Genomic DNA, 144,179 nt, shown 5'->3' on the forward strand with positions numbered 1-144,179 from the left:
CAGCTACTAAGGGTCATGCACAGAGCGCAGCTGTCCTGGAGCAGCAGTGACCCCGGCTGGACGCTTGGCATAACGCACCAGCCCTCAGAACAGTCACTCTGCACAGAAGACTAGCGCCTCTTCCCCTGGCCTTAATGCCACCGAGCCCCATTCCCAATGAGGATGTTCATGGCCTCTAAGGAAACCCAGAGGAGGTACAGATGAGGCATGCGCTGCAGTGACCGCTGACTCACAGCCAATGAAGTGGAAGGCAGAACGCGGAGGACTGCTCATTGCTTTGTAGATGTACGTCCAGGCTTCGCAGGTCCCCTTCTCCCAGCTTCTCCTCCGACTGCGTCTCCTGGATGATTCCACTGCAAGCACAGCAAATAAGCCAGCATGAGCCAGAACTGCCGACAGCTCAACTGGTCCGTGAGATCCTGCCCTCCCCTGCCTCCCTCCGCCAGCCCCAATGGATGAGACGAGATGGAGAAGGCGGGCGGGTCTTTTGGCTGCTCACCCACCTCCAACCCCAGAACACCAAGCACCCAAAATGATCCTCACTCCCTCCTACATCTCACAGGCTCTGGAGCACACGCCTCGGGGGATGCAGACCTCACACACCTACCCCTGTCCTACGAAGGGAGAGAGTACAAAGAGAGGCAAGGTATTAGAAAGACAGTGTTGGCCAACACAAGAGACAAGACCAGAGAGCGATCCCATGACTAGGAGGTGCAGAACTGGGCTGTTGCTGGTTGGAGGGTGGGTGGGGGGGCTGAGGTGGGGTAGACAGAAAATTATTACAGTTGCAGCCTACTCACTATGTAGGCCCTGCCCCTCCTCATTGTCCAGCCCCATGTTTCCCCTCAGTGAAGTGCCAGCCCCGCTTCCTCCCCTCCACAGCCAGGCCCGGTCATGGTGCAGGTAGCTGCAGCACTGGGCTTTCCCCTCCTCCCATTCCTCGTTTGTCCTCCTGCTGCATGGGGCCCTGGGGCTGTGGCCGCTCCTCAGCTCCCCACCCCCCTTCCACTGCTGGCAGCCCCTAGGAGCCACCCAGGTGGGGAGGCGGCTCCGGGGTGAGCACAGCCCTAGGGAAGCAGGAACCGTGGGGGGCAGGCCACAGGAGCCCCGGCCAGAGCAGGTCAGCCCGGGATGCTGTGCAGAGCCCTGGATCCTGCACCTGCTCTGAGCAGCGCAGCCTAGTGGGGCGAGACACAGGCCAGGGGCTACTCCTGGGCCCCCCGCTCACGTCCTCTGAAGCAGGCCAGAGTCAGTAGAGAGGAGGACTAGAGTGCTGTGACCAGGGGATCTCACCCCCTGATGTGAAAGTCAGAGAGTTGGGGACTGAGCATCTCTGCTTACAGACAGGTCCCATCAGCTCTAGATCACAGCCACTACATTAGAGGCAACAGCAACAATCGGTCACTTCCCCCCTCCCCCAGCAAGGTTAGACCTAATGAAGGGCGGCAGGAGAAGAACAAGCACGGACAGTGTGCCTTGGCCAACACACAAGAGAAGAGACGGTGGAAGGAAGGGGGAAATAAACTCAGAGCCTGTGGACGCTTTCTGGACCCAGCCCTTTACTGGGGCAGAGGCATTACTATCTGTCCTGGGCATCAACGTCCCCCCCACACCCCAGGAGACGTTCGCTCCCCCTGCAGCCACAGTTCATCAGGAACCTTTTCCTAGAAACCCAGCCTGGATCAGGGTTAGTGGCCTCCCAAGCTCCCTCTTGTGACCTGGGGTGGGTCTGTAGAACCCTCCCTCAGTTTCCCTGTCTGCTCAGGGCCCTTTAACAAGCCCACACAAGCCGGGTAATCAAAGCATTCCCCTTCTGGGGTCCATTTTAATAAAACCCTCACCTCCCACCTCCCTTCAATAAAGACTTCACCTCAGTTCCCAGTTGAGCACACATCCTCAAGCACCGAGGATCTGTCTTTCCCGCAGAATTAAATAACATCCTCTCCCCTAAAGCCAAGAGTCCCCAGCCCTCCTTCCCAGACCTGGGTTCACTTCAGTCTCTCTCTTCCCAGCTGGAGCCCCCAGCTCTCCTCAGAGCTGGGTTCTGTTCCTTCCTTCCCTGCAAGAGCCAGATTCGCCCCTGGCAGCACACGGCTGCAGTTACTGCCTCTCTCCAGCTACACTTTCCTTTCAGTGTAAATGTGTGTTTTCATTTCTTGTTCTTTCTTGTGTTTAGTCGATGCACTCCCACCTGTAAAACAGGAATCTCTAGGTGGCTGCCCACAAACATCCACAGCAAGGTCGGGTCTTTGTGCCCCTCTGCATCACCGTGTTCGTCTTCAGCAGTTGCAGTACGAACACCTTTAACCCGAGATCCCAGCATAAGAACACAGTGAGAGCAGACCCTCGCTAGGACACTCGGGCTACAGCCGGCCGGGTCCCTGCAGCCCAGCTCCAGCCCCAGCCCCAGCCCCAGCCCCAGCCGCAGCGCTTGGCGCGGGTGCCTCCCAGCACGGAGCTGTGTGCGCCGCGCTGCAGAGGGGCGGGGCAGGGCAGGGCAGGGCGGGGCAGGTCTGCGGCAGGAGGTCACCAGCACCTGCCTCCGCCCACAACCAACAGGTGCAGGCCCCAGGCGCGCACACGGCCCGGGGTGCGGAGCACGGGGCCCCACAGGACGTGCCTGCCCGGGGCTCACCCCCACCGCGGGCGGACGGGCGGGCGGGCGGAGGGGCGGGCAGGGCACAGGTGCACTAGGGGACACACGGAGCCAGGCTGACCGCACCGCACCGCACCGCACCGCGCAGGGGGGCAGTGACCGACCGACCGAGCCGCCCATCCCCGCTGCCGCAGGCGCCCGCCACGAGCTGGGACAGAGCCTGACGCAGCCGGGGGAGCCGGAGCCGGGCCCAGGCCAGGCACGGCCCAGCAGAGCCCGCCCGGAACGGGGCCAGCAGCGCGGGGAGCGGCCCTGGGCAGGCTGCAGAGCCCGCTCCGTGCCCGGGGCAGTCAGATCCTCCCGCGCGGGGCGGGGCGGGGCCCGGCCGATGGCTGCAGGGGATGTGCCTGGCGCCCTGCCCGCGCAGGGCCGGACCGCGATAAATCTGCGCCTGCGCTGCGCACAGAGCCCGGCAGCCGCACGAGAACTGGCGGGGGGCGGGAAACTACGTCTCCCATAGTGCCTCGGGCCCCGCACTGGCTGATGGGAGAGGAAGGCCGAGGGAGAGACACTACGTGTCCCAGAGTGCCTCGGGCCCCGCACTGGCTCACGGTTAAATTACCCACAATGCCCTTCACCGACCAGTCTCGCTGGGTGTGCGGAGCTCGGCGCGGCAGCCGCGGGACGTGGGGCAGGAGCTGCGCGGCGCAGGCTGAGGCACCGGCACCGGCACCGGCCGTGTGAGCGCCGCGCGTGGCAGCGCCGCCGCTGGGTCCGGCCGGGAAAGCGCCAGGCCAGGCCAGGCCGCGGTGGGGCCGCCCGCGACAGCCGGGATCGAGCGCGGAGCTGGGCCGGGCCCGCGGCCCGCACATGGCGCCCAGAGGGGCCGCGCAGCGCGGTGCGACAGTCGGGGCCGTCCGTGTGTCGGGCATGTCCTGGCCTGTCCGTGTGTCTGTCCGCACCGCCGTAACACGCTCCCGCTGCTGACGGACTGTCCGTGTTCTCCGTTCAGTTGAGCCGTTCGTCACACGCCAGTTCCCCCCGTTCCGTGTTTACACCGCACTTGCCCGGTTACACCCGTTCCGTGTTTACACCGCACTTGCCCCGTTTACACCCGTTCCGTGTTTACACCGCACTTGCCCCCCGTTTACACCCGTTCCGTGTTTACACTGCACTTGCCCCGTTTACACCCGTTCCGTGTTTACACCGCACTTGCCCCGTTTACACCCGTTCCGTGTTTACACCGCACTTGCCCCGTTTACACCCGTTCCGTGTTTACACCGCACTTGCCCCGTTTACACCCGTTCCGTGTTTACACCGCACTTGCCCCGTTTACACCCGTTCCGTGTTTACACCGCACTTGCCCCGTTTACACCCGTTCCGTGTTTACACCGCACTTGCCCCGTTTACACCCGTTCCATTCTCCTTGCGAGGAGTTGGGCTCGTTGGCCAGTCCAATGTGGCGCTCAGCACTCGACCTGTCGTTTGGGGTGCAGGTCGCTGGTTAATCCCCAGGTGGGGGTTTCATTGTAGGATGCGCTGCCCGTTACAAGCCATTCATCTGTATTCACCTCTTGCACCACATCCCTGCTCCACTCACCACTACAGCCAAGGTTTCCTCCCCTCCTGTGTGCCCAGGACTAGCTGCCACAAGATGCTTACATTCCAGGTTCTGGAAGTTTCTTTTCTGCATCCCACCCCCAGGTGACATACGCACTCAACATGTGGCTAGTTGAAATCCACCATTTTTATTCCGTTCTTTATTTTTAGTGTCTCTGTCATCTGGCCTTCCATTTCCTTGTCCCTATCCCCATCCCGCTCAGGTGGGTGGGAGTATATCCCCACTGCTGTATTGCTATTAATGAAATGTGGTGTTATGAACCAGAGACATTCCATTTTATATTTGCTTCATTTGCAAGTTTTCCTTCACTGGGTGATCTGCTTTCTTTCATGTATAGCGCCAGTCCCCCCAGCAGGCCAACCTAGTGTGTTCTTACAATAATTTTGTTCCCTGGTATTACTTTATCCCATTCTTTAGCCTCATTCATCCAAGTTTCAGTTTTCCCTACTATAGCAAGAAAGAGGTTTTCTTCTAATTTTCAAAACTTTATTATTGTATGCAAATACACAAGCAAGAACCAAGATTTATCAAACGTCTTCAAAAACAACTGTTAACATATGATTCAGAGTTATGAACATCTTTTTTCCTCTAATGCCTTGAACAATAAAATTAAACTTTCCTATTTTCCATTTATATGCTAGATATGTTACTCCAAGAAAACGCAAACATTTATCTAAATACAACAATGATACAATTAAAACGTCCTAAGAACCATAGCAAGTACAATATTAAAAAGCCAGATCTCCTTCCTAAAAGTAATACCACTTCTTTACTGATACATATTTAGAGTGAGTGTTTGCAATGTAAATAACTAATGTGTAGCACTGTGACATGCACCCACACGGTGATAATACAGGTCAATGACGACGTGGTGAGAGTATTAAGATGAATAAAAACAACATCCTAAAAGGAGCAAACTTCAAATGTGTGACACTCGTCCATGGACTCAGCTCCCCTGTATCACCCCAGAATGTTAGAGCAGGAGCTGCTGGTTTTAGGCATTGGGATGCCGGTGCCTTGAAGACCACAGCCCTGGGAAGCCGGAGCTGAGTCTCCCTGAGACACAGATGCGTGTGAGAGTAGAAACAAAACAGCCCTTCACCCCGCACTATGTTTGCACACAGGGCAGGTCACAGGTGGCCCATCCCAGTGGATCACTGCTGCCCCCTCTGCCCATCCCTGCGCTGGGGTTTTACCTCTGCCAGGGGCTGGCAGGACCTCGCCCCTGGGCTAACCCCGGCTCATTACCCCCTTCCTGATTGTGCTCCTCAGGCCCTCTCCTACCCCTGCCTCCATCAGCTTCACCCCCCCAGACCAGTCACATTCTGTCCCCGGATCAGATCCTGCCCATCCCCACCTCCAATGTGCCCCTTTGTAGCCCCTCTATTAACAGCGGCCAGCGCAGTCTGACACTTAGTGAGGGCAGGGTGAGGGCAGCAGCTGCAGCCAGTGTTACTGAGCCCACTCAATCCCTGTGCGCATGCTCAGTACAGACCGAATCACCACATCTGTCAGGCCAGTTTGCGGCACACCACCGGCGCTGCCCGCCGTGGCCAGGTTTTTGTCTCGCTGCAGCTCCTCTGCTGCCTTCCTCCTGCTGCTGCCCAGACTCCGCTCAGCCCTGCTCCCTGCCACAGCCGCCGCCCAGCAGGCCCTCGAGCTGCCCGGTGTTTAACGTCTCCACGGGCAGTCTCTCTAGACCGGCCATGGTGCATGGCGGACAGACGCACAAACACCCGAGGGACTGGCCGGCAATGTTGTCACCCCCCGCTGCACCCCCCGCTGGTTTGTTACTCGACTGGCCTCAGGCGCAGCTCCGCAGGAGTGGACCGGACAGCTGCGACTTGCACACTCTGCACGGTGCCAACCACGGCTCCTCGTGGTATCTGCTCCGCCCTGCCTGCCTTTCACCTTTCACCTCCACCAACAGCCTCGCCGGGTTCTGCCAGGGAGTGACTTACTCAGGGACCTGGCATTGTTCTGACTTCTCATGGGTTTTCTCAAACTGTTCGAGTCAGGACTCATCCTCCCGGCCTACCTGCGCTCTCACTCACAGTCTGACACCCTGGCTTTCCTCTGCTGGAACGAGAGCAGCTGTAACTTTAGAGATTGTGACAGGGGGATCTCCCAGACTGGGGATCTAATCTCGCCTGTTTACTGGAAGGAAGTCTGTCACCTGGGAAACACTCCACCAGGAAAAAAGCACAAAGATAGAGGCTTTGGTTTACGGGGATGTTCAGAAATAGCCCCACCTTTGCTCTAGCACTGATGCAGCTACACGCGTACTAAACCAGTGGCATGAGAATTGCTAACATTTCTGTGTAGAGAGGCTTCAGTCCGCACCAGCAAGAGTTGGGGAGACTGGGAAAATACTAGCACCTCTGGGATGGGAAAAGGGAGTGCCTTGCGCTGCTGCAATTACTGTGACAGCTCTTATGTCTCTCTTCCTGACACAGCCAGTAATTCAGAAGAGCAGCTTGCTTGCTCTGCTGGCTGGAAGCGATTGCTAAGGTGGAAGACTGTGGGAGAGTGGTCAAGAGCTGATTGTGTGTGAAAGGAGGAAAGCAGGTTGGGGGGAATTAAACTTGTGTGCTGAAAGGGAAATAAAGCAACTTAAAGCAAAAGGAAAGGATCTGACCCTTCTTCCACTACTCTTATTACTGATGTTCACGAAGGACTGGTGTGTTTTTAGCGGGGAACAAGAACTGACCCTGGGGAAACCACTTGTGAAGGGAAGGACACTGCTCACACAAGACGACGAGTTCTCCTAAAATAAAACCACACTCATTCCGGCTATCATTTAATTTATTTGTGAATTATTTGGAAGTTGGAGGGGGCTAATTCCAAGGAAAACTATCACTCTCATGAAGTATAGTAAATAGCATGGCTGGAACCTAGGACACGCAAAACTTAAATTGTTTTTGACTATAAAGCAGAGTCAAGGAGACCTATATCACCAGTGATGGGGTAAGACAGCTATGAAGATGCACTTTGGAACGGATTTGAGCTGCAGGACTCTCCAGAATGTCAATGGAGTAATTGCCAGAAAGACAAGATTTGGGAAGAGACGATGAGATAAATTCCAGATATGTCTGTTATAGACCATTTCTTTTAGCATTTATATAACTTTGTGATCAAAGTCTTGTACAAATATTAACTTTTAATGTATCCTTATTACACTATTTTGAAGAGGTAAGTCTTAAGTCCATTTTAATAATGGGGAAACGGGCAAAAAGTTTAAGTAACATGTCCAAAGCCACAGAGGAAGATAGTGGTAGAGCTAGGATTTGAACTCAGGAATTCTTGACTCTCAGCCCTGCACTCATCATGCATCTCTTTGATACCCAAGTTGCAATGGGACTTAAGAAAAATGATTTATGGCCTACATGAAATGCATTAATGGTGTAATAAGCAGATCATATTTATTAAATTGGACAGTGTTGATAGGAAATATACAACGATAAAAACAGTAGGTACCTTATTCTTTGTCTAACTTTCAAATATGAGGACAGAGCAGTTTAAGGCACACATATAGGCTCCCCACTTCCAGTGTCCTGGGTGATGATTCAACACGACATTTGAATGGCAAAGCTCTGAGTGAGGAAGACTCCTTTTCTGGTTGGGAATATTGGAGGCATGTCAAATTCTGCATGGAATCAGCTGGAGATCTGTACTCCAGTTCCAATTAGTCAAATTAAGGCAATGTGATACACATGACAGTAAAAATACCAAATTTTGTAAAGACAAATATTCTGTAATTTTACTACTAGTATAAAAACCCTAACTTCCGTCAGGATCAAAGCAGATATATAACCTAGTTTTCTGAATGAACACTAGCTTCAAACAGTTTTGTTCCCCTGCAGGAAGCAAGAAAGGTTTTCCAGCAGATATTTGACTCAAGCAGGGGTTATTTTGGCAGCTGCCTTGATCCTAGTGATAGTTGTGACTGGGTGCCAGAGCTAACCACACAGTTTTTTCTATATTCCCACCACCCCAGGGATAAATGTTTAGTAACTGGCAAACTAGCCACCATGAAACGCTCTGTCTTGGAGCACAATTAGCTGTGAAAAACAGATCTTAGAACAAACCATTCTGCAAAGGGACTATGGAGGGCAGGAAATGCAGGTGATTAGCAGCGTCTGCCTTTGATACAAACATCCTGCTCCTCTGCCCCCTTTGAACTAACTTTGAGATGCAATAATTAGGAGTGGCTCAGCCCCTGAGCAGAGGCTGCTGCCGCCCTACCTCCTTGGGCATTCTATTGGATCCTGGTTTTGAACTAGTAATCAAACGGCTTTGAAGAGATTTGCTGAAGTCTGTGTGGGCTGAACAGGAAGGAAATGAGGGGAGAGGAGGAGGAGATGGAAAGGAGGGCAAACTTGGCTATACAAGCACTACGAAGGACAGAGCTCCTCTCCACAGATTCTCCTCTTAGTTTAGAGATGCAAAATGTAAGAAAAGGAGTTTTCTTCAAGAATTTTTCTTTCAAGAGATTCACAAATATCCCATATTTGCTAAGTCTGTGTTGCTTGTTTTGATGCTTCAGCACATCTTAGACAACAGCGGTAAGCGCTGTAGAACTCCCAGGGGGAATCACAGATCAGCGTGCCTGAACAATGGTGGCAGTCTTGCTGCTGAGGCTCAGCTGCATCTGTTCCCCATTGGTAGCCCTGGTCCTAGACTACAACACCATCAAGAGTTCAGCTGAAGTGCAGGGCACCAGAAAGGTGAGAACTTCGGAGCTCAGTTGGGGGTCTGAATGGAATTTCCATGGGTTAAATGATCTCAGAATATTACTAATATTTTGCAAAAATCTCATGATTGATTTCAGTTTTTAAATATAAGCATTGCAACTGCTTGGAGTAGTGCTTGGCCCAGAAAATGGTAGAACTGTTAGAGGAAACAAAAAATATTTACATTCCTGACCCCAATAGACCCAGCTATGTGATAACTCAAGATGGATCATCCATCCCAGCAGATAGGATTCTAATATTGTCATAGCTGTTGTGTATTTCTAAACTGAAAAAATGTGTCCCTTTGGGAGAAGGGGAATGACATGAAGAAATCACCCTCTGAAAATACAAATGAAGAGCAAGTGGTGGCCTGTCAGCACAGATCATCTCTTCAGCAGAGCACTATGCTCTAATGCACTGAGTGCAGGACTGGGTGAACAAAGGATGCTAGAGTTCTAATTCTGATTTGGAAAGCGTTTTGCTATGTAGCATTAGCCTAGTTACACTGATGCCATGAACAACAAACACAAACAAACCCTCTTTAATTATTGGTTGGTTGAAAATGAAAGTGCGCTAACTACTGCTTTAAAAAAACACGGCAGTTTTGTTCACAAGATGTTACTGTGACTTGCTGAAGATCACAACTGCGCTGGTCACAATACAGGTACAGAGAGGTGCAGACCTTCTCCTTAAGAGCTGACAATCAAACTGGAGATCATAAACCAGACCCAAGAAAAATTATTCCAAAAATAACATGTTGGACTGATCAGTGCAGGGGACCCTAACACTAACCCAACCCAAACCCTAACCTTAACCCAGCCCTACCCCTTACCTAACCTTAACCTGACCTGTACCCAACCCTCTAAGCCTAACCCCTGACCCTCTAACCCTAACCTCCTACCCCTGACCCTACCCCTCACCCTAAACCCCACCCGACCCTAAAGCCCCCCTCTAACCTAATCCTAACCCTACCCCAACCCCCACCCTGACCCTCACCTAACCCTAATCCTAAACCCTCACCCTAACCCCCTACCCTAAACCCTGACCCTAATCTACCCTAACCCTCACCCCTAACCCGACCCACCCCGACCCTCACCCTAACCTAACTTTAACCCTCACCCCACCCCCCCGACACCTGCCCCTATTGTGGCGTGAGAGAGACCCTGGCGCACGTCTATCTTGGGTGCGCCAGGCTTCAGCCCCTGTTCCGGCTCCTCCAGGACCTCCTGCTGAGGTTCTGGCTGCACTTCTCCCCGCACCTGTTCCTTTATGCACAGCCCAGCCTTGGCCCCACGAAGTCGCAGGACCTCCTAGTCCACCTCCTCTTGTCCCTGGCCAAACTGGCTAGCTACAAGACCAGGGAGAGGAGACTGGCGGGGAGGAGGGGGCACCCTGCAACGGCGGGGCCTGCTTCCCTTCCCTTCCCTTGCGCACTCCCGCATCCGGGCAGAGCTCTTCCGGGCAGCCTCCGCTGGCTCCCGCGACACCTTCCGGGCACAGTGGGCGCATCTGGGGCTCTCTGCTCGGCGCCCCCTGCCGGTGCACGTGGTTTAACCCTGTCCCCCCCACGCCCCTGCCTGTGTTTTCATTGGCGGTCCCAAGCACCGGGCTGGGGTCGGTGGCTCCGCCCCTCAGGCTGGGGGCGGGGCCTGAAGCGGTGGGCGGGCGCCCTTCCGGGTTCGCAAATAGGCAGCAGCGGACGGGAGTTACCCAAGCGACCCACACACTGGCGGGACTCCCCGCGAGCTCTCTGCTCCGCTTCCGCGCCTCTCCCCTGCCCTGCGCCCCGGGCTCGCCGCAGCGCTAGGCCGCTCCGAAGACGGTCCTCGTGCGTTGACTTCTGGATCGACTGAGCGGGGCTTTTCTGACCGCTCAGTCGATGCAGAGCAATCGATCTGACGGCGCCTGGCGCCCTGGGCGTGCAGCTCGGAGGGGCCGGACGTGCGAGGCTCGCCTGCAGCCGGGCAGTCTTAGGGGGCCGGAGGCAGCCGCCGGCCCAGAGGATGACGTCGCTGAGAGAGGCTCCTCCTGGGGCTGGCAGGACGGGGAGCGGCCTCTGGGCTCTGAAGAGCAGAGAGGGGAAGGGTTGGCGCAGAGACTGGGCGAGGAGCTCCTCCCCGTCTCCCTCCCGCGCTCCAGACCGGACACTGCAGCGCCGAGCGCGGAGCCGCCAGGTGGGCTGGAGCCGGGTCTCGGGGCCGCCGTCCGCTGTGAGGAGGGGGCTGGAGCAGGGAAGCGCTGAGGTGAGTCCCTGACCCTGGTGCAGATAGCTTGGAGCCTTGCTCCCACGGGGCGCCCTGAAGTGTCGCTCAGCCTGGAATCCTGCGAGCAGGGCTGGACTTGACGTGTGCTAGCTGCACTTCGGCCAGCTTTCACCTAAAAACTCTCCAGAACGCTTTGTGGAGAAAGCGGCGCAAGCCTTTGAGGGGACGGTCTCTGGCAGGCTCCTACCTTCGGGGCCGAGCATCAGCCTCTAGCTGCGGAGATGCGAGTTTGGAGCAGTCACTCGGGGGCGTTTAGTGTCTCTCTGAAAACGACGCTTGCACCAGAGAGCTGATCTACGGGTGTGCCTTGGGACTGAAGAACATTCCTCTGAAGTGGTAATTTCACAGTGTTTCCAGTCTAAATATATCCTCTCAGCCTGTACGGCCACAGAGAGCTTGTTGAAGTTAGTGAGCTGTAATTACAGGGGCTAGTACTCTAAAAGACTGTCGGCTTTCCAGGGTCTTGCAGTTGCTTTTGTTCCGTGCCAGTACCACAAAGGGATTCGGCTGGCAACGTAAAACTTTTTCTGTTACATAGTTTTCTAGAGGAGAAACCCATAACAACCAGTAACATAGCCTAGAAAAACTAACACTGGTTTTGATGACAGAAGAGAGAAGTCAGTGGAGAGTTTTCTTATTTTTTTAAAAACATTGGCTATAAAGAGAATATTTTCTTAAATGAGCATCTCAAAGAATATGGGAGTGGGGGAAAGCTTTACACTAGAGACAGCTATCTGAGAACACATTTAAAAATACCTTATGCTTGGAGCTATATGTCTGTTTACCATCTATTTCCCACAAGCTAAACCAAGCTGGGATAGCCAGTACTTTGAAGCAAGTTCTCTTAAGGTCATCTGGGTACTGTAAGAAGTGTGTTTTAGTATATCAGTGGTCGTCATTCATGGTTGGAGTTACTACTGAAGTAAAATTTTTGCTTTGGCTAAAGGTTGCTTTGTGGGTAGGGCACCTTTATTTAAAAAAAAAAAAAAAAAAAAGAGAGAGAGAGACAGAGAAGTAAGCCTGAGCCTCTTACAGCTATAGCCTTAGGAGAAAGAAGGAACATTCTGATAACTAATATAGTTTTCCAATGTACCAGCTGGGCACCGCCATTTCAGCTCTTCCTTCTGTTCTTGCCCACACATTATCAGCAGAAGACATCCTTATTAGGGTAGAGACCTTCTAGTAAAGAAGGTGTAATTGATGTTTCTGTTGTGCTTTGTTATAGTGTTTGTCTTTAATAATAGAAAAAACTCCAAATATAAGAAATTATTTTCTGGAACGTTCTTTTCATGTGATTGGTTTCTTCTTGGATCAAGGTCAGGACAAAAATGTTTGCAAAATCAGGGACAGCTGAGAAGCATGTCTGAGATAAATTGTATGGAAAACCACTTCTATCTGCAAGTTACACTGAACTACAGCTAAATAAAGGGACACCGTCAACTTAAATCACACTTGTTTGATGTTTTTAACTACTAGTGTTACAAGTAACACTAAAATGACAATCTAAACATTTATAGAGATGTTTTCTTTTTAAAATTTATTTACATTGTGCATCTGACCCTTTTGTATAATAACTTTTACTTTCTCATCCCCCCCCAGAGTGTCTTTCACACATCAGCTGGAGAGAAGTATTTTGTGACTGTAAAACCATAAAATTGAGAGAGATACTTGGGGGAAGGGTGTAACACCTGAAACTACATTTTAATTGACTACATTTTAAGCTGGCTGTGCCCATCTAAGCAATCTTTGTATTTCTGTCTAAGAGAAAAGAAATCTACATTGTGTATCTGAAAAACAGAAAGGGCCAGACCTACAGTGGCAGAACCTAAGTTATGGGACCCCAGAGACCCCAATAACCTTGCTGCAATGACACTAGCTGACTACAGTCCTGACTCCAGCAGAGGTCAGAAGCTGGCTGGCTTAGCCTATGTGAGGGGAGGGGAGGTCAGGCCAGGTACTTGATTCAGTGCATTTCCAGGCATTATCCTACGGAGCCAAAAATAAAGCTGCTTCCTTTATAAAATCATGACTTGTGTGGAGAAAGTAAATAAGGAAGTACGGGTCACCAAATGAAATTAATGGGCAGCAAGTTTAAAATGAACAAAAGGAAGCATTTCTTCAGACAATGCACAGTCAACCTGTGGAACTCTTTGTCAGAGGATGTTGTGAAGGCTAAGACTATGATGGCGTTCAAAAAAGAACTGGATAAGTTCATGGAGGATAGGTCCATCAGTGGTTATTAGCCGGATGGGCAGGGATTGCTGTTTGTCAAAACCTAGGAATGGGTGATGTGATGGATCACTTGATGATAACCTGTTCTGTTCATTCCCTCTGAAGCACCTGGCCACTGTTGGAAGACAAGATACTGGGCTAGATGGACCATTGGTCTGACCCAGTGTGGCCATTCTTATTTTCTTATGTCATTGAACGGGCTATTAAGGAACTCATGGTGGTTTATTTTCCCAAAAATAGAGATTTTTAGCCCTGTAATCTTAGCCGAAGTCAATTTTAAGTAGTTGTATTGTGCTTACTTTAAATTCCTCTGTAATGTTACCTGGACACTAGAGTCTTCAGTTCTGTCATAACTGTTGTGTAGTGTTGCTTCGTGCTGTTAAACAGTGGGTGGAGTGGTTGGTAAAGTTTGTAAAGTGATTTGGGGAATCTTTCTGGATGAAAGGTGATGTGTAAATTTGTCGTCATAATGCTAGAGATTATTCTTATAAAATTTACCACTCATCTGAATGTTGAGCTGATTATATGTAAAATAATAGTCTATATGTTTTATGGAACAGATTGTTGAACTTCCTAAATATTTGGCCATTTCCAAGTAAGTAACATGGAGCTGGAGAGGATGAACACAGATAAATCTGGTGAGGCGGAAGAAAAGGAAAACAGTGAAAGAAACACTAGAGTTTGTACTAGCTGTGACAAGATCCATGAGTCCATTTCAAAATGGATGCTTCCTGAAAATGCCAGAGAAACCTACCTGGAAAGAGCAAACTGTATCCCTCCTCCCCTCTTCATCATTTCCATTACTATAGCTGAGGTAAGGGTACTTATTTGGTAACATTATAAATATTTGCACTTGTCTTGCATCTGATGCTCTTATTTCACAGGAACAGCAGTCAAACTATGGGATTAGATTATACAAATTGAAGTTGTTTCACTTTAGAGTCACAGGCTTCTTATCTGTTGTTCAGCGTTATGATCATAAAACATACTAAATTTTGGAGCATTTTTAACTTCTTGATTATCTTCCATTTTGTAACTTCTTTCTCATTCATTGACATATGAAGCCCATATTACACATAGCACACCATTAAAACACCCTATTTTTCAGTTCCTTGTAAATATGGCAAATTTTAATATTCAGGCTGAAATCTTCCATCCCTAGTTTCTGTCTGATGTTGAATTTTTAAAAAATATTTAAGCAAAAATGGTTCAGCCTCAGCCTTTTCTGAGAATGAGCTTAGTGGGGAAATAAACCCTTTTGCAAATATTTTCTTCTGACTTGAAATTTGGCAGGGGATGGTTCATATATGGCCAAATTGTTCATAGAATTAGGACACTTTATGTGCCTCTGAAAATCACTATCGGCACAAACATAGCAGAACTTGTTCTGCACTTGCTGTTTAAGTTTCTGAAAAATCCTAAACTGAACTGCATGTGCTCCCAAATCTTGATGACCTGGCTGTCCTCCCCAGTCAAAATATCCTTTGACCAAGGGAAGGTACACTGGGCTGTGAGCAAAGGAGTTTTACTCTTGTTTCTTCCATTGATTGATTGATAATTGTCTGTGTCAACAAGACCTCATGTCCCTAGCAAGTATTATTCACCCATTTTATATGTGAAGTAACTAAGCAACTTAGATGTTTCACAAGGTCGCTTCTATCAGAGCTGCTGATAAAACAAAGATCTCTGATATGGCAGACTTCTGTCTCAGCTACTTAATCCAACGTCACACTGAAAGTATAGGGCAAATTGTTTCTTGGTTATGATACCCCAAGAATCCTGACTTGTTCTTCTGGGGTCTAGCAAATATATGATGGAATTTCTTTATTTTTTTCAATTTTCTTTTCTCGAAGTCCAATGTTTATATTTCCTGTGTGAAAAGAATGTTTCAGTTGGAAAACCAGGCACCCAAACATTAGAAAATGCTGGGGCTGAGGTTGCATGTGCAACCTTAACTCTGCCCCTTTGTGCACACTGATTAGGTTTCAGTTTCCATTATCACAAATTCCTTGTTCTACAGTGCTGCTCCATTATTCAGATCCTGATTCAGCAGAACGCTTAATCATATGCTCAAGATCCCTTGAAGTCAATTAAAGAACATGCACAGTAGCAAGAACCACCTAAAATCTGGTGTTTCCTAATTTGAGTGCCTGATTTTGCACCTCTACCATTCTTGTCATTTCCAGTGTGTGTTCCGACCATTATACAGGGTAATAGTTGTATGTTAATGAAATTATGCATTTCTGTACATAGAAGGTTTGAAATCTGCCATGAGACAAGTATGTATCAAGAATTTTTGGATTATTAGAGAGAATTGTTCATATTTCATTATTTTAAATTGTTGTAGAAGTTCTTAAAGTCTCTCATTGTTTCTAGCTGGCTGTATTCATTTATTATGCTGTTTGGAAGCCCCAGAAACAGTGGATCACGCTGGATACAGGTGTCTGGAACAGTCCCTTTATTTATAGGCCTGACAAGAGGGAAGAAGCTTGGAGATTCATTTCTTATATGCTAGTGCATGCTGGGTAAGCAATGTAACAATGGACTCTACAAACAGGTTTTTCAAAGAAACCAAAAGGAGTTAGGTGTCACTCCATTAGGCTCCTCTGAAAATATCAGCCTATGTCAACAATTTCTGTATTCATTTAGGAAAATGGAAGATTTTACCATGTAAGATTTGTAATAATCATGTGGTCAGGACCCTAGTCTTAAGACTTGTCTGGAGAATGGTGCTTTCGGGCACCATACTGGGGCAATAGGATCTGCATCATGGTAGGTTGTCCCCTTAATGGTCGTGGTGCCTAATTGTGAGCCCACCTCAGTCACATGGCATGGTCCTTCTAATGTTTTGAGAGGTTTTAATGTAGGCTGAGACCTAAGAAATAAGAAGTATTTATGGAGAGGAAGCAGTCCCAGGAATAAGTAGTGTTTGGGAGAAAGTCTGTTACTATTTCTTTAAGGGCCCTGGACCAGGAGCCTTGCAGAAGGGGCAGGGCAATGCTCCCCTCTCACCCTGCTAACTGGGGATGAAGTTAAAGAAGGGGACTAGTATGCTGCCTCCTCCCGATAGCGAAGCAGACAACAACAGGAGAGCGCTGCCTGCTGAACTCTTGGAGCCTCAGGACTAATTGGGATAAGGGGCCAGTTGAAAGTGGCTAAGGCTCTACAGCTGGCCTAAATTATAATCCATCTGAAAGGAGGAGAGGGGGAGGCTGCTGTTTTAAGGAGGGAAATTTGGAAATACCACCCAGCTCTAGGAAGAGGGCTGGGATCTCCTGAATGGGAGCAAAAAGCTTATAGGAACTCTTACATGGACCCACAGTGGGCATGAAGTTCAACTCAGACACGAGTTACACACTGTAGGTGATACGCTTTTTAAAATAACCTGTTATAGGTAATTAATTGAAATAACCTCAGCTGGTGCTGGAGGCAATGCACCTAAAGGGCCACAAAGGGGGCCGTGTTCAAAGGCAGCTGCCTACAACAGGGTCAGTAATGACAAGAGTGCCACCTAGTGAACTGTCACTACCACTTCCTGCAGCAGTGAGGTGTCTTACTCTCCATTTCCAATTCTGACCTAACTTGTCAGTGTTTAGTTTCTGAGATCAGCACAAGGTAGTATAGATAGCATGACAGTAGTATGTGTTTTAATCCTACCTGAAAAGGTACAGAAAAGGGCAACAAAAATGATTAAAGGCAAGGAACTGCTTTCGTATGAGGAGCAATTAAACAGACTGGGACTGTTCAGCTTTGAAAAGAGATGACTAAGGGGGGATATGATAGAAGTGTAAAAAATCATGAATAGTGTAGAGAAAGTGAAACATGACAGGGTAAATAACACTTTCTTAAACACAAAAACTAGGGGGTCACCCTGTAAAATTAATAGGCAACATCTTTAAAACAAACATAAGAAAGTGTGCGTTGTGTGAAGAAGTAATCACCATGTGGAACTCATTGCTCGGGGCCAAAAGTACAACTGGGTTTAAAAAAAGAATTATCTAAGTTCATGGAGGATAGGTCCATCAGTGATTATTAGCCAAAATAGTCAAGGACACAACCCCGTTCTCTGGGTGTCCCTAAACTTCTGACTGCCAGAAGCTGGGATTGGATAACGGGATAGATCACTAGGTAATTGTCATGATTTGTTCATTCCTTCTGATGCATCTGGCACTGGCCTGTCAGAAGACAGGATATTGGGCTCGATCAGTGGTCCCCAAGCTTTCCCTCTTGTGCCCCCTTCTTACCAGTAATAGAATGTGTCTGTGCCCACCCCCCCGCCCCAGGCGGGAAGCAGAGCTGCGGGGGGCCACATCCAGGAGCAAGGGGCTGGAGGCAGGCAGCCCATAGTGGGGGCTGGGAGCAGTGCTGCAAATGGAGTGGGGCTGAAGCAGAGCTGGGGCCAGGGAGGGGCTAGGCGGGGCTCCTCCCCGCAATGGGGGCCTGCCACACACCCCCACACACCCCTAGATTTTCCTCTGTGCTCCCCTAGGAGGATACGCCCCAGAGTTTGTGAACCTCTGGTCTAGATGGAGCATTGGTCTGACCCAGTATGGCCATGTTTTACCTTTTTTCTTTGAGACCTGTTCTTTGTAACTTGTGGTCCAGTTCTGCCTTTCCACCCCCAAAAAAGTAAGGCTTATTTTGAGTTATTTGATGATATAATTTACAACAGCTTTTATTTCACCACATTAACTTTTTAAACAGTTACTTTGGCTATAGAAATAAAGCATGCCCAGGATGTTAGTGTGACTTTTTTTTTATGTATTAGCTATAGTTTGAGAGAATTTTACATGTTTGTTAATTCAAGTTTTGATATTTACATATCAATATGTTTTGCCTTGCAGCATTCAACACATTTTAGGAAATCTCTTTCTGCAACTTATTTTGGGGATCCCCTTAGAAATGGTTCATAAAGGGCATCGGGTTAGTCTGGTGTATCTCGCAGGAGTAATTGGAGGTCAGTGCATAATGGGATATAAATAAGCTTAAATGAAGAACTATCTGTTTCAGAAAATGAATGTATATTATTGCCACGTCCCCTTTCCTCAACAGGGCAATCAAAGTTGTTGGTATACTGGTTTGTGTAATATACCCAGTTTTCTTGATGCAGAGAATGTCTGGACTCTAACCTTTTACCGTGTGTTAACATACTAGAAAACAACCCTATGTTCCACTCTGCTCCAGTGCGATGTTTCTTTCCACTTTATAGCCATTCCCCTTTCCAATTTTTTAATGCGTTAATTCATCCGTACAGAAATATAAACTCATACCAAGTGCTACAGGACAGTATTTTACTATTAACATCTTTGAAATGGATAAGTACATTGAATTAATTCTCAATGAGAATAGTAAACTGCTTTTACTATTCTGCATTCTAAAGTCTACTGTGTATGGATTAAAGAAAAATAGGCAAAGATAGCGCTCCTGTAAAAGCACATCTTAAAGTTGCCATCTTCAGTCGGTTCCCTGACACTAGTGCTGTTAATCCTAAATAAAATTAAATTTAAAAAGCAACAGCATTACAAAGGAACAATCTGCAGTGCCTTACTCCATCACCAGGAAAACAAGACTTGTCTCCCTACTGCTCCTAGTTCTAGGTATAATGTTTGGTTACTACTTCTGGTTCTTGTTTTGATACTTCCCTATTGTAGATCTGCTCATGTTGTACTGTATATGGATACGTGTGATATCTGCCACCCATCACTGTCCAAAAAAAAAAAGAGGGGATAACAAATTAAGCTCCCTAGAATGGGATATTTCTAATTATGTAAATATGTAAGCAGTTGCGCAGTATATATTGTGACTCAAATATAACTCAGAGTATCTTATTAAATACAAAACTTGATCAGAAGTCAGTCATTGCTCCTGCAAGCAGATGCATTGTGTCCATATACGCAAGTAGTGAATTTGTACCTTTAGCTATAAATCAGGCCCCTCTAAGATTTCAAGCAAATCTGAGGCCCTTTACCCTAATGTTTTTACTTACGAAGGATTTAAGGCTGCTTAAACCCTATTGTAATATAAAACATGCATATTAACAAATAAAACATGATTTATAAATAAAACTTTTTATTGACAAGTTCCTATTGCAGAAAGGTAAAACAATTCCTTTCTTGGAGGCATTATAAAATGTTGAGTTTAGTCCGATGGCAGTTAGTGGAAAAATTCTCAAGCCTCTGTAGGCCTTTTTTTCTTCCTGTTTTCTTTCCCTAGTTTCTAATATTTCTGTCAATCTCCTGTAATTTCAATTGTGTTCTTTAGCTTCTATTGATGTAGGCCGCAAAAAATGACAACTTTAAAATGACACTAGGATTCTAGTCCTAAGAACATTTCTGTCTTTTCAGGTTCCTTGGCTAGCTCAGTCTGTGATCCCCTCCAGGCTCTTGTAGGGGCTTCAGGAGGAGTCTATGCTCTCATTGGAGGATACTTTATGAATGTTTTAGTGGTAAGGAAACAATCTGAAATGCACAGAAAACACAGATTCTTTGTGGATCTTTGTTCACTTTTGGGTCAATCTTATTTGTGTAAATAAGATATTCAAATTTTTTTCAGCAAAGAGGAATAATTAAGGAAAATGCAACTCCAACATACATATATTGTGAACAAACCCTGTCTGTCCTTGAGAAATTAAAGCTTCACAGATGCTTTTTGTGCTATTAAAAGAGGAAAAATTGAATTTAGCAATTGACCTCATTTTTCAGCCAAAGTGCCATTGCACTGTAGAAATGGCCATTTGTGATCCCATCTAGTGCAGTATTCTGTCTTAGCTAGTGGCCAAAATCAGATACTTCAGAGGTACAAGAAACCCATAGAGGAAAATTACAGAATAAGTTGCGGGGGGGGAAATATCCTAAACCCCAGGGCTTCAGTTAGAACTTGGCTAATGCCCTGAAGCATGAGGGTTTATATACCCTTTTTCAAAATAATTTTGGGTATATATTCATATAAATGTCTAATAATTTAATTAATCTCATTTTGGTGCAGTAGTTCAACTCAACAGGAATCGTAAACCTTTATTTTGGGAAGCTTTCATGTCTATCTCCCACAAATATCAAAAAACAATACAAACCCCAGCTTAATCAAACTTGCAATCTAACATAAAACCTCAGTGACCTCAATATTGTTTAGCCAGAATAACTTCCCAAATACTTGGAATGTGTGACAATCAGATGTGCTGGTCTCTCAGAATAATTGATGTAAAAGTTCATGAATTCACTGTTAAGGTTTTGCATTGGAATGTAATTTTTATGAAGCTGGGGGTACATACTGATTTTGGTGTCTGTGGGAGATGGAAGAGAAAGCCATATGGAATGTTGGGGAGCATTATTACTAGTGTTTTAGTCAAAACAAAACTGGAAAGGATTGCACAGAAAGGAAACTTATTTCCTTTCCTTTAAGATTTCAGATGAAGTATCCTGCTACAACTTTAACTGTAACTAAACATATTTTTGCTTGCTAATTAAGGTCTTGACTTCAGTGATCTCTAGTGTCAGACTGTATATTGTGTGGCTTTTTAAAAAAATGATTTAGTTTAATCAATTATCGAAAGAGGGCCGTATTCTTTTAATTCTCTTTCCCCTCTCCCCCAGTCTCTGTGCCGCACAGCAGACAGATGATGCGGTGTCTAGTTTGGTCCTTCTCTCCAAGGCTAAAAGCAACCATTTGACTTTAGAGAGATTGGAAGGGTTACTGAGGGGTAGAAAAGGAAGCTAGTGCCAGCCCGTTCTGGACGTTACTGTTGTCTGATCTATGCAAAAAAACTCATTGATGTGAGTTGTGTGCAGTACATAGACCTTAGCTTGCACATCCTTTCGCTTGAATCCTGTGAAATGCAAACCAAGAGACGCTACTGTTAGCTTGGCAGATTGTGCTGAAATGAATCAGGTCAATAGAAAACTATGTTCAGAAATAAGAGACACAAATGTTTTGTTGTTAATTGAAATGTTTCATTTTAAAACTTAGAATAAAATGCCAATTATCTTACAGGATACGCACAATAAAACATTTGATAAACATTAGTTCATGGAAAAAATCAGTTCTTTAGCAAATCTTTTTTTTTTTTTTAAGTTCAGTCAGCAGTAAAACCTTTCCTTTCTGTGTGATCACAGGCAGTATGAATTATAAATGATATATTAAACAGTTCACATCACCAAACTTTTCAAGGAAACAGAAGGGATCTGGTTCAACATATAGCATTAAATCTGCACCACTGAAGACATGAGAGGCCCTAAAGAAAATTGGTATCCCTTGTGTAGGGCAAAAACTTTGTTCTGATGGATAATCATTCTTAAGGGGGGGGGGTTTGAGGTTGAGAACCGCTGGTCTAGTGGATTAAACTCCTTGTTGGAGCTTGGGCATGCCACTTTCCCTTTCTGTGCCTCAGTTTCGTGATTGGTAAAATGTGGAGAATGATACTGATTCTTCTCTGTAAAAAGCAATCACAAGGCATGAAAGATGTTCTAAAAATGTAGGGAGTTACTGAGTGTGTATTAATACACCTAAATTGACTGTTTTGTGTGTGTATGGCATGTGTATAATTATATAGCTTAATTGTATCTTTTTTCCTCTCCAAGAACTTCAGAGAAATGATTCCTTTGTTTGGAGTCTTCAGATTGATCTTCATCGTGATTATAGGTAATTTTGACCCTACCTAGTATGTATGTGAGGATAGAAACTATACAAGACACACAATATTAAACTGTACAAAGATGAATGCCCACTTGGAGTCCAAAATACCAATAATCAGGGAGGTATCAGTTGTATATTATTCAGTTTTCTAGAAACACAAAGTAAATGTAAATTGGGGTTTAGTTAAATTATAATTAAAACAGATCTGAGCCTTATACTATGTAGTGTTTCTTTGCACTTTTACACAGGTAGTAAGTAGTATTTAGTGCCAAAGCTGTGTATGGTGCTTTATAAAACTCTAGCTAAATTTTGCTCTGTTAGAAGGGTGATACTGAAGTCAATAGGAGTTAGAATCTTGTGGCTGAGAGCAGAATTTGGTCAGATCCTTATCTCACTAGCTGCTGCATTTCACTCCAAAAATGACTGCTTCAGTTGTGGGTGAAGTGATCTCTTTGTAGGTGCCACTAGAAGACATGCCATGTTGTAACTTACACTCATTATTTGGATTTGTTTCTGAAATGTCTCGTCAATTTGAATGAACAGTCCTATGATAATTGTGTTTTCTTAGTTGGAACAGATATGGGATTTGCTCTGTACAGAAGATTTATAGCTCCTGTGAATGGGCCTCAAGTAAGTGTATTCTTCACTAAAATAGCTTGGATAAATTGTAACCAATACTCTACTAGACCTCAGATAATACTTCAATACTAAGTATTAGAATTTAGTAGAAAAATAGAGTTTTAAGTAGTGAAAGATTATGGTGATTCCTGTTGCACCAAGAAACAAAATGGCACATAGTCCCAACTATACATACAAAATGATGTGGTCCAAACTAGCTGTTACCACTCAAGAAAGAGATCTTGGAGTCACTGTGGATAGTTCTCTGTAAACATCTGCTCAATATGCAGTGGCAGTCAAAAAAGCTAATAGAATGTTAGGAACCATTAGGAAAGGGATAGATAATAAGACAGAAAATGTCATAATGCCATTATATAAATCCATGGTATGCTCACATATTGAATACCGCCTGATGTTCTGGTTGGCCCAACTCAAAAAAAGCTATATTAGAAATGGAAAAGGTAAAGAGAAGGGCAACAAAAATGATTATAGGTATGGAATACCTTTCACATGAGAAGAGATTAAAAACACTGGGATTGTTCAGTTTGGAAAAGAGATGGTAAGGGAGGCTATGATAAGAGGCCCATAAAACCATGAATGCTATGGAGAAAGTGAATAGGAAAGTGTTATTTATCTCTTCACATAACAAGAACCAAGGCTCACCCAATGAAATTAATAGGGACCAACTTTAAAACAAATATAAGGAAGTACTTCTTCACACAACATGCAGTCAACCTGTGTAACTTATTTCTAGTGGATGTTGTGAAGGCCAAAATTATAACTGGGTTAAAAAAAGAATTAGTAAATTCATGGAAGATCGGTCCAACGATGGCTATTAGCCAAGATGATCATGAACTCAACCCCATGCTCTGGGTATCCCTAACCCTTTGACTGCCAGAAGCTGGGACCGGATGTCAGGGGATGGATCACTCCATAATTGCCCTGTTCTGTTCATTCTCTCTGAAGCAATTGGCAGCGGCCACTGTCAGAAGACAGGATACTGGGCTAGATGGACCATTGGTCTGACCCAGTGTGGCCGTTCTTATGAGAGAAAATAAGCTGGTTTTTTCATAGAGTGATAAATTCTAAAGCCAGAAAGGACCATTGTGATCATCTAACCTGACTTCCTGTATAACACAGGCCAGAGAACTTCCCCAGAATAATTGCTAGAGGACATCTTTTTTTAGAAAAACATCCAATCTTAAATTTAAATACTTTCAGTGATGAAAAATCCATCATAACTTTTTGTAAAGTGCTGCAATAGTGAATTACCTTATGTTAAAAAATTTACACCTTATTTCCAGTTTGAATTCGTCTAGATTCAACTTCCAGCTATTGGATCATGTTTCTCTGATAGATTGAAGAGCCCATTATTAAATATTTATTCCCCATGTAAATACTTCAGACTGTAATCAGATCACTCCTTAACCTTCTATTTGAGCTCCTTCATGTCTACTTTAACAGTCTATCACTATGGGGCTTGTTTTCTAATCCTTTAATCATTCTTGTGGCTCTTCTTTGAACCCTCTCCATTTAGTGACATCCTTCTTAAATTGTGGACACTAGACCTGGATAATATTCCAGCAGCGGTTGGGCCAATGCTGAATAGAGAAGTAAAACAACCTCTCTACTTCTATTCGAGATTTCCCTGTTTATTCATACAAAGATCACATTAGCTCTTTTGGCCACATTAGCTCTTTTAGTCACACTGGGAACTCCTGTTCAGCTGATTATCCACCATTACTCCCAAATCTTTTTCAGAGTCAGTGTTTCCTAGGTGTGTACATTTATATTTACCCGTATTAAAACACACATTGTTTACTTGTGCCCAGTTTACCAAGTGGTCCAAGCCATGCTAAGTGTGTGACCTATCTTAATAATTTACCACTTCCCCAACTTGTATGTCATCTGCAAACTTTATCAGTGATTTTATTTTCTCCCAGGTCATTGATAAAAATGTTAAATTGTATAGGACCAAGAAATAATTCCTGAGGGATCCCCCTGGAAACAGACCCGCTTAATGATGATTCCCCATTTACAATTACATTTTGAGTCCTATCAGCTAGCCAGTTTTTAGTCCCTTGAATGTATGTCATGTTAATTCTATATCTTTCTAGTCTATGTCTATGAATAGTAGGTCAACACTATTGCCTTTATCAACCAAACTTATAATCTCATGGAAAAAAAGAAATCATAATTCTTTATTAACTGAGTCCCATATCAGCCACTCTATTATCTTGACTGGGATGGATGTTAGGCTGACAGGCCTATAATTACCCAGGTTATCGTGTTTACCCTTTTTAAAAATTGGCACATTACCTTTTTCCCAGTCTTCTGGAACTTCCCTGGTGTGCTCCAAGACTTATTGAAAATCAACATCAACGGTCCAGCAAACTCCTCAGCTGGCTTTGTTATAACCTTGTATACAAGACCTGCTGATTTAAAAATGTCTAATGTCAGTAGCTTCTGTTTAATATTTCCAGAGATACTAATGGAATGGAAAGACTATTACCATCACCATATGATGGGACTGTATCATCTGTTTTTTCCCCAAATACAGAACAGCAGTATTTATTGAACGCCTCTGCCTTTTCTGTATTATTATTAATTCTATCATTTCCACCTAGTACTGGACCAATACCATTGTCAGGATTTTTTTGTTCCTAATATATTTTTAAAATTCCTTCTTACTGTCCTTAATGCTGGCCATAGATTTCTCAGTGTGTCCCTTACTAATTTTCTACAGTTCCTAACATCTGATTTATATTCATTACTGTCAACTTCCCATTTCTTCCATTTGTTATATTTTTTTATAACTGCCTTCACTTCCCTTCTAAACCAGAAGCCTGCTTCCTCAAGTGTGGGATTGTGACTTTTGGGGCATCCAGTTAGGTGTTTTTAGATGATTCCCGGTTATCATTCACATTTTTCTGATTAAATTCTTCCTCCCAGCTGACTTGGCTCATAAAAGTTGAAGATACATTTGTTAACTTAAATATTGTATAGGCACCCAGACCTGTGATGGGTGCTTATTATATATCTATACATTGAAATAAGCTGTTACCTATGTCTGAGACAAAGATTTTTGTTAAATTTAAAGACAGCTTTCCTTGTAGAAGCTGTATCCTGCAGTGAAACAGGCTACATATTTAATAAAATACCATCTTTATGGAAAACAGTATTGCATGTAGTAATGTACTTGTTTAGTAATTCACCCAGGTAACTTACTACTGATTAAAATAACTACAGATCTATGTGAAACTCACAGTAAATAAAAAAAGACTTGTATCCCTTGCTGTCCATTGCTTAATCACAATGGGCATGCTAAGGGAAATATAGTTGTGTTTAAGAATTAGTGTGTATTTGAGCATGGACAGCATGCTCAGCTTCTTTAAGAAATAAGGGCAGACAAGGGCATTGTCCTTGAGCTATTTAAATTGTAATAAATAGAACTGTTCCCATAAATAACTTCTTATGAAAGATGGTATGGGAATGAAGGGGTATAGTGAAAGAGAGGATGAAGGAGTGGTAAATCAGGTCAGGAATACTGTTCCATGAATATAGGGCCACCTGTTATAAAGCAGGAAGGAAATTAGGAGGTGTCTAGGCATGCATCTTGAGCACAGGCCTGGGGAACAATGGAAGAGGTAGCAAGGAGGGAGCCCAGAAGGGAGGAGCCTGGAAAACAGACACGGAGTTTGAATTTAATGTTGAAGGTGAGGAAATCACTAAGGGACTTAAAGAAGGGACAGATGTGGTAGGAGCAGTGGTGATTTTTACAGAATACTTTGGAATAAGTGAAGGGTTTGAGAGATGAGGTCAGAAAGGCTGCCATAGTGAAGTGAGATTTCAATGACTTGGACAAAGGTTTGGAATGTGGGAATAGAGAAACAGGTGAATTTGAAGATGCTGAAGAGACAAAATTGGAAGGATTTATTGACAGCATTCATGTTGGAGAAGAGACGAGGAGTTGAAAGCCACACTGAGCTTAACTCTTTGAGGACAGGAAGGATTGTGGTAGTGCCCTCAGTGATGGAAGGAAGACAAAGTTCAATTTTCTTCACTTTTGAGTTCAAGTTGGTTGCAATAGGAAATATTGGAGAGACAGATGGGGATGGTGTGACTGAATGGAGGTGGGGAGGTTGATGTGAAACCCATCAGCATAGAGGTGATGGGTTACATTCCCACAGGGATAATATCCAAAGGAGAAGGTGGCCAGTGAAAAAGACCTGAGGGACATTGTCAGAGAACCTGAGGGAGGAGGCGGAGACATGAAGGAATAATTGGTGGTTGGATAAAAAGCAGAGTTACAGAAGCCTCTGGAGGAATTATAGGACATGGAAGATCTTAAAACACCTAGTTGAAAGGTATTAGAATAGTTATTGAGAAATATTTTATTTCAGTATTTTTTTTATAAAAATAAGTAGTGACACTTGAATTGGGTTGACATTGATTCCTTTCAGTGACCCAAAAATGTTCAGATGTAGACTTCTTATTGTGCAAGAACTTCATTGGGGCAGAATGGACTACTGTACTTTCACCCCTACAGACCTAAACTGAAATCCTGATTAAACCAAAGATATTTATTGATCTCAACCTTGCCCTTAAGTTATTTGGGGCAGGGATGCTTTATATTTTCCCTATTATGTAGCTCAATTTAAACTAATAACTTAGTGTGCTATATGTGAAAATCTTTGTCTCAGGTGTCACTGAAAATTCACAATTCAATAAGAGCATGGACTACGTTAAATCAGTTATTTCTGATTTGAATAGCTGCATTTCAGTTATAGACACTGTTATTTACATCATAAAACTAACTCGCAATTTAGGATTAGCAAACTCTGCTAGACACAGCGAGCTTGTTGGGGTCAACATTGAGTGACAACATACATATACTCCACACACACTTGAAGCTAGCACGACAACTGCTTGCTCCGATGTCTCTCTTGCCAGCTACATTAATCCCTTATTTCCTTAAGTACTACATTAATCTATGTACTTTAAAACTCAATTTGTAGTGATTAGTCAGTGCTACAGGAATATTATCAAACTAAATCTGTATTTTGGACTATAGCATCTTAAAATTATATGGCTGGAAATCTCTTCTATTATAAGAATAATCAAAATCTCTTTCTAAGAAGTAGAGTCTTTTCCTGCTGGACCCCAGTACCTGGCTGCACAAACAGCAGAGGGAGCATGAATTAATACACTATTCCTGAAGCTTTCTTTAATAATCAATTATTCTGATAAGGAAGTAAACATGGCATAGCAGATCATTTGTAGCCATCCGGATGATGCAAGAAAAAGTGTGTGGTGGGTGTGTATTTCATGATACATTCTTCTCAGTTCTATCTAATATATCTAATTCTCTTCTCTCTTCCATCTAGGTTTTCATATTTCACTCATCACTGTGGTAACTGAATGCTTTACATCTGTAACTTTCCTGCTCATCCTGAATATTTTAGTGTATCACCTGCAGCTATGCCACCTTATACTGTGACTTTTCATCTCTCAAGTTAAGCAGGGTTGGGCTTGGTCACACTCTAAACTGGAGGCTTCCAAGGAATTCCTACATACTGTGCACACTGACTTTTGGTGAATCAGTAGGAAACCATGTTCCTGTGGAGTCAGTTCTGAAGGAATGTCCAAGCATGACATTAGGGAATGCTAGGCATGCCATATTTGGATGAGGCATAAAACTATCATCAAAGATGTCACAACTCTCTTCATAAAAGGATATCTATATTCTAGCCAAATTCCCAGCTTTGAATAATTCCATTCTGCCTCATTAGATTCATGCCTGCAGTTTAAATCTGATATGTAGCTGTACACTATTAAACAGCTACTGCTTTCCATCAGAGTAGCGACATTTAAATATTCAATGATCCCTACATATCTTTTACCCATCTCACAGATGTGTCAAAGCTAAAGTAATATTTATAAGCGCTTTCAAATCCTTCGCTTAATATTGTTCTAGAAATGCTGGTGTTCCTCAGTATTAAAATGTAACTTAACAATTTACTTCTTTTTCTCTCAAGGTGTCCTTTGTGGCTCACATTGCTGGTGGCCTAGCTGGGATGTCAATTGGTTATGTCATTTTCAGCTGTTTTGATAAGAACTTTATAAAAGATCCAAGATTTTGGATCTCCATTGTTGCTTTTTTAGTCTTTCTGGTGTTTGCTGTATTTTTCAACATCTTTCTTTCACCAGCGAACTAAACTGCACTACCCACAAAAGAAATACTTAAATCATCAGGAAGATTCCATAAATGTTGCCTTTTTAAATAATGGCTGTGTACAGGCTTTATTTTTTAAAACATTAAACCATCATTTTGATGGCTCCTATCTCAGAAATTAAATATAGTTATTCAAATACAGCCTTTTAAAAATATGTAACCTTTTCTATTTTATATTGTTTTCTATACTGTTAAATTAAATAAACTTCAAGGGTTCGTGGTAGCTTTAGAATAACTTGTGCAGCTTTTGTGACAATTCAATAATATTAATTGGGGAGAAATTACTTCTTCCAATACCAGTTTTCTGACCTCAAAACAAACAGAAAATTGTTAATCAGCAAAATAAAGAATTTTTGTAAAGAAAAAAGTTATGTGAGATTTTTACAGTTGAATAGCAATTGTGATGTTTCTTGATCTTTGTCACTTATAATCAAAGCCTCAGGTACTTGGCCACAGACCTTAAGTCCAGTTTGCTGCAATGTCTCTAGATTCTGTGACATTCTGCTGCAGCAGACTGGAAATTCTGTGGCAGCTCCATTCATTAAAAAAATACAGATTTTACATGAATGACAACTTATTCTATATTGGGTAAGGTTCAGGATTTCTTGCACTTCTTCTGAAGTAACCGCTAGTGGCTATTGTTAGAAACAGGATATAAAACTTGATGGTCTACTGATCTTATCCAGTATTGCAGGTTTTATGTGCCAATAAAATATGGACATGAACACAGATACTGTTGTGCTGATAGTATTTATCTTTATATTAAACTTTATTTTACATTGTGCAGTCTTCAGTGTGCTGCACCGTTGTATATTGATAGTGCTGCACATTGCTAGAAGTTTGATATTTTGGCTGCTTGGTTTTCACATCTGAGGAGGCATGAAAGCTGGTTTGTGTTGATGGAACAGGAACATTCTCTAGATGTTTCTGCTAAAGTTATCAGAAGTGAAAGTTGTTGACATCTTACTTGCCATTATGATCCAGACTTGATGTCCTAATTTTTACAACCTGAGGGTTACAAACACTTAACAGAAGTCTAGAGTCTGGAACAATGGTTGGGCAAAAATTGGGTTACACAATACATTCCATGCAGTCTTGCAAAATGTGGCTCTACTTCTAACTGAGGAAAAGCAGTTTTGTGCTTTTGTGATTACAAATTAAAACATGCTTAAACAGATAATGGTTTTCATTGTAACTTGATTTTGACTTAATCAGGACTCATCTGATTTAGGGATTCCCTGTGTTCTGAATTTCTCTCTTCAAACCTTAGACTTTTCTCTAATCTATTGAAGATGAGTAGTTTACATACCTACAGCTGATATAGACTGACCATTGTCCAAGAATTGTGACTTACCCATTTGATGCTGAGATCACCCCTCTTCCATGCTTTAATTATTTTCTATTGGTAAAGATGTGATTCTACATTTTGGTGACTTGACTTTGTACAGTTACTGGACCAAATTCCTAAATAATTTGCACACAGTCTATTCTGTAATTTTCTTAGAGAACTTACTCATTTAATGAGTGCAAAGTATATAAATGCTACCTGCTTTCTTTATTGTGGCTCTTTTTCACAGAAAGAGGAAACATGAAGAGTAGTCAAATCTTTGCTAACTAGTAAACTCTGTGTGGAAGAAAAATGGATCTTTTGAATGATCTGAAGGACAAGCCTAATTTTTGCAAACAGTGCTTATGTAAGCAGAAGCACAGAAATGTTCACTACCAATCAGCAGTTACCTCAGGCTTCCTGAACTGATCTAAAAATAAGTGGGGGGGGGGGGGGGGGGAGCAGGAAGAATGTGGTACCTCTAGCTTTATAAGTGTTTACACTCTATCTACATTCATACCCAGCAAGAGTTATATTTTTAAATGTTAATTGCAAATTTACCAGAACAGTTTATAATTATTTATGGCCCTAACTTACATCAAAGAAAGTGACAGGAATGAGCCTACATGTAAGAAAACTCATACATCCTCTGGGGATATTTGTTCTATTTATTTAGATGGTCATTGTAGGTCAGACAAATTACAGTAGAAAATACAAATCAATACTGTCTATAAAGCACATACTATTGATGAATAAGAAGCTCTTGGTTTGAGGAGTATTTTTGCATGAGGAAAATGTGATTTATAGTTTTTAATGTTAAATTGTTTGATAAAGTTAAAGTTTTTATATTAAAAAGTTAAAAACGGACTAAGGTGGTTTGGGCTTGCAAACCAAATACAAAGTTTTCCATCTCTAGGTCACTAGCTCATTAGTACCTAAGGGTTAAATTTTGGCAAGAGAATCACACAGACGCACACGTGCACCCACACGCAGAGAAATGTGAGCCAATGTAAAAGAGGTTAAAATTAGATACCAGTTGATGTATCATGAAGCTGCAGATGTGACTATCTCCTTGTTCCCTTGCTTATTTATAGCTTCAAAAAGTTGAATGTGTAGAAGAAAGAAGGTAAAGTAGCATAAATGTATCTTGGATGCATCTCAAAAAGGGTGCCCCTCACCTGAATAAAAGGTACATAGTTTAACAGTGAATTATATAGGCCAATAGATCACTTGTTAGATGTTGATCACCTGGGTGAGGGCTGACAGCAATTTTGCCATAAATCTACACTCTTCCCTGCATATGTCTTGACATTTCTGTCAACTGCTATTTTCTATTGAGTCACAACACGGCTCCAAGAGCTTAATCTTCATGTTTGTTATAAAGAAAAGGCGCCTCTGCCTTTGTGCTGAACTAAATCGATTCTTTACTCAGTGAGTCTAGGTAGCGCACACACACACACACACACACACACACACACACACCCCACTACATCCTTCATGGTCAGGAACACTCATTTCCCAGTTTGGGCCTTGACATCTCCATGCTGTTTCTACATACCACTTCCATTATTTTATTCCTAGGTGGATATCATGTTCAGGGAAGTTACTTTTCTAGTGTTCTGGAGAGTCTACAATGGGTCATTATGCTGGGGTGGAGGGAGAGTTTTTGGCCACTAAATCAGATCTAGTTTGAGACTGCAGAGGGAAGTAAACCAACCAGTTTCTCTTGCTGGAACACTTCAACTATGAGTCTTGTGCTACTGATATGAGCTACCTCACCTTGTTGAGACTTGTGCTGTTTGTCTCCGTTTCTTCAGGCCAGATCTATGCTGCGGCTTCTGCGCAGTTACTAAGTGTCTGTGTTGGGGAGGGGACACAGTTGCTGCAGCATATGAACTATAATAGCTGTAAATAGTTAAACCAAACACTGAACTGAACACAAACTGAAACTCTCCCCTATGTAAATTATATGCTGGTAAAACCCATTCTGCCCTAAAATCCACCATCATCCTTGACTGCACCTCTTAATTTACTTATTTTTCCCTATTAGTGGCATTATGTAATATTTATATTACAATAGCATCCTCAGGTCAAATAGGTGAGGCCCCTTTGTGCTAGGCACTTTATAAACATATTACATAACAGTTCCTATCCCAAAGAGTTTACAATTAAAACTTAATCACCAATTTAACTATGGCTTACTATTCTCATTACATCTCATACTGCCAATTGTCTTTTAGTGTTTATCTCCATAAGCATTTGGCAAACAGTTTGTATGAATGGTGCTTATGGAACAAAAATGTAGTGGTGGAGATTAGTTTGATTAGAGCCCTAAGAACAATATATCTACCTTGGACCATAATCACATTGGGAGTTGGTCCAGTCTTTCCCTACCCCAGAAGTCTCATCTAGGGAGAGGGCAACTCGCACTATTTTTCTTTAACTTCTACAAGAGCATACTGCTATTGAAGTACTGAATGTGGATGTGCCCCTGGAACAGGGGAGCAGCGTCCGGGTCTGGCTCCCTCTCTGGGTCCTCCTCAGAGGGGGACAACCCCTCCTGGCTACCTCTCACCGGGAGCAGTCTTGTGCCCTTCTCAGGGCAAGCAGTCTAGAGCCGGGCCCCCAGGCGGGGCTGGCGAGGCAAGCAGGCCACTCTCTGGAATGGCATGGCGGGGAAGGCTTCCTCACGGAGAATAGGGAAGGGGGGAGGAGGACGTAGGCCCGCCCGTCTCCACTGCGTCCCAGCCCAGGGCCCTGGCAGTGGCAACAGCGTTTGCCACTGGGTCGGCGGGGCTCCGGCCGCAACACGCCGCCCAGGTTGCCCCTGACTCAGCCACTAACGTGTGGCGATCCCTGGGCTTCTTCCTCCCCAAAACCCCCGGTACCTGCCTCCTCTGGGTCGCTGAGGTTTGATAGACCTGCTAGGCCCTCCTCGTCCACAGGCGGCAGTTCAGGTAGCTCCATGGGCTCATCTTCGGAGGGTAGCTCCTCCAGGTCCTGCGGTCCCCAGGCCTCGGGCAGGGCCGGTAGGTTCTCGGGGTCCCAGGCTCAGCACTGCTCTGGCAGGCCCGCTTCCAGCTCCCAAGCCCCGGGTGTCCCCGGGGGGTTCTCCTCAGGCTCGTAGTCCACGGGGAGCCCCGATGGGCCTTCTTCCGGCTCCAGGCCGTGGGGGTCTCTGGTAGGCCCTCCAACTCCCAGGCCGTAGGGTACCTGGGGGAGGCCTCGGTCAATCCCCAGGCTGGGTTTAAGGCCAGCCACTCCCTCTTAGCACAGTTCCCCAGCCCGGCCTTAGCTAGGCACTCCAGAGGAGACACGTCCTTCCCCTTCAGCCATCTCCCACCAACTGAGCTCACCAGCCTGGCTCTTAAAGGCCTAGCTCTGCCCCCTTGCTTTCGGTCAGGTGGGGCCACTGGGGCCTTTAAAGGCCTAGACCCGCCCCCTTGCTTCCAGTCAGGGGTTTCCCTGGGGCAGGCCTCTGTCAGCCAGGGTGGGTCTGGCTCCCTCTCTGGGTCCTCCTCAGAGGGGGACCACCCCTCCCGGCTAAACTGAACCTTATTGGAATGGGTTTTTTCCCTTGTTGACTGCTATTTGGGAAAGGGGGAAGGTAAAGAAAGAGATGGTCATAGTGATGCATACGGTATAAGAACATAGATAGAAAGGATTCTAAGGCCTGAAGCTTCCCATACGCTAGCTGTTCACTTACCCCAAAAAAGGCTGTAATCTATACTGTTGCTGACAGAATTGCCGGGTCTTAAGAGAGACAGACTGAGATAGTGAATGCTTGGACAGTACTGTACAGTAACTCAATTTCATGAACTTGGTACCATTGCCAAGCTATATGCTGAAATATTTCTAGTAACCTTGTTAATTTTCCCTTCAGACAAGTTAGAATTACATTCTTTTTTAAAAGTTACACCAGTCAAACAATTTAAATAAGTCCCTTGGGTACTTCATGCATATTATTGTGAAAGCAAATGTTTCTCCTTATACAGCTTTCTAAAACGGAATCAATTCCTAGACTCAATAGGCCAATCTCCTGTATTACTGTAAAGATTCAGATTGAGAAAATCTTCAATAACTTTGGATAAAGCATTTACATGGATCAAGGATCTTTCATTTTAATCAATACTAAAATTCTTTTTTGGGGCAGATTTGGGAGCCATAACACATTAAGAAACCTATTTTAAACATCTATTGAAAATGGATGCTGACAGACCTCATAAAAAGAGGACTGTGACACATACATGCCCAAGAAGGTATATTACACCTGAGTCTGACCATCATCCTGACATTTCACCAAAGGTCTTGTGTGGCCTCTGCCAAAAGCTAAGAACTAGCTGATCACAGTTATTATAAAATAGTTTAAGGTAACTATTTTAAAAGCTATGTACAATGTTGAATGTTATGTTCCAAGACTGCTGGAGCTGAAGCATGTCAGCGGGGGCAAGGTGGGTCTCAGAGCTGACTCGATCAACATTGAGAACATTTGACATCCATTGACCCAGCCTAGACCTGCGTGTATAGTCTGGAGCAGACCAAGCTTGAGCTTTGACAAAGATCAAATAAAACACCCATCCCTGCAAAAAAGTGACTGAAATTAATTAAATGTGCTGATTATGAAGACAGCCAAAAGCCTGAGCCTGTGTAAGAGAATGAAAAAGGACACAATGTTATCCATTATAGAGAAGATACTGTGCCGGCAACAGTGTCTCATGAAAAGTGGATTCCAACTTTCTGGACTGGACAAGTGCTGTATGGACGGACCACTGGGTGAGAAATATTTATTAGACTACTGTGCCGGCAACAGTGTCTCATGAAAAGTGGATTCCAACTTTCTGGACTGGACAAGTGCTGTATGGACGGACCACTGGGTGAGAAATATTTATTAGACCAGGAAACAACCTATTAGTAAGTAAAGGCTATAGATTGCATTTTATGTTTTTCTTTTACCTGTAACATTATGTTTCCAAATCCTTTTACTAGCATCTATTTGACTCTTTACTCAGCATTATTAAACTTCAATTTGGTTTTACTATAAATACGTCTAAGTGCCTTGTCTAAGGACAGTGTTGAACTGAGGTGAAGCCAGTAAGGTCAGGTTAATTGCTTCCATGGTGGAGCAGATTGGTATACATTGCAGGTGTCCAAAAGATAAGGGACTAGACACACGAGTGTAATAATGTGGGGTGTGTAAATTGCCAGCATGCCTAGGGCTTGTGGTAGCCTGCAATGGAGCGTTTGTGATGCCTGCAGCGGGTAGCTTTGAGAGAACTCCCCTTGGTGGGCAAAGACTCCTTCACACTATAAGCAGGCGGTAGCGGTTCGCCCTGGACATTTCGGTTAACCCTGAAAAGTGTCACAGGGACTTTCTGGTGTTTGTAGGAAACACTGATTACATTGGGACAAGGTTTCATTTGACTATGAAATCGGACATGACCGATTGATTGATACTCAGTGCCAGAACGACAGGATATTGATTAGTTGTTCATGGGTTTCAGCACAGTAAGCTTACTTATCACATTCATGGCACTGTTTGCATCAAATAATTTATTTTATGACTTTTACAATGAACTGATGAGAATAAAACAAGGTAAAATTGCATTGCTAGATACCATATTACAGGTCTTCAACTATATTGTTCTAATAGTCCAATTATATGGTTCCAGGCTTGCTTAGCGATGCACCACATTGAGGCAATGTTCTGACCTTCTCAGCTGCAGGAAAAGAATTACACACAAAACTGCCAATTTTGTGTTTTATTTTTTCCAGTTCCAAATGTTTTAAGACTTTTTTTTTTTTTTAAAGAATTTTTTCCCCACTACATTTTTGCATCAATTTGCTAAATATGAACACAGGATGCATACTCTGCTCCAGCAACTCTCCCTCTCTACCAACCACTGCAGAGTGGCAATATTATTTTGTGGTTAAGGCACTAAATTGAAAATTAAGAGATCTAGGTTCTATTTTCAGTTCTGCCACAGACTCTTTGTGACCTTGCATAAGTTGTTTTACCACTTGATACCTCAGCTTTTCTAGAGTAGCTCATGAGGAAATATGATCTTCACTAAGACAAAAAGGGTTTACCTGATTCTCAGGATTTCGCTGCAGCAAGAAGCAAGCTGATGTGGGGAGAGGAATATGAAACTGAGGATTATTTAAAAAAAAAAAAAAAAAAAAAAAAAAAAAAAAAAAAGCTTTCCCAGGTGAGCAGTTATGGAGCTAGAGGGCCTGCATAAGTATACATAGACATAGGTGGCCCTGAGCAACCCTGTCTCCTTGTGTGTATGTATTTCATACATAATTATATACATTTTTCAACTGTAAAAGTTATGTTATGTTGGACTTTGGAACTCCAGGTACATGTTGTTAACATAGGGGTAAGCTGCAGGATTGAGGAAAGGGGAGCTTTTTGCTCCTCTTTCCTGTTTATAGACCAAATCCGACTCTTAATTACAGAGTTTTATTGTTGCTGTGCCTGAAGACCAAGGTGGAATGATAATGATTTGAATGTTTAAAAATAAAAATACTGACATGGCCAGAGAGGCAAAGGAGAATAAATATGGTGAAAAGACAAATCAACTTTTACGGAGGTAAATATTATACTGACAAGAAAGGAGGGGGAAAGGAAGGCACATAAGGCAAAGGGATGAGAAATACAGAGCTGGGGGTTATAGGGTAAGATAGGACAGTGGTGGGTGGAGTGGGGAGGGGAGGGAGTGTTGGTGTGTTAGTTTTTTAAGATGGGTTGAGAGGATAATTGTAGGGTTCTTACTGATGCCATATTGCACTGATGGAGATTTCTTGTCTGCTGTTTTTTAAGTTATACAGAACTTTGTGTACAGTATTTGCACATTTAGCTTTTGTACAGTCAAGCTGAGTGTTTTCCACCTATAGTATATACAGACAGACTGAAACGCACCCTAAATCTAGTGCTTTAATGGCCATAGATTTATATTTATTACAGTAATGAATACCAGGTAATGAATAAATCCAAGGTCTGGAGATATGCCCAAGTAAATGAATTTTGATTAACTGGTCTGTGATGGGGCAGAGAGGCCCAACACTGGTGATGAGAGGGTTGAGGAGAGCCTGTGGACTCAGTTGGTCCTGTCCTGCTACACTTGTAGCAGATGTCAGACATAGAGAGGGGAGTTAAAAGGAGGAAACTGAGGGCTTGTCTACACCACAAAATTAAGGTAAGTCAACATTTAGCCACCGCACTAATTAAAGTGATGGTTCCTGTCCACACTTGCTCGTTCTGTTGGTAGTGTGCTTCCTTACCAAGAGCATTTCCCCCAACTGAAGTGGAGCATGGTGGGGCACTGACAGCTGAAGCTCGGCAGCCCTGGGTTGTCAGTGCTGGGGTGGAGAGGATGGGCAGCTGTGAGTCCCACTTGTGGCTGACAGCCAATAGGCAATATAAATTACGCAATTTCTACACAAACACTGTGTCGCTCTAACTACATTGACATAAGTGCTACATTTCATGGTGGTGGAATTATTATATCGGTGTAATGGGGAACAACATTCTACTGTAGACACTGACATAATTAGGTCGACATAACCCACCTTGCGTCAACCTAACTCTGCTGTATAGACCAGGCCTCAGCCTAGCTCAGGGCTGAGTAGGAAAGAACGCCGACCTCTGCTTCTCTTGATGGGAGAGAAGCCTGGTTGCAGCCCAGCAAGTGTGATCAGGAACAGTCAACATGGATTCACCAAGGGAAAGTCATGCCTGACCAACCCGATTGCTTTCTATGATGAGGTGACTGGCTCTGTGAATATGGGGAAAGCGGTGGACGTGATATACCTTGACTTTAGCAAAGCTTTTGATACAGTCTCTCACAGTATTCTTATCAGCAAGTTAAAGAAGTATGGGTTGGATGAATGGACTGTAAAATGGATAGAGAACTGGCTAGAGCATAGAGCTCAACAAGTAGTGATCAATGGCTCCATGTCTAGCTGGCAGCCGGTCACAAGCGGAGTGCCCCAGGGGTCAGTCCTGGGGCCGGTTTTGTTCAACATCTTCCTTAATGATCTGGAGGATGGGGTAGATTGCACCCTCAGCAAGTTTGCACGTGACATTAAGCTAAGGGGAGTGGTAGATACCCTGGCGGGCAGGGATAGGATACAGAAGGACCTAAACAAACTGGAGGATTGGGCCAAAAGAAATCTGATGAGGTTCAACAAGGACAAGTGCAGAGTCCTGCACTTAGGATGGAAGAATCCCATACATAGCTACAGACTGGGGACCGATGAGCTAGGCAGCAGTTCTGCAGAAAATGACCTGGGGGTAACAGTGGATAAGAAGCTGGATATGTGTCAGCAGTGTGCCCTGGTTGTCAAGAAGGCTAATAGCATATTGGGCTGCATTAATAGGAGCATTGCCAGCAGATCGCGGAAAGTGATTATTCCCCTCTATTCGGCATTGGTGAGGCCACATTTGGAGTATTGTGTCCAGTTTTGGGCCCCCCGCTACAAAAAGGATGTGGAGAAGTTGGAGAGAGTCCAGGGGAGGGCAGCAAAAATGATTAGGGGCTGGAGCACAGGACTTATGAGGAGAGACTGAGGGAACTAGGCTTGTTTAGTCTGCAGAAGAGAAGAATGAGGGGGATTTGATAGCAGCCTTTAACTACCTGAAAGGGGGTTCCAGGGAGGATGGAGCTAGGCTGTTCTCAGTGGTGGCAGATGACAGAACAAGGAGCAACGGTCTCAAGTTGTAGTGGGAGAGGTCTAGGTTGGACATTAGGAAAAAGTTTTTCACTAGGAGGGTGGTGAAGCACTGGAATGGGTTACCTAGGGAGGTGGTGGAATCTCCATCCTTAGAGGTTTTTAAGCTGCAGCTTGACAAAACCCTCGCTGGGATTATTTTGCTTTGAGCAGGGGGTTGGAATAGATGACTTCCTGAGGTCCCTTCCAACTCTATGATTCTACATTAGCTTTCTGAACAGATAAGCCCTGTCAGAAGGGATGACAAGATCCAGGGAGATTGACGGAAGCACAGAGTGTTTTGAGACAGAATGCCATCGAAAGTGAATCAAATTAACCTGTTTTGATTTGTGGTTTCTTGTTTGTTTCCTGATTTCACTTGGACCATAACAGTTTGAAAGGGGTAGGACTGAAATGTGCCTGGAGAGAGCCAGAGCACCACTACCTCAGACCTCGCACAGACAGTGACATACCAGTGGAGACCCACAGTAGGGTGTTATGCCCTAATGGGCCACAAGGGGATGCTGCAGCAGCAATCCTGTCTCAAGGCATTCAGGAAAATAAATGTGAATACTTACACCATTAGGTCCAGACTACTACTCTCACCAAGTAAATAAGGCTGAAGTACCTTATAACAATTGTTTATATTTATATAAATATTAATACATATATACAAGACCTGAAAAATGATATTGCTCAGCAGGTATAAGGAAACATCTGCCACTGAATGACAACTTGTAATTTTGTTAAAAAAAAACAAACAAAAAAAAAACAAAACACAAAAATCAACTAGAGTCCTGTAACACTTTAAAGACTAACAAATTTAATTTCTGCAGGCATAAGCTTTCATGGGCTGTAACCCACTTCGTCAGATATAAGGAACAGAAATCACATAGGAGGTATATATATACACATATCCAAGGGTAAGTAACAATGGGGAAGGTAGATAAAAGCAAAGTCCATTCCGTTAGAGAAATTGAGGCCTATTCACAACCATTGATTAGGAGGTGAGAATGTGTGAACAGTGACAATTACTTCTTGTAATGAGAACCATTCCAAGTCCCCATTCAGACCCAGTTTGAGTGTGTCAAGTTTGCAGATGATTTCTAGCTCAGCAGTTTCTCTTTGAAGTCTGTTTTTGAAGTTTTTTTGTAAAAGTATGGCAACTTTCAAGTCAGTGACAGTGTGTCCAGGGAGACTGAAGTGTTCTCCGACTGGTTTATGGATGTTGTTATTTTTTGTCTGATTTGTGTCCATTTATTCTTTTGCGTAGTTACAGTCCTGTTTCGCCAATGTACATGGCAGAGGGGCATTGCTGGCACATGATAGCATATATTACGTTAGTAGATGTCCAGGTGAATGAGCCCCTTATGGTGTGGCTGATGTAGTTAGGACCAGTGATGGTGTCGCTAGAGTCGATGTGTGGGCAGAGCTGGTAATGGGGTTTGTTGCAGGGGTAGGTTCCTGGGTTGGTCTTCCTGTATGGTGTACAATTGCTGGTGAGTATTTGCTTCAGGTTGGGGGGCTGTCTGTAAGCAAGGATAGGTCTGCCTCCCACAGCTTGAGCGAGTGAGGGATCATCTGGTAGGCTAGGTTGCAGATCCTTAATGATGTATTGGAGAGATTTTAACTAGGGACTGGAGGTGATGGCCAGTGGTGTTCTGCTGTTTTCTTTGTTGGGTCTGTCCTGTAGTAGGTGACTTCTGGGTACCCGTCTGGCTCTGTCAAGTTGTTTCTTCACCTCTCCAGGTGGGTATTTTAGTTTTAAGAATGTTTTATAGAGATCCTGTAGGTGTTTGTCTCTGTCTAAGGGATCGGAGCAAATCCGGTTGTATCTTAAGGTTTGGCTGTAGACAATGGATCGTGTAATGTGTCCAGGGTGGAAGCTGGAGGCATGAAAATACGTATTGCGGTCAGCTGGTTTTCGGTATATTAATGTGACCATCCTTTATTTGTATTGTCCAGGAAGTGGATTTCTTGTGTGGACTGGTCCAGGCTGAGGTTGATAGTGGGGTGGAAATTATTGAAATCCTGGTGGAATTCTTTGAGGGACTCTTTCCCGTGGGTCCAGATGATGAAAATGTCATCAATGTAGTGTAGGTAAAGGAGAGGTGCTTGGGGATGAGCTTTGAGGAAGCGTTGTTCTAGGTCAGCCATAAAAACATTGGCATACTGTGGGGCCGTGCGGGTGCCCATAGCTGTGCCACTGACTTGAAGGTATAGATTCACTCCAAATCTGAAGTAGTTGTGGGTCAGGACAAAGTTCAGCTACCAGGTGTAATTTTCTAGAATGTTTTAGAATGAGTTTTAGAAAAAATTTGAATCTTGAATTTGAATCTTGAATAGCCCTCAGGGCGACAAGGGGATGGGAAACCTCCCCCTGGGGTAAGCCCTCTCCCAAACCTGGGGCCAACCTGGGCACCCGCTCCTCCACGGGCCCTGTCCCAGAGCTTGCTATGGGGGCGACGGGGCCCGGCCACTCACCAGGGCAAGACAGGGGAGCCGCCCCCACGTCCCGAGTGGAGATGTGCACAGGAGGAGGAGGAGGAGGGGTGGCCACGGGGGCCGGGCAACTAAGGCTGCTGGCAGTGACAGGGCCGGCACCCACCGGGACCTCAGGCAGCCCAGCCGCTCCTCCGTGCCGGGGCAGGGGTCAGTCCCTCCGGACGTGCCCCGTCGCCCAGCAGAGGAAGCACCAGGCCTCCCCCAAGGAATAATGGATTCAGTATTGGGCCCCCTGATGGGGCACCACAAAGAACCACTCGAGGGCCTTCCTGTCATGCGCTGCCGGCGGCAGCTGGAGCTGACCCTGCCGGCGGAAGGACAAAAACGTGATGGAGGGCAGGGTATTTGCAGCCCAGCGGGAGAGGGCTGAGAACTGAGATTGGTGTCCCCAGGGTGGAGAGGAAAGGAAGCAGGGCAGCGTTAGGGAGGAAGGGTGGGATGGAGGTAAGGACCACCCATACGCCCAGGTCCTCCGGGGGTAAGAGGGGTAAGTTGTTCTGGGACAACCGGAGGGCAAAGCAGAGGGTAGGGGAAGCCCTCCGGCCAGACGTAACCAGGGAAGGGAGGGAAGGTCCGGAGGAAGAAGGGGGCATGTGCACCCAGATGGGCCTGGTGGTGGAGCAAGGCCCTGCTGCTGCGGTAGTCCCAGTCAGTCCAGGGGACAAGCAGCCCAGCTGAGGGTGAGGAGGTGAAGCGAGCGGCAGCCAGGGGCGGTGGAGGGGGCAACGGTGTTGGTGGGGTGGGGAGCAGATAGATCAGGGAGAGGGCTCCACACCGCTCCCCGCTCTCCCCACAGAAGCAAAAGTACCTTTCCACACCACCACAAGAGCAGACGTGGTGCAGTCACTCAGTCCAGGAAAAAAAAAAAAAAAAAGCGGCCCCCTCCTGAGCACTCCCATAGCAGCAGTGGTGAAGGTGTTGGTCGTCCTCCTCCTCACGAGCAGCAATGGGCAAAAGCAGCAGCAGCAGCAGGCTCTCAGGTGGCGGTGGCAGATAGCAGCCAGCCTGGGAAGGCCCCGTCACTGGTGGTGGTGGTGGCAGCAGTAGCGATGGAGGGGCCACTCATCCACTCCCTTCCAGCCGGCTGGAAGTAGGGCAGGCTGGCAGGACCCTCAAGCAAGAGCAGCAGGAGCTCCTCTGACCAGCAGTGTTTCCCTTGGCAGCCCTCAGAGAGTGCTCAATGGAAGGTCTGGAAGGCCCAGAATGCTTAAGGCTCTGTTCCCTGCAGACTAGCCAGAAGTCATTAGAGGACAATTAGGAGCAGCTGACGTCAATTAAGACCCAGTCAGGTGCTTGATTAAAACCCTCTGCGCCAAACAGACAGTGCTTGAGCTGGAGGAGTAGGAATGCAGAGTTGTGTGGAGGAGCAGAGAGGAGTGCTGAGAAAGGTACTGGGCCCTGGAGGATGAAACCTATCCCCGCAGGACTGAGATACTCCCCCAGGCACAGGGGCCTGGGTAAGGAAGCCCAGTTCAGGCAGCAAGAAAGCAGGGCCCAAGAAGTGAGAAGGACAGAGCGAGGAAATTAGCCCAGGGGAAAAGACTGCAGCTGTGAGTATGGTGCCAGCAGCACATAGCTGCTACTTATAGGGCCCCTGGGCTGGGATTTGGAGGAGTGGGCGGGCCTGGGTCCCTACCCCCCTCCCTAGGGAGATGGGCCCACTATGAGAGGCAAAAGCATGAGACTCACTAGGGTGAAGCTGGCCGTTTGCAACACTGTACGCATGGAAGTCTACTCTGCATGCAATTCTTGGCTCTCCTTCTGTGTTGGAAGATCAGTCACCACTGTTCCCAGAACTAATGGAGTTGCACTGCCAAGAAACCAGGTTACCCAGGGACTTATGTGGCGGCACAGAGCTTCTGCACCAGTGAGCCTATGTCTTCTGTCTCTACCTACATTTTTTATGTGTGCCAATCATTGATAGCCTCAAGGGGATCCTCTAAGACTCACAAGTGGAACTTGGACCCACTGCTTCTTTCGCAGAGGTCAAACCCTATCCTTTTGATGGGAGACTCTGGAGGAAAACTCCAAAAGGGGAACCTGGTGGAGTACTTTCGCCCCACTCATAGGCCCCTCCTGTTGGTTGTTCCATAGCTAGGACATTCAGATGCTTGGTTGTCCAGCAGTCCTTACTTGGACAAACTCCCACTGGGTCTAATGAATTTGAATGTGTCCATCTGTATCAGGACCCCTCAGTATTTGCCTCTATATGAGTAAAATATGTAGTTGTTTTAAATTAGCAGTGTTGGATCATTAAAATAGGAAACAGTTTGTTCAAGACACATCATCAGCATACATGCAGTATCAGTGCAAAGTGATTTTTTTTTTTAAATTATAAAAGAAATAATTTAATTTTTTTTTCTCCCTAGGACTGAGACTGTCCTGTTGAATTACCCCCTCCCCCCAAAAAAAAAAAAAAAAAAAAAAAGACCGGGGAAGGAACCTAGACTCCTGGAGTTTTGCATTTCTCACTGTTGGAAGTGATTGTTTCACTGGATCAGGTTAATTCTGGCCATAGTTAAATTTTGCTAGAAGCCATGGCAGACTGAACAGATTGATTTCCCCCCCCCCCCCGACTATAAGTTCAATGCACAAGGCTTGAACTCCATTAAATCCTCCACCAGCAGAAGAAGCTCTGTTTTGACATTTTGTGAAATCTCTAAAATAGATTAAAGACAACAGAGGATGTGACTTTTTATTGGATACCATAGTGTTCTTTCTTGGCACATTTTAGTAAAGAAAGGTATGTTTTAATTATTGCTATTTCTTTCATTCATTTAATTAATAACCAATTCATATGGTGTTGTTTATCTCTAGCATGCTCTCTTACTATATAAAACATCTTCTGCATCAGTTACTACAATTGTTTTTAATATAACAGGACCCTATTAAATTATACTTGTAGCATATTTTAAATTAAACAGTCATGATTACTTATATTTTATTGCTACACATAGTAAAAGTTTCTTTGTCAGTGTATTGTATAACATTCAATAAATGTTAGGATTATTTATAATTTTTATCAGATATTTTCAAGATATTTCACTGTAAAACAAAAAGCAGCAAAAACACTTCTCTGAAGTAAGTGCAAGTCTTGTGATTTCAAATATTACCAGATTTTCATTTCTTTCCTTTTTACTCTAAACGTTTAGGCAAATGCTGTCAATTTTTCAGTGTGTTTTTATTTAAAATATTGTTTTAATAAACCAGGAGCACATTTCTCATTATGTAGCATTTATTTGCTGATTTTATGTGATATTTATGTCAAATACAAATGTGACTGAGCAAAGGACATCTGTCAAATTATGGTGTTTTCTCTTCAGTATAGTCATCCAGAATACACTAATCATAATCGTGAGTTTACAATTGTGTTAAAGTCTTTAATAACAATATATATTTTTAATTTTAACATAATATTTCAGAACTCAAGATACTGAATTGTTTTGTGGCATCTGAAAATGTCTTCACCTATTTACTCATACAGGAAGAAAATCTGGTAGTCTTCACAAGAGTGCACAATAGCCACAGTGATACTGCTCTGGCACAACTATGTTAGGATGACAGACTACAAAGAGCCCATAAAAGGGTTCCACACTCCTTTGAATGCAATGGGGCAGTGTACCACAGGGTCTGTCTCCAGAGAATATATGTGGAGGATGGTTCCTAGTGAGATGAGGGGATGGCATGGGTGAGACCACCGGCCTCACCAAATTGCTGTTTAGAGAGCCTATTTGTTTAGGCTTTACATGAGTGATGTGCCTTTCACCATAAATGACAATGGTTCAAATGAGAGACAAGGTGGGTGAAGCAATATCTTTTATTGAACCAACTTCTGTTGGTGAGAGAGACAAGCTTTTGAACCACACAGAGCTCTTCTTCAGGTCAAATGACTTTTGGAAAATAATAGGTCTGGTAACTGAAGAGAAGAGAGCCATCCTATTTCAGGCTTCTTCAGGGTGAAGCTGCTGCTGAGAAGTATAATTTAAAAAAAATTCATTTTGAGGTCATTCTCAGCTATAGGCCTGATGAGATAGTGACAGATATTTCTAAAAATCCATTAAATATATTCACTAAATAATAATGTTTTTTTTATCACAGGAACCATAACTAATCAAAGGAACTATAACTAATCACTGCAGGTTTCCTTTAAATCCAGTATATTACATTTAACTTTTATTGATACCAAATAAATGCCTCCTGATTTTGTGGCTTTCAACCCTCTTCATAGCTCTTCTGATTTCCCTGTTATGTGCCTTGGTAAGCACAAGCAATATCCAAGGAAGTTCAGAAATATTCCCCAGTATACAATTTATGAAGATTTGAGATTTTTCTATATTTACTTTAGATATCAACTAATTATTAAAGGCATATTTACTGGACTTTAATAACCCCAGTAAAGATCCAATTCTGCAAAGGGCCAAGCATCTCAACTTCCATTGCCTTTAATAGGAATTGAGGATGCTTAATACCACATAAAATTTAGTCCCTACTAAGGTCATTTTTATTTTTAATTTGAAGAGGGGAAAAAAAAAAAAAAAAAAAAAAAAAAAGCTAGTAGACATCACTGTATACATGTACCTGAGATATTAAAATTCCAAGCTGTTACTGAAAGAATAATGCATTTTATGAGCTAGGTTACTATGTTTTGAATGTGAGAATATCAGTATCAGCTTTTGTGTAATATAGTACAGAAGAGCTGCAACTGTGACAATATCTTATGTTTATCTTTCATGGCTTTAGTGCTAAGATGGCAGAGTAACCATGGGAGACTGGAATTTTCTTGGAGGCATCTTGGAGGAGGTCCACATTCATTCCACTATTGTTGGAAAGGTCTGGTTAACTATCCTATTCATATTTCGAATGCTTGTCCTAGGAGTGGCAGCTGAAGATGTCTGGAATGATGAGCAGTCAGAATTCATATGTAATACAGAGCAACCTGGCTGCAGAAATGTTTGCTATGACCAGGCCTTTCCTATCTCCCTCATAAGATATTGGGTCTTGCAAGTTATATTTGTATCTTCACCTTCCTTGGTGTATATGGGTCATGCTTTATACAGACTAAGAGCCTTAGAAAAAGAGAGACAAAAGAAGAAGGCACAAGTAAGAATGGAACTTGAAGAAGTCGAACTAGAAATGACTGAAGATCGGAAAAGACTGGAGAGAGAACTCCGGCAACTGGAGCAAAGAAAGCTAAACAAAGCACCCCTGAGAGGCTCCTTGCTCTGCACTTATGTGATACATATTTTTACTAGATCTGTAGTTGAAGTTGCATTTATGATTGGCCAATATCTTCTTTATGGTTTTCAGCTTGAGCCTCTTTATAAATGTCAGAGAGCACCATGTCCAAACATAGTTGACTGTTTTATATCAAGACCAACTGAAAAGACAGTGTTCATATTATTTATGCAGTCAATAGCGATTGTATCATTGTTTTTAAACATCTTAGAAATCGTCCATCTAGGGGTAAAAAAAATTAAAAAGGGACTTTGTGGGCCTGATAAAAACAAGGATGACTTTGATGATTTCTATGTAAGTAAATCCAAGAAAAACTCTGTAATACCCCACTCTTGTATGGGAACATCTGCAACTCCACAAAAAACTCTCCCTTCTGCACCTAGTAGTTATACCATGTTAATGGAAAAACAAACTGACACAGCAGTCCATAATGTTCTAAATTCATCTTCTGCATTCCAGTCTGTTAAAAACAGCCAGACTGAAAATAGCAACGATCACATCCATGATGAACAGGAAAGTAAATTGCCAGATGAGATTCAAACTACTAATACTTTGGGCCATCATCCTCAAAATACCAGCTCAAATAATAATGAAAGCTTAAGCAAAGTATTTGGGATGGAAATTAATGGTTGTCAACAACACGATGAAAAGAAACATTTCCTCAGTGGCATGCATTCTAGGTTAGTTGCTGCTCCAGGTCTGTGCTTGGGGAGCCTGCCACCTGAAAGTTCATTACAACCTGATATGACTTCCTCTATTTCAACTAACTGTGTTCGAAAGCTACGTGGAGTCAGTTCCCCATGGAACTGCTCTACAGTAGTTGAGAGTGAAGGGTCTCCAACAGATTCTCCTTCCATGGGCAGCAAACGAGGACAACACAGCTTCAGTGGAAGCAGAGTTCAAGGACTTTCCAAGACTGACCTAAGAAAAATCAGCAGACCAGACACTCCTGAATCTCTAAGCGATCTGAGCTCAGAATCCAAGCAGAGCAGAAATGGTGAAAGTCCTCAGGCTTTCTCTCCCTCTCGGCGAATGTCATTGGCAAGCAATGCCAGCAGCAGGCGTGCTCCCACTGATCTTCAGATCTAAGTGTTTGTTACCTTACCTGTATGTTTCATGCATTAGCACTGAGGGAAATAGAGGCATTATTGGACACTGTAGCATGAGTAATAGCTATTTGTAATTGTAGTTAAATTAAGCAACTTTCACCAGTTCTTTCACTGAGGTAATGCAAAGAACTGTGTACTCTTGTGCAGTAGTTAAGGATTCTTGAAAAGAGAAATTGATTCTACTTCCTCTTAATAAAAAGATGACTTAAAAGCTAATAGATCTGATAGTCCTATTATCTTTCCTAGTCCAAAAGCAAACAGACGTCAAAGTCATTTTTAATGTAACCCAGTAATTCCTATATCAAGTCCATCCAAATTCAGCCTCCCAAATCTACAGATCACTGCAATCTGTATAGACTGGGGGGTGGGAGAGGTGATGGAGGCAGAAGCCATCTGTATGGAGGTCTTGGGCCTCTTCATTGCCTTTTTTTCACCCTCAGTCCCATGTGGCTCTGTGGCAGGGGGCCTGTGCTGACAGGGACTTACTTGCTGCAGTTGCCTCTAAAAAACATGTTATGGAGGTTCCACATGAAGGACTGGGTCCATGAGTTGTTTGTTTGTTTGTTTTTTTGTTTAGGGGGAAAATACTGAAAAGAATGGACCTCTCTTGCCCCCTCCCTAGATCTGTGAAGCCCACATTCCATGAAGCATCTGTGAAATATAAAAGGGCTTATGTGAAGCTGGGGAGAAGTGAGGACTATGCTATGTAGCCTGCACGTTCCCAGGAGCAGCCCTAGCTTCTTTTTCTGGCCCTCTCTGTTTTCTGCACCCTCTCTGCTTGAGCAGTGGAGTGCATACACACACAAAAAGCCAAGCGGCGACACAGCCCCTTGGAAAACTTGTGCCCATGGCGACTGCGCTGCTCACCCATCCCTAGAACAGGCTATATACCCTTCTGTGCCTCCCTGAGTCAAATTCACAGGCTTGAGCAGCATTTGTATCAGTGATAGTTAAGGATATGATTCGGTCAGAGATCACGAATTCCATCACCTTCCGGGACTTCTGTGCCTTCTAGGGCAGGGCTAGAGCAGCTGTGCCGCTGAACAGTTGGTTGGCAGTCAACCCCCAGGCAGCTGAACAACTAATTGGCAGCCAGCCCTGGGGTCACAGAGCAGTAGCCCCCCTGGGGCTGGAGCAGCAGCAGTCAGTCCCTGCTGCAGGTTGGGAGAAGGAAGGACTGGTGCCATAGCAGCATCTCTCCCCTTCCTTCTCCTTGGGGAAAGATCAACTGAAAGAGCATTCTTTCCACTCACAGAAATGGAGGGACAGTCAGGGTACATAGTGGAGGAATAGGCTAGTTGTCAGGGCACTACCACAGAACGTAGAAGGCCTAGGGTCAGTTCCCTGCTCTGCCACAGATTTCCTTTGAGATCTTGTTAAGTCACTTGCTGATTTGTAAATTACTATAGAAAAAAAACAGGAACCACAGTTATAGGACAAAGATGTTCTATAAAATCCTAAAAACATCCAAAGTTAGTAAAATATTAAGTTTTAAATGCAACAACATAAGTAAATGGTGCTTCATTTCCCAAACTGTACAATGGGAGTAATAGCACTACCCTACCTCACAAGGATGTTGTGAGGATAAATACATTAAAGATGGTGAGGTAGTCAGAAACTATGATGTTGGGGGGAAGGGGAGCGTATAAGTAACTTAGTTAGATAGCTGGGGTTTTCAAAGCTGGTCACATAATAGTATCCAGACAAATTCTGGAGTCTCCATGGGTACATTGACACAGGCAGTGGCAGCAAGCTCCCAATTTAGGGTGACAGACTTGGGTTTGTGGGACTAGTGTTATCACTCTAAAAATAGCTGTGTATACTGCTCTTTAAAGTTGCAGCATGAGCTCTGACACCCACCCCAACCTTAGGCTTCAGAGCCCAGCACGAGCAGCAACTTCCAAGAGCTGTCTACACAGCTATTTCTGGAGCCCTCCAAACACGAGTGTGTTGACCCAGAGCTGGGAGGCTCCCGCTATGAGCTGTATAGAGATACTTCATGTGAACTCAATGGACGTTTTGCCTAAATAAGGACTTCAGGACTAGGCCCTCAGGAGTTGTCTGTGTAGCAAAATAGCCCAGAATAGCTATTGTGAAATAGCTATTCCGTACTAGCTTACTACATTGTAGAATAAGAGTGTCCATATGGGGAGCTAGTGTAGAATAACTATTGCATTTTAAATTCACTCTAGCTTATTTTGCAATAGCTTTCCCTGTGCAGACAAGCCCTTTCCACTTGTGAGCAGTTTATAGTCTAAGAAGTATGTTTGTTAGATACCCCATAGCAAACATGCAAGAATAATGTGATCTCTTTTTTCAGATCACTATGGTGTAGTGTAGCTTTGCTCCATATTCATGAAGCATTAAAGAAGGCAAGGCAGGAACTTCGGCTCCTTTGCCATGCAGTGATATAAAGTGTTGGGTGCCCCCTGCCAGGAGCAATGATTTTGAGTTGCACTAAGCATTATCAGATCCTGGCCACTGTAGTGCAGCACTTCTCAGACTGTGGGTCAGGACCTCAAAGTAGGTCATGACCCCATTTTAATGGGGTCACCAGAGCTAGCCTCAGACTTGCTGGGTCCTGGGGCTGAAGCCCAAGCCCAAGCCCAGGCCCCACCACCCAGGACTGTGTAGTAATTTTCGTTGTCCAAAGGGGGTCACAGTGGAATAAGAACCCCTGTTGTAGTGACTTGAGCACCATGTTGCACGTAGCATTTTTGAGGCCTAGCAGAGCCAGTGAGGCTGTACAGCACCTGTATGACATCCTGTTCCAGCACCTACATTTACACGGGGCGGCATCGGGCATTCCGGCGTGGTCGGGCTCCGGCGGCGGGAGCACAGCGTCCTCACGTGGCCAAGAGAAAACCGGTCTCCTCAGCGTGAGTGACTGACAAGCGAAGCGAAGCGAAGCGGGCCGGATATCTGGCGGGAACAGCGTCGGCGGGCAGTTGCGCATAGCGCTGAGAGTGGCTAGGCGGGCGGAAGGAGGGAAGAAGGGGGCTGCGAAGGGGCCGGGGAGAGGCAGGGGCCGGGGGCTCCGATGGCCGACGAGCGAAGATGGGAGGAGACGCAGCTCGCGGAGAGGCCCAAGCAAGGACGCTACAGAGAGGCTGGGGGCTGGGGGAGGGCCCAGGCCCGGCCCGGCCCGGCCCGCGTGCTAGCGTTGCCCGTCTCTATGGTAACTGATGGGACGCTAAGTGTTCGTCGCCCCGCCTCCGTAAAAGGCTCAGCGCGCAAGCGCTGGCGGCCGGCGGCCTGGAGGGAGCGGCGCGGCTCGGCTCGGCTCGGCTCGGCGCGGCGCGGCTGCGATGGCGCATTATAAGGTGCGGGGCTGCGAGGTCTTCCTGGAGCCCTTTGAGGTCTTTTAGCACCCTCGTCCTCCCCGCCCCGACGTCTGGGGGCTCCCCGCCGCCGCATCCTTCTCAGAGGGAGGCTCGCCGGGGCGAAGCAGGCTCCCCGCCCCAGTTTCGGCAGCGGGACCGCCTTGCCCTGAGCTAACGTTGTTCCCATCCTCCCCTCAGGCCGCAGACTCCAAGCGGGAGCAGTTCCGCCGCTACCTGGAGAAATCCGGGGTGCTGGACACGCTCACCAAAGGTAAAAACCTGCCAGCCGCCCCCCCCCCAGCGTTGGGGGAGGTACATGCGCGGGGAGCAAAGGTCGGTGCTCTCTTCGCCTCGGGCCCACACCCAGCGGCTCCAAGGAAGCCCTCTCTGGGGCAGTGTCCTCCTGCCACTGGCGGCAGGTAAAGGGTGGGCAGGTGATCAGCAGGCGTTGTGGAAATCCTGTTCGTGAAGACTCTTATCCATTAAATGTGGAGCCCCAACTCGGGTACCTTAAAGGGCCTTTTTTTTTTCTTTTTTTTCCCCCTCAGAGTATTTAATATTTCTACAGTACTTCATATGCATGCCATTTCTGCAACTCTGACCCCTTGGCCTGTGGCCCCTGATCCTCACCAAATGAGGACCATATATTTAGTGGGCACTGGTGCATTTTGGTTTGAGGGACTTGCCCAGTATTGTAGAAGCAGGGATACAATTCAGTTCTGCAGGATGGCATTCAAGGTCTGTAATCCACAGTACAAACTTCTCTCACTTGAGCTAATGGCACAACTAATAGCAGCAGTAGGCTTTTAACCTGTGTGGTCTAACCAGTAAAGAGGGTGAGACACACTTTGCCAATGTTTCTGAAGCTATTTGCTTGCAGCATGTGACTGTAGGCTTGATAATTCTGGGTTCAGTTCTGTGTTCTGGTGGAGAATGTGCTTCTAGTTCTAAATACTTCTGTTCTTTGGCTTCTACCTCCTCTTTGATTGTTCTCCCTGATTCCAGCCCCTCTGTTATCAAGCCTCCCCACTAGGGTGACCAGAAAGCAAGTGTGGAAAAATTGGGACGGGGTGGGAGGGTAATAAACACCTCTATAAGACAAAACTCTGAATATCAGGACTGTCCCTATAAAATCAGGATATCTAGTCACCATCTATCCAACTGCTATTCTGTCCTTGCCCTTCTGCATTCCAGGCTGGTGGCTTTTGCATAGACTTTGAGGCCAGAAGGAACAATCATGATCATCCACTCCCCTCTGATTATTTTTGTCATAAATGCCTAGTGAAAAGACTAAGGAAATATAGTGGTGCAAATTGGAGATTTAAGACTGAGGGAAGGACTTCTGTATGTTTTGTAAATTGTTCAGGAGAAAGCTCTACTAATTGTACTTCAAGTGCTCTGCATTCTCCAACTGTGCAAGACAGTAGTTTCCACTTATTGGCCCTCTAAAATACTTTGGACAGGGTGTTTCACATATAAAATGTATACTTGCTGTAGCCAAATTTATTTAAGCCAGCAGTGTACTTCAGTGTACTGAAGCATGCAGCTGACTTTTGAGTTCAGCATAAAGTTATTCCCTCATCCCTTTAGAAAGGCTGTGCTGCTGTCTGGAAAAAAAGAGAATATTAGTACATTTGCTCATGACTTTATTAACCTTTCTTCTCAAAAGATTATATTATATCAAAAATTAAGCATTATGATAATGAAGACATATTACAAAATGCTGCATGTGTATACTTAAGCTTGTAGAAAAAAATGTACGGTATCTTGTATTTCAGGAATAGTCTTATGTAATTAAAGGCTGCGTCATAATACATTTTCATCAGTAGACAAGTCAGGGTTGCAAGTGCAACTGCAACCTTAACTCTCTTGTTAATTCTTTTTGTATGGGATATATACACTAATTCAAAGGGCTTTATATGAAGTATTTTGATAGCTTTCCATTGTTTAATACCATATTAGAAAACAAAAATTTGTTTAATCTATTTCTAGTTGACTTATATTTTTCCCCCTTGAATCAAATTGAAAGTAAGTTACCTCTGTTTGTTTGCTTTATGAAATGCTGCCAGAGCTTTTAGGTCAAAACTGTACCATAAAAGGGAGTAGCTGGGACTCAGTAGAAGTATATCACTTTGTGGTTTGTCCCACAGTTGGTAGGGATATTCTTCCATTGTACCAAGTTTTAGATAATCGTGAATGTTTGGAATGGAGTTAAGTTGCACAGTCAGTCTTTTCATTTGAGAAACATGGTATGAGTGCAGTTCAGCTTACTTTTACTCACTCTCACTGCTCCAGGCTGAATAGATATTTAGAATGTGGAGGACACATCACTCCACATGCAGTTTTTTAATGTAGGTAAGTTTAGCTGAAATCATTCTTCTTGCCAATTTCAGATAAATCAGGGTGCTCCCTCTGATAGCTCTAGAGCTGCTGTTGTTCACTAACAAACTAGTCTAAAAGGGTGTCTTTAATCTTCCATTACTGACAGTCAACTCTACTAACTAACACAGTTGTGTCCTGGAAGGAAAGTCTCAGTATCTAGATTTACATGAGCAAGCATTGGGAATATCCAGGTTGGCAAGCTAAGATGTATTGTCTGATGTGATGATACATTAACTTGATACCTATGACAATGGTGTCCCGGTCTGTGACTGGGAAGAGTTTTAAAAAGAACAACAAAAAATCCAACAAAATATCTCAAATGCAGACATACTGATAGGGATAAACCATGTTCACTTTGGCTTCATTTCAAGTCCACAATCTAAGTATGGATTAATCAATAGGAGAACTAGTGGCTCAGGCTCTTCTGAGGATTCAGTCAAACTGTTGAACAATTGAGTACATCCCAAGTGGCTGTCTTTGGTGCACATTTGTGTTAACACACAATACTTAATGTAAACCCTCTGAGTGCTGCTCAAGATAAGTATATATCATAGATTGGTGATGGGGAGAAGCTAAGTGTAGGACTGTAAAAGTGCAACTGCATTCTTGAGACACTATTTAGGATTCTTGCTTCCACTCTGGAAGCAAAGCAGCAGGTGGGTACAATTTTTTTTCCCAAGCCAAGGAAGCCTAGTGATGGAGGAGAATATGGAGTTTTCCAGACTTAGTAAAGGAGATTCTGGATATGGCTACGCTAGAGCAGTGGTTTCCTACCTGTGGCCCAGAGGCTAAAAGTGGCCTGCGGAAGCTTTCAGAGTGGCCCGTCACTCCCCTCCCACTGGCTGCAGAAGGGAGCTGCTGTCTAAGGACCCAAGCGAAGTGTGTTACTGAAGGGCTAAAAGACCGGTGCAGGCTCCTTGCTGCAGCTGATGGGATGGGAGATAAACACTCCCTTCCTCCTGGCCGTGGAAGGGAGCACAGCAAAGCGTACTGCCTGGGTCCCTAGGTATTGGGGTCCCTGCTGGAGCCAGAAAGAGGGGAGCATGGATCTCCTGTCCCCCTGGCTGCAGAAGGGAGCCACTGTCTAGGGACCCTGGTGGAGCACACTGGACTACAAGAGGCATGCAAGTATCCCTGCTGCAGCTAGGGGGATGGGAGAGCCTTCTCCCTGAACTCCTTCCCTATGGCTGCAGGAGAGGGGAGGGGGACTGCTGGTGGAGACTGGTGGTCCTTCAGGGTAGTAAAAGTTATATCTGTGGTCCTCAAGCCAAAAAGTTTGGGAACCACTGCACTAGAGAGGTTAGAGAGGTGAGCTGCACTGATGCACCTGAGCTGCTGTAAGCCTTCTAGTGTAGCTGCTGCCTCTGAGCTCTCTCCCGTTATTTTAGAGCAGCTATGTCAGTGGGAGAGTTTCTCCCACTGACATAGCGCGGTCCATCCCGGGCTTAAATCGGTATAAATTTTGTTGCACAGGGGGTGGCTAATTCACACCCCTGAGTGACATAATTTGATGACTTAAACATAGTTGTAGTGTAGCCACCCCCTTAGATTACTTTTGTTACAAGATCAGTCAGATATGATAGTGAGCAACTACTTTACTGGTAGAGAATGTGTGTGTCCTGGGACTATTATTAAATAACTATTAATTTGATCAGTATATGGAACAATAGAACTGCTTGACAGTCACTGCCCCTTGTAATGTTTGTGTTTATGTGCAGAAATTAGTGCAAATAATTAGCTTTATAATCTATTAAAGAATTGTTGAAAAGCTTATTCAGACTGATTCCAGCTATATAACTGTACTCAGTTTATGTTGGATACACATAACCTCTTAATAATTTGCTGTGTGGTCATTTGATACCTGTTCATTGTCCTAACTTTAAAAGGTGATGTTTTACTAATCTGGAAGTAATCCTTTTTAAGTCACATATGTATTATCTTTTGACTAATGGTTCACACTTCAGAAATTGAAGTTTGGGGTGTTTCTGCTTTCGACTGTTGAATGCTTTTTATTTACAGTGTTGGTAGCCCTATACGAAGAGCCAGAGAAACCAACTAGTGCACTGGAGTATCCTTTTTCCTCTGTGAATTGATTTCAGACAGATACGAGGCAAAAAATGGAAGCATAGTCCAATCACTTGTTTGTCTCCATATTGTATAGGCTAAACAAAATATTGTCTTATTTCCATATTAAATAAGAACACAGCAATTTTAGGGAAATGGCACTCAGTCAACAAACTACAATAGAGAACTGGACATGTAACTCTTACATGAAAGTTCTTATTACCAACAGTCTGAGGCTTTTGATTTATCTAATCCAGTATCCACTTTTTTGGGTGGTGGGGGGCCAGTGGCTGATGTGTAATACTGAAAGGAAGGCAAAGTCTTCTATTAAACATTTTCTATAATGCTATTTGCTATTTCCTTGTATCTGCAGGTGTACTGCTTACAGTCTGGAACAGTGTATTTTGCATAACTGCTAGTATATTTAGGCTGACAACTCTCTAGTTCTTAATCTTGCCAGGCTTCCTCTTTGACCTTCTGCCACAGTGAATTATGAGGGTTTACTGCACAAAAGTACTTACTGTCTAAAATGTTCTGCTTTACCGTTTAGTGTTCCCTTGCTCTTAAGTTATGGGAGAGGATAAAAAGTGTTTCAGCTTTTACTTTATTCTGTTCCATAACCATCCCCTTCTCAGTCTTATCCTTTCCAAGCTAAGTTAATCTTGGAAGTTCTCCTTCATTGTGTTTTAAAGAGCCTACGGACAGGCATGTTGCCATCTTCTGTTTAAAGAATTTCTGATGTTTGACTTTTTTCTTTAATTTACATATCTGGTGTATCTTGTCAGTCAGCTATAGTATCTTTTAAATTCTAAATTTCCATTGACTTGTGAGAGTTCAGTTACACAAACCAATGGTAATAAATAGCCCACAGTTTCTAAAATACTTGAAGCCTTTTTGCAGGTTGAAAGGCACTAAATAAATGTACATAATTATAATTTAGCAATAGATTAGCTAACACAGTGGTATTAGATTTGCACAAAGCTCATCTATCAATGTTGGAGCCTGAATTTGAATAACCTATCATTTTTAAGTGAAGAAACACTTAACTTTTATTAGCTTTCTGAAGCATCATCTAGGAGCCGCAGCTCCAGAAAATCCTGAAATAGAGGCCCTTCGCCTGGAGGTTGCAGAAGTGAAAGAAAAATATGAAGCTGTGTTGGAAGAAAACAAAAAACTAAAAGCAAAGGTAAATATTTGAGTCTCTATTGCAGAATATTCTTTCTTAACATGTAAGTAAAAGATATACACTGGTATTGGTTACTGTATCATTAGTATTTATCAGTGATAATGCAGTGTCACTGTGTGCAAGTCTCAGAACACAAGGGGAAGCCTGATTGGCTCCCGGTGGGGGCTACTTAATTGAGAAGAATACTTTTCGATTTCTAATATGACTAAACCACACAGCCTCTTTTCTTAAGTTTCTTTAAAACTAAGGAAAGCCAGTACAAGTACAAAATTCAAGTAAAATTGAATGGAAACGGTAGAATTAATTTCTTAAAAAATGGTGTAATTAACATCTAAAAAAGCTAGATGACACTTCTGAAGCAGATTACAACAGTTTAAAGGCGCTAACTGCAAAGACTTCTTATAGAATTTAAATTCAAGGTGGAAAAGACCTATTAGGTCAATGGAATCAATACCTTGCAGGATATAACCTACAGTAGTACTGGAGACATTTATGTGTATGCAGAATACGAGCTTTCACTCTAATTTAAAATACCTCTATTTCTCCATGGCTATGAAAACCTTCCAAATAGAATCTGAGTGTAAACTAAGGTAGAGTCATTGTTTTGGGTACACAGACTGCCTGAAACAAACTGGAGCTGTTTATAGCACCCTCTAAGCTAACTCAGTAGGATATCCATTCTTAAACCAATAATATTTGACAGATTTTCAGTTTTGTACAGTTACCATAGTTGTACAGATCCATAACTACACATGCAAATGGCTAAATAAACCAGGGGCAGAAACAGTGCTGGTTCTATAAGTGCTTGACCTACTTTTTGCCCACACAGTGATGCTGTTTGCAACACTAACATTACTTACCAAATGACTAGTTACTACATACTATGTTTTACCTTCTACAACTTTTGATCATGCAAGCTTTTCTGCATGGACTATGGACTACCCACAAAAAACCGCTTGCAGGATTGGGGCCTATCTTTCTACACACCATATGTTATCATGTTAGTTCCCCGATAGAAAAAGGGCACTATATGTCAATTAGTTGGTAGACCAAGAAAAAACTTGTTGAACTATGAACTCATTGGTCAAATTAATATCTCCATTAAACTTGCTGTCAAGGTATAGGTACATAAGAATGACTTTACTGGGTCAGATCAATGGTCCATCTAACTCAGTATCCTGTTTTCTGAGAGTGGTCAATGCCAAATGCCTCTCATGAAATGAACAGACAAGAGCAATTATCAGATGATCCATCCCGTGATCCAGTCCCAGCATCTGGTAGTTAGGGGCTGAGACACTCAGAGCATGGGGTTGCATCCCCAACCATCATAGCTAATAGCCATTGATGGACCTATCCTCCATCAACTTATCTAATTCTTTCTTTTTTGAACCCAGTTTTAGTTTTGGCCTTCACAACATCTCCTGGCAACAAGTTCCACATGTTGACTGTACGTTGTATGAAATACTTTTTGTTTGGTTTGTTTTTGTTTTAAACCTGCTGCCTTTTAATTTCATCAGGTGACCACTGGTTCTTGTGTTATGTGAAGGGATTAATATCACTTTCCCATTCACTTTCTCCACACAATTCAGGAATTTATAGACCTCTATCATGTCATAGAAGATTAGGGTTGGAAAGGACCTCATGAAATCATCTAGTGCAACCCCCTGCTCAAAGCAGGACCAACCCCAAGTAAATTATCACAGCTAGGGCTTTGTCATATCCCTCCTTTAGTCATCTCTTTTCCAAATGGAACTATCCCAGTCTTTTTAATCTCTCATAGGGAAGATGTTCCCTGCCCTTAATTTTTGTTGGCCTTGTCTGTACCTTTTCTATTTCTAATGTATCTTCTTTGAGATGGGGTGACCAGAACTGCAGAGTATTCAAGGTGTGGGCATACCATGGATTTATATAGTGGTATTTTTATATTTTCTGTCTCATTATCTTTCCCTTTCCTAATGGTTCCTAACATTCTGTTAGCTTTTTTGACAGCTGCTGCATATTGAGTGGATATTTTTCAGCGAATGACCCACGATAACTCCAAGATCTTTCTTGAGTGGTAGCAGCTAGTTTAGACCCCATCATTTTGTATGTATAGTTGGAATTATGTTTTCCAATATGCATTACTTTGCATTTATCAACATTGACTTTCATCTATTTTGTTGCCTACTCACCCAGTTTTGTGAGGTCTTTGTAACTCGTCAGTCTGATTTGGACTTATCTTGAGTAACTTTGTATTATGTGCAAACTTTGCCACCTCACTGTTACCCCTTTTTCCAAATTATTGATGAATATGTTGAATAGTACCAGTCCCAATACAGATCCCTGGGGGACATCAGTATTTACCTCACTCCATTCTGAAAATAGATAATTTATTCCTACCCTTTGTTTCCTGTCCTTTTTTAACCAGTTATTGATCCATGAGAGGACCTTCCCTCTTATCCCAGGCATGACTGCTTAGTTTGCTTAAGAGCCTTTGGTAAGGAACCTTGTCAAAGGCTTTCTGAAAGTTCAAGTACACCATATTCACTGGGTTAGTCATGTCCACATTTGTTGTAAGTAAAAAGGCTATAAGTATTTGACTTGAACATTCTGCTGAGTCAAGCTGTCATGTTTATCTAAATAGTTCTGGCTTGGGTTAAAATTGGAATGCTTCCTCGAGGAGAAAAAATTAGATGGGTTGTTTGGGCAGCATGGATCTATTTAATGCCTCTTACAGGCAGTTTTTTATACGTTGCTTGAAATGAGAATAATCTGACTTTTTAGCAGAAGGGGGGACTTCCCTATTAAAGTTGTCTCAGAGGGCTGTTAAACTCCTTCAGTAATGAGGGCTGAAATATGTTAGTGTGTGGGCCAGAGTAATCAAGTTTTGGGTCATGTGCCATAACTCTGTGAAAAGGTGGAAGAGTGCCCTTAGGTAGTGACCAAGTTTGTTGGGGAAATGAGGAATACTATTACAATTTTCTTCTCTCATTTCCTTGTCTCTCTCCTCCCTCTGTATTTTTGAATTTTTTCTCTTTCTTGATTAGTACTTTCTCTTCCCCCTTTCCTCTCTTCTCTCTGCCCATCTACTGTTTATGCACTTTACCTCTTCTTCTATTTCTTTTGCTCCATACTACTTTTGTCCTGCACTCACATTCCCCCAGGTCTTTGAGTTTCATTTAGATTTTGAAAGGCAGCAGAACAATTTTACTTGAGAGGATTGTGGAGCAAAATTGTGTAATCAGCTTCCTTCATTAGTCCTGTAGCATGTGGATTATAAAGAGAAGACACTTATTTTCCCTTTTCATAAGTACTGTAGCAGGTTTAAGTAACTAGCAAGTTTCCCACTTCAGCTGGATCTCTGTGTAAAGACCTGTATGCATATGGAAACCTACTGATCTGATTTTCTGGTAATGGGCAGAAGAACTGTATGTGCAATTAGAAGTAAAACTTGACTAAGATCCACTCATACAGCCCAGACATCTTATTTTGTAGCCAGCTTGGTGTGCAAAACATGGAGCATTGTTTCATCAGTTGCTGCCAGCAGCAACTGTGATAAATGTAATCCAACATTATTATAAATACCAGATGACTATTTTGATCAGGCTAGGAATTTCTAACCCACAAATGAAACATTTTAACTGCAAAATTAGAACTGATAGTCTAATATTGACATTCATACCCTTCCCTATGCCTGAGATTTTTTTCAAAGGCTCTTGTGAAATCTACTTGGTCCTCAGCTACTTAATTTTTATACATATGTACCTATAACTGGAGAATTCAAAATGCATTTTAAGTGGCCAAATGATCACTACATCAGTGTGAATTTTTGATCTATGGTTCTGACTGTAGGTTTGTCCTCTATTTTAAATTTTATTCCCTGGAATAGTCTCATGAGTGGCTAATCCCCAGCCTAATGGTGTCAGTCAGACCACTTTACATATTTCAGTACAGCACACAAGAATGTAGGATACTCATTCTGCCCAATCACAATGTAAATCCCCCTCTCGTTTAATGTAAGAAATTGTCAAAAGCACTTAATGGGTCTTGTGCTGAAATACTCTTTCAAAAACTTAAGTACTTATAAAGTCAATCCTGCCATGCACCTTTTAAAAGCCTCCGTCTCACAGCTGCATTTTTGCACAATGCATGTTTCTCCTCCTGCTCCTCCCCACCCCCGCCAAAAAAATGAGAGAAAAAGGCTTGCTAGGCATGTTTGTAGTCTTTTAAAATAAGTGGAGCTAGATATTCAGGAGCAAATTAGAATTTGTAGAATAAAATTTGCTTTAAAACAATTCCTTCTCTCTCCTGTTGTGGCCTTTTTTTAAACGTTCTATAGCTAACAAAATCACTCCTTTTTTAATTCCACAGCTGTCTCAGTATGAACCTGCGCCAGAAGAGAAGCGTAGTGAATAGTAATGCTTTCACCTTTTGGTTACTTAACTGAATAAAGGGCTTCATCAGAAGTTTGCTGTCTTGACTAACTTTTTTTTCTGGGTATAAATATCGAAATATTTCCTGCAATATATTGATAATTTGAAAACAGCCCTTACCTTAAGAATTGTAACATTCTGCAAACACTCTTCTGTGGCATTCCAAAAGTCTGACTTTATAAGCTTTTGAGGCTGTTAGTCTGTTTTGATAGCTTTAACGCTTTAACATTAAAACAGTCAGAACCAAGTGCTTGAGGTACAATGGATAATTTTAGTAACAGTATTAAAGATGAGTTAAAATTGTATTAAGATTAAATATTGCTTTTTGTATTAGCTGAAAGGTGATTTCTATCCCTTGCACAGGGTAAGAATGATTACATTGCAAAAAGCCACCCATACAGCTCTATAAATACACATTTAATGAGACTATACTAAGGGCTAAAAGGTGAGGAATGAATGAAGCTAAGGGGGTAAGTGCTGGCAGTCTGGATAGCTACATTATAGTAGAGGCCAGGAATAGGATCCCTCTACCAGCAACCTGCTACCACTTCCAGTGGCTGATCTGACAGATTGGCAATCTAAATCATTTACAACCCTTCCTCCCCACGGTGGTCTATAAATCAGACACATGGTACTGGTTTTGGGGACATAAGGTTAACCTACTTTTAAATGAAGAGGCAGGGGTGCTAACTGTCCATAAATTTATAGACAGTAAAAAAAATGTACAATTTTAACACTGTCAGTAAATCTGTAAATAAATGAAAATGTCCATAAAATTGGGTAGAAATAAAACATTGTATTTTGACATGGATTGACATTGTTCACAAGCAGGTGTATTTTAAAACTTCACTGATCATGACTTTATCAATTTCTCGTTTTGTTATTGCACATGCCCCCAGCCCCTGCTTCATCAGTTAACTGTAGCTAAAACAATTGCATAGTTCCTCTGTACAGAATATCACAAGCACGTACACACTTTCATGACATCATTGTACTTATTTATGGTATTTTTAGGGGGTCAGTAAAAAGTTTACTATGTCAATAAAACAAAAATCAACTTCAGATCTTCATATTCGTAAAAACTAAACGGCAAGGTGGGAAATCCTCTCCTTATGGTAGTCTTGTGCCGTGAGCAAGACGTAGGCGAAGGAAGGAGCTGGGCTGCTAGGATTCAGCTATCAAGCCTCGCCTTCGCTGTGAAGTGTTGTGCCTTATACCACTCTAGCCCCAGGCAGCCATTCTTGTGCTATCACAACCTTCCTTCCGCGGCAGCGGCCAGCGACGCTCGGTTGGGTTCTTAATCTTAAACAGGCCGCGTCCACTCGGGCAGGCTGGGGGTGTTTGGTCGACGAGGTGCGCGAATTTGCAACCCTCACCGGCGCCCGCACCCGAGCGATGTGTCCCTGGAGGGCGTGTTCCCCCGAGGAAGGGATGAAAGGAATGAAAGGACCCTTTAAGGGGCGCCTCCCAGTCCCTCCGTCACGTGTAGCGGCAGAGTCAGATGACTCATCACCTGATCCGAATCAGACTACCCTGCTGTAGACAGCCAATCAACACACGCGGTTGGCTGGTTAGGCCAATCGGCGCGGAGGTAAGGTAGGTTGCAGACGCAGTAAGGAGGCCAGCCTAGGAGGACTCGCTCGGGGCCGGGGGTTGCCTTCCTTCGACCTAGACGCAGCGAGAGTCAGGGTGTAGTGCCGGAGCGGGCGGCGCGTGGGGATGGCGCTGCAGTTTGGGGGGTCGGGCCCGGCCGGGGGGACTGAGGAGGCAGCTTTAATCGGGGGCAGTTTTGGGGCGTCGGACTCGTTCCCTAAGGACTTCGGCTACGGAGAAGAGGAGGAGGCGGAACTGGAGGGGGGCTCGGGCCCTGGTGGAGGCAGTGGCGTCCCGGGGGTGGCTGGGGGTGGCCCGGGCGGTGCGGATTCCAAACCCCGTATTCTGCTCATGGGACTTCGCCGCAGCGGGAAATCGTCTATCCAGAAGGTGAGGCCTGTACAGGGGCCCGGGGTGCGGTGAAGGACTGGGGGGGGCTAAGGTGTAGCTGTAGTATTGGTACTTCCCCCCCCCCCCCATTTCCACTCTTGTCTTCTCCTTTTAACTCCCGTCCCATGGGTGAGGCACCCGAATCTTGAGAAGAGCCCTTCTCTGAGCAGCAGTTCAGGCCCTGATACCTCCAGTAGATAGGTGTAGGCGCCTCCAGTGTAGTTGCCCTAATCCATTGAAATGAGCCCTGAGCTTGCCTGGTCCTTCTGTTCCCTTGTATTCGCAGTAAACTGTGTGGCAAGTTGCCTAAGGCAGGGATCGGTTCCCTTTGAACTGTCTCACAGGCCGGTGGTGCTGGCTGTTTGCCTTCCTGGTAAATGCCCCCTGAACCTCTGTGTGGCTTGTTGGTAAAGAGAAGTCCTCTCCATTTTGTACTTGTTAGTAGGCAACTTCTTCTTTTTAAAGCAGCAGCATATAGAGAAGTTAAACAAGAACGTTCTTATTTCCCAAAATACATTCTCTGTCTGCAGAGAGAGATGTTGTATGTTGATTTGGGCTACACCCTTTTTTATTCCTGATGCACAGGTGCCTTCTCCCTAAAATCAAGGTGTGTCTCAGAAAATGAAACATGCAGATGTTACTGAGATTTTATCTATACTTGGATTTGAAAATAGGGTAAGCCCAGGAATCTGCATTGTTGAGGCTAAAATTGTCAGTTCAGACAAACCCTTAGTTGTTTTTTTAACATTCTTGGGAGCTACTCAGATTTCATTATCTCTGGGAGCAAAAGCATAATTAGTTCTTTTTGATTATTTACTTCTTTGGGGCAAAGAGAAAGGTGGATACTTTTGGATGGTGAAGACATCAACAAATAGCTACAACGTGTTAGACTTGCTGTTAGGCTTCATAAGGTTGCTTGGGCATTCTGCCCATCAAGATCAGTGTGTTGAGCTTCAAAATAGAAACCCAATTTTAGAAAAATGCAAAGGTGTTACAGTGATCCTTAGTTCTTGCCTGCCGGTCTTGAGTCTACACACAGCTGTCCTTGCTAAGCCATTTTCTTAAGCCCTGTGTAAAGAAGGTGTCCGCATACTGCAGTGTTGCACATTGGCAAGGCAATAGCAATCTAAGCAATAACCTGATTTTTCTGGGCAAGGCTTGAAAACAGTTATCAATGTCTGTTGGTGTAAGGGCCAAGCCTTTCCACCGGCATGAAATACAGTGGTCCACTGGGCCCACCCATCCTTCTGCCTGGTCTTCCAGAGTTATTCCCTTTCTTCTCCACCTCAGCTGCTTGGGCCATATGACCTCAGTCTGACACAAGCTCAGCTCAGAGCTCCATAGTAATGCTGCCCTTACCAGATATATAAATGCTCATAATTTTATTGTGATAAGTCTCTTGGTAGGTACATTTTTAAAGCCATAGAGTTGGGGTTACTTTCAGTTTTTAATAGACTCGTACACTATAAGGTCAGAAGGGACCATTTATGAAAGTTTCTGGCTCTCATGGTTGTGGAGAAATACCAGAAAATACGAAACCTAAAGCTGTAAAAATCAGAAGGCAAATTTTAAAAATATTCCAAGTGTATTATTTTTAAAATCTTATGATTAAGACAATCTTATGATTTACGTGGGGCTTGACTCATGCCTTTTGAATGCTTGGGTCTGGCAATAGTGTCAGTTCATGCTGGGCCTCCCCCCCCATGCTCCTCTCTGCTGAGTGGGAAGAGGTTTTGTTTTCCCCATACATCCTTATCCTAGCCTGCTTAGGAGGAAACATGAGCTGAGTTGCTTGAAGACCAATGAAGGTCTCTACCTGCCACCCTAGCAGAGGGCTCTTGTACTGGGGACTCCCTAGCCCCCAATACCTCCCCATCCAGCTGAGTGCTGTATATGTTGGAAGGATCTGATAAGCCTTATAGGTGTTGGGGTAGGATGATCCAAGGGGGCTCACACATACACAAATCCTCTCCTGGTGTGGGATAGCATTGTCAGCAGGGGCCCATCTATAAATTGTAGACAAGCTGAAGACTGTAGCCTGGAAAAATTCCTATTTGCTGTAGGCAAGTATCTTCCTCCCCCACCCCCAAACTCTCTCTCTTGTGGTACAAGGGGGCCCTAGAAACCAGAAGAAAACGTTGAGAATAGCTGCTGAGAAGCACAGTAAGAAAATATAGACAACAGACTGGCCATGTGACTGATCTAAGTTGGATCTATAAGACAGCTACTGTTAACTTCCTCTGGATTTTTGTTACTGGAAAGTCTGAGACAGTTCTTAAATTCAATCTCAATAATTGACGTGGTGACCTTGACTAGCACCTATTTAGCTTATTTCAGCAACTAAGCTAGGACAATCTGCTCTATTAAGTTCCTAGAGAATTTAAATTAATTGTTCACGTCTTAGCCATCCTTTGTCCTTTTGAAAGAATGAAAAAACCTCTTAAAACTATAGCCATTGTTCTGAGCTTCCTTAGAACTCAGGCACACCCCCTCTTTTTTTAAGGATGTTTGAGATTTCATGAACTCCTTGAACAAGATGGACTAAAAAGTCTGAGCAAGTCTTTTTAAGGTGGAATTTTGCTACAAGCTCTCAACTCCATGAAATCATGGACAGCAATATGATTTGTAGCATTGCTTATAGCTAGTGGTATTCCCTAATGAATTAGATATCTAGTCCTAATATATATCTAGTGCTGCTCCTCCTGTTGACTGTGGTCCAGTGACAGTCTCCTTGATAGGAGTTGCCATACCCTATCATACCAGTAATCAACATGGTCTAGTGTCTGTATCTTGTGACTTGTCTAGGCTGCAAGTTTGTCAACTTTAATTAAGTCAACATACAGCCACCACAGTAATCACTGTGGTTTTTCATGTCCATGCTACCCTCCTTCTGCCGATGGTGCATGTCCTCACCAGGATTGCTTGCACTAACTTAAGTGGGGCAGTGTGGGGTGCTGGCAGCCCATGCTGGCAGCCCTGGCTCATAGCTGGAGCCCATTCACCTCGGGGTTGACAGCTCAAAGGAGGGGGGTGGGAGGATCCAGCTGTGAGCCCCATGTGGGGCTGACCACTCGAGGTGGGGGGAAAAGGCAGCTCCAGGTGTGAGCCTCATGCGGGGCAGATGCAGTGTCTACATGGATACTGTGTTGCCTTAACTACCTCAACCTAAATGCTACTCCTCTCGCTGAGGTCACCATTATATTAACTTTGTGGGGCACCATGCTGATGAAAGGCCTGCCTTTCAGGCCTGAGATTTGACCCTGACTGCTCTTGGGATTTAAGGATCTCTCGGCAGTTTTTGAAAGAGCAGGCTTTAATCCCAATTACCTCAAATCGTAACTTGACTAATTACTTTGTACCCACCTAAATTTCCCTGTGTAACCTCACTTGTCCTGAAGCTATTGTGTTCTGGTATGGGTTCTGTTACAGTGGTTGGCTGTATTCTGTGCAGAGATGGCTGATTTTTGGAGGTGGGTGAACCTTGTTTAAGGAATCTTGACTCTTGCAAAAGGTGCTATATAAATCACATTGTTTTGCTGTACTCAACTATTAAACCACTTAATTGTTCAGTTATAAATGACTTGGGGGGGCTGAAGGTGTAGTCTTTGAATGTAACTGGTGCTACTAGAGCTGTTATCTGTGACTGAAGGCTGTCTTGGGGCAGGGACTATTTCTTTTCAGTTCGTACTGCACCAAGTATATTTGGGACTTCAGTTCCAGTTGGAAGTCTTTGGGGACTACTATAGCAGAAATAATTACTAGTAGTGCTGCTGCTATATTGTTCTCTAACTGCAACTTGAAAATTGCCCCCTTCTCTTTGAGATGTTGATTTTAGACTTGAAGGGAATGGGGCAACAGTTCTCAAATCTGTCAATAAGTATAGCAAATGATTTGTTGTGATATTATTGTCAAAGCCCCATTTCAGATAAACTACTTGTGATTTTGGGTCTCTAAAACTGGAAAATCTGTTAAGAAAATTTTAACTTTTATCGTGACTCTAAAGCAGGTTGTTTGACTTTAAAGAGAAAGTTCATCCTGGAGCAATAGTAACACCTTAGTTAAGGTGCCCAAGTTATAATTATCCCACTGAAATGAAAAGTGCGAACATTTCCAGAACCAAAGACTTGTAATATTACATGACCACAACACTGGTTATAGTTTCCCAGTTACAGTGGTGGTCCATAGATGACCTGGAGGCACTGGTATATACTAACACAATAGGAAAAGGAACAAATTGTCTGTCTTTTGCAGACTGGGGGATAGGATCATTCAGACTTGTAAAATCTACATAATTGAAAAACTTGTTTAGTGAAGCTTAACTGTAGGTTAATTTCCTTTAGTAACTAAAATAAACAGTGTTCTGCTAAGTGTTCTTAAAACTTTTCCCTGTTTTTCTTCCATTCTGAGACTTGTATTTCACTGGCAAGTTGAACACTGAAATGTGTGGCTTTATGCTCTGGTCATTATTACTTTATCTGCTCATTCTGAGAGAAAAAGGCAGGATTGTTAACTTGACAATTTTTGTCAAATCTTCAAAAGCCAATCAGTCTTCACTTTCCCTTTAACAGGTGGTGTTTCATAAAATGTCTCCCAATGAGACCCTGTTTTTGGAGAGTACCAACAAGATTTACAAAGATGACATTTCCAACAGTTCCTTCGTGAATTTCCAGATATGGGACTTTCCTGGACAAATGGACTTTTTTGACCCAACATTTGATTATGAGATGATTTTCAGAGGCACAGGGGCACTGATATATGTTATTGATGCACAGGTAGATATAAATAGCTAATAGTGGAGAGTTTCCTTGCTATCTGAGCCTGAGGTGACTAGTGACTGTTTAAAAACCTGTCTTACAAATTAAAATCTAACACTGGCTATAACCAGTCACATTTTTTTAACCTGAATTTACTTTAATGATACTGGCCCCTTATGTTTCATAGCTTGGCCACTTTAATGGACATAGGAATTGTCATATTAGATCAAACCAGAGAGTCCATATAGTCAAGTATCCTCTATCTTCGTTCTTAGTGTTTAGTTGATATCCTTGAGTATGAGTGTTTATATCCCGGTATCTTTTTTTAAAAAATGAATACATTTATATAGTGAATGAGATCTAATCCTTTTTAAAGGTAACAGAACAGGATTTAGAACTCTCTACTTTGATTTCTGTTTTTCAGAACTAGCTTGTTTCTGCCACACTTCTATTCAGAGGTGGAAATAAAATTTATTTTCATTGCAGTATTGTTTGTACATGTGCAAAAACTGGAATAGACGGGGGATAGCAAAGAAAGATCAGTTAATTGGCTGACAGCTGAGACATTAATCCCCTCTCTATACTGATTTACAGGATGACTACATGGAAGCTTTAACAAGACTCCACATTACAGTTTCTAAAGCTTACAAAGTCAATCCAGAAATGAACTTTGAGGTTTTTATTCATAAAGTTGATGGTCTATCAGATGACCATAAAATAGAAACTCAAAGGGATATTCACCAGAGAGCAAATGATGACCTTGCAGATGCTGGGCTTGAAAAACTTCATCTTAGGTGAGTGATATAAGTGTTTTGACATATGTAACTGAATCTCACAACTATATACATGAAACTGGTGACCTTTTTTCCTCCGTTTCTCATCAGATTTAATACCAAGGACTTTAATGAGGCCTGATTGGCACCTTGGTACTAAGATTACACAGACTACTTCACTCTTACAAAGTATACCACAGAACATTCACTAGTATAGAACTAAGCATTATTAATTACAATTGAAAGAGTTGTCAAAAGAAAAGAAAATTTGTAATGGATTATCTTGGCTTTATTTTGTTTGCTAATTCCTTGCTACTTCATATATATATTGTATTTCACCTTGCAAGCTTAGCACCATCAAGTATTAAAGCATTTTTTTCTCTCTGGTTTGTCTCACTTTTTTTCTCTAAAATTCCATACTGAAGGTCAGCTCCTACTCTGATGTGTAGTCATGGCTGATTGACTGTCATTCACTTATTTATATTTGATTAATTGTTTAAATTTGTTCGTCTGAGGGTACATCGGGGTCAATGTCAGCGCTTTCTTTATGGCCATCTCTACTGTGGGGAAATCGTTAGAACCAGTGGTAATTTTTTTTAAACACCATCTCGGGGTAGATAGAGATGACCTAAGTGGAATGGGCAGAAAACTGAACATTATAAAAATTTAAATCCTTGAAAGGTTATGGCTTGGGCCTTCTGACATCTTTTTAATAGCTCTCTGCCAGATGTCGTGGTATTACCTTTAGCAAAAGGTACTGTGAAAACATGCCCAAACTTGTCTGTCTTTTTTTCTTTTGTGTGTCTCCCCTGCTTTGGTGGGAGAGCATCCCATGCTTACTTCAACAACTCTAAATGCCTCCTGCTTTCTGTAGCAACAGAGTGGTGTTGTGCCAGTAGAAGGTGGATAAAACAGCAGAGTTCAGATGTTAAAACATCTAACTGACAACTTATTGCAGCAGTGATTTACACAACTTTTAGACATGAATTTGATTTTTTTTTTTAACCCACAGCTTTTATTTGACCAGTATATATGACCATTCAATATTTGAAGCTTTCAGTAAGGTGGTACAGAAACTCATTCCGCAGCTGCCAACCTTGGAGAACCTACTAAATATCTTTATATCCGTAAGTGATATATTGTTTCTTTAACTTACTTACTAACCTTATATTTTAAGATGGTTTATTTTTAAACTATGCTGTAGGATATACTGGCAAAACTGTGCTTTTTGTGGGTTTAGCATATTCCAGGCTCTTCCTCCACTCTTGCCAGTGAAATAAGCTGTGTCAGCAAAAGCACACTGTTGTTATAACTCCATCTATACTATGAGCTTTTGCTGGCACAGCTGTGTTGGTTACAAGTTGTCTTCACATATTCCTCACTGACATAAATATTCTGGCAAAAGCTTATAGTATAAACCAGGTCTTTAGTCAATTACAGATAAAGGCACAGTGACTGGAAGGGGAAGGGAAAACTGCTCATGGGGACTGAATTCTATATTGCAGTCATTTGAAACTGTTTACTGCCAGTGGTGGGCATTTGGTGAACTTGCGGTATCCATACATGTACCGTTGGTCATCCAGTCAGAATATTCTCAAAGAAGTGACCATTAGGGACATGTGATTGCCTCAGCACCCCATGATACTGTTGTTAACTTCTGTAATAGCTGATACTCTACATACAGTCACAAATACGGTAGCTGATTTTAGTTGCCACTTTCCCATTACACAATATCCATTTCCTACATCCTTTGGGCTGTTTATGGTGTGATTGCTACCTAGAGAGAAAGTAAACTATATATCAGAGTAGAATTCAGTTTCTAGAAAGTATTTGCCATTGCTTAAATAACTTTTTCACCTGAAGAAGAGCTCTGTGTAGCTCAGAAGCTTGTCTCTCTAACCAACAGGTTCAGTAAGATACTGCCTCTCCCCCCTTGTCTCTCTAATAGCCTGGGACTGACATACTACAGCACCACTGCATATAACATGTTTATAGTTATACTTGTCCTTCACCTTTCACTAGCTCCATCCAGGCGATGAATTAAGTAATTTATTGGCATTTGCACATGTGCAGTTACCTTGTTGAAGAGGAAAAATTCTATAGAATGTAGAGAAGTAATTGTCTGTTCGATCCTTGGGAAATTGCAGTGAAATTTAGTCCTTATTAACTATAAAACTCATGAACTGATAAGTAGTGATAATTTTAAAATATTGCCTTCTACTTTTTTTCCTGTAGTTTTTATAATGGCCGTTTTTGGAAAATAATTCATTTATCATTAAATAATTTTCTATCAGCCAAAAATGCAACATTGCATTTTGCTAACAGGTTCCCAGTCTGATGCAGTGCTTTTTTAGCTGAAAAGAATCTCTGGAGACTATGGAAACTGTTCAAATCTTAAACAATCCCTTTTGAGTACTTGAAATTCTGTATATTTTCATGCCCTTAAAAATGTGAAACTGAATTCTACATAAGACTTTTTAAAATTTAGATGTTCTGATGACTCCATACATCTCCAATTCTTTCTTTTTGAAGAATTCAGGCATTGAAAAAGCCTTTCTCTTTGATGTAGTCAGCAAAATCTACATTGCGACAGACAGTTCCCCTGTGGACATGCAGTCATATGAGCTGTGCTGTGACATGATCGATGTAGTGATTGATGTGTCTTGTATATATGGGTAAGTGACAAATCCTCTTAGAAAGTTGGCTTAAGGTAAGTGCAGTACAGTGGCTTAGATGAGAGCTGCAAGCTTCATGAAACATGTCAGCCCCTTTAGCCACCTGGTGAGGTGAACTATAGAGCTTCTTCTCTGGTCCATTTAGAGAGGAAGGATGATAGTTTGGTTCAGCAACTGGACTGGGTTGTGGAGATCGGAGGTTTTTTTTTTTTTTTTTTTTTTTTTTTTTTTGTCTTCCACAGACTTCTCAGACCTTAGACAAGTCACTAAATTTTCCTAAGCCCCAGCTTCTACAATAAAACATGAATAATCATTTTGCCTCATAGTGGTGTTGAGTGTAAATCTATTAATTTCTGTAATGCTTGATGAGTGCTGTCCAAAAGCCTACAAATTTAATGCCCTCCATTTTGGTTCTTCTGCACTTTCCTAATAAGCATTAATTAACAATGCAGTTAAACTGCCTGGGGAAAGTAATTTTTTGAGCAGGTCAGGTTCAGCTTTGGTTAACCGCTTTCTGATGCAGGGAGACTGAAAACTGTTTCCTCTGCAGCCTAGTCTAACGTGCTTATCTAAGTGGTAGCTAATCAATGCCACACTGCTTCAGAGTAGCTGCTAGAACAATAGGAAGATGCATTCTTTCCTTCAGAGGTGGGACATATACTGCCACTGTGTGCGCTTCAGCTTTTCTTGACTCACAACCAGAATATGGCCCTAATGCAACTACGGAAAAAATGACTTTTTAGTCTATTGATATCTGTTTGGAAATACCCTCTCACTCAGAGGTGTCAAACTCTTGGAGAAGGCTGAATTCCATTCTTAATTATGGCCCACGGGGTGAGGTATAAATTTAGGATTAAATAACATTGTCACCTGTTTAGTGGATTTTCCACAGATATCCATGTGAAGTTTTACAAAGATTGGGGGATAGAATATAATCTTTCTTTCTTTCAGTATCCTATTACATTCAGTATCATTCATGGAAAGATGGGCTCACAAAGGACCACTGCTTCTGCCCCTCTTTTTTCGTCATCTCTTTATTTTCTTCCCCTTTGGATTTCCTTCCATGCCACAACTCCAGATTCCTACTCCCTCCCCATTCCATACACTGAAATGTGGAGCAGTTAAATAGTTAATGCTTGCTTTAATGTTTTCAATAGACCTAAAAATTTAATACACAAAACTAACTGTTTGGGCAGGGGCGTTCACTTTCTCAGTCATTACAAACCCAGGAAGACCATGTTGCATCAGTTAACCTCTCCAGTTTGGCACAAGTGTTTCTTTGCAACTGGGGCGGGGGCCAAGAGACTTTGTTTTTATATGAAAAGTAAGATGTTGTAGAATTTGTCATGCAGGCCACATACAGATGCAGCAAGTGGGCTAGGTGGAGGACACCACTGCTCTGAATACTTTCAACAGAGAGAAGATGAGCAAATGAAGCGTGTTCTGCAGTACATACATGCTGTCTCTAACACTAAGGGGTAAAAGTACACATAACTAAAACTTACTTTGAGTGCAGCTTTCTTAATCACATGCCTTTAAATTTACATCCAAGTGTTGTCATAATTCTGCTGTATTAACACATTACGCCTGTGACCTGTCCCATGCCACCTGAAAATGCCAGGATCACTAAAGGATTGGCCGGCAGCGTGGTATTTTAGGTAAGATCCAAACTTATGTTGAACTGGTACTGTGGTTGACCCCTTGGGGTCAGAGGGAACCTTTTTAGTAAAGAGCATAGTGTTTAAATAACTGGTCTCTTTACTGGACCTAGTGCTGATTTGGGAGCCAGGAGCTGAAATGCAGTAAAGGGGGCTGTGTGCATTTGTATACTGGCTTCTGTGGGGATTCAGAAGTGCAGTTTGTGGCTGTTTGGGAAGTCTGGCTTCAGTGCCACCCACCAGTGCTGGGAGAATCTGCTTTCCGTTTGCAGTCTGCCCTGACTTTGGCATTTTCAGGTGGCTACCATGGGCACGGGACAGGTCACAACATCTTCAGTTCCACTTCTTTAACTAATTAAATTGCCATTTTAATATAGATAAATACTTTAATATCCTCATCTCCCTTTTCTTAACTGTCTCTTTCCATAGTCTAGGCAGTGGATTGGGGTCTAAAATAACATTTTAAAGTAGATTCCTAAATAAGTGGTCCGGTTTTGTCCAGCACCCAGCAGTTTCTAATAAAGTTGATGTGCTGAGCACAATGTGGACTGATGTTCAGAAGACTTTAAAGTCTGCATTGCTGTACCAGATAAGGAGATTGTGATAGTGAAGCCAGCAGTAGTTTGTTTACCTATATACACTAGATTTTATAAGATCTAACTGTATACAGGGTGTTACAACTATGCAATTTTATGGCTGAAAATACTTTTTTCCAGGACTAAATTAGAGGATGATAAAGCTCTAGTTTAACATAGAATTGTAGTTGCAGCTCTGTAGTTATGGCTGCCAATGAGCTGTTTAATTACCTGAAACCGTAAACAGTCTGCTTCATACAGGAAAACACATTTGAGTTCCATTCTGCAATGAATCCAGTCCTACAAATTAACAAACCTTAATCTTTTGCAGATATAGGGTTGGAACCTGGGTCTTTCAGTTCAAAACACAGGCTTCTGCTACTTCAGTTAAAAGAAACTTTTGAGTGTAGAAGGATCCATGTCTGTATTAGCTGCAATCCATCCCTGGTGGGAAACATAACAGACTAACTGAGGTTCTGTGCTGCCTTCCCATACTATGCTTCCAATAGGCTTGTCCAAATGCCTTTCTCCATCCCTTCATGAGATTTACCTTTATTCTATGGATTAAATGCAAGAAGCAGTCATGAGGCAGGGCTATACTTGTGAACTCTTCTCCACAGATCCTTGCTCAAATTTTCTCTCAAGCAGTTTCTTCCTAGGGCTTCTTTCTCTGAGACAAGAAAGCTAGAGGCAAGGACATTTAGCCTTTTCTCTTGTGTTTGGTTCTGAAGCTCATCTGGTTTAGTAACCGGGGAGTCAGTGAAACAATTCTGCATATCCACAGAGTCTTAAAGCTTAACTTCCCCTCTATCTACTTTTCTTCTGTAGTCACCACACAATTATATATGTCAATTATTTAATTACAACATTACTTCTTCAAATGTAGGCTATGTATAAGATTTAACTAATGGTATGTTTAAAGAATACTAACAAGCAGCCTTTAAGACAGAGAGACAAAATTCAATATTTTAATGAGTTTGAACTTGCATTTTGACCAATTTTCTTTGACTAAGCGAAACTGGCAATTTTCATATCAAACTAGTTCTTCTAGCCAAGTTACAGGTAGCAGATGGATTTGAATGGCAACCTTAATTATGGAGACTTGACCCACCCTATTTCCTAATACAAAGGTAAAATGATGACATGCTTAGCTGCAAATCTGCTCTCTTCACTGAATGTTGATTGGAGGTATGATTAATGTTACTGGTCTGACACTAAGGAAATTTTGTGCCCATATCTAGTTTGAGATGAGAACATTAGGGTTTATTCAATTTATTTGCTGCAGAGTTTCCTTTTCATGTATCATTCTCATAAACCTATTGGGGGGAGGGCATTTACAAAGTATTCTTTTTCTGAAAAGCCATCTAAATTGCATGAATGTATTTAATGGTTCATTGTTTTTTTAACCATTGTAGTTTAAAGGAAGATGGCAGCGGAAGTGCTTATGATAAAGAGTCTATGGCGATTATCAAACTCAATAACACAACTGTCCTATATTTAAAGGAAGTGACAAAGTTTCTGGCACTGGTCTGTATTCTTAGAGAAGAAAGCTTTGAGCGCAAAGGTAAGCACTTTCTTGACTGGAAAAACTTTTTTTAGGAAGAAGAATGTTGTCACTTAAAAGATCTTATAATGCAGATTTATGAAGCAACTGAAGAAATGTAATTAAAAATTATTTGCAACTTGACCATCATTCGCTTCCTTAATATGACCTAAACCTTGGATGTCTTTGTGCCTTGCATTCTTTGAGTTAACTTTTTTGTCTTCCAAAAGCGGTGTGGTGAAGACATCTCATTCTCTCTGCAATGCATGGAAATAGATCAGAATTAAAACTGTTAAATTTATCTTCCCACTGATAAGGGCTGGATATCTTAACTTAAGTTGCGTAACTTTCCTCTGTGACAACTAAATCAATTGAAGCAACATATAGTAGCTCCTATTGCTGGTTTTCTGTTTATGTTCACTCATAATAAAGTTTAAAGATCTTACTCCAATTTGGGCTTTTTGATCTGAACTTAGATTTAAACACTGTTCACAACATCATTTACTGAATTGGAGTTCAAAAGCAATATTAGGGATGGAATTGTAGTGTACTACTTGTTTCTGGTCACATTCAGTTTTACATGACTCTTTATCCTACACTGTTCATCTTCATTTTATCCCACCCTTCTGGCTGCCTGTAAACTGGCGTATGAGCTCTTTTTATTAGCAGTAACTAAAAATCTTTGCTGACATTTTTATCAAATAGTATCTGGGCTGAAGTAGTGACTAAACAGATCTAACATAGGTGAGGAAGACTGCTTTTCTTAGGTAGAGTCTTGACTCACACAAGATCTACTATTTGGCATATTTTATTATGCATTCCCAACAAATGCCCTCACATCCCAACAGTGTAAATAAATATGAATACTGGTAAAATCTTGGCACTGTTTCATTAAATATTCTCCTCAATAATGTCTCTGACTCTTTTGGTTTATACAAAGTCTTTCACTGGTCAAAACTTTTTTTTTTTTTTTTTTTTAAAGTAAGCAGGATTACTTTTGCATGTTTTCCTTATAATGAAAGTGTGAGTGTAAATTTTTTTATGCTAATTTTAAATTTAATTGGATACGTGGAAGAGACACTGAATTGAGGAACGCCTTTTTTTTTCCCCCTTCCCTCACAGGTTTGATAGACTACAACTTCCATTGTTTCCGCAAAGCTATTCATGAAGTCTTCGAAGTGGGTGTTGTCTCCCACCGAACCTGCACTCATCAAGCAAGCATCCCAAACATGAAAGCAGTGACTCACAATGGCACACCTAGAAATGCAGTTTAGGTGAAGATTTAAAAACTGGTTGGACCGACTTTTACCAGCTCTTCAATCCAAAGTTTAACTTTGTAGGACAGAATAAGAATGCAGTCTGTTCGTTGCGTGTTTTCCACAAGAGAAGAGCAACACTAACTCTGGAAAAGCAGCCTGTTAACTGCTGTTGGACAACTGAAACTACTGTAAAACATTCAAAGTTCAGGGGAGTTAGAATTGTCAACTGAAAACTAGCTTTAGCCTGAGCATGGTGACTTATCCTGTTCAGAGTCCTATTTTAGCAGTCTGGATAGAATATGAATGAGAGAGATGTCCCTGTGGGTTGGAGCTTACAAATGATTGAGTGTAATGTGAAATATGGAACAGTCATTTGCTCAGCTTCATGTTTAATTGTTCTGTAAACAAAACTGGATATTTTAAGTCGAACCTTTTTTGCCTTTCAAAGAAGTTGGTGGTTTGGACACTATGTAGAAACATCTTACACTCATGCTTTTGTTTTGTAAAGGTCTGTGGTCTACAACTTCAGTAAAACCCAAACATTCCATACAATTCCTTCAATTATACTTATGTTGCTCTGTAGAATGTCCCAGAAAAATCTATATCTTGTTAAATAGAGGTAGGGTAGAGGTCTGCCTGCTCTCCTGTGTTCTGGTCCCCTTGAAGGACTGAGCTGAAGCTTTATTCTAGACAAGATACGTTCTTTGCTTTCAGACAGCACCATTTCTCACCATATTTGAGAAGAAGATAGACAAGAAGATAAAAGCTCACTTTGCTTTTATCAGAAGAGACTTAAAGTAAAAGTTCTCAACTTTGAATTAATTACTCAGTCTCAGTGATGAGAGCAATTAAATAACTGTACATTTATAAATGTCTAGCATAATATCTAACAATTAAGGTAACATTTTTATACTTGTTGAAGCTATTTCCACAGGGATGAAAAACCCAAAACCTTCACCTTTTGATGGCAGGAGTCGGTGTGGATTTTCTATAGTTCGTCCTATTTGTAAATCAGAGGAGGGGGCAGTAGGCACAATTTCTATGTTTGAATGAAAAATTGATTTGCAATGGCATTCACATAAATGACTAGAGAATCCCATCAATTATGTTTATAATGTAGTTTGAGCATTTCCAGTATTGACACCTTCCAAGAGTTAACAGCATATGATACTGTTTTTGCCTCAAGCCTGCTTGAAGAGTGAGTGTCTCCTTAAGCTTTTGAACACTTTTCATAGTATGTGTTAATCTAATTTATTGATGAAGTTCCACATGATGGAAATCTGAATTTGAGTCATGTAATGCGTGGTAAGCCCACTCCCTATTCCCTTCCAATCTTTCCCCTTAATACCCAATGCTTGTATGTTCAAAAGTCCCTGGATCAGTTGAGTACACAAGTGCCCATTGTAAAATGTTTGTATATAAAGTTCCATATACTTAAGTCTGACTTTAGTAATGTCTGCAGATTATCATTTAAGTATTTATAGGGTTCATCACAGTCAGGGGAGAGAACCCATTTTCCCTGAACTGTATAAAATGGGTCTAAGTAAATGCATTTACTGAAGGGAGTGTTTATCTGGCATATGAAGTGCATATTGTCTCATGCCTTCACAGATTTTGCATCCAGCATTCATTATATAAAGGGACCTGCTTCAAAGTCCATTCACGTCACTCAGAGAGGAAGGGTGTTGAGGGCTTTAGCTCAGGCTTCTTAGTAAGTTTCTAAACACGCACCCTATATCTTTTTGGCTGTATTTTGACAATAGGATTGCAGTTGCCTCAAAGAATAAAATGTAAGTGGTTCAACAGGGTCACTGGAGCACTACAGCATAACCCATCATCTCTATTACTGTCATCTAATCAGCAAGTGAGCATGGTAGTGGAATTGTTGCAGTGTGTTTGCTGATCTCTCAACAGTCCAAACAGAGACATGATTTTATCCACCCCTCTCCATTGATCTCTCCACCTTGGGTTCAAAGTGAAGGAAAAAAACACATCTCTAGCACCCTCTGTTGGCAGAGGGTAAACAGTGCTTCCGCTAAAACAGAGTTAACTGGATGTAATTAGCTTGTAAATCAAAGAGGAAAGAGTGCCTTCTTGCTTTTGCCAGTAAACAGTGTGAAATACTTTCTAACAATGCATATTCCAGAGATAATTAATGTATCCTATTGAATTTTGTGTGAGAGGATGCCCTTCATTGTTTACACCTTAATCAGGGATGGAATATAAAGTAGACTGAGCTGTAGTGTGCATGCTGAACTTCTGAGTTAATAACTAGTGAGGAAGGAAAAGTTTGACAAGACCTTTCAAAGACATCTATTTCTCAGAACAGAGGTGTAGCTTAAATCAGTTTTACTCAAAGGGTTGATGTGTCTAAAACAGATCAAATTGAGAGCAACAGAATTTTGTACACTAGTCTTTAGGCTGTAAGAACTGTAAGTGAGCTCTTGAAAATGCTCAGGTCTTTAATTATCCAAGATAGTGAAATGTAGTTTGGCATAATAAATGTATATGAGAAACTAAAATCACCCCTGTCTGGCTAAACTATAGAAAAAGCATATGCCTGTGCCAATCTCAGGTATGCCAAAACTACTGTCTGATAATTTAGAAATGTATTTTCCTTAGGCCCAACCTCAATCTACATCCTAACAAGTCCAGCATCTCTATAGGCTTAATAGGATTGCTCTGGTGCCTTCAGCAACTGCAGCTTCTTTAGTCAAAATTCCAGTAGTCTGTATCCTCCCCTAAGTGAAGGAAGAAAATATTTCCATTTTGCTGGTGCAGGGAACCAACATCTCTTTTCACTGGACTGCTGCAGTGAGAAATCTTGAAGAACAAAGGATGGGGAAGCAACGGTGCTGAGAAGGAGCAATGTGATGGAAACCAAGGGGATTGGGACGCTGCTCCAATTAGAGAGAGGAAGACAGAATACATAAAAATGGGACTGAAGTGTCTGAACAGCAAGGTGGGGGGAGAGACAGGAAGACAACTGAAGCCAGGATTGTGCTTCATGTTCTGTTTTTTTGTTTGTTTGTTTTTTTAATTGTATATCTGTAGCAGATATCCTGCAGTTTCCCTTAATGGGAACAGAGGATTTGCAGATCCTTACAGGGAGAAGAAGTCCTAAAGTTCTCAGGGGGGGAGGAAGAGAGAGAAAATGGAACAGTCACACTGCATGGGGACAGATGCTTTCCAGTCCCACAGTGGAGGAGGAGGTCAGTGGAATGATGTTGCTGTTGTGATTAATTGCTTTGTATTTAATGGTAGGTACCCTTTTTCTGAATTTCAAGCCCTGTTTTTTGTCAGATTATGGTTTCTAATGACTAAGTAGGAGGAGCTAGTGTATAATTTGTTGCCAGGTCATTAATTAAGGTACAGGGTAGCAGAGGAAATTGGAGAAGATAGGACAGTGGGAGGACCCTGATGGAGAAAAAGGCAGGTAGACTGGAGGAGAGGAAGCCAGTATAGGCCACCTTTAAAAACCTCTTACAGTTAGTCTAGCACTTGAGTGGAGACAGATAAGTGGAAGAGCTGCTGAAAATAAATAAATACAAAATAAAAATTCAGGCCATGGTTGGGAATAACTTTCTTTAGTGCCTAAAGCCCCCAATGTGATAAGTGCCATACAGAAATAGTGAGAGACAGAGCCTGCCCCAACGAGCTTACAAGATGAAAGAAAAAAAGGAGGAGAGAAAGAAAAATATTTTTGGGGGAACTGAGGTGCACAGAGTTGAAGTGACATGCTCAAGGTCAACAGGCAGTCTCTGCTAGAGATGGGACTTTAACCTAGATCTCCTGAGTCTCACTCCACTGCCTTATCCACAAGATCATACTCATCTCTGATTTCTATGAGACCTCCACTGCAGTGTTTGTTTATTTTCTTTCAAACAGTGTTAGGCCAGATAAAATTTCTGAATTGACTTGAGCGGATTTGTTGAGTCTGCTGGTCCTATAATTTTTGTGAGGTCATGTGAGGCTTTCCTCTCTGATCAGCCTATGGCTCTCATTCTATGTACCTCAGCTATTAATGCAAGATGCTGGTCATGCAAGTACCACATCCTTTCCTTCCTCCATGGTTTCTATCCAGTTTGCTAATGTGCAATACATACTTCAGCAGTGTCTGTAACCTATGGAAACCTCTCCTTACAAACAGTCATTTGACTTCTCCAATCAAAATTTAAATTAAGCCAAGCTGTTGAAGGTCCTGGTTTGCAGGTTTTTAGGCATCTCTCTGAAAGTTTCCCTTGCTCGAACAGACCTGTTAATTGGCATTTGGTTTCCCAGTTTTCAAATCTTTCTGCAAGTTAATAGCCCGCTGCATTTAGGAACTGTCATTCTGACCCACAGTAAGTCTGACACTGAGTCCTTAGTGAGGAAGGAGGAGAATGGAGCTGCTACTTCATTCCTGGAAAGTAACTCCCTGAGCTATGGTTGCAAGCAAAGGAGTCCTAAGAATTCTGGGTGTCTGCACTGGTGTAACCAGGGGATGAAGCTGCAATACGGGGGCAATGTAGATGTGCCCCCCTTTTCCTGCCCTTGGCGCTGCCAAGCATCGGACACAGGTAATACTCCCATGCTTTTGGTATCTGGGCCTCCTGCCTGTAGTACCTCCTCCCTGCCACCAGAGGTGGAGGAAGTCTGTTCTGCCATTGACCATCTGCCTTGACCCCTCCTGTCGCTCTTCCTTGCTTCCTGTGGCAGCGCCCAGCAGTGTGAGGGGAGCGCCTGGCCCGGGCCCAGCTGCTTGCCAGACCCCTGCCCTGTGTCTGTTCTGGGGATAGGCTCTGGGGCCCTGTGCTCGGGGCCCAGGGAGTAGCTCAAATCCCGGCAGGGCTGCAGCCTGGGCCACTCGCCTTGGAGCTCCCGTTCGTTTAAGCAGGCGACGACCTGCTGGGCGTGTTGGGACAGAGACAAGGAGCGGGGCTGGCCCGCTCAGACATGCTTCTCAGGTGAGTTGTCGCTGTGGGGTGAATTACTAAGCCAGGAGAGGCTGAGACTTCGAGAGCAGCTGGGATTGAAGCCAGGCTGATCAGGGTGTGAAGTCCAGAAAGGGCTGGATGGAGTCAAAGGAAGTGCTCTTGAGGTGCGTGAGCCGGGTGGACAGAAAATATATTAAAAGGTCTGAGGAGAAGGCAAGAAACGCCTCCAGGTGCCCATGTTCCAGTCTGGACACGAGCACCTCTCAGGCTGGAGTCAGTGCAGCTGTGCGGTGGGCAGCAATGCACAGCAATGAGAGAGATGTCTGTCTTAGGGACAGTGCATGGGGAGGAGGCAGTTTAAGTTAGGCTGATGGCCTGAGGTGTTTGTGGACAAAGGTGATAAGAGTCTCCAGAGGTCAGGCCTGCATCCCTCCCTTCCTCTCCCCCCAATACCGGCAAATTCTTACACTGCATCAGAAATCGTAGAGCAGCCCTGCTTGCATAGGAACAACAGGGAAGTCTCAACATTATGGAGGAAGGCCAGCAATCCTGTAAATTAAAGCTGAGCAGAGTGTTTTTATTCAACAGTTTGCAGAGTGCTTTAAAATTCACATGCCTAATAAGATTGTCTTGTAAATTGGTGTGTCTCCTTGGAAAGGATTAACATTTGGTCAAGGGGTTATGAACGTAGAAGGGCCTGTCACTAAAATTTATCATTCTTCTGTGGGGTTTTTTTGCTCAGACTTGTGGCTCAAATTATGGGACTGATCTACACCAGACAGATTAGTTGATTGGCTTTGACCTCTGCTAGTGCCCAGCACCCAGTTCCACTCAGAGAAGCTATTCTGAGGGTCTGTCCAGCTCTGTAAATTGGCACTTATCTGAGATGCATGCCAGTGAGTGATTTGTGCATGTGCCAGGAGACTTCTTCATGTGCACTTTGTGGATATGCTTTCTCAAGTCTGGTATGTTGTAGCAACTTTTTGTTCAGGAATTCAGGCCCCATCAGAGGCATTTGGGGGTTTAGAGAAATGAGCAATAAACCTTACACCAAAACACCACCAAATACTATGCGTTCAAGTCCTGCCATTGGCAGATTTCTGAGACTGTTTGGTGTACACATTACTTCGGTCAGCCTGCTTTCTGCAGCGGTTCCTTTAGGAAGTTTTGATCCAAGTACAGCCAGTATTACAAAGAGTTGAGGAAAGTTACAGTTTTGTGATGTCTGGTGGGCATGGGTTGGGCATCGCTCAAAGGCTGAGGCTGAGTTGAGGTTGTAGGGGGTGTGGTGTGGGAGACATTATCTTAACTTCGTATTTTCTGATGCTCAGAGGTTTAAATTCAGCCACCCTCCATATTCTGGAATGGCACAAGGCAATGTTAGGCAACCTTAACTCTGAATTATTGAAGTTTCTTGGCAGTAGATTATAAGCAAACATAACTGAGAGGACTTAAAAGAGAGAATTAAGCAAGTGTGCTTGGAAGGAACCCGTGTTCACTAATCAGGCTGAAAGGAGCCTGCAACAAGAATAGTAGGAACTAGAAGAAACAGCAATTTTCAGACTCAATAAGGAAAAGGAAGAGCAAATATACTTATCTGGCATGTATTGTGTCGGTGGTAAATACTGTGAGCACTTGCATTAAATGACTAGAGATACTGATGTGATACTAGCTGACGTGTTTGCTGCCAGTATATTCTGGCTGGTGTGTTGGTTGGTTGTCCTATTTATTGTTTATTATTACTGTAGCACTGTTTCTGTGCTTTTTTTTTTTATCATCTAATATATAGAATTCTAGCAAATGCATTGGCCATCTGGTGGCCGGACTGTTGCCATTAATCTTAATCCATTTCTGCAATACTTAACTGTAAAATCAACTATTTACATTTAAAAGCATATGTGAGGGCTGCTACCCTCAGAACTTATTTTACTAATAATTCTAAGCACTTACATCACACTTGGCAAGTTCAAAGTGTTGTACAAATATTTATTCCTCACAACAGCTGGGGAGATATGTGGTATCTCACTATCTATTCCTTTACCCCCCCACCCTTGTAAGGAAACTGAGTCAGAGAAGTTGACTTGCTAAAGGCACACACCTAGTCAGTGTGAGAACTGTTGTTAAAACTCAGGAGTTCTAGCCTCCTGCTCCGAGTTCAAGACCTCACTGGCTTTGCAAGGTTGTGTCAGTCTGAGTATTTCACAGTCTAAGCACCTGGTCCAAGTCTGCTTGTTGGAATGCATGCCCTTGTCTCTCCTTATTTTTTAAAAATGCACTGTTTCACCATCCACCCCTCTCTTTAAGTGTGTCTGCAGAAAGGCATAGATGACTACTCTTCAAATCATTTGTGCCTTGATTCTCAAATAAGTACCAGGGGGCAGGGCCTTGTTCTTACTTTGATTTTATGTAACTTTTCATTCCCTCCTTATCCTAGACCTTCCACCAAACTCTTAAAATCACAGAAACAACCTTTTATAACCCTAGTTTTTTTCCATGTAGAGAAATACTTGTCTTTTCTATCTACTTCCATTTAATGTTATTCACTATTATTCGGTTTGATTGAGTAGTTATTCTTGCTGTTCCTTGTTCACTAGATGGCACTATTGTAGTATTACTACATGAGTTTTCCAGTAAGTTTTTTTTAAAGCTATATCCTCCTCTGCTTTCCGCATCAAATTTATTTTCTCAGTGCCATCTGCACACTAAGCTGATGTACTAAAAGATCAGCTCAGCAGTGTCTGTAAGTTTTCCTCAATGCCTGTGTTGGCCCTTAGAACAGTGCAGCTGAATAATTTTATTTCCAATACCTTTTTCTAGCTTTACTGGTTACTACTCATTCCCTAACCTGGGTCAAGTGCCTTTTGCTGCTGTCCACCTGCTTTGCACTGCTACCTTTATGTTATCTTCCATTCCAGTATCTCCTCATCCACTGGCCTGAATCCCAACACAACTCACCTTTTCCCCCTTACCCCCAAGTTTCCACCCTAAGGATTTGAATCTGGCAGCAGGAGAAGGTGGTGGTGGGGAAGTCATATTGGATAACAGAGAAAGAGGTGGGTTTTATGGAAGCTGGGAAGGCATTGGAGTGCATCTTGACCCAACCTGCCTCCCATTTGCCAGAAACCTTCCATGATCTTCTGCCCATACCACTTACTGGCTTCCACAAAACTCTTTGATGTGGTCATCTCTCAAATATCATTCTGACAGGATGAATAATCACTCTCAGGATTAAGACCTTATGAGGTGTCATATCTAGAAATCAGTAGGTTCTTTTTTTAATTTGTTTTTGCATGATTTGGCAACGAGGAAATGGCACTTGATCACTTATATCAAGTTACATTGCCGCAGATGCCTTCTTTGTCAGAGACAATCGCAAACACAGTATACATGTATATACAGTTCTGTCTAAGGAATGTTTTCTTTTATGGATCCATCATATTAGGCTTTTCTACTTTGCATTATAAAAGGCGACACAAAGCATTTATACATGGCCTACGGATCCCAAGATAGTTCCTTGTGCTGAAAATGTCTCATCATCCTTGTTCTGCAACTACACAGTATCCCCAATAATTTTTAATCTTTTATTCTTTTTTACTGTATGTGTAAATGGGCACAAATATTACTGTAAGGCTATCGGTGAAGAAAATTTGTATAAACAGCAGATGCATTATTGCATTTTGAGCTGAATACAGACTGAATGAGAGAGAACATCAGTGGGGGCAGAGTACCCAGATAGCTTGATGATGGGCACATTAGAAGCAGACATGGGATCTGTATTACACAGTGTGTGTTGGGAAAGGTGTTTCCCCTTTAACATTAATGTTATGCCTAAAATCCTGTAAGTTATTCTGGACCATTTTATTTAAGATTTTGTTTTTGCTTCACTTTGCTTTTGTCAGAATGCTTGTAAGTGATCCAACATCCTTCAGTAAGGGAATGTGAGATAACTGGGCAATACACTAAGACACAAGCGAGTGCATGAGCTACTTGCAAGAATAAAGTTTCTTCTCTACACAAGTTTTTACAGGATCAGGCTCTCAAAGGGTACTAAATATATACATAATATTTTAAATGAGTGAATTTTCTTCTCTGTAAAGTATAGAAGTTGTAACATTACCTAGAATAAGGAAAATCTGTCCATCTCTTTCCCCTCCCCCCTCCCCCCCCACAACCAGGGCTATGTTTAACACACCTCAGTCTGGACCTGTTGAGTCTTTTGTCTTTCCGGTTCTTGACTTGTCTTGAGCTTCACTGCCACTCATGCTGCACTATTTGGTTATTTTGATGTGTGGACAAAGTCAGCTATGTGCCAGGATGGAAAAACCACTAAACTAATTTCATTTATGATTTAAGCTAGATTTAAACTCAAATAATTGTTCTTAACTTGGTGTAGCAGATGAGTCCTGAATAAAACCCATAATATATTTATAGTGTTGGCTATTATATCTCTATGTCCACTTGTACATCTTTATAAATAGCAATGCTATAATGATTCAGTCACTGTAAAACAGGAAAGAGAGCTTTGTGATAGCGATATGAATACAGAGTCTGGATACCCTTGCTATAATATTCATAGGCTCTTCCCAGATTCAGTTTGGAAGTAGATTGTTTGTGAATAAAGAAGTTTTAAATAGGAAACATCAGTGAGGCCTGAAACAGAATTTGTGTGACGGAATGTTGCTTGCTGCTTTATTACTTGGAAATTCAGCTCCTCTGCAGTCTGTTTTTCCTCAGCCAACAATTATTTGACAAGATGTTTCTTATGTTGAAAGTTATCACATTTTGCTCATACGCAATGTGTGATGTTCACATAAGGTATCTTCCAAGTGATCGTCTTTGGCGTGAAGTTGTTTATTATAGACTCTAAGGTACAGTATTTGATAATATTTGCTTCATCAACTTAACGTTAGTTTTGTTTTTTGAGTAAATTCTCTTGTCTGAATAACGACGGATGCACAGGGACTGTTCATATCCAAACTTTGCCTGGAGAATAGACTTAACACAGAATGCTGTGAACAGAACTACCATTGCAGCAGCAAGAATTGAAGATGTACTTTTAAACAATTCCAATTTCATAATTTCACAGAGGAATAGATCAATATTCCTGCAGTTAACAGTTCTGTTTAAAACCTGCTGTGAAATTAAAGAATGCATCTTATATTGGCTTGAAACTACTGTGATGTTAATTCCCTGGTTTTGTGTCAGTTAAGGGCAAATTAGCCTTCCAGCTCCAGTCATGACTCATTATGTCATTATGTGTTAGGCACTTACTGTACTTCCACTACTACGCAATTTAGAGCCAATAAAAATTGTGACAGCGTTTTTATCCACTTCATTAAGCTACTAATTTCTTGCAAAAAAAAAAAAAAAAAAGAAAGTACATTAATCTTTTTATAGCTTCATGCAGAGTGGCATATTTTTAGTCTATAACATTGATTAGGTCCTGCCTGAGAATACTTTTTATGGTACTTTAAAAAAAAGGTAAATAAAGTTACTATCATTTATAATTTACACTATAATTTTCAACGTAGTTACAGCTATATTGATTTCTGAAAATGTCAGTGGTATTAAATAAGTAGAACAAATGATATATAGCCCTGTGTTTAGTGACACAACCAGTTACGAAATACTTCCTACAATGTAGTGTACAAATACACTGAGTAAAATAGTATTTTCAAATGATGGATGCATCCCAAATAATATAAGTATTGTCTGTTTTCACTGAGCTAAATATTTCTGAGTAGCAGTCAGAAAATATTTGTCTGCTGGATATTTGTGAGCACATGCCATGATGGAGGGTGAATGAATATAGGGAAACTGCTCTTGTGACACTTAGAATTCCCAGGAATTAGTGGCTGGATTTGGAGAACAGTATGACTCAGCTATTTTGAAGTTCTTTTTCATTTGTTTTCAATGCTAGGTGAGAGTAGCTGTGGAGCCTAACTCTTTATTGTCGTGAGTTCCACGTAATGGAAAAATTATAAGTGCTAAAAGAAACTCTAAGCTATACTCTGTCTGATCTCTCTATTCTTCCCTGGCACCCATCACTGTGGTATCAGAGCATCTATTCTTGTGATGTTGCTGATCACCTTCTAGCCATTCATGTGTTTTTAAAAATGTTCTTTCACATTTATAAACAATGTAATTCCATTAATCATAGAATATTAGAGTTGGAAGGGACCTCAGGAGGTCATCTAGTCCAACCCCCTGCTCAAAGCAGGACTAACCTCAGCTATATCATGCCAACCAGGGCTTTGTCAAGCCTCAGCTTAAAAACCTCTAAGGATGGAGATTCCACCACCTCCCTAGGTAACCCATTCCAGTGCTTCACCACCCTCCTAGTAAAAAACTTTTTCCTAATGTCCAACCTAGACCTCCCGCCCTGCAACTTGAGACTGTTGCTCCTTGTTCTGTCATCTGCCACCACCGAGAACAGCCTAGCCCCATCCTCCCTGGAACCCCCTTTCAGGTAGTTAAAGGCCGCTATCAAATCCCCCTTCACTCTTCTCTTTTGCAGACTAAACAAGCCCAGTTCCCTCAGCCTCTCCTCATAAGTCCTGTGCTCCAGTCCCCTAATCATTTTTGTTGCCCTCCGCTGCACTCTCTCTAACTTGTCCACATCCTTTTTGTGGTGGGGGGCCCAAAACTGGACACAATATTCTAAATGCGGCCTCACCAATGCCGAATAGAGGGGAATAATCACTTCCCGTGACCTGCTGGCAATGCCCCTCCTAATGCAGCCCAATATGCCATTAGCCTTCTTGACAACCAGGGCACACTGCTGACTCATATCCAGCTTTTTATCCACTGTTACCCCCAGGTCCTTTTCTGCAGAGCTGCTGCCCAGCTCGTCGGTCCCCAGTCTATAGCTGTGCATGGGATTCTTCCTTCCTAAGTGGAGGACTCTGCACTTGTCTTTGTTGAACCTCATTAGATTTCTTTTGGCCCAATCCTCCAGTTTGTTTAGGTCACTCTGTATCCTATCCCTACCCTCCAGGGTATCTACCACTCCCCCCAGCTTAGTGTCGTCCGCAAACTTGCTGAGGGTACAATCTACCGCATCCTCCAGATCATTAATAAAGATGTTGAACAAAACATCTTTTAATCTTTTAATGTGCCTATCCTGTGTGCTGGGCAGTGTTATAGCAGTCAACATGAGAAAGACAAGGTGGGTGAGGTAATATCTTTTATTGGATCAACTTCTGCTGATGAAAGAGACAAGCTGTTGAGCTACACAGAGCTCTCCTGGAGCTTGTCCGGAAAAGAGCTCTGCATAGGTTGAAAACTTCTTAAAAAAAAAAAAAAAAGATTATATTAGAATTGGGAAAGATACAGAAAAGGGTAACAAAAATGGTTGGGGGGTATGGAATAGCTTCCATATGAGGGGAGAGTAATAAAACTGGGACTTCTCATCTTAGAAAAGAGATAATTAAGGGGGAGATATGATAGTCTATAAAATCATGCATGGTGTGGAGAAAGTAAATAAGGAAGTATTGTTTACTGCTCCTTTTCATAACACAAGAATTAGGGGCCACCAAATGAAATGAATAGGCAGCAGGTTTACAATGAACAAAAGGAAGTAATTCTTCACACAATGTACAGTTAACCTGTGGAACCCTTTGCCAGAGGATGTTGTGAAGACCAAGACTATAACAGGATTCAAAAAAGAACTAGATAAATTCATGGAGGATAGTTCCATCAGTGGCTATTAGCCAGGATGGGCAGGGATGCAAAAACATGATACTGAAGTATCCCTAGCCTCTGTTTGCCAGAATCTGGGAATGTGTGACGGGATGGATCACATGATAATTACGTGTTCTGTTCATTCCCTCTAAAGCACCTGACATTGGCCACTGTTAGAAGACAGTATACTGGGCTAGATGGACTGTTGGTCTGACCTAGTATGGCCGTTCTTATATTCTTACCTCACCCATCTTGCCTCTCTAATTATCTGGGACCAACATGGCTACAATACTGCAAACAAAAACTAACATTGGCAGTTTCCCAACACTATCCCATAACAATAACTGCTTGTTCCTTTTCGGCTCCTACAGGCCATTCCCTTCTCAAATGCCTGGGAGATAACCAGATAATGTGACTGGATTACAGGCTATGGGAGGTAGGGAATGGGTTCCATACCCATAGAGCGTTCTTGGAGAATGACCTTCCAACTGTCTCTTCCTTATAGTGAAGGTGTCTGGTTCCAGCATCTTTCCTGACTGATCACTGTAGTTAATGGGAGCTACTGGGTACTCAGGATTTATGAAAACCAGGCCATTTAGTTAGGTGTCTAGTATGTACTTATAGAGCTAAATTTAGGAACACATTTTGTAAATATTTAGCATTGATGATGTTAATCTATATGTTTTCTTTGATAAAATTGTGAGTAATTGGCTGATGTATAATTATGTTAATGGAATTCCCATTTGACAATAGTCAGTGGAGTTAGCTTTGGATTTTTTCTTATCTGTTTTTTTCTTTCACACATGGAGAGATTAAGCTACTTTAATGATTTGTCCATATTCTGCTTGTGACTGACTCTAGGCAGGCATTTCTCAACATTTTCATGTTGGTGATCCCTTATTCAAAGTAAAATATTTTCACACAACCCTTTACATTTCCTATAAAAGTAAGAGTAAAAAGTGGATCAAATGATAATGATATGCTTATATAATTTGTGAGTGTTGAGAGAGGATGACAGAGAATACTTGAAGGGTCAGGGTGTGGGGGAGTGAGATTTTTCTCTGCTTCAGATTGTAATAACATTTTAATTTTCAATGCCTCACACCTTCCTCCCCTGATTGCCTTTCATGACTCCCCTGGCTGAGAAACATTGATTCAGGTAATGCCCACTGCTTAGACAGTGCCTCTGTGCTTCAGCATCCCAGGCCATTGCCCTGGTCTGTACCAGCTACTGGGCAGCATTTCTTGAAATCTCTTTTTATTGCCAGCCAGTTTGCTGACCGGGTTTTCAGTTGGTTTTTGCTTCAGTTTGCAGTCTCCTTTGCCAGATGGTGTTTGATACTAATATTGATGTTAACGTCTTTTGGATAATGACACTGTCTACAGCAGGGGTTTTCTTGCAATTAAAAATTACAGAATGCTGGAGGGATATGTTATATTTAGTTACCTTTGTGTAGTATGATATAACTGTTTAACAGACAATTATAATGAGGCAATGTCTTGGCTATTGGCTTGAACACTTTGCTGTATTTTAAGCTGATGATACATGCTCTGTTTAAATACTATCCAGCAGACGAATAAGAGTGAATAAACTAAGCCTCTCAAACTGAAATTTAATTATTTGTTAGGAAAAAAAAAAGACTACCTCTCTCCTTCTTTTACTGTCCTACTACAAGGTATGCTCTTTATCAGACTGTCTACAAAAAGCAAGACTTTGTAGCAACCTCTCAGTATCTGATACATCAAGAACCTACCTTTTACACTTCCTGAGGGAGTTTTAGCTTCTTCCTATTAAAAATGAATAATAAAATCCTCAGTTTTCATTCTAATGGGGTTATGAGGAGCTGTTTTGCCTCTAATAGCTACACAGAAGATCGAAAAGGCAGTTTAAACCATCACAAATTTAAGGAAGAGGTCATTATTAGAAGACCAGTGAAAATAAACTTTTAAAAAGCATTTCTGGGCTTAATGCAACAATTATATTTTGCTATTATCGGTAAGCAGACCCTTTATGTTTCAGCTCTCTGCAATGAAACAAAGGCAAGGTAGGAAGCATGCTTTAGGTTATACAGGAATCCAGAAATCAAGGGAAATAGATACTTTAGAATGAATAGTCAGTGTATAGTAGGAATTTTGTTTTTATAAATTCTTTTGTCAGTGTATCACGAAATGTAAGAGAATTTGCATATATATTTGTCTGTATATCGCTGAAAAATAAGAGTTGGGCTGGATTCCTTCAGTAGGCTCGAAACACAGGGTTTATACTAGCCAGAATGTTCTCACTATTTTAAGAACTTTTAGCTCTTTGGTAAAATAGTAGATGAAGAGAAAGTGAGAGCAAAACAGGGAAACTTGGTGGGAACGAGAGAAAACTTGTGAATGTTTCTGGTCTTGCCAGATCAAGCAAATTCTAAATCTGATATCAGACTCTAAGGAGGGGTTCTCTCCATACTCTCTGGAACTGATAATTTTTTTCTTTTTCGTCTCCTCATTTTATTTTTTGGTCTGTAACATCTGCTTGAAAGCAGTAATACTAATAAAATTACACTATGCTTCCATAATGTCAGCAATTGATCTGGGGACATGAACAGAAAATTTTACACAGTAAAATTTCCCTTTCACAGATCCCTTCCCCAGGGGCACCAGCCCCTAAACCGTCCAGTTCTCTGATTTGCCTAGAAATAGCTACTGATTACTAGCACTGTAGTTCTGGACCTGACCAGCAAGAAATGTGACTATGGTCACTTCCATGCATAAATTGCACAAGTCATAGCTCCTACCCCAATGAGCTACTTGACGGTTTATGCATCATATTACTAATGAGCTGTCTAGAGGAACTAAAGCCACAGTTGGTCTTTTACAATACTATGATTGGGAAGCTCACTCTCCCTGTAGTTATGTGTCTCATGCTATATTTTGTTGTGCACCAGTGCCAATATTAGAGAACTGTGATGGATGACCAACACCTTATTTGTGTTACTGATAATACAGATGTGTTTGTCCCAAATTATGCATCTAATCCTTCAGTTCTTACTCAGTCAAGGCTCTTGCTGACATCTGTGAGAATTCAGACTGAGTAAGGCCTGAGGGGTTTTGTCCTTTAAAATCTTCATATGTCAGTAGTAAGTTGAAACATCCCTTTCGTCTAAATGTGGCACATTTTGAATTATTTTTTAGAAGTATTAGTTTTACGAACATAAAACTACTACCTCCAGTTTAGAGTTAATAAACAAATAATAGAATAATGGCCTTATTATATATCACTCTAACATTTCTTCTTTTAACTGGCTTTTGGAGAAATTGTGAATAGAATCAAGCCCTTATTTTGCATGCCATTTTCTCACCTTTCCCTTGAATCAGGTAGCTTCTAGAATATAAAATATAGAATATAAAAGACTCCTTGTCTAAGGAGTAGGTGTAAAGGTTTTCTCAGACACATGTAACTCTTAATAAAAATAAACTAAAATATGATTTAGAATGATCATGCAACATGTCCAGTCCAATTTAGTTCTGAAATTTGAAAAATAGCTGATGCTGCCTTGTAAGCTATACCACATTGTAACTCTTAGTTTCTTGAATACAGTGATGTATTTCTTTTTGGAAAGGGTAAGGTACTTTAAAAACAAAAAAGAAAAGAAAAGAAGATTAAAAAAATCACATAGATTTGGGCATAAAACTGAGTTTTTTCTGCTGCACTAAGACAAAGTGGAAGTTGTTTTTATTGGGGGAGACAAACGAAATTGGTTGGTGTTCTTTTTTAATTTCATATCTCTGCAAAGATGTTTTGTTTTTTGTTTTGATCAGGAAACTAAGTTATTTAATATTGGACAACTTTTAAAATAAATGTTAACCCCAAGATAGTTTGGCCTTGTTGTCCAGTATCTGCTCTCTAGTGCTTTGTATATACTATCTCATGTAAGAAATGCAGCCAATTTTTCAGTTTAAATGGTGATTCAAACTGTTTACCAGAAGGCAGAATCTGGCCGTAATCTTTCACATGCTCTGGGGTTTTTCCCCCAACTGTTAATAATGATTTTTCTTTGCTTTCTGAAAAATTTGGAATGTTTCCCTGGTTTCCTGGGACTGTTCCAAAAATGCTTTTTGTTGTTGTTGTTACTCCATTTCCAAAATTGTATATAATTCATTACATGTTTAACTGCATTAGTAACATTTTAAAGTCAAGATGTATACAGACTATATTACATGACTTGCTCTTAATTCAAACTAATTTTAGTGCTTATTTAAAATTCTGTTGGTGATCATGTGTTCTTGGACTATGTGGTACAGTATAGGATTTTGATATACTTTTGAATTAAATTCTGTTTTCTGTGAACAGGAAAAGCTTCATGTGAAAATTGTGTTGAATTGTATGTTACAATTTTCTTTTGATCTACATGTTTTCTTGTCAATACTGATTGATGGATTAATACTGGAGAGGGGTGAACATCAATAGGTTAGAAAGTTTGGCTCAGATAAATACACAAGCAATTAGATAGTGATTTCCCTGCACCTCTGTGATTCACATGAACTCCGTTGCTTGCTTGTTCTGAATGGACCAGAAATTCTCTCAAAAGAGCCACTCTCACAGTAGATCAGCTTGTATGTTTGCATTTCCTGGTTTGCCCAGAAGGTAATAGTGTATGAAAATGAAAAGACAAGCATTAGTCAAGCTATGGTGAATTTCATAGAAGGGTTGGGTTTGGTTAGAATTTTGGGTGCTGACTTAGGTGCATTGTTATTTTATAAAACTTAGTCTACTATCTAAATATTTTTAATTAGTACTACTGTTCATTAACTGCTTTTAAGGTAAAATGTGCTCTCCCAAATTATGAAGACATATGTACCATATGTTTACAAAGCATGGGTGATATTTCAGCAGCACTGATGTCAGCACTGCCAATCCCAGCTGTTTCAAAGGTCATGAGTTAGGTCCTAAAATATCATATTGAATAAATAAATAAATGTGGTGCTTTTTAAATTTGTCTTCTAGTAGCAGAGCCTTTTGAATACACCCAGGCCATGTTTTCAAGCTTTTCTCTACAATCATGAAGGCTAGAAATTTTCCTCATCCGCGCCCCACTTATCATTGAATGAAAGCTTAGATTCTCATGTAATAACATCAGTGAGAAACTAAATGCAGGTTATGCATTTGACAAACATAACTTAGTATATAATAAACCTACTATATAAAGCAGTGATTAATATAATGATTTTTATTGATGTTTACTGTCTTCTAAAATTGTACTTGCAAAGAAAGGATTGGCATTATGGTTTTAGAGGTCTCAGTATATGTATGATTTGCTTTTGAGGTGTCCCATTCCAACATATGCCATATCAGAGTTCATCAATTGTGCTGCAGTTTGCTTTCTTTAGTTTCTTCAGGAAATTTAGATCTTTCAACTGATAATTTTTTTTCAAATGTAAGCCGAACATTTGCATAGTGCAGATTAAAAACTAAGAATTATAAATTTAATTTTAATTCATGGGACTATAAATTTTCTAGTAAACTACTGTCAAGTGTAACAAATGTGATTAGTATACATGAAATGAATCGTGTTTGCTACACAACACTTAAAATGAGCTCCAAATGCGCTAGGCAAAGAGGAAGCACAGGTCACAAATCGTGAACAAGGAAGGGATTACCTGGGAAAGTGACTTAAAAGATAACTTTTATGTTCCTTATTTTTAAAAAGGCATTACTGGTGTTAAAATAAGATTTAAAGGAGTATTAATTAATCACGAGAAGCATAACCCAGTTTCCTCTGTTTAATGACTAACAGATTAAAATCTTATGTATATATGCATAATGCATATATAAGTGATTTTTTTTATTGTGTGTATAAAGTATTATTCTAACATCTTTTTCAGTCAAATGTCTATCATTTCAGATTACATCACTGAACCACAGTTTCTTTTTTATATTTTTTTTGTTTGCAAAGTGATGTCCATTAGCTGCATGTGTGTTTGTCAGAGCCTCCATGAAGCTCTTTTACACTATAGTCAGTACGGCTGCCTCTTTTGAAGATTTTCTGTTATAACAATCCCAATAATTATCCATGTGATGACAATACTATTGTATAACATTTAATATGTTTGGCACCTGAGCAGGTAATTTTATAAGGTTCTGTGGATATTTTTTTTTAGCTTTTTTTCCTTTTTGATGACAATTTATCTTGCATTTAAATACTACACAAAGCTATCATTTCCTGCACAATCTGTTTTCTACAATTTATTAGTAAATAAGAGAGAAGAATCTTCTCATTTAAATATATGAAATTAAATATATTTCATCCTGTTTAAAGGTGCCAAATTAAGTCTTGTAGACTGGACAAGTAGGCATAGAAAGCAGCAGTGCAAGATTCTCATATACCTGCCACTACCACCAACATTGTACCTCATTTCAGCTCTGCAAAGACGTAGGGTTTCAGCACTCTTAACCCATTAAATCTATACCTGTCAGCTGAGGTGGTCAGAGAGGGACCCAATTGCTTCTTTTTACAATAAACCACCTGTGAGTGAAAGCTGAAGAATAGTTCCTTATGTTTACTATACATAATCTGCCTTTTCTTGCTATCCTCACACATTATTAGCTAAATACAAATACATCTTTAAAATGCTCATGTACCCTTCCTCCCCTATTCTTCCCAAGCAATGTACATATGTTTTTAAATCAGGTATAGGTTTGCAAGCTTTTGAGGGAAATTTTATATAATGTTTTCTTAATGGTTGAATGCTACCAAGAACCATTTTACACACCTGACCTGTTGAAACTATTATTTTGTTACTGACATTGCCTTCCTAGAATTGCAGCGTGAACCGTTGGACATGTGGGCCCCAATATTTGAACTGTGTCACAGGGATGGATTAATGGCAAGGTTTTGCTGCAGACTATTTTAGAAGAGTCATGTACTAGTAGGTAGCGCTTTCACTGAGGTTGGTGCAGAGAGGGAATCCAAAAAAGGTAGTTGAGTATCTAACTAAAAATGTTCAATATTTCTTTGATGATTCCTAGAGTCATTGATTGTGTAGCACCTGCTCACTTTTGTTTGCTAATTAAGCTTGTTTAAAATGTTTGTTGTTTTCAAAAGTACTTAATAAGGTGCAAAAGTCTTAATGTTAAGTGTTTATTTAGGTAATCTGTCAAGATCATTTAGAAATTACCTTAATTATTTGAATACCTAATGATGATGATAATTCTTTAAATTTTCTATTCTCTTCCACACTCTTAAAAAATGGACACCAAAGCTGAGTGAATTCCTTCATATTTCTTTTTGTTAGATCTTTATTTTTTCTTCCACAGTATTTTATAAAATATACAATTATAGGTCTAAATATTTCAAACTAAGTATTCTGCAATTACTTTATAGTTTGACTTTTAACAAATATACTGAGAGGTATATAACAGTGTATTTTACAAACCTTATCTGCTGTGTTTAAATGAATGTTACTGGCAGCTTGAAAATGGTTTCACTTCTATTAAAAAAACCAAACTTGTAGGATTCCTCTAAAATCTTTCAAATGGGATTAGCTCATGAATGCTGTTTCTGCTTTAGTGTTGTTAATCTTTTTCAGTTGTGAACTGGGCTCCTATTGGAATCACCCGTGATTTAGGGAGGATGATAATTTCCTTTGCTTGCCCTCTAGATGGCTGTCTTGTTCTCTTCTCATAATGTATTATGCAAAGTTGTTTTACAGAGGCTAGTAGGGCCAAAGATAAGTTTCTAATCATCCACACACATCTTTACATCACACATACCATACATTCTTATTTGACCATGCCATTGTAACCCTGCTGCGGACAGATGTCAGCAGATATGCTCTGTGTGTATCACTCCTGAGAGGAAAGCCCTACTTTGCACTGTAGAATTTAAAATGTTTTCTGTTGTTTAAATATATTTTTAGTGATGATAATTGTAACAGGGTAGCTTTACTATTTATGGCCAAAGGCCTTTGCCCAGCCAACCCAGATTACTGAAGAGCCACACCCGAGTCAATTCACCTGTTTCACTATAAAGAGTAGCAGGAAGTGGAAGGGGTGAGGTGAGCTCAGAGATTTAGAGGAACTGCAGAGAAAGGGAGGGACTGCCAGAGACAGGAAGCCTGACAGTAGTTTGGAGGAGATACACTTGATGGCAGAGACTAAGGCCAGCAGGGTAATTGCCTTATGTTGTTTTTCATTTTAGTTTACTATTTTTGAAAAATTAAGCCCTGTGAGACTGATCTGTGTGGACTTTAGTTGGGGAGCTCTGAAAAAGGGTGAAGATTGACTGCAATGGGCCTGCAGAACGACCTCAGTCCACAAGAGGGTGCTCTGGGGGCAGCTGACCCTAGGACAGCAATGAAAATTGGCAACTGTTAATCCATGATCAAAAATGTGGTTCTAACAACCTGGACAACTCCTGTAATACTCTCCACCTAAGAGTTAAGAAACTCTTCTCTTTAGCTGGAGAAACAGTTACTGTGCGTTGGGATTTCCTCCGAGACCTTTTCCATTCTGCTTATCCAGAACACTATGTGCAGTTCTGGGAGAACACTTCTTCCAATTCTCTGGGATCCAAAACACTCAGTTCAGCTGTGGATTTCATCACTCAGTTTCCTTTATTTGGCATATAGTAAAGCTATGCTGAGTTGATCAGATTCAAGCATAGAGGGTGAGTACAGGGTATACCACTAGAGCCCTGCAAATCCATGGATGTCCTCCATGGACTATTTCTTGCGGATTGCGGATCTCAGGTTGCATGGTCATGGAGGTCTGGATGGAGGGTTAGGCAGTTGGCAGGGCTCATCAGTAGTTAGGTGGGAGGGAGGGGCTGATCTGCTGTTAGGCCGGTCGGCTCATCAGCTCTTTGGTGTTGCAGGGGCTCAAGAGCTGATGGAGGGCTGCTGGCTCCAAAATTGCTGATGTGCGGGTGTGGTTAAATTTAAAAGAGGGAGGACAGATTGTGGGTCGGGTAAGAGTTTATTCCAGTGGAGGTGGATCGGATGCGGATCCATATATTTGTATCCATGCAGGGCTCTATATACCACACATCCAAAGTTACACAGACAACCTCTTCCTTTATATTTATTTACATATTACGTTGCATTTGCCATACATTAAATCACAAATTTTTTATTGGCTTGGTTGCTCTGCAGAGAACCAATCCTTGTACAGCATGTGTGCTGTTCACATGAAACCTGATCTTTACATTCCAGATTTACCTTGTCCATAGTAACTAGCATCAGGGTGTTGCTGTTTATCTTAGTTAGCACAGGCATCTTGACTCCAGCATACCATTTGTCAAGCCCTTATTTACAACTTAACCTTCCATTCACCTCCCCAATTATGCGCACTAAGAAATGAGGCAAGTTACTTAAGTCAAGCCAGGCCTACACTGAGTACGGCTGGACCCAGGACCTTGTATGTATGACTGAGGGTTGGTCACCTCCCTGTTTTAAGAGTTGAGGCTGTATTCTTATAGAATTCCTCCTCTTGGAATTAGATTATACAAAAACTTTCTATCAATGGGAATATTGTCTACTTTAGTCATCAGTGGAATGTTCTTGCTGCCAAAAACTCTGCAGAGACAACCAGTCGTAGTTAATTTGGAATCACAGACAGATGCAAACACAGTTCTTTACAGCTCAGAGTAGGGATGTAAAACATTTGACGTTTAAACAGTAAACCGTTGAGTATTAGGCTTACTGTTAAGACTAATACTTATCAGTTAACCAGTGGCATGGGCTCTCTAACTCCATGGTGTTAGCATGGGGCCACAGTGGAGGAAGCCGTGCTGCTGCTGCTTGGGGAGGCCAAGGCCATGGTGCAGGCATTGTGGAGTGCCCTGCTGTAGAACACTGGGGACATGGGTCTGAGCTGGGGGTCCCCCATGGGCTGGGAGCACTACCCAGGGGCTCAAGGGAGGGGGGAGAGAGAGTGTGGGGGAGGCACAAAATTACATTGGTTAAACAGTTAAGCGACATAATGTTAATATGTTAAACGGTTACCTTTTGTAACAGATATTTACATCCCTAGCTCAGAGAGTGATAAATTAATCATTGTAGTGTCAAGTCATCTCCAATTCCCTCTAAAAGTATCTCTTTCCAGGCAATGATTATTTCCTGATAACAAACTAAATAAAGAAATAAGTTTCTTCAGAATTTTCCATTTTAGATGTTTCTTTCTCTCTCATGGATATAATGCAACTGTGATGCGGTGTTCACCCCACACCGGCAAAGAAGGGGTTAAAAGCAGCCTTTGGTGGCTGCATAGGGAGCAGCCAATTGGAGAGATGATGAACTGAGTAACCAGTCAGGGCCCAGGAGGCCCATATAAAAAGATATGTAGGCAAGAGCAGGGTCAGCTGCTGCAGGGAGCCTGAGGAGAGAGGCCTGGGTTCTTAGCGAATTGCAGGAGGGCAGTGCCTTGGACAGAGCAGCTGCTAGCAGGGACCAGAAAAACTAGAAAGAGCTTCTGGCTGGCTACTGGGACTTGTGGGCTAGAAGCCCTGAGAAGAGGGCAAAGAAGGTGCTGGGGCCACGTAGAAGTGGCCTAGGGAACTTAAGCATCGCTGGTGGAGAAGTTAAGGAGAGGCAGCAGGAGGCTGCTATCTTCAGGGCCCCTCTGGGCTGGGACCTGGAGTATTGGGCGGGCCTGGGTCCCCCTGCACTTGCCACTGAGGAAGTGGCTGGACTGTAGAACTGGGAGAAACCCCCCTGAAAGGGGGAAAACATGGATGGTGGCACAGCCGGCGGGCCGAGTCATGAAGAGGATGCTGTGGTTCTTGGATTGAGGAAGGTTTGCAGATGGAGAAGGTGGCAGAAGAGGCACCATCAGGAGAGGATGCACTGACTGAGAGAGCTAATCCCCAAGATGGCCGGTAGGAGGTGTCGCTCTCTGGTGAGTGAACGCCATCACACTAACCCTAAAACAAAAAAGTGAAAACCACATTTTTCCATATTTTAAATATTGGCAAATCTGTGAACTGTTTTAACTATAAAAGTGAAAATGAATGTTTTTTTTAAACGTTTGGATTTAATTTTCAACAAAATATTATTTTACCACTTAAAATTAATGCAGACTGTAGAACATAACCACATCCAAAAAGTACTCTTGAAGGTGTGTATATGTCGGTTACTGGAAAATCTGCAAAGCATCTCACGTAGATTTGAGGGATGGGAGAGCCAGGTCACATAGAATAAAACTTAACTGAACCTACACAAAAACTGAACCTTTTTGTAGTTAAGATAATTTTAGTTTACTTAACCTCCTTGCCCTGCATTTTTTCTTCTTTTTCTTGTTATCTATATTTTTCTGGCTCTGACTAGAAATGGAAAAAAATATTAGAGATTATTTTTGCAATATTTCTAGTTCAGCCTGAAACAGGAGGTACCAGAGTATATTTTCTCAAGATTTATGACTTGATTTTGCAGATGTGAGGTTTAAATTAACTCTGATTACTGTGGAGTTTTGTCTAGCACCAATGTTTTCTTAGAGGGTGATCTTTGTATCCTAAATAGATCTTTAAGAAGTTCAACAGGTTTAAGAGAAGTATGATTCAAGAGTTGATATGAAAAAGAGCTAGTGGTTTCAGAGCCATACTACAGAGCTGTTGTGACTATGTATATGTTGTGGGTATTACTAAGGCATTTATAACCCTGGTATTTAAGTGCTTATAATAACATTTAGCACTTACTTAGTGCTTTAACTAATGAATTTTCACAACCCCTGTGTGCAGTAGATGGATTTCTAAATATCACTGTGTCTGTTTTATCAATGGTGAGAATGAAGAACAGCAGTTATGACCTGTCCAAATCCATATAGCATGTCGGTGGCAGAGCTCTACATGTGCCCTTAGACCCTTGCTGGAGCTCTGTTATCTTTTTCAGTTTATATGGGATTATGGGGGACAATGTGTATTGTCATCTATCAACATCCAGTTTGCTTCCGTTCCCTGGACAAAGACCTCTGACTATGGACTTCTTTGTGTGTGTAAAGAAATGTATAATGAACTGTGATAAATAAAAGTATATTAAATAATGTTAGAGAAGGAGATATATATTTAATAGTGATATAAGAAAATATAAAAGGGAACTTTTCTGCTGTTTGTAAGTATCTTGTTGACACATCTTTTAAAACTCAGATAAAACAATTGCAAAGGTTGTAAAAATCAGGAAGTTGGTTTGTGTCTTATCGGCAGTGGATTCTTTGTCTCTGTAGTTAACAGGGCAAAGCAAATCAGACAAATGTGTGATTTGTTAGCCAATTGTAGATCTCACTGGAATGACAGACTAGGGAGAATGGATACCGACTGAGCGAATTAGTTAACCAGTATCTTCAAGGCCATAAGTTTGTCTGTCTCAATAAAATATATTACCACATCCACTTTGTCTCTCTAATAACCTGGGACCAATATGGCTACAACAACATTGTAAACAAGAAGCAGATAAATAAGAATAAGACAACTGTTGTATGAAATAATGGAATACATGAAATCAATGAAAAGACTGCTGGAATGACTAAACAGGAGGATAGCAATGGCTAAAAAAGATAGGGAGGTACCAATTAGAATTTTAGCAGGGTAAGTAAAAGTGTGTGTGAAAATATATATTGAATACAATGTTTATAGATGAGGTAGTTTTAATAATTTGCATTTGCATGATGTAATGAGACAAGGTATATAAAAGATTCATGTTTAACAAAGGGGGAAGTGGCGCAATGCAGGACCTTCACCAGATCGGACCAGCATGGATCTGATGAAGACAGAAACAGCTTATCTGCGCCCCAGGACTGGGTAAAGAGCAGGATAGCATTATGATGAGTTTGCTTTACTTATGCTTTATGGTTGATTAAGGTGGTAATATATTGTTCTAAATTTTTGCTTATTAAAGCTTTAAACCGAGTTAAGCTTTTAAAGTTAAAAATATTAAGTTTTTTAACTGGTGTGGTTTTGGTTTTCTCCAAGTGGCTAAATAATTATTTAGGAGCCTAACTTGAGGCCTTTGACCTAGATCTTGGCTTCCTAACCTTCTGTAAATCACCTGATTGGTGAGTACAAATAAAAGGTCTAAACAAGACTTAGTAACAGTCTGGAGTGAAATCCTGGGCCCACTGGAGTCCATGGGAGTTTTGGCACTGACGTCAAGGAGATCAGAACTTTCACGCCTAGTATTTAGGTATAATAGTCTACCCTCCCTTATTCCTGGTCACCTCATTGAAGTCATGACATGTGTTTAACTGAGAGCAACACTTGCTCTGAGCTGAGCTGTTCTAGATAATGCATTATGAAGTTCTGAGTTACTCATTGGCAGTAGAATTCAAACATTTGATTTGTTTGTAAATGTCCTTCCAAATTTTGCTGGCATTGTTTGCATTGCTAATTTTCTTAGTTACAGAAAAACAAACACAGTGATTGAGAGTTCATTTGGCTTTATGTAATAAAAGTATAAAATCTGTATGGAATTTGAGAGTTGGGTTCTACCTTCACATATTTACTGCAGTGGCCTCAGTTAAGTATGGAAGAAGAGAGTTCTCTTATTGTTGCTTCTAGTTTTCTAGATAGTGATAAAAGTAGAGTTCATTACAAAAATGCAAATAATTTGGTGATTTCAGTATGCTTTTTGATTTGTTTTTTAAATTCTTATATGTAGTAACATCTGGGTGAAATAATTTTATTTCTTCATACTCTTCTCTCAGAAATTAACTGTTTCCTCAAATAGCAGACTCTGACATAGTTATATACTCCTTTTGATCTCATCACTAATCCTGTAATGTTAATATGTATCTGTATGAGTAACTCCATAAGAAAACGAACACGGAGGCAACTAAATGAGATCATAGCTAATGGGACTATAAAAATATATTTAAAAAAAAGTTTGTTTCTGGAAAAGAGGCTTTCTTGCCCAGTAAGTTGGCTTCTGTAGGGGAGATAGTTAAAATGATCAAGCATCCTTCTTCTACAGTGAGAAGAGATGCCAACTTCCACAAGTGTCAATAATTAGCTCATACTGATAGGAGTTGACTGATTTAGTCTGCTTCTCCCGCGTACAGTAGGTCATAATGTAAGAGATAAGGAGTTATGCTCACTCTGTGATTAGGGATGAATCATGCTGTTTGAAAAATCATGATGTAAAATATTCAGTGATCTTATCAGTCATTCATAGTAACTTCTATGTCATGCAGACTTTTTATGGAAAAGAGCAAAGTAACTGGTATCCATCACATGCGCTACTGTTAAGATCACAAATTCCATGACAGCACTGCACTTTAATGGAGTCTATCAACTTAGCTTAGCCCATAATGACTCTCAGCACATCAGTCTTAACGAATAGATGAATTTATGATTGAATAAGTTAACTGTAAAATTTCACACAGAACAGTTATTGTTGCAGAACTCTACTTGGGACAGGAAGCTAAACTTAGTGAATATTTGAGTGTTCGCATGCAATTAAGCTACACAAGCATGAAAGCAATGAGATGATGGTAGATGTGCAGTCCATAAAAAACAAACAAAAGAAACCTAAGACCTAGAAAATCTTAGAATGTCCTTTGTGGTTAGACTTTCTTAGTTGATTAGTAAAGAATGCTTTTATTTGAAGTAGATCTGGAAATTTCAGCTTATTTAATGGATTCCAAGGCCAGAAGGGACCATTGTGATCATCTAGTCTGACCTCCTGTATGACACAGGCCATAGAACTTCCCCAAAACAATTTCTAGAGCGTATCTTTTAGAAGAACATTTCTAACCAAAGAGATTGTTTGGAGAAATTGAAAAACTGACTTTCTGTCAATCTTGCAAAGATGCATGTAGCTTAGCAGTCTGTGAACTATGTTGTAAAAAGCTTGAAAATGCAGGGAGAGAGGGAGGTTACGGAGTTACTGACTGTGCCTCTGCCTTGGTGTTGATAGTACTCTCACTAGTCAGAAGCAGCTGCTATGTAAGCAGCCACCTCTGAAAAGAGAGTGGGATCACTCAAATGTGAGATATAAGCTAACAAAAAAACTTTATAGGTTTTCCTTGCTCTTAATTTGAAAAATAGAAAATGCTTTTGAAGGCAGCAGAACACAACCACATTTCCATTCAAATAGTGAAGAAATGAGTGTAGAGTAGGGATCTTAAAATCTGCACTCATCTACATCAGGCATTTACTTTTATTTTTTTAAAATATAGATTGATAGATTATTGCAGAATATTAAGGAAACAATATACAGAACTATAAGTTTCTATTTACTATTTGTGATGCTTCATTCAGTTGCAGAGTATTCTTGCTTTAAGAGATCCTATAGTAATAGAGTTTAGTTAAGTGCCTTAGTGTCCTTCTAAATTGTATTGTTCTGAATTGTGTTTCTGCCTGATGTGATTTATTTTGCAAATCATGTTGTTCCATTAAAACCCCCCACAAGTTAATAAGATTTTGATTGAGAATTCAAACACCCAGTTCAAGTATTTCTTGAGTTAAATCCCCCAGTAACATTGTTGGTTTCTTTGTGCTTAAATGATGCTTTGTATTACTGAGTATTCTGTTAGATATATACCTTTGTGTATGGTGATTAAATTCATATTTATTTTCCCTAATTTTTATGCATTTAAACTTTAAACTTTAACATTCAATTAATATAATGCCTTACTTTTAATTTTTCAATTACTTTTTTTTAAAGGAGAATAAAAGGGAGAAGAATAAAAGAGGGAAACTACTGATTACACATTGGAATATGGATATCCAGGGGCTTAGTTCTACTCCCATTGACTTTAGTGGGATCAGGTTTGGAGCCAAAATAGCAAATAAAGGTTTAGCCATATTTTTGATTTTTCCATTCCAGCAAGAAACTGAATCAAAGGTCTCTGCATCCCAAAGGAATAGGGCTACATACATATTGAGCTAAAGGAAAATCAAATGTGTTAGTCATAAGTTCTTTTTGAGGCCTTTAAGCAATAAGCCAATATATAGATCATGACCATCTTCTACATATTCAGTTTTTTAAAATGTCATCTTGTTGAAATACTGACGGTGACGGACTCGTAGCACTTGCCGCCGGACTGGCGCCTCCTGCTGGTGGTCTGGGACTTAGCTGAAGCAGACACCCATGTCTGCGGGTGTGCTCCGTCACATTCCTCTGGGTTCAATGGTAGTCCCTCTTGCTGCTGTCAGGACCCACCGTGTCTTCTTCTGGACTCGGCCCTCCAGCCACGCCACAACCTGTGTTCCCCCCTCTTCCAGGGGATTCGACAGTCCCGGCTCTGCCACCTACTTCAGTGGCTGCTGCAGTCCACCACCAGTCCACTGGCAGTCTTGGGTAGGTGGAGAGGGATGCAGGCCCGCCCACTTCTCCGGGCCCCAGCCCAGGGACCCTATGTGCAGCGACCTTGCACCACCTCTTCCCCCAATTCCTTAACAGTCTTCCCTGGGCCATTTCCCCACAGCCCCAGTACCTCATCTGCCCTTGTATCAAGGCCTCTGGCTCATGCAGAGCCCCAGCAGTCAGCCACTGCTCTCTCCAGGGTGCTGCCTTCCTTTGGCCGGCCAGCCCTCCTGGGAGTGACTCTCTCTGCTCTGCTTACAGCTCCCTTTTATACCTGGCTCCTGGCCCCTGCTTGTCTATCCTGAAGTCCCTTCCCATTGGCTGCTGCTCCAAGGGCCTTCTTAACCATTTCATAGCTGGTGTGGGGCAGATGCCCCGGCACACTGACCAAGCCCAATTTTCAGTAACTTTCAAAACCAGGTGAGAACAAACACATTCAGACCAGCTCAACCATCAATCAACTCAATCAACTGCCTCTCTTAGTGTAAAACTTCTTCTGGCTCCTATAGTCTCCATCCTATTATGTGCTTCTATATTTGCAATATGATTTTTTTTTTCAGTTTGTCATAACATGAACTTTAGAATTGTATAAGCCACTGCACACATGACAAGCATGCTGTGGAAGGTTGTTGTGGCAGGATAAGGGCACTACACTACACTGTGCTCCCCCCGAGTAATAGGTCCAAGATCTTTAAAGAATATAGATACCCTTCACTGGGCAGCTGTTGTGTAGTGGACTAAGTACAAGTGTTTAAAAGTTTGGAGATTCTCTGGGTTCTCTGCCAGGGCTCACAAAATAACCTTGGATAAGTCAGGTTTCTGTGCTTCATTTTCTCATATCCAGAAACACATGCAGGTCTTAAAGACTGCTGGATACTTTTGACCCATATCTGTCTCCTTCATCTGAAGTTCTCTAGAATCCCTTCAAGCTCTGAAACCGATCAGATATCAGGAAGTTTCAACACAGTTGCAGGCTAGTGCAGTGGTTCTCAACTAGGGTGTGACACACTGAGCCCCATGTACACTCTTATAGTGTGATTTGTGTATCATTCACGTTCACCCTTATAGGGTAACTGTGTATTGTCTAATGCATAGTACGTCATGTAAGGTGTTTTTGGAATGCCCATGGCATACTGAACATTATTGTTGTGGTAGCATGTTTCCTGCAATGTCACACATATGTACAGATGTGAAACCCTGCTATATCATAGCCCCAAATGTGTCTCTCATGGCTTGAATAGATGCAGACAAACACAAAGCTGTGTTTCCATGCCCAGCAGAGGTATGCATACAGGAACAATGGACTGGACTAAGCACCTGTGAACACTTTGGCTCAAGTGGAAGAAATCGTTCCCATTGCCAGACAGGACCAATCATCTGACCCTGGGGGGTGTTGAGGAAACTTGTTAAAAGCTAAGGTGTCTTTGTCTCAGGGCTCTCCCTTGGAATCCATCTTCTAAGCAACAACAAAGATTGAGAATCTACCCATGGGGGGTGGGGCGTTGCAACCAGCCGTGGGTAAGCTATCTTCATACACTGAGAATCTAGTGAAATATTAATCTTAGTTTAGGATGCGAGTTATCTTTCAGTTAATTGTGACCAACTCCTTGACGCATTATTAATCTCTTGATTTATATTACTCTGACTTATATTCACTTAAAATCTTACTGTAGTCAATAAACTTATTCATTTGTTTTATCTAAAACAGAGTATGTGGATAGAGTGTGTGCAGAGACTTCACTGAGAGTGACAGAACTGGTGCATATCTATTTCTTTGATAAATTGATGGACAAATATAAATGAGCTTGCAGGGTGCAGTGTACAGCACTGAACCCTGCAAGAAGACGGTTCCTGGGGTTGCATCTGAGACTGTGGGTGTTTGCTGGGAGTTTATCCCATGAGTTTCTGGCCAGAAGTGCTTCTTCACTAGGTCAGGGATTGATTACTCGCAGGAGGCTGGGTGTGGGCTGACCCAGGAGCGAATGGTTCACACAGCAAAGCAGGGTTAGTTGGGGCCCAAGAGTGAGGAATGGGGGTGACACAGCTACATACCAGTCCAGATTCCAGGAGGGGAAACATCACATTGGGGTACACATACTCCTGGGGACGCCGAGGTCTTCCAGGGGATACATCAACTCATCTAGATATTTGCCTAATTTTACAAAAAGCTACATAAAAAGCACTAGCGAAGTCAGTACAAATTAAAATTTCATACAGACAAAATGAGAAAGTAAGCAATTTTTCAGTAATAGTGTGCTGTGGCACTTTTGTATTTTTATGTCTGGTGTTGTAAGCAAGTAGTTTTTAAGTAAGGTGAGACTTGGGGTATGCAAAACAAATCAGACTTCTGAAAGAGGTACTGTAATTTGGAAAGGTTGAGCCCCACTGGGCGAGTACATATTCAGATTGGTAAGATAACCAATGTATTGTGGACACTTACGTAAAACAACACTTAGAAAACTTTTTGATGCAGGGGACTGTTTTTTCATATTTACCTAACTCAAAAACAGCTAGAGAATTTACTTCACAATTAAAAAACAATTTCAGGTTTGACCCAGAGTTTTACATGGAATGTTCACCTCAGTGATAATTGTGGTGTTTTGATGACAAATTATCCATTGATATAATGTAATGTTCCCTTTTACAAGAGGCTGTGAAGAAAAATAAAGGTGAGACCATTTAGCTTATTTTATTGAATTCTGCCACAAATTAAACAAAATGGGTTTCTTAATGTGTAATGAGTGGATTTAGGCCCAGTCTCGTAATCAGATTCAGTCAGATGAACACTTGTGTATCTGTACTGCCACTTCAACTTTGTTGGCCTCTGTGCTGGTTCTGATCTGCTTGAACAGATCCAATTGCAGAATGGGGGCGTTATTTTGACTGGTTTGGGAGACACACAAACTGGTGTGGGGGAAAGAGGCGGGAAACAAAAGTGCCACAAATGATCAAAGATTGACAGTCATTTACAACATTTAAAAAAGTTTGGTGTGCAAGACAGACTAGCCCCAGGATCAGACAAATTAAAAAGGTTAAAATAGGGTCACCTAGGTAATTATAGGACTGTCAGTCTGACATCGATCCTGGGCAAGATAATGGAGCAGCTGGTATGGGACTTGATTAACAAAGAATTAAAGGAGGTTAATATAGATAATGCTAGTCAGCATAGGTTTATGGACAAATAGATCCAGTCAGTCTAAATTGATATATTTTTTATGAGATTACAAATTTGTTAGATAAAGGTAATAGTGTTGATGTAACAGTTAATTTTATACTTTTATAGTTTTTTTTTAATTAAAGTTGGCACATATTAAATGGATTAAAAGCTGGCTAATTTATAGGTCACAAAAGTAGAGAGACAGGATGGGTGAGGTAATATCTTTTATTGGTCCAACTTCTGTTGGTGAGAGAGAAACTTTCAAGCTACACAGAGCTCTTCCTCAGATCTGGGAAAGGTACTCAGTGTCACAGCTATATACAAGGTCAAACATGTTAGGCCAGTAAAAGATATTACATCACCCACCTTGTCTCTCTAATATTCTGGAACTGATATGGCGACAACAACACTGCATAGGTCACAAAATGTAATTGTAAATGGGAAATCATCAATGAACCGGTGTATTTCAAACAGGGTCCTGCAGCAATTGCTTCTTGGTCCTATACTATGCAACATTTTAATTAATGACCTGGAAGAAAACAAAATTATTACTGGTAAAGTTTGCAGATTAGACAGATATTGGGGGAGTGGTAAATAATGAAGAGAACAAGTCACTGATTCAGAGCGAGCTGGATTACTTGGTCAACTGGGTGCAAGCAAACAATATGCATTTTAATGTGGCTAAATGTAAATATATATATATCTAGGATTGAAGAATGTAAGCCATGTTTACAGGATGGGGGACTCTATCTTGGGAACAAATGACTGAAAATAATTTGGGGGGGAAGGGAGTGGTTAATCAGCTGAAAGTGAGCTCTGAGGATGATAATTGTGGCCAAAAGGACTTATGTGATCCTTGTATGCATAAACAGAGGAATCTTGAGTAGAAGTAGAGAGGTTATTATATCTCTGTATTTGGCAATGCTGGATCTCCTGCTGAAATATTATGTCTGGTTTTGGTGTCCACAATTCAAGAAGAATGTTGATAAATTGGAGAGGGTTCAGAGAAGAGTCATGAGAATGATTAAAGCATTAGAAAACATGCCTTATAGTGATAAACTGAAGGACCTTAATCTGTTTAAAAAAGAAAAGGTTAAGGAATGATTTCATTACAGTCTATAAATATCTACATAGGAAACAAATATTTAACAATGGGCTCTTCAGCGTAATAGATAAAGGTGTAATATAATCCACTGGCTGGAAGATGAAGCTAGACAAATTCAGACTGGAAATAAGGCATACATTTTTAACAGTAAGAGTAATTAACCATTGGAACAATTTACCAAAGGTTATGGTGGAGCTTCCATCACTGACAATTTTAAGATCAAGATCAGAAATTTTGTAAAAGATATGCTCTATGAATTATTTTTGAGACATTCTCTGGATTCTGTTAGCACATTAGATGATCACGATCCATTCTGGCCTTGGAAGCTGCTATTACGAATCTATGAACCTGGCCAAAACTTACACTACCAGTAACCCATGCTTGCAGTACAGGGGAAGGAGAAGTATTAACTTTTGCAAACAACAGTAGTTTTTGAACAGTTTCTCCAGTGTTTTAGACCTCTTTTTTATCAGCAGAAAAGTCAAAATAACCAGGCACAACTGCATAGATAATAGAAAGTAAACCATAGACCACTGAGTTTTCTTGTGTATGTAATAGAGTAGAACCTCAGAGATACAAACACCTTGGGAATGGAGGTTGTTCATAACTCTGAAATGTTCGTAATGCAGAACAAAATATTATGGAAGTCATTGTCTTCCAGCTGAGTCCTGGGAAAGATCTCTGGAAAGGTGGCACCTGGCAGCACTGCTTGGTTTGCAAGCAGCTCCCTGCCCTATTTCTGTTTCCTGCCTTTGGGCTGAACTAGGGGGGGCCTGCCCCACATCCTTGGTACTACTAGCCCCAGGCCACAGTCACCTCTCCCCAGGGCTTGCTCTGCTCTGTGCACTGCTTGCGGAGCTCCAGAGGCAGCACATGGCAGGGATTGGTGCCAATCCACTGCCAGTGTCCCTCCTGCCCCTTGCACTCCCAGAGGTGCTGGCCAGATCCAAGAGTGCAGCCACGGGAAAAGCTTGGGCCACATCGGTGCCTAGGCTGTGACCCTTTAAAACTCTTCCAGAGTGCAGTGTGCAGGCAGCAGCTAGGAGCCTCAGACTCTGGCTCCCACTTGAGCTCCAGGACAAGTTTTGGCTGCAGCAACAGCAGCAAACTCAGTAGTTCCCTGTGGCTGCTTCTTTTTGGAGCTCGATTCAATTTACAAGCTTGTGCCCCTTCTCCCAGGGGGTGGTGGTGAAAACAGCTGTTGAAACAGCACCCTGGGCTTACAGGAAACAGCGCAGACCCCAGGCTTTAAGATGCAATACAGGCAGAGTATAGTATTTGCTCTCTCTTCTTTCTCCCCTCTTCCCCCCAACACACACACACACTCTCTCTCTCTCTCTCTCTCTCTCTCTCTCTCTCTCTCTCTGCTGCTGCGTGATTGCTTGCTTCCAGTTCCACATGGTGTTCGGTTGACTGGTCAGTTTGTAACTCTGGTGTTCATATCTTTGAGGTTCTACTGTATTGAATTATGCAGGCTAGAATATCAGCAGAGTAGTGGATCTTGTTTCACAAAATACGACAACAAATGCAATCAGAACTCTGGTACATTTAATGAACTGTCTTAAAAATATTAAATCCTGCCCTCTCAGATGATTTTTACAATAAAATGATCTGTTTTTTAAAAATGCTTTTCTTTTATCTTCCTGAGTGAAAGATGCATACAAATAACATGGTGAACTGACTATACATAAAGTGCTATCATATTCACAAAGTAAACAAATTGTAGCAATCTGAAATGTAACTTGTAACGATTAAACATTTTCATATATTTTAAAGTTGTGATTTTAAAAATGTCAATCGTGCCTCCTTATGACTCTACTGACACAGCATCCATAGGAGTTTCCTTTTGTCATGAGGTTTGTTGAAATGGATTTTTTTCTTATTTACTTGTGAAATTATGAAATCCATTCCTTGAGTTACTGCTTAGAGATGTACAGAAGCATCAACAGCAGCGTATTTCAAGCAACAGATGTAGCATTATTAGGAGAAGTGTTGAGTTGTTTGTTTGTAAACCAGCTGTTTCTGTTCATACCCAGGAATGCTTTTATTATTTGATTAAGATGAGCACAAATAAGCATGAAGTGTGACCTAATATTTTTATAAAGTCAAAAAGGTATATAAATATTTTAAATGCATATGAAGTTCACACAATGTGTAAAACAACTATGTATTCCTTCACTTTTAGTTGATTAGTAGTGAATTTCTACCTGCATAGATAAATCATGTAAAAAGAGTAAATTAAGGTATATTTGAGAACAGAATTTATTTGCCATTTCAAAACAATCCTAATGTGATGCAATCCTAAAATTGTATCTAATACAGTCTTGAAATCTCTTAATTTCACATAATAGGTCAGGCTAGAGGGGAACATCTGCACTGAAGAATAGATGATAATGAATGGAAACAGACAGCACAATAGAAACTACATGACCAAAACAAAATTTTCAGTCATAACTTTAAGAGAAATTCAGTTTTTTGTCTCTCTCTCCTCTATACCTACAAATTTCACCTACTGCAGGACTATAAAAACTGAGGTGGTGACTTTATCAAGTGTTTTTCCAATGTGTGTTGTTTGTGTTCACAGTATTAATCTAAGTCTTCTCAGTTAAGTGCTTACAGCAGTTACCTTCAGTTGTGATGTCTCTCTTGCCTTCACCGCAGGTTTGGCTGTGTGGCATGCTTCTCAGAATGTCTGGGCTGAGTCTTTAATGCTGACTTGCAGATGCTAAACCTAATGGGGTTGTCATTCAGGTTTTCTACTGAAGAATATCATTTTACATTCTCCTTTATGAAGCATATTGTTTCTCTTGTATTTGAACTCTTCATTGTATATGGTTACAGGCAATACAATTTACTCATTCTTTACTGAAATAATCTGTTTGTTATGCGATGTATCTGATACCTATGACCAGCACAGTTAATAAATGAGTTAATTTAATTAATTCTTGGATCGCCATTTGCAGGCTAACGATGGTGAACATTAATTGTGTACTCTTATCAGCCCTAAGACCAATCATTGTATCAATCCTGGAGACAAAGGAGTTTAACTGCCAGTTTCTGAGTGTAGTGTATGAAATGGCTGTTGTACATTTTCATTACTTTATTTTCTCTGCTGTCCTAACCAAGTTGCCATGAAAATTAGTTTTTTTAGAGAGATGTCAGTAAAATATGAAGTGTGCTACATCCTATGACAGTGTTTAATATTAGTGCCCACTCTGATACCTATAGTTGGTGTAAAAGGAAAGTACCAAGTTGCATATGTATTCATTGACGGGAATCCCTATATCTTCATCCCCTTTTCTAGCCTTTCTGCTGCAGGTGTTGATCTAATTGATATATCCAAGAGACCGAACTGGTACTTCTAGAATTCTTTTTACATATTTTGAAACCTAAATAATTTGCATTACCTTTGACTAACCAAAAATTAATACAACCTCTCTAGTCTGAATTTCTTAATTTTTTTCCGTGTAATAGATTATAGCTCTTGGGAAAACATGCTATTTTTCTGAATTTGTTTTACCGTCCTGCATAGGTGTGGGAATGGAAACCATAGATCAATATATATTCCTATTTCATTTATTTTTCTATTAAGGCTAATTTATACTTGTTTTTAGAGAGCCATGTAACTTTATGGAGCAGTCTAGTGAGGTGAAGTTTGGTCCATTTTAACAAGAGGCCTCTAGGACTTTTTATTTATTTGTAGCATGATACAATGTGAACTTACTTTATTTGAAATTAAATTCTTTCCTACTTTTTCAGAATTTTACAGTGGGCAGAAATTTCTATTTGTTTTTATCCCTTAAAAGTCTTCAGCCAATCTAAACTAAAATAATTTTGATAGCAGGATTGATTTGTTTGGAACAAGGGGCAATATTTCCATATTATTTCCCTGCCTCTCATTTTAAGGATAAAGTACATCTAAGAACAAAAGGTGGGTGAAGTGGTTAACTCATTGGACTGAGAACCATGAGATCAGGGTTTAGTTTCCAACTCCCTGTGTGACTTTGGAGAAGTAATTTTCTCTCTCTGCCTCAGTTTCTCATCTGTAAAATGGGGATTAGGGGCCTCTAGGTGCTACTGGCATATAAATAATAAAACTCTGTAATTTGTGAAACAACTATTTTGATGACATTACATTTCCCCTCTCACCTCTAACGCCTCTTTTTTTTACAGGGGACAAGATTATTGAAATAAGCATGAACTGTATAAAATGGTGTGGTGTGTATCTGGTAGATAACGCGTGCAAATCGGATGAGCTTTGCAGTTGCACTTCAGTTGTGGATACCCACCTCATCAGTAACTGCAGCACAATCTGCAGAGACTGAGTAGGTTGTGAATTGGCTTTGAACCTTGGAGAAGGGGAAACTTTCACATTTAAAAACTTCTCTGGACCAGTTTAATAAACTTCCACCACCTCTAGCTTACCAATATTTTAAATTTTAAAATATTTTATGTTAAGAAATGTACAACAGCTGAAGCATTTAAGAATGTTTATAATGTAGAAATAAAGTTCATACTGGGCAATGGATTTTACTCATCCTAAGGTTTTTTTCCCCCCTTACCAACTTCTATGCAACGTTTCTCCATTTATTGACACCCGGACTTCTACTGGTCTTGAAATTATTAAACATCATTAATTATTTTTTTGATTAGCAGACTCTCATATAAATTAAATGAAAGATTGATATTCTAATCCCCCAACTAAATGAATTAACTGTAAACTAATCTAGAGAAATAATGAATTGCACAACTTCAGAAATTAAATTATAGGGATTTTTTTTCACAGACAATAGTTAAGAATTTAAGAATGACCATGCTGTGTCAGACCAGTGGTCCATCTAGCCCAGCATCCTGACTTTTTACAGTGGCCAGTGCCAGATATTTGAGGGAATGAACAGAACAAGGCAATTATCAAATGATCCTTCCCCGTATCATCTGGTCTCACTTTCTGGCAGTCAGAGGTTTAGGATCATTCAGAGCATGGGGTTGCATCCCTGGCCATCTTGGCTTATAGCCATTAATGGATCTATCCTCCATGAACTTATCTAATTCTTTTTTGAACCAAGTTATAATTTTGGCAGTCACAACATCCCCTGGCAACAGGTTCCATAGGTTGACTATGCATTGTGTGAAGAAGTACTTCCTTTTGTTTGTTTTAAACCTGTTGCCTTTTAATTTCATTGGGTAACCCTTGCTTCTTGTTTTATGTGAAGGGGTAAATAACATTTCTCTATTTACTTTCTCCATATCATTACTGATTTAATAAAATCATTTTATTAACCCTTATCATATCCCCTCTTAATGGTATTTTTCTAAGCTGAACTGTCCTGGTCTTTTTAATCTTTTTCTCATGTGGAAACTGTACCATACCCAAAATCTTAATAATTTTTGTTTGCCCTTCTCTATACCTGTTCCAGTTCTAATATATCTCTTTTGAAATGGGGTGACCAGAATTGCACACAATATTTAAGGTGTCAGCGTACCATGGATTGATAGAGTGGCATTTTGATATTTTCTATCTTATTATCTATCCCTTTCCTAATGGTTCCTAACATTGTTAGCTTTTTTGACTGCTGCTGTATATTGAGCAGATGTTTTCAGAGAAGGAGCCACAATGATTCCAAGATCTTTCTTGAGTGGTAACAGCTAATATAGACCCCATCACTTTGTACGTATAGTTAGATTTCCAGTGTGCACTACTTTGCATTTATCAACATTGAATTTTATTTGCCATTTTGTTGCCTAGTCACCGAGTTTTGTGAGATCCCTTTGTAAATTTTCATAGTATACTTTGGACTTGACTATCTTGAGTAATTTAGTATCACCTGCAAACTTTGCCAGCTCACTGTTTACCACCTTTTCCAGATCATTTTATGAATATGTGAACAGCATTGGCCCCAGTACAGATCCTTGGGGGACTCCACTATTTACCTCTCTCCACTGTGAAAACTGACTATTTATTTCTAACCTTTGTTTTCTGTCTTTTAACTGATTACTGTCCCACGAGAGGACCTTCCCTCTTATCTGATGACTATTTACTTTGCTTAAGAACTTTTGGTGAGGGTGGGGCACTTGTCAAAGGCTTTGTGAAAGTCCATGTACATTATATCTGCTGGATTACCCTTATCCACATGTTTGTTTGACTCCGTCAAAGAATACTAAAAGATGGATGAGGTATGTCGCTTTTAAAAATCCTTGTTGACTTTTAATCAACAAATCATGGTCATCTATATGTCTAGTAATTCTGTTTACTATAGTTTCAACCAACTTGCTTGGTACTGAAGTTAGGCTTGCTGGCCTGTAATTGCCAGGATTGCCTCTGGAGCCTTTATACAAAATTGGCGTTACATTAGCTCAGTGTTTCCCAACTGGTGTTAGGCCTCAGCAGGTGCGCCATGGAATTTTTTTAAAAACAACTTGAAGAGTTCTGAATTGGCTCATGAATAATCATGAGTTCATATGGAGACTATATGGTGGTGTGCCTCAAAATAACTAAAGGTATCAAGGTGTGCCACGGCAGAGAAAAGTTTGGGAACCACTGCATTAACTAACCGCCAGTCAGCTGGGTCAGAGGACTATTTAAGTGATAGATACCACAATTATGTTCCACAATTTCATATTTGAGTTCCTTCAGAACTCTTGTGTGAATACCATCTGGTCATGGTGTTTATTACTGTTTAATTTATACCTTTGTCCCAAAATCTCCTCTACTGACACCTCAATCTGGGACAGTTCCTTGGATCTGTCACCTGAAAAGAATGGCTCGGGAGTAGGAATCTCCTTCACATGCTCTGCAGTGAAGACCAATGCAAAGAATTTATTTAGCTTCTCTGCAATGGCCTTGTCTTCCTTGAGTGGTCCTGTAGCATCTCAATCATCGAGTGATTGGCAGGCTTTCTGCTTCTGATGTACTTAAAATTTTTTTTGCTGTTATTTTTTGTGTTTTGGTAGATACTTTTCAAATTCTTACTGATTTGCCAGAGTTTATGCTCATTCTACCTTCCTCAGTTGGATTTGATTTCCAATTTTTAAAGGATGCCTTTTTCCTCTACCGCCTCTTTGACTGTGTTGTTTAGCCATGGCTGAACTGGTTTTTTTTTTTTTTTTTTTTTAATTTTGGGTATACATTTAGTTTGAGCCTCTATTATGGTGTTTTTAAATAATTTCTGTGTGGCTTTCAGGCTTTTCACTCTTCAGACTTTTAATTTCTGTTTAACTAGTTTCCTAATTTGTGAGTAGTTCCCCATTTTGAAGTTAAATGCCACTGTGATATGTTTCTTTGGTATTTTTCCCCCTACATCAATGTTAAATTTAATTACATTATGGTCACTATTACGAAGCAATACAGCTATATTCACCGCTTGGACCAGATCCTGTGTTCCAGTTAGGCTTCAATCAGGAGTTGCCTCTCGTCTGCTGGGTTGACTAACTGCTCAAAGAAGAAATCATTAATGGTGTCTAGAAATTTTAATTTCTGCATCCCGGCCTGAGGTGACATGTACCCAGTCAGTATGGGGATAGTTAAAATCTCCTATTAGGCTTTCTGTTTTTGTAGTCTCTCTAATCATTTCCCTGAGCATTTCCCAATCACTGTCACCATCCTGGTCAGGTGCTTGATAGCATATTTCTACTGCTATACTTTTTATTAGTCAAACATGGAATATCTATCCATAGAGATTCTGTGGTACTGTCTGATTAATTTAAGATTTTTACTACATTTGACCCTATGCTATGTCTACACTACAGTTTATTTCAAAATAATGTATGTTGCTCAGGGGGTTGAATAAATCACCCTCCTGAGCAACATAAGTTACACCAATATAAGAGCAGTGTGGATAGTACTATATCCCGCCAACATAGCTTCTGCAGCTTGCTGGGGCTGGAGTAGTTAAGCCAATGGGAGAGCTCTGTCCCGTCATCTTAGTGACTGCATTAGAGAGCTCCCAGTGGCTCAGCTGCATCAGTGCAGCTGTACAACGGTGTATCCAGGCCCAATGCTTTCTTTCATATGTAGTGCCACTCCACCACCAGCACGAACTACTCTGTCATTCCTATATATTTTGTACCCTGTTTTATCATGTCCCATTGATTATCATCGTTCCATCAAGTTTCTGTGATGTCTAATATATCAACATCCTCATTTAATGCCAGTCACTCAAGTTCACTCATCTTAGTATTTAGACTTCCAGCATTTGTATACAAGCTGTTATAAAATTTGTTACTATTTAGTTATCTGCCTTCATATGATGTAATTGAATGAGAGTTTTTTTGTTCAACTGTTTCTCTTCAGTTCCTACCTGTACTTCTATCCTATCCTCTTTATTGCGTTATAGAGTATCCCCTTTAATAAATCCTTCCCTAACAGATGTGTCCATCTGAATCATGTGCTCCTCCACACCTGTTGGTTTTCTCCAGCCCTTATTTTAAAAACTCCTCTATGACCTTTTTAATTTTACATTCCAGCAGTCTGGTTCTGTTTTGATTTAGGTGAAGCCCATCCTTGCTGTATACTGGCTCCTCCTTTCCCAAAAGGTTTCCCAGTTCCTAATAAACCTGAATCATTCCACCCAATACCATTGTCTCATCCACACATTGAGACCCTGCAGTTCTTGCTGTCTAACTGGCCCTATCTGTGGAACTAGAAGTATTTCACAGAATTCTGTCATGGAGGTCCTGGACTTCAGTCTCTTACCTAGCAGCGTAACTTAGTCCTCCAGGACCTCTCTCCTGCCTTTCCCACTGGTACTTACATGTACCACAATCACCAGCTCCTTCCCAATATTGCACATACGTCTGTCTAGATATCTTGTGAGATCCTCAACCTTGGCACCTGCCAGGGAATTCACCTTGCGGTTCTTCTGGTTATCACAGACCTAACTATCTATATTTCTAATAATTGAATCCCCCATTGGTATTATCTGTCTCTTCCTAATAACCAGGGTCTTCTCTCCCAGACGGATATCCTCATGAGAGGATACAATGACATCATCAGGAAGGAGTATCCCAACTGTGGGATCATTTCACTCTGCTCTAGCTTGATGTTCTTGTTCCCCGAGACTTTCATTCTCCTCAACAGCAGAGGCTGACAGACTGTGAGTGGGACCACTACTAGGTCCCAGAAAACCTTATCTGTATATCTCTCCCTGTCCCTTAACTCCTACAGTTCAGCCATTGTGGTCTCAAAAGCCCATACTTGGTCTCCAAGGGCAATGAGTTGCTTGCACTGAATGCAAACATGCCACCTGCCCACAAGGCAGGTAATTGTACATGCAGCATTGAGTGTGATAAAGTGGATAATCCCCAATCTGCTACTAGACTTCTGCCTGCATTGTTTTCACTCTTTCAGGGGGTTTTGTTTGTTTGTTGTTTTTTTTGGGAGGAGGTGCGGGTGGCTTTTGGCTTTAGTTTAGAGGGTGTTTGTTAGGTGTATCTACCTCTCGCACTCCCTCTCTAAATTCCCTTGCAAAACCCTGTTTGCTGTTCCTAATCACTAGCTCCCCTGGTCGCTTAGGAGCTAGCTTTTTAAACCCATGTTCTCCCTGAGTTAGCCCCCACCCCCTTGTCAAGGTGTGATTGGATGACCATGCCACACTCACCCTGCAGGGTTGAAGGCAGGCCAGATGGGCCAATTAACCTATTAGGCAGCTAATTAAGGAGGCTCACCTGGGCAGAAATAGGCAAGGCCTATGAAACCCAAGAGCCGAAAGGAGAAGAGGCTGCTGGGAAAAGGCAGATACTTCCAGGAGAAGGAGGGGAATAGGTAGAGGCTGCAGGCCCTCCAAAGGAAGAGGGAGGAGGCTTTGGGAACAGGGAGGCCCAGGAAGAAAAGGGAAACCAGCAGTAGGAAGCAGTCCAGGGATACAGCAGTGAGGCCAGACAGGGGAGGCCCAGACTGCTGAGCTGAGAGTCCCTGGGCTGGAACCCAGAGAAGAGGGTGGGCCCATATTCCCATACCAGCCACTGGGTGAGTGGCACCAGGGCAGAAGGTGGGAATACAGACAGTGACATGGCCAGAGGTCTGAGCCATGAAGAGGATGTTGCAGTTCCTCAAGCTGGGAGAGGGGCTGCAGGCAGACAGCAGAGACAGAGTGGTGTGCAAACTGTGGACAGCGGGAGGGGACTGCCTCAAACTAATCCCTATCGTACCAGGAGGAGGTGCCAGTTTGATGGTAAGAGATTAGAGGTTATTTTTCACTAAGATTTGTCTGTTTTGAGTAGGAGTTAATAGGTTCATATCCAAGTCATTAGCCTGAAGAACACTTGCTTGTATTGGACATTGAAGCTGTAGAGAACAATAAAATATCAAAAGAAATATTAAGACTATGACCCCATAAACAAGTAATGTTTTAATTGTGATAGTAGATAGGTTTGAATTATGATGTTCAGGAGACTGATAAGAGGATTTTGTAGGTGTTGGCCTTTCTCCATACAGATCTCATGGTAAAAATCCTCTGGTATTGAGAACAGCAACACACTTGTGATCCTAATGGTGAGAATATCTCAACAGTATCACTTAAAATGCTAGTGGTCTCTGACTTATAAATACTTTTGTCATTTTTCTCCCTAAGGGTTTTAGAATTGTAGCTATTAATCTAGGAAATATATTGGGTGCAAGCTGCATCAACAAGGTTGTGGCAACGTTAATTTTAAGTAATCTGACCTGTGAGCCAATGAAACAATCTGTGTCAAGGCAATTATTGCCCTACGGTGGACACGTAACCTTTTTTAAAATATAGTCTATAGGATTATAGCTCCTGTGTGTGATTATGAGGGGTATAAATCCATTGTAATGAAGTAAATGAGAAAACAATGCAGAAAAGTCTTGTAGTCTAGTGTCAGACTGAGCATTGCTAAAGATATAAAGTAATAATCTTGGTCAGACTTGCATACTTCCCTGTCTTGAGTGGTCATGGTATGAGAAGGGATGTTCATAGGTATCAGGTATTGGTTTGGACATTTTGGGTCAGTTTCTGCATTCTGCTGTCATTTACACCCATCTGACACCACTGATTTCAGATGTGGTTGTACGAGGGTGAGGGCATAATTTACCACATAGACTCATTTATCCCATTTGACTCTGTTCCCCTTTCCATGTCACTTTCATGGAGCTGTCTGTAATGCTTGTCTGTTGGAACTGTATACATTTGTCCTTTAAAATACTTTATTCTCTCCTGCTTTCTCAGTTTTGTGTTTTGGTTTCATTAAGTGAAAATAGCTTTGCTTTGTGGAGTCATTTGGTATCTGGTCTCCAGAGAACTTCTCCTTCTCCAAATTATTCTTTTGATTCTATTTAACCCTTCAACAATATACGGTACTACTTTCCACTGTTTGGGTCTCTTGTAATGACGGCATTTCATAACCATATTACGTACTATGTATGCATCACAAAATATCTGTCAGGAAAAGTAAGTTGAGTTTCTTTTACAGCATTAGAAGCACTCCGGGGGAAGGCCATAGTGTAGACACCCCTGTGCTCTCCTGAGGTTGAATCACTCTGGGAAACAGCACCTCCTGTGGGTTCTGGGAGAGCAATGTGCATATTCTTGCACTGGAAGGGATGAATCAAGCCCATAGTTGTATCTTGCCAAGCGTACTTTCAAATGTATGTTCTGGATTTCGGACAGTAGATTTTTAAAAGACTTTTATGCTCCCCAATCCCACCCTCCCCCACGTCTTCAGTTTTAATTTGCATTCTTCAGTCTACAATCAGTGCTACCTGAACCATATGAGCATGAAGTATTGGAAAGGTGCACTAATACCAAAGCCACTTTTCCTTATTCCTTAATCTCATGCTCTCTATTTATGTTTGTGGAAAGTAAGTTGTTTGGAACCTGGTTTACAGAGTGGGTGGTGTAGTGGTGGTAGATATTTCTGTCTTAGTCTCTGTGTGTTGAACATAGACGCCTGTTTCATACACAGTCTCTTATGCTATGTGTATTGTCTAGGCACATTGGGCATTGAATTTCTTTCACAGCATAAGAAGCTCTGAACACAACCTTGTCATTTAATTTTTTTCACACATTTTCTTTTTCTTTCGTGTGTTCTGTATCTTTGTGAAGCCTCCTCTTCCCAGCCCACTGCCATATGCTGCTAATGTGGAATGAAGCTTGGTCTCAAAAAGAATGAAAAAGATAGGAAAATCACAGGTAAAGAGGAAATGGCCCAGTCTCTGTCATTTGTACCAGTCCCACAGGTCCTCACCATCCAAACCCAGACTAGACATGAGATTCTGCTGCTGTGTTTAGTGTGCCTGTACCACTGTCCCGCTTTCTGAAAAATATTACTATTTTTGGTTAGTATTTATTACTGACAATGTTAAGTGCTTTATGTATTTATAGATAGGCAACTCTCTCTCTCTCTCTCTCTCTCTCTCTCTCTCTCTCTCTCTCTCTCTCTCTCTAAGTCCTTATGTTAAATGCAAAGAAAAATCTGATGAGGTTCAACAAGGACAGGTGCAGGGTCTGGTGCTTAGGACAGAAGAATTCCATGCACTGCTACAGAATTGGGACCGACTGGCTAGGCAACAATTCTGCAGAAAAGGACTTGGGGGTTACAGTGGACAAGAAGCTGGATATGAGTCAATGGTGTGCCCTTATTGCCGAGAAGGCTAACAACATATTGGGCTGCATTAGTAGAGCATTGCCAGAAGATCAAGGGAAGTGATTATTCCCCTCTATTCAGCACTGGTGAGGCCTCATTTGGAGTATTGTGTCCCGTTTTGGGCTTCCCACTACAGAAAGGATGTAGACAAATTGGAGAGAGTCCAGCAGAGGGCAGTGAAAATGATTAGGGGATTGTAGCATATGACTTATGAGGAGAGGCTGAGAAAACTAGGCTTCTTTAGTCTGCTGAAGAGAAGAGTGAGGCAGGATTTGATAGTGGCCTTCAACTATCTAAAGGGGGGTTCCAGGGAGTCTGAAGCTAGGCTGTTCTCATTGGTGGCAGATGACAGAAAAAGGAGCAATGGTCTCAAGTTGCAGTGGGGGAGGTCTAGGTTGGATATTAGGAAAAATGTTTTCACTAGGAGGGTGGTGAAGCACTTGAATGGTTTACCTAGGGAGGTGGTGGAATTTCCATTCTTAGAGGTTTCTAAGCTGCGGCTGGACAAAAGCCCTGGCTGGGATGATTTAGTTGGGTTTGGTCCTGCTTTGAGCAGGGGGTTGGACTAGATGACCTCCTGAGGTCCCTTCCAACTCTAATATTCTATGATTCTAACGGTTGCTCCATTCATATAGATTAATGTAACTCCTTTGGCGTCAGTGGTCCTACGTAGCTTTACACTGGAGGAGGATCTGGCCTAATAGTTTGTTTTATTTTAACCCTTTCCTTTTTTCTATTTTATACATAACAACAGTAACGTTGCCATGGACTGCCAGGGAAAACGTGTTGCTATCCAAATGAGTGCTTTCAACCATTTCTTTTTGCTCTGCATTCTAAATGAATCCTTAAAAGTAAAAGAACATGGGAACTAGAGAACTAGTAGCATTTGTTACTCATGAGGGAATTGAGCATTTTAGTTTCACTCTGGTCTGTCTAACTTCCATGTAGTAAAGAATACGTCCCCTCACCCCCGCCAAACCACCACCAAAAAAGTGTGGGGATGTGTATGGGAAGTATGACCACTGACTAGATGTGCCAGTGATTTCGTATTTAGAACTGTACATCAGGTGGTGGTTGTTAACCTGGAACTTAGGTCAAATTTGCAAAGTTTCACTAACTTTTCAGATCACTTTGGGATGAATTTTGCATGAGCCTTTCTCAACTGGAAATTATTTATGGCTTTGACCTGAAATCTTGCAAAACTGGGTTTAGATAAACTTCTTTTGAGTTTGCTGCTTCATTGCAGCTCCAAGTGAAATTTATGGGATGCAGTCCATATGATATATAGCTAAATGTCAATAAACTCAAACAGCAGAGCTCTCCTCTTTACTTTGCTCATATAAGAAGTCTCTAGTGTTCCAACGCTATTGTGATGAGGACCGTATAAGTAAAGAGAGGCAGAACTTGGCAACTAGAATATGATTGTCGAGGACAAGTTGCAGGTCAGCACAAATGTATGAATTCCTCTGTCAATCTATTTGTACGACACCTCACTGCCCTTTGTTTTTACGGAGTGGGCTGAAAAGGTTGAGCTCTTTCCCTCTCACCCTCCAATCTTTCCTCACTGTGCTCCTCCTGTTTCCATTTACTCCTTCAGGCTGTAGCATACAGAAAGCACACAGATAAGAGTACTTTAGCTAACTCAAGAATCCTTGTTAGATTCCAAATGCCAAATCCCCCACCTGATTATGAGTACATAGGTTCAGGTTTTCTGACTATTTGCGGTAAGTACTTAGTTACAGTAAACTCACCAGCGATTTGGAAAAGCTGATATTTTACATGAACACAGGCACAGCCATGATTCTATGGAGCTATACATCTTGGGTGTAGGCTTTTAGGAAATAATGTAAAAACTGTCTTAGGTTCTTGTCCATTCCACTGGCCAGTTCAGGATTGTTTGCTTTGGTGTATTCTCAAGATCTTTACTCATTTTAAATAACTTAAGTGATGGAGGTTCCAGAGTTTAATAGCTTTCTTTTATCTTGCTCATCCTGAATTTTCCTTTGTTTCATTTAATCCTATTACTTTGTTATACCACTTGGATCATGCTAGGTAATTCTTCTCCCTCTTCAGCGTTACACTCCCCAGATACTTGCAGCTGCCATATCCTACCTATCTCAACCTCCACTTGCTTAAAGTGATTGGTCAAGCTAGTCATAGTTGTTCTTTTCTACAATCTCTCATACATCTGTATCTTTTTAAGAGTAAGTTGGTCAGATCTGTACTAGTTTGTATTGTTTCACTTTTACCATATCTCTATCTGTGTTCTAAGGTTTCTATCCCTGTAGAATCTAGTGGTATACTCCCTCATTCCCAGTTGCCTGATCTATGGGTTATTTGTTGGTTATGTTATTGATTGAAATTTCCCAGTTAGCACTGTCATTTGGTAAATTCTTGTCCTAAGTTCAGGCCCAGTATTATCAGAGTTAATGCTTTGGGAACCAACAGCAGTCACACTCAGGGAAGAAATTTTGTAACTGTAAAAGTTTTATTAGTACAATGATTAGTCCAATGAGTAAAGCAATCCAAAAAGTAAAGTGAAATAATATAGCACTGTTAGGATGACCTGCACCGTAACAGGTATATACTGTACTTACTCTATCCATGGGGAGAGCTCTAAGGGTTGAGGCAGATCCTACTCTGTCTCTGGCATGCCAGTGAATAACTCAGCTGTACCTAAGACTGGAGGTTTTATAGGCCTTGATGTCCATCATGTATATGTATGCATAGCTCTTTCCTTCTTCACCATATCTTAACCTCCTCACCCTCATAATATTAGGGTGTCCTTGTCCCACAGGTTAATGCTCATTAACAGATACATCAATTGGTTTACTATTGTAGTTAAACGTGCTGCTATTCCCCTCCAAAAATACCCTAAATTGGTACAAACTGCCTTCTTGCAGCTACATATCAGCAGGTTTCAACACTTGTGCTTATTACAAAACAATAAACAAAGACTTGTGCCATCTTGTGACTTAAGATCACTGTTAATTTACTTATTTATGCTAACTTACTGAGCAACTACTCCTGCTTAGGCTATAAGGCCTTATAATTATGCTAACTGCTTAAGCTATTCTTATAGGTCTAGGCCTATATGTCTCTTGCATTCCTATTGTCAGTTCCTTACCCCTTTGTCTTCTGTTTACCATATGACTTCAGACTACATAATTACTGCATAGCTCCACCTCCAAATCTCATACCAAACAGCTAATCATTTGGGGGCACTATAAATGAAAGCGACAAAGATATATAAAATATTTTCTCTTTATAACGTCAATCACATTGTTATAATAGTGTCTGTTTATCTATTTTGCTAGAAGCTGGTATAGTACAAACCTGAATCTTTCTATAATGCTTGGAGTGATCATAAGTTTTATAACAGTACCTCATAATAGAAGGTTATTAAACCAGGGCATACGCCTTCTGCCTTGGTGGTAACACTAAGTACTCTGACTGTAATGTGCCAAGCATTTGGAGGAAGGAAAATGAATACAAAAGGATAAATAAAAAAAAAAAAAACCTATAAAATGATAATGAGGAAGCATGCAGTCCCTCTCAGCAAGCAGCTTACCAGAGCAGAAGTGTGGCCTCAGTCACGGCACTGTGACTCATTATTAGAATCCTTTGCCTAAAGGCTTGGAGCAGTGATGCAGTAGAACTTCATGCTGGGAAGCTGATAGCTCGTTGGAGTGACTGTGAGACTAATCAGGCAGCCGCGGTTCCTGAAGGCTTGCACTTGTTTCATGACAGACATATTCAGAATCAAACATTAGGGCTATCAGGTTTGGTGCATTTTCTGTAATGGTACAAAATGTCTCCACTTTATTTGGTAAGAAGGGTTTTTTTTTTTATTATTATTATTGCTCTTCTTGGTTCTCTAAGGAATACAAAAAGTCTTGCTGGAGCTACTGTGGCCCTTTCATTAGGTTGGGTATGAGATGCTTTGACATGGAGTACAGGAAGATTGTTCTCCAACATTAGAGGAGTACTTTCCTATTAGCCTGGGAAAAGAAATAGTTTGATATGATATTTACCACTACTGCTGTCCATCATGGTAATGACCATGTAGAAATTATAATACTATATTAAGTATTAATTATATTCTATTATATAGAATATATTCTATATTATATAGAAATATAATACTATATATAAGTAGCCTGTCTATTAAAACTTTTGCACTGAAAATAATGCTGAATGCGTGCATGTGAAATATTCTCCATGAGACATGGATTATAAACTGAATAGGACCTGTTTGACTGTATTTCTGTTCCTCTTTGGTACAGGAGCTTCTGTTCTGTGCAACTGCCACACTATTTCATTTTTAACAATGATAGTTTTAAGATGTTCTTAAATGTATGGTTCTTCCTCTGTTCTCCTAAGGTAGGCATTCAGATATCGTCATGAGGAAAACAATATCAAAATCTGTCTTGGTGTTCAAAGATCCTCATGTTTTTACCCTATCAGAGGGTCATTTGTTATCTTCTGTACAGAAGTTTGCAGGTTAGAGGGAAGAATCAGGAGACTTACAGAAGCGGGAGTGGGGTGGAACTAAGGCACTTGCCCAAGTTTTTATAGACCATCATTAGAACATCCAGGAATGGAACCCAGGATTCCTGATTCCTAGTTGCATAATCTAACAATAAAACAGATTTCCACTCACAATGATGTTAGAAGCATCAAGTGTAAGCTTGAAATTTCGTGGTAAAGGAGATGCAAAAGAAGTGTTGCCAAGAAATGGTGATGGGTCTAGGAGAAAAGGAGACAAATTCATAGGCTATGAGGAGAAGTTAGTAGCATATTGCCAACCCCAGTCACTAAAATATCATGTCAGGTCTCCTAAAATATTGGAATATTAAGAGATACTAAATTCTGTATCTCCTTTCCCCTTCTGTTTCTGAGCCTTCAGGATTCATGTTTTCAAGCTTTTTTTCCTCAACTGTGTACATGTACACACACAGAGAGATATAGCTATATAGATACAAACATAGAGAGAGAAAAATATTTGAGATTTACATGTAAATTTCATTACTTTAGAAACCTTTGGGCTTTATCATGATTCTCACATTATTTGCCATTCTTCTTAAAACTGAGTATGCAACATGAATGAGATAATGGGGGAAAGAGGATGGAAGGCCTTGGAAGTAGCTCTAGCTTTTGATTTCAAAATGTTTGAAATTTAAGGCTAAGTTCTGCCCTCTCATATGCTTGTGAGACTCCACTTGACTCAAATAGGAGTTGTATTCATGTATTAATTTGACCTTAATTTGGTTTGAGTTAAATGTCAGAAGACAGGATACTGGGCTAAATGGACCATTGGTCTGACCCAGGATGGTTGTTCTTATGCTCTTAATTACATTGTCCTGACAGAGCTGCTTCCTCTGAATAAAGAAATCCTTGCCCTCCCTGGTGGAACATCCCCTCCATGCTGATATCTGCAATGGTTCCTTCACTTTATATTGGAGATAAGCAAACAGGTGAAAAAAAAGTGTAAATAGCCATTCCAGTGTGTTTACCATAACTAACCCTTTTTGTGCTTGAATGCCTGAAGATTCACCCAAAGTCAATTTTAAATTGTATATTAGAGTGTAAAATTAGGAGCTTGCTTTAGATTCATTACTTACCAGTCATACCATCCAGTCAGGGAGCAAAAATGATACCCTGTGACTGATGTAACTCAGTGTTTCTCAACCTTTTAAGTAGCAAGTACCCCCTAACTTCTGAAAATGTTAATAAGTACCCCAACACTCAATTTTCCACTCTGAGAAATACAATCTTTTTCCCCTTTACTGCTGGATGACTATATTTCTCGTAAAGCAGGAGAGTTCTGCAGTGGTGTGTGGCTGTGGCAGATCACAAAACCCCCTGCTGTTTCTCCCCTCCTCCCTTTCCTCCATATAGGAGCAAAGGTCAATGCCAGCCAATCACTATGGCTTGATGACGGGGTCACGTGGTGTTCTCCTCACACAGGCAGGAACTTGTGAGGTATGAGCAGGCACAAGCGGCCCACCAGAGTGGAGAACAGCACTCCCCATGGCCGTCCCTGGGGGGGTGCAGGCCTGGGGCAAATCACTGTGTGGGCCGTCTGCCTTCCAGCTGGGAGCTGGGACCAGGCGGGAAGCAGGCGGCTGCCACCTGGCTTCCCCAGAAGTTGGCTGCTGCTGCTCACCTCCCTTCACTGGGTTTTTTGCAACGTACCCCCGTCTGTGTCTCACCTACCCCCAGGGGTATGTGTACCACAGGTTAAGAAACTATGATGTAACTGACCAGTATGCCAAAAGTTGCAAAAGGTGTATTTCAAATATTTACAAAGATGTGCAGGCCACGAATTAATCACTGAAGAAATTTGTGAAGAATTTCAAATAATTTTTTTTTAGAATTTTGATGTGCTCACAGATTAGAGGCCAAATTAACTAATAATTTTTGAAGTATTTGCTCAGCTCTGCTTTATATAAAATTTTTTCACTTAAGCTGCTGCTTTGTCTAGTTCACATGGTTTGTTGTTTCTATTGCCATGTTTGCTCATTTCTCGCATTTTGTTCAGTGCCTTGATACTCCTAAACAGTGATAAAGAAATTAGTAAATAAAATTAGATCCGGGCAGAACTAAATAAGATGCCCAGCCAAGTGTAAACACAAAAGGACTGTGCAATTCTGATTAATTTGGGAGTATAGTACTTTGAAATTTCATGTTTTGGAGATAAACTGCTTTTGATGGGTGTGGCATAGAGTTGGGTGTATTGTCTGGCCTTGTTCTGACCTTGCACTATAATGACAACTGTCTAGTCTAATAATTGTATATCAGGGATATTCTTTGATTACTATACTTAGTCTAATTATTCACAGTGAATAATTTATTTGAAGAATTTAGCTCTTTTTCCTCTTTGTGAATTGTCCAGGAACAGACTTTGATTTTGACTTGTGTGTTGTTCATACTTGTCCAGTGAACATTGTGCAAAGAAACTTCAGCCCTAAGATTGCTTACAAAAAGGGGTTGTGAGTATTAAGCAGTTTTTGCTATCTCACCTGTGATTGGTCACGGGCTCTGTATTTTCTGGTTTGAAGACTGTAATTTTTATAATTTCTGGCACAAATATGTTTTGGTTTTTTGTGCCAGCACCTATATTTACAAGTGACCATGTTTACTCTTACTCATTTGCCTCAAGCAAGTATATTTGTTTGAGGATGAGATTTTGCCCAGACATTTTTTTTGTAAATGCTAAAGCAACAAAATCACTGATTTTATTTGCATTAATACTCACGGAGACATACATGTTTGCGATATTTGCTCAGCTTCACTGGTTACCCTGGCCTCCCAACTCTCTATCTCCTTCCGCTCATTTCTTGTAGTGAGTGTATGATGGTGCTTTTTCTTTTGTTTTAATTTCTATTATCAATAAGTGAGGTTATAATAAGTGAGCAAAAATTGGGCTCGTCTCTGCTTCTCCCACCTTGGCTTTGTCCCCTCAACTGGTTTCCCACTGAGCAAAATCTCTCCGCAAAGACTTCCTTTTCACAATCCTTTAATGTAAGCCTTCAAAAAACATAGTTTAAGAAGTCTTAAAATGTATCTCCTCAGGTACTAAATGACTGAAGTGTTTGGTAGAGTTTTGCCTCTCATTCCTCTATTCTGGTTATTGGGATGGACAAATGGTTCCGATAAAAATACAAACAACTAAGTGAAGTGCAATATGCTGAAGGACAATTCTCTCCTAATTTTAAATGCATTCTGAATATAGGAAGAATGGCAGAATTCCTTAACATAATACCACAGTTTAGTTGTGGTATAACAGCATAAGAAATCCCAGATGAATTCTTCAAGCAAGGTAAAATAGTTTCATATACATTCCTTAATATTGCAAAAGTTTCCTTAATCTCATTGTTTAAATTTTTCAATAAACCATAATGCTTATTAGTAGTTTTTCATTTTCAACTGTCAGATAATTCCTTTTGCAAACTCTAGATAAATAGGACTCACAACACTTCTGATTTTAGTTATAGATGATATATATGTGACCAGACAGCTGATGTAATAAAATAGTATTGTATTTTCCACTATGTTGAACTTAGAGGTTCAAATGTGTTAATACAATTGAATTGATTGCAATATTTTATAAAAGTTTCTTCAACAAAAATATTGTTAGTGATTCTAGTTGTCAAAGGTTATGAAAACAAATAAAATGTGCTTTTTGTTGTAATGACAGCAGATTGTCAGGAGCTGAAGTAGAGAACTACTATGTAAACTCCGTCACTAGGTTTTTTTCCAGTAAGAGTTTAGGCAAAAAGTCCTTGTAATAGAACACATTGATGTTTTTTCTTTAAAATATGCACAAGAGCACATGAACTGAAAGAATAAAAATGTTAATTGAGAGACTCATAACACTTTGCACTGAAATTTTCACCAGGAATTTTTCCTTTAGTAGATTCTTCCTTTATTCATCCTACCATTTATCCTATTCTTGTCACTATGGTGTCTGAGTGTATTGAATTCAGAAAGATTGGAAGGTGATGGGAATATGATTGAAGATTTTGAATAGAGATGAGCAAAACTACTATAGTTTTGTGTTTGCAAAACCTCATTGGTCAAGTTCAGTTTAACAAAAGCAAAACAAAAACAATGGGGTAGTTTGGACCTGGATATCACAGTATCAAAACCCTCCAATGTTTGTGTGGGTGAATTATGGCTTAATGTCTGATTTCTAACCTATCTCATCCCAACTTTAACTATGAGTAAATTCATGGGAACATATTTGATCAAGAAACTTCAATTCTATCTTCTGCCATAGCATTGCACAGGGATTTCATGTTCAGTTGCTCATCCCCTATGACTTCTAAATCCTTTTCAGAGCCAATGCTTTCTAGGATATAGTCGCTGGGGGAAGGAAGACTGTAAGTATAGTAGGCATTCCTTGTTCCTAGAGGTAAAACTTTGCATTTGGCTGTATTAAAACAATTTTTTTGAATGGACCCAAATTATCCAGGGTTCCAGATTACGCTGTATGACTGCCCATTATTATTTACCACTCCGCCTATCTTTGTGTCATCTGCAAATATTATCAGCAGTGATTTTATATTTATTTCCAGGATCACTGATGAAAATGTTGAATAGCATTGGGCAGAGTAACAATCTCTGTGGACACTTATTGGAAAGAAACACCTTGATTCAGTGATGATTCCCCATTGATTACTACCCTTTGAGATCTGTCAACTAGTTCTTAATCCATTTAACATGTTGTTGTGTAGTGCTAATTTTTAATCAATGTCATGCACCTAAATCAAACGTTTTACAAAAGTCTAAGTACATTGCATATTCCAGTTACCTTTATCATCCAAATTTATAATCTCATCAAATAACTAAATCGGTTGTGTTTGACATCAGACGGAACTGATTGTAGAAGACTTCTGGGGTCTTCGAAGAGAGTTAAAGAAGAGGAAAGTCCAAGTGATCTTCTCAGATATCCTTCCAGTCCCACGAACAAGAAAAGGCAGAAGACAGAAAATACTGAAAGTAAACAACATGCTTCACAACTGATGGGAAGCTGAAGATTTTGGATTTATGGAGCATTGTGCCATGTTCCTGAGGGGGAGAGAGCTGTACAAATGGGACAGCCTACATCTGACAGATGGAGGGTTGGTTATCTTTGTGACACTGGCTGGATTAGGGGGATCATTTATGACATTATTTAACATCAGTATGTCAAAATTACAATAATTCATATGAAATAGGCCATGTCAGGTACCATTATAAAGGTTATAATTTGCTAAGTATGATGATATTGTTTGTGTATGTGTCATATTTGTATTAGAAGTTATGGATATGTTGGATGTATCTGTATTTCAACTTGTGCTGTGTTTCTGGGCGACACCCCAGACAGAATGGCTGTAGCACTAGCTGCTTGATGGCCCATTAAGGGAACTCAAAGGTACGGTAAGCCCATGGAGAGAACCCAGGGGCTATACCTGATGAGTCACCAGGACTCACTCATTTGACCCTGGACTCCATCTTATTGCTGTACATTTCCACAAGTTGCATGGCAAAGGCCAAGGGACATAAAATGTAGCTGCAAAACATCCATTTTGTCTTCAGTCAGTCTTTAGTTTTCAGTCTTTACCTACCTCTGGATCACCTCATCTATAACTGAAGCTGTGAAACAAAGGACTGAGACCTATCCAGGTACTGGATGAACACAAGAGGGACTATACAAGCCTGTGAACTCCACAATTCTATTGAAAACCTGATTATATGGACTTTCAAATCATTTATATGTATCTGATTGCTTTGGTCAGTTAACATTTCTCTTATAGTTTGTTTCTTTCCTTTTATAATAAACCTTTAGTTTTAGTTACTAGTGGATTGGCTGACAGCGTGGTATTATCTCTTTGCTGGACCTAGTGGCTGATTTGGAGCCAGAGACTGAAATGCAGTAAAGGGGGCTGTGTATATTTTGTTTTAGCTTCTTGATAACCAGTGTGGGGAATCAGAAGCACTATTTGTGGCTGGTTGGGAAGTCTGATTTCAGTGTCACCCACCAGTGCTGGGAGAATCTGCTCTCCTTCTGCAGCCTGCCCTGACATTGGCATTTTCAGGTGGCTACCCTAGGCATGGACGAGTCACAATCTTTTCAGCTGAAAAGTAGCTGGAGCAGCCAGAAGAATGTTAAAAGATAACAGTAAATAGAAATATTACTCTGTTTCATGGAATAGTTTAGTGCAACTAGTATTTTTAAGTTAAAATTTTTAACTCTTTAAAGAAAAAATAAAATTGACTAGATTTTATATAAAATGTGTTGCGGTTTGACTCTCAAGTTAGGTGCTTTTGGAAATTTTGCTCCAAATTCCAAGTCCCATTTTCAAAATTGACCTAGGTACTTTTGAATCTAAATTTACTGAAATTCAGTGGTACTTAGGCTCCTAAGTGTTTTGAGGACCAGATTTTTAAAAGATATTTAGGTGCCTAAAGATACAGATAGTGCCTGGTAAGATTTTCAAAAGCACCTAGGTGTCTGAGTCCTGGAAGTTACCTATGTGCTTTTGAAAACCTTGTTAGGTGCCTATCTGCATATTTAGGTGCCAAATACTTTTGAAAATCTGACCCTACAGCTCCTTTGAAAATGGGACTTAGGAGCCTAAGTCATTTAGGCACTACTGAAAATTTTACCTTTGTGTTGTGAGGGTCAAAATTCTGTCAAATTTCAATCCACTTAGTTATGTATTTGGGCAGTGTCACACATTTAAACTGTAGTGAGCAAAGGTGGAGAGGTTCCATTCTAATCCTTCTTTGTGAAGGTTTGGTGCTGGCTGGAAGAAGGCTCTCTCCAGCATTGAGCTAAGAACGTCTGATGTCATCATGGGGACTTTTATTAAAATAGTGAAATAAATAATAGCATCTAAAATTACAGAGTAAGGAAAGGATTCTGGCAAATGTAGGCTCAGTCCAGAAATGATTGATTATAATGTTCCAAGTAATTTTTCTGAGCTATCCAGAAAAGGGACAATGCTATCTATCTATTGTAGCTATTTATAAGACATCTGTCACATTGGTATCTATATGGTATCTATGTGATAAGGTAATCCATTGCCAGAATAAATTTCAGTCTGGTCTACCTTTTAGAATTTCTTGGTAGTTATTTAATTGTTTGAGGTAAAATAATTAATGTTTTAATAATTAATAAATAGCAGACACACCACATAAAAATGAGTTAATTGGCATATTATTTTAGCTTCATTTGAATCCTAATAGAGACTGGCACGTCCGCATTTATCTCGCTTCAAAATGTTTACTGAAAATGAGTGACCATTGTATTTGAACATAGAGGAGCATCCTTCAAATAAGCTTCTCCCTGTAATGTTATGTGGCTAAAATAGAATTCTGCTGGAACACTGAGTCATGGGGGCTGACCCAGCAAAGCGCTGTGTGTGTGACACATAATGAAAGGTTGAACTGTCTGTCTCCGAGGTGGCGTAGCAGATCAAATCACAGAGGATCAGGCAGAGATATGTTGCCTTTCTTTGAGTGACAGAAGTTAATAATTAGTGACAATGATTGACAGATACACTCCATCTGCCGCTCTGACGCCCAGGAGCAGTTATTCCTCAACTGTCTGCGGGCACAATGAACTCCTGTGGGAGAGAAAGATGGCCTGTGATTGACAGCTGCCTTCAAGAGAGACAGGCCACTGACAGTAAAGTCACTGTCAGCAAAAGTGCAAAGTCTCCCCCTGTTCCCTGGAAGTCTCACTTGGTGTATACATTTATTCTGTTTCATTTATCATGTCAGGTATGGTTTTAAATACATTACTAGCTAGCCTGCTTTTTAACTCTAGGCTTTTTCAAATGGTAAATTAGAGCTCTCCCATACTACTACTTGTTCACTAGCCAACTATAGTATGTTGGACATAAACATACTCACATATCTGTATTTAATCAGTCTGTCTGTCTTTCTCTACTGGGAGAGGAGAAATCTTGCACTACTGCCCCTGTAAATTGGAAATCTAAAGTCACAAAATATAATTGGTTTGTACCTCATCCATCCTGGTTTAAAAACTTTTTTAAAAAAGCAGAATAAAATATTTGAAAAAAAAAATTAAACTAAGGCTCTTTCTATATGAGTTTTTTTGTATGCGATATTTATGCCTTTCCTTATTGACTTTGTTACAGGAAAATTACAGGTGATTTTTTACAAAGACCCTAAATCTTATTTGCTAGATTTTAATAAGCATTCACTTCACTGCAGCATACATATTTGCAATAAACTGCAAATAACTAAGATATATGTCAAACAAAATAATGTATGAGTAATAAAATCATTCTGAATGTATCCTAGATTCTGTAAGGAACTGATAAGTTAGATACTTGTTAGGACCAGTTTTATATAGCTAATATGTGTATTTCATCACTGTACATAATAGATTATTCATTTCACAGAATTGAGTGTAAGTGGCATTAATCTTGTGTAATTCTCTTTCAAAGCACATCATCAGGACTCTTGCAGATCTGGGTGGCTCTAAAGGAGTAATTTTTTTGATATCAGTGAATTGTCCAATCTGTTATGGCTGTCTGTCTAGAACATCTGTTTAGCCAATCATCATTGTGTCTAGACACCAAACGGGCTTTCCTATAATAGAGAAGCAGCTCTTCTGTGTCCATCATTGAAAAGAAAGTCCCATGATTCATTAGTGTTTGCCTTTTCTTCTTTTCTTCCTACATCAGCTCTATGCAGAGATGTAGGTTTAGAACTTTTTTTTTTCATTACCAGTTTCCTCACAAGAACTTCAGTGTTGTGATTTGCCAACAATAAATGTGTTTTGTACTTTGCCACCACTAGTTCTTTTATGGGAGGTGATCCATCAAATTTAAAAAAACAATTATTTTAACTTTGGTCTGATGTGGTATACAAATCCCATGCTGGGCACATGAGGTTAATAAGCTATTATGGGCTCAGTCAGCCCCTCCTTGCTGCACCTGCAAGAGATGTAAGATTTGGAAAGAGAAGCTTAAAAGGGGAGAACACAGCATAGTTAAGGGCATACCAGAGGGAAGATCATGCCTCTATTCCTCAGCTTCTGAAGATGGGCTGGTAGAAGGCAAGAGCTTATTGGATGACTGCTGTCTGATTGCTCTCTCTGAAGGAACAGAGGAGGGCCCAGTGCGAAACCACTTTTGGTGTTGAGGCCACAGCTTACCAGGAGTCCTCAGATGAAAGAAAGCCTTTCCATGCCCATAGAACTGTTCATTAGTGTTCATTTCTTGTTGAGCTTGTTGACAACATCTGAAGGAATGGACTGTCCAGGGCTCAGACAGAGGGCTGAACCTTTTATGACCAGATTGTCTGGATATCTCAAACTGCAAGCTGGGTGAGTGCAAAGGCTTGGCCTAACCCTGTGGGTTGTTAGAGGCAAGGAACTCAATGACCCTTGTAAGATCTATAGTGAACTCTTGTTTTGATGAGCTAAGTGTCATGCATCAAAAACAGGAGCTCAGGAAGCATCGAGTTTTCGATATGAAGTATTGGAACCTCAGTTGGTAGAGCAATGCTGGTTCACACCTGTGGAAGGTCTGTTCTAAAAAGTGACCATATCGAGACCATTAGCATGGACTCATTGTCTGCTGAAGCAGATTTCTCTGTTGATCTGTGCAAGTGTTTTATACAGCTCTCATGACCACAACATCTGAACGCCTTTCAGGTATTTAAAAGTAGAAATAACAGCACTCTGTCATCTTTTATAACCTATAGGAGAAATAGCTTGATTAGTTTATTGGAGTTTTGTTCATGGCTTTGTAAATCAAGACACAGACCATGGGAGCCATTACAGAATGGAGTACTAGGGATGAGGCATCCTACTTTCTACCCACCTATCATTCCCCATGAGTGCAAGCACTTTTTGTTGATACCCACTGACTCCCACTGTAAGTGTCTGGTACACATTAAGGGGTCTGTGAAAGGGACTTGAAACTGTCTGTGTGTGGTTTTACATTTGCATTTTCCTTTTTAAAAATGTTTCTCTCTCCCCTGTTGATGTGGTTAAAGACCCACACCAAAAAGGAGAAAGTGATACTGTGTATATGTAAACTGCTGTCAAATGCACAAAGTAAACTGAAAAAACAGAAATACTTCTTATCTTGAGCCTCTTCTAGTTAGTGACCTTTGTGTTGGCTGTAACAGTGGTAGATAAAACATTTTCAGACAGCAGTGTGGTTTTTAAGTTGATTTGTTTCCTTTTAAGTGTTCACCTAATTCCATGTAGAGTGCACATTGTGGCTCAGAGTAGCTCCATGTAGAGAGAGCCCCAGGCTACCAGATTTGGATCAGGATAGGGTGAATGTTCAGAAAGTTCAGTGTTTGATTCTGTGGCTTTGGTTCAGCCCATTATAAAAAGATTAGCTAGGAAGTTCAGAGCCCATTCCAGGCTCGTTTCTAATAAAACACAAGAAGCATCAGTATTGTAAAGTAAACTAGTTTAAATTTTGCTCTGAGTTGATCTAAAATGAAGTTAGCAACTGGAAAGGAAACTTTATATAAACCTGATTTTATTTTAACAATGTCTCTTTAACAAGTCTTTTTCCTTTCTGATTTCTCTGAATCTATTGTCACAAAATGCACTATTGTCTTGACTCTGACCTTTTTGCTGTGGTTCTTTAAAGCTGAAGATTAGGAAATTCATATTTGGAACATAGACTGATACTTGAAAAATATGATTGGGCTTTTTGGGGATCAGATGTTGCAGTCACTCAAGTTGCAGCTTAACTTAACTTGGTTTTGAAGTGTTTTTTCTATAAGGACCAACTAAAAATTATTTCTAAAGTATTTCAAGAACTGTGTGTAAATAAATGCAAATGTTTGGTGGAACAGCAATTCTTAGCATTTCTTCATATACATGGAGAGTGATAATCAGTTAGGAAATGTCACACATTAAGCCTGTTTGTGTTTTTTATAATAATTTCAAAACTACAGTTCAAAATGTTTTGAAATTTAAAATACAAGCAAATCAAACATGTAAATAAAGAACAGATTTTAGTTAATAGGACTATCAGATTAAAATTTACGTAACTGTTTTAAAAGGATTCCATCTTCTGACTGTTTTTGTTTCTGTCCCTTTTTATTAAGATTGATTTTCAGACGTGCTGAGAACCTGCAGCTCCAACTGACTTAAATCAGAGTATGGCTTATCAGCATCTCTGAAAATTGGACTCCTGATTTTCAGACCTATAGGAACAAGAAAATGATCATTATTAATTGAAGATTAGATGTAATTTGGGATTCAAATGGCTAACATGCCCATTTTAATGCAGGCTGGGAATAGGTGGAATTAGATGACAGATGGGTGTTTATTGTTGCATTATTTCTGTAGCCCAAAAGGTTTTTTGAGTTGATTTGCTACTATTTCCCTTCAGGGTAAATCTGAACCTGTTTGATTTGTGCTAATATAGCCAAATTCTTACATTTTAGGGGAATACTCTACTATGAAGCCTCCAGAGAGTACAACAGGCATGTCTTCAACAAGTAAACAATCTTCATGCTACTTTTCTTTAAGAATCCTCTTGCGTTTCTGTTGCTACTTTAAACAAGATGCCTAGGTTAAAGTGTTGTTTTAAGATGAAATACTCTGTTGAATATTTGTCTAAAACTAAACATTATATTATAAATATCCCTCTTCCAGGATAGCATTTGCATTTGAAATCCACATTGGCATGATACTGTGGTTTAAGTAAGGATTCCAGCAGTTTGCAAGAGAAGGTGCTTGTAAAAAAATATAAAATAGTGTGTTTACATAACCTAGAATGACACAATGTCAAGCTCAAACTCCCCGAATCATACAAAAACTCTTCTTGTGGCCTGAGCCGCCCCGAGATAGGAAACCTATGAGCAAGCAGTCCAAGGGATATGGCTTGAGCTAAATTATGAATTTTTGTTAATGATACTGGACCCCAGAAATGGGGTGAGTTTCTGACTGCACATAGTGCATGGACTTTGTTAGAGCAGTTGGGGAAAAAAACCTACTTATATCAGTGATTCAGCATTTCTCCATTTGTCTCCAATCATAACCCATTATTAAAATCCAATGGCCTGTAAACAAACACAAATAAAAATATCAAAAAGGCAACATTGCCCAACAACTAAACTAAACTGCTGAGCTAATATCAAAAAATCTCTTAATACCCTGTGACCTCAATAAAGAGTAGTTCATCTCCAACAGACACAGAAACTCAAAGTGAAACAAAAATTTCTATTGGACTAGGCTCTCTAAAAATGATGGTTGCTAGATGGATGGGTGCGCTGACAGATTTGATAGATGCTTTAGAGGCCAATTACAAAGATGATATTGATGCAATTTTGTGTTCATTTCCAAAGACATTCCCCTCACCAACCTTCCAAGAACATATAGGGGAATAATCAAATATATGAACCCTTTTTATCTCAAATGATATAATGGGAGATAAAAACTGTTAACAGCTCTTGGAGGGAATTCAGAAAAGGAGCTGGAGAGACTGATTTAGGAAAAAGGATTATAAAAATCAAAATATGTGACTCAGCTAAATGATGACTAAAGAGGGCTACACTGACCACTTCTCTGCAGCTATTTGAAGAACATAAATGTAACCCACATAAACACCAAGGAGTGAAAGGGGAGATTTTACTGATGACCAAAGGGGTATAACTAGAAATTTCTTATTAGGGCTAGCTTTAAACTTGTTGGGGCCCAGGGTAGAAACTAAGGAATGCCCCCCCCCCCCCCCCCCCGCTTCCCTTACCTCCTCACACATTGGATTTCTGCAATGTTTCTGAAGCCAAAGCCCAAGCCACGGCTGTGCAGGGCCCTCTGTGATATGGGGACCTGGGCAGCTGCCCTGCTTGCTACCCCCTAATGCAGCCTTGCTTGTTATATTCCTTTGGTCATCAAGGTTTATGGTGAGCTTGAGAATAATAAAAATTCTTAACAATAAGGACAATAACTCTTATTCTAAAATAGTATTTGAAGGTAAAGGATAGCTGTCCTATCACTTGAGATTCTTAAAACTAGACTGCATAAAGAACTTGGGTATATGCATGTAGTATGGGGGAATACCTTCCATTGGCAGAATGATGGGTAAGGTGATATGCATCTCTTCCATCTGATACCTTGGATTCTGTGTTTCTTTGGCTGTACAGTAAGAAACTTTTCTATTAGTATTTCTAGGAATTTGCTAACTTGAGCATAGTGCTACAGAATATTCATGATATTTTGCATATTTGAGGGCATATTTTAAGGTCTAAATTTACACTGAAGGAAGTGCAGAAGTGTACTGCTCCTATTGGATCTTTCAGAGATATTTAGCCTCAAGGAGGAATGATGTCTCCCGAGCTCCTGAGGAGCACTGCTATTGCTTTGTTTCTTTGAAGGATGCAGTGTTTGCTTACCTCCATGGCTGGCCTTGGTCAGTGCAAAGGGGTGAGAGCCATGTCCCATTTCCCTTCAGGAGTACACACAGATTGCAGTTGTGGCTTGCTTCTGTGCAGAGATGTGAAGAGGAGGAAGAAGAATGTGTGCACTTTAGTAAGGGCCAGGCAAAATCCATCCCGTTGTTTACATCATAATGTTAAATTTTCAAGTGAGAATGCCAGAGGCAGAGCCCCCTTCCATACTTTTTTGAAAATATTTCAGACCTGGATTTCCTGCCCCTCAAAGATTGTCTGAGTAATGCCAGACATGGACTATTGGAGATAAATGAACACCAGTATTGGTCTGTAAACCAAGGACTTAAATGAATTGCAAGAGTGGTAGCAGCTTTCTTTTAAGTCAAATGTCTTGAATAGCAAATGGAAGAAAAAGCTCAGCTTTACTTCAAATCTTCTCATTTGCATCAGTTTCCCCAATACCTCAGTCTGTAAATACATTCTTTCCCAATGACATGCCTAGAAAAAGCAGGCCAGTCAATTTGCAGGGAACAGAAAAATGAAAGAAAACCCATCTGTCTCTGAATGTTTTCAAAATAAATGAGACATTTTTGTATAAAAATGTAGATAGACTCTTCCTGTCACAGATAACATCAAGTATTGCTTATCTCATTCTTCATTGCTTTCAACTTCTTTTTTTTTTAAAGCTGTACTTAAATTATATCAAGTTCAAGTGCAGATTTGTAGAAGGTATTGAAACATTCCCTTATCCTATCTGAGAACCTAAGGATAAATAATGAGTGCTGTGAGATTTTCTTGAATGTTTAGTTTAATTTTAATGAGTGAGACTCTAAAGGCTTTAACCCCCCCCCCCTCTTCTTCCGCCCTCCCCCCAAAAAAACCTTGGAGTTACAAGAAAGAACACACCTAGAAGTAAATATGTTAAAATATAGTCCTAATAAAGAGAGATTCCAATTCACATCAGTTACATGGAATAAACTTGCTATATATCTCTGTAAAATACTCCTCTTATATTGGTGTGTGTCTCCTCAAATTTACATCTGATTTCAACCAGTGTAACTCCTTCACTTCTACTGAGTTACTCCTGAATCACACCACTATAAATGATGTTATAATTAGGCCCCCACCCCATCTGTGTGTTTTATGCTAGAATATATCTATAGGGTAGAAGTTTATTCTATAATTGATTTGTTAATATGCGTAAATATATATGTATTAGTGACTGAAAAGTGCACTGGAATGAGTTAATTAGCTAATGACTTGGACTCAGTAATTTATTCAAAAGATATAAACTAGTGAGAATAATATATAGATCCTCTTGGTGAAGTCCAGAAGGAGCCAGAATGTGTGTTGTTTTTCTCCGTATTGCCTCTTTCAGAACAAATCCTTTAGAAAGTACCACTAGACATGTAGCAAGTAAGTTGATTCTGAAGTAACTGCTGTGCTCTGGAATATCTTTGTTCTTATGAGTATTTTTAGTTTGATTACCATCAATTTGAAGACAATGCATACAATAAAGGCTAAAATGTACTCTCCTTTCTGAAACAAAACTCTTGATTTAAAAGAGTTTTGCCTGTATAATGACTAAGGTTTGCAAGCCCCACACATAATATCTGAAGCAATGTAATGGACAGCCAGAAGAGGAGAGTTGTGTTTTATGCTGCAGTTTAACTTCACAAGCAGTAAGCCACAGTCCCCCCCACCCTTTTCATTCAGTCTTCTACTCTTTTCCCATCAAGACTTCCAGTTAATGACATAAGCAGATCAACTGGTCTCAGTCCCCAGAGCCATTATGCTAACGATAAAGGAAAACTTCTAGTTCAACACAAAGTATTTTACTTCTTCCAGAGCCTGTAATGAAAAAGCAGTTATATTGGCATGTAAAAACACAATGTTGTAACACCAAAGTGAATCTCTTCCCACCCCCTTTAAATCTGTCTTTCGTAGGGATTTAAATGATGTAGTTTATGAAACAAAGGTTATTTGATCTCCAATGGGTTACAATGTCTCTTATCAGTAGTCCAGTTATATCTCTTTGCATATTTCAAGTCTTTCCTGGATTCACAGTTTGAATTAAAGATTTGGAAAGAACAAGGCCAACTGAGACAGCTATTTTGAGTTGGCTGACAAAGAAGCAGAGATTCCGGCTTGGAGTCTGAAGATTTGGGCTTCTCAACACATTCCTTGAGTTTTAGGCTTCATACACAAAGTTCCATGTCGGTGCCTGTTAGCAGTGAAAGTCAAGTCTTGTTGAGTGTCTGTTTGCTAGCACAGTAGGAGGTGCATCATCTGTCTTTGAAGAGAGCTCCTGTCGTTTCAGCTGACATGTACAAGAAACAGCATGCCTCGCAGAAATGAGTGTGTGATAACTATACAGTGAACATAATATTCTTAAGGCATTAGGAAGCTGAACATATCTCACTGTGTTAGACTTCATCTTCACAATTCAACATGACACATTTTTTATATGTTCAACAGTCATAGCTGAATGCGTGCTACTGGCCCCATGAACATGACAATAGGATAGACACTAAACTTGAAAAAAACCCTAGAATTATATGGACTGCTGTGCAACAGAGCACTTAGCTAAGAGAAAAAAGCATTAAAGTCCCAATTACAGCTTAAAAAAAAAATCTCTCAAATCCCAGCCTATATGGTAGAATTTACAATAATTAGTCTGGTGAATTAATATGATCTGAGCTTACACAATTTATTTCCCCAGTCTTTCTCCCTCCCTCTCTATTACTTGTCTTTCCATTCTAGCCCTCTGTTCTGTGGTTTGTACAACATCAGCACTGTTATGTGTAAGTTGATGCCGATACCAGCAAGACATGGCTAGCTGTAATCTTTGTCTCATCATTAGCTACCTGCTGTGTGAGTCTGTTCTTCAATTGCTGGCCATTGATTCAATAATATATGTTGCCTCAGTGACACGTTTTCCCTTCATACTAGAGCGTGAAGGAGAAAGTGTGATAGGACAGTTAACCCTTTTTACCCGTGTATTGAGATGACCTGAGTGCTACACGTATATTGCACAGGGATGTGAAAAAATAGATGCTGCCAGCACTAGTTAAGCTTAATTGTGACTCCAGTCATTTTTGTACCTATGCATTTCCCGTAACACTCATCATCAGCCAATATATTTCTAAGCTGCTTTTCCTATGCAACACCTGACCACCTCCCAGCTGAAAAAGGCCAGTGCAAACTAAAGAGACAAGGTGGGTGAGGTAATATCGTTTATTGGACCAAAACAAATGAAAGTCGAGCAGGTCAGGTGTTCTGACTACAATCAGAATAGTGTCTAATTTGCTGATCTTGGCCTGAATTAATCCCAAAATGAAAATATTTTTATAAAATCCAAAAATGGGGGGTAACCAGCTTGTAGGAGATGAGAATCACACAGAAACATGGGGAAGCATCCATCATGCTGCTATAGTGAATAGAGGACCACAGCAAAGTACTGAGACAACTCACACACTATCAGTTCTCTTTCTCCCCTTTCTTCTCACTTACACAGAGTATTTATTTTTTACCTTTATTCTGAGCACCATTTATTTTCACATTGAAGTGAAACAGGAAGGAGCTTTTATTTCAGAAAAAGTGGTGAAATTGCTGGAATGCAGCTGCTGCCTATCTGTGCCATTAAATGGCTGCTGAATTTCCAATGAGCAACAGCTGGTATTCTGCAGGGCTTCCACAATACTTGGCTTTTTAAAGGCCTAGTTAGATTAACCAGCTCTCTCAACCTGTTTCATCAAGATGCTGAGTAACCCTTCTGGCATTTTGATCTAGTTAGAATCCAGCATATTCAGAAGTATCATAACCCACATACTCTTTTGTGATTAGTATCTGTACTGGCAAATTCAATTGCATTGCTGTTTAACTGGGTGGGAAAGATTTCAACCTTGGCTAAATTGAGGTCTAGAAACATATCATCCATATTTGTTCCTGAAGAAGGAACTTCTGCAAACAAGAAAACTGATCTTGCAGGAGACATTTACATTGCAGCTACCTTTCATATTTTGGGTTTCAAGTCTGTTGCCTGATCTAGCTCCTGTTGAAATCAATGTCTATGCTCCTGTTAACTTCAGTGATGTAGGATCAAATCTTGTATTCTTTAGTCTACCATTTCCCAACATACATTGC

General features: G+C 41.2%; 4 protein-coding genes across 6 annotated transcripts; all 4 read left to right on the plus strand.

Moving 5' to 3' along the window:
* Positions 1–10,678: 10,678 nt before the first annotated feature.
* RHBDL2 (rhomboid like 2) lies at positions 10,679–30,089 on the plus strand. 3 transcript variants are annotated; one of them, XM_067533793.1, is made up of 9 exons: positions 10,679–11,193; positions 14,007–14,260; positions 15,823–15,971; positions 18,291–18,403; positions 19,791–19,891; positions 22,020–22,080; positions 22,643–22,704; positions 28,080–28,105; positions 28,731–28,916. In XM_067533793.1, the coding sequence occupies exons 2-9, from the start codon at positions 14,051–14,053 to the stop codon at positions 28,762–28,764; spliced, it is 756 nt and encodes a 251-aa protein (XP_067389894.1). In that variant the 5' UTR covers positions 10,679–11,193; positions 14,007–14,050; the 3' UTR covers positions 28,765–28,916. The 3 variants fall into 3 exon arrangements, with proteins under 3 accessions (XP_067389894.1, XP_067389893.1, XP_067389895.1); XM_067533792.1 differs by lacking the exon at positions 28,080–28,105 and having other exon boundaries at positions 28,731–30,089; XM_067533794.1 differs by having other exon boundaries at positions 28,080–28,862.
* A 14,003-nt stretch (positions 30,090–44,092) lies between these two features.
* GJA9 (gap junction protein alpha 9) lies at positions 44,093–48,554 on the plus strand. The gene is made up of 2 exons (XM_067533729.1): positions 44,093–44,214; positions 46,212–48,554. Exon 2 carries the CDS (start codon positions 46,233–46,235, stop codon positions 47,793–47,795), a length of 1,563 nt encoding a protein of 520 aa, XP_067389830.1. The 5' UTR covers positions 44,093–44,214; positions 46,212–46,232; the 3' UTR covers positions 47,796–48,554.
* A 2,444-nt stretch (positions 48,555–50,998) lies between these two features.
* Positions 50,999–61,215, plus strand: MYCBP (MYC binding protein). Its single transcript, XM_067533730.1, has 5 exons — positions 50,999–51,138; positions 51,337–51,409; positions 55,540–55,588; positions 56,641–56,770; positions 61,121–61,215. Exons 1-5 carry the CDS (start codon positions 51,124–51,126, stop codon positions 61,163–61,165), a joined length of 312 nt encoding a protein of 103 aa, XP_067389831.1. The 5' UTR covers positions 50,999–51,123; the 3' UTR covers positions 61,166–61,215.
* Positions 61,216–62,819: 1,604 nt separating this feature from the next.
* Positions 62,820–80,821, plus strand: RRAGC (Ras related GTP binding C). The gene is made up of 7 exons (XM_067533737.1): positions 62,820–63,165; positions 67,734–67,937; positions 68,514–68,713; positions 69,705–69,819; positions 71,225–71,367; positions 75,016–75,164; positions 76,266–80,821. The coding sequence occupies exons 1-7, from the start codon at positions 62,902–62,904 to the stop codon at positions 76,415–76,417; spliced, it is 1,227 nt and encodes a 408-aa protein (XP_067389838.1). The 5' UTR covers positions 62,820–62,901; the 3' UTR covers positions 76,418–80,821.
* The last annotated feature ends 63,358 nt before the right edge of the window (positions 80,822–144,179 follow it).

This window comes from Emydura macquarii, unplaced genomic scaffold, assembly GCF_026122565.2.
Source record: "Emydura macquarii macquarii isolate MOO-44397 ecotype Brisbane River unplaced genomic scaffold, CSIRO-AGI_Emac_v2 contig_3348, whole genome shotgun sequence".
Taxonomy (NCBI): Eukaryota; Metazoa; Chordata; order Testudines; family Chelidae; genus Emydura; species Emydura macquarii.

Coding starts and splice junctions, on each gene's coding strand:
- GJA9 (XM_067533729.1), top strand. CDS start 46,233: ATGGGAGACTGGAATTTTCTTGGAGGCATCTTGGAGGAGGTCCACATT.
- RHBDL2 (XM_067533792.1), top strand. CDS start 14,051: ATGGAGCTGGAGAGGATGAACACAGATAAATCTGGTGAGGCGGAAGAA. Junction 14,261..15,822: donor TTTCCATTACTATAGCTGAG/GTAAGGGTACTT, acceptor CATTGTTTCTAG/CTGGCTGTATTCATTTATTA. Junction 19,892..22,019: donor ACTTTATGAATGTTTTAGTG/GTAAGGAAACAA, acceptor TTCCTCTCCAAG/AACTTCAGAGAAATGATTCC.
- MYCBP (XM_067533730.1), top strand. Junction 51,410..55,539: donor GCTGGACACGCTCACCAAAG/GTAAAAACCTGC, acceptor TTTTATTTACAG/TGTTGGTAGCCCTATACGAA. Junction 56,771..61,120: donor ACAAAAAACTAAAAGCAAAG/GTAAATATTTGA, acceptor TTAATTCCACAG/CTGTCTCAGTATGAACCTGC.
- RRAGC (XM_067533737.1), top strand. CDS start 62,902: ATGGCGCTGCAGTTTGGGGGGTCGGGCCCGGCCGGGGGGACTGAGGAG. Junction 63,166..67,733: donor GGAAATCGTCTATCCAGAAG/GTGAGGCCTGTA, acceptor TCCCTTTAACAG/GTGGTGTTTCATAAAATGTC. Junction 71,368..75,015: donor GATGTGTCTTGTATATATGG/GTAAGTGACAAA, acceptor TAACCATTGTAG/TTTAAAGGAAGATGGCAGCG.